The sequence below is a fragment of the Neltuma alba genome, unplaced genomic scaffold (genome assembly GCF_004799145.2).
Source record: "Neltuma alba isolate B1F8T4 unplaced genomic scaffold, ASM479914v2 tig00004909_pilon, whole genome shotgun sequence".
NCBI classification, from domain to species: domain Eukaryota; kingdom Viridiplantae; phylum Streptophyta; class Magnoliopsida; order Fabales; family Fabaceae; genus Neltuma; species Neltuma alba.
Genome location: NW_021633905.1, coordinates 4826 through 149004, shown reverse-complemented (window position 1 = coordinate 149004; position 144179 = coordinate 4826). Strand labels below are relative to the sequence as shown.

The window sequence follows — 144179 nt, the reverse complement described above, 5'->3', positions numbered from 1 at the left end:
ATGAGCTCTCAGTGCTCATCACCATGCTTAGCACCGAAACTGAGTCGATTGAATACATTTGTAGAGCCCACAAAACACCATTAGCAAAGTTGTATTTTCATCTAAAACAAAATAAAGTTATTTGTAAATAATCAAATGCTACTGTTTCACATAATAAAATTCTCTTTATTTTGCAAAGAAAGCATAAAAACTACTTAAACTACTCTTCCGATGCCTCTGCGTCTTCATTTTTCTTCTTGTTCTTCCCTTCGTCTTTATCTTTCTTCTTCTTGTTCTTCTCCTCTTCATCTCGTGGCGTTTCTTCTAACGTTTCCACATAGAATGGCCTGGGGATTGGCATAGGAGAAAAACTAGCCTCGAGAAGACGACAATAGAGTGGAATCTGAGTTCTCGCGTAACAGTAGAGAGGGATGAAAGTGAGGCCAACGTACAAGGGGACATACGCAGACGACCTGTTTATGGGGCCAAAAAGTTCAAAGGTATGCGCAGCACAGAAAGAAATCAACATAGACACAACTGAGAGAAACAGAGAAGCTAAACCCAAGCACAGGGACGACGGCAGAAGTCTCCAGTACATTTCGGGCCGATCACTTGGAGAGCCGTAAATGGAAAGAAAGGCGGAGAGGGAAGTGACGGAGGAGCAAAAGGAAACCAGTGCCGTGATAGCAAACATGTAGAATTCATAGTTTGCCTACAATCGGCCTGCCGTTGCCTCCGTCGTAGCCTCCCGGGATCTGGTAGCACGTTGCAAAGGTAACGCAGGAAATAAGCGTCGCCGCCACTATGTAATTTCCGGATATTTCCTTCACCCATTGGTTACTTTTTTGCACCCGATCAAGGTGTTCCTCCACGAAGACCATCCATGGCGTTTTGCCTTCCTTATTTTTCCGTTCACTGAACTCCGGCGGCATCATATCCTTCACATACTGCATACATAAATACATACGTATGTACAGTTGAATGATAGCTAGAAATTACTCGTATTAATTAAGCTAAGTGATCACACACACACACACACACATATCAAACCAGCGGATTTCCCATTGCGAGTGACTGGCAGACATAGGTATAAGGCTATGACGACAAAGCATGGCGACCAAGTGCAAGGCAGTATTGCCATGGACGTCGGATGCATGGTGGAGCTTCCGATTCCAGATGGATGGCTTCTTCATGAATTGCTTCAATAGGGTGGACTGTCTCTCTTCTACCGCCACCAACATCACATTCTTCTTCTCATCACTTTCATCCTCAACTGCAAATGGCTTTTTTTCCAAGATTGCCCACACCATTTCGATCGCACCATATTTTGTTGCTCTCAACAGTGGTGTCCATCCTAATAATGATGCGCATGCATACTTATCATCAGTTACCCACATGTAAACAAAAATAATAAAATTAATTAAAGAAAGTCATTTTTTTTAAAATTTATTTTTAAGATCCAAGTACCTTTATTATATGAAGGACGCAGCATTGGTCAGTTCGCCGGATGATCGTCGTCCATCCCCAACACCTCCATCTCCATCAAATTATCATAAAAAGCGTCATTGTCTAGCAGCTGTTTCATGATCAGCGAACCAAATACATGTCTCCTTTTCTTCTCTGCCAACGCTAATCCAAATACATGTCTCAATGTCTTCTCTGCCAACCATGAACGGACATATTAAGTTTTTGAGCCACTTTTTTAATCGTGATTTATAAAATACGAGGTGAGTATGTGTGAAGAATTTTGTTTCGACTTACATAAAATGCGATTAAAAGTGCTTATGATCATGATTCCAAACAAGCCCTCCTACTTACCATATGTAAATCCTTTTTGACTAATTTTCACGTATAGTTAAATTATAACTAAATATGTCTCAAATTAATAATTTTTTTCAAGTTTATTCTTATTAAAATTCTCTCCCTGTATGTATAAATAATTTTTAACTCTGAACCTTCTTTCTTTCTTTTCTTTCCAATGATAATTAAGTAAGAGTAAGATTGAAAAAATAATTATTAATCAGTAATAACCCTCAAATGAACTTATGTTTCGAACTAAAAATACTTCTTCTGTATGCAACTTATAATAAGGAGTCAAATATTGTTAAAATGAAAAGATATAATTAACCATTAAAATTAATAATTAACTACCTATGTTACTCCCTAAAAGGGAGAATCGGGAGAATCCGAAAAGAGCTTCATGGGTGGGAAGCTGATCAGGCTGTCTAGCATAATCCCAATCTGAACGCGCCCAAAACGTTGGGGAGGGACGGATCGGGATGACTTCGGAAATAGGAGTATGATCATTACGTCAGCAACGTCATTTTAATTAAGAAAAATTAATCTTCTTGGCTGCTTTAACTTTTAAGTCAGTCATGACCCGCGATTTAATTATGATTGAGGACGACTCAATTTCTAAATACTACCTCCAGTCCTATTTATAAGAACTTGTTAACTCATTTGAGAAGATTAAGAAAATAAGTTAAGTTAATTATTTATAATAAATACGTGTTGTCTTTCCTAAAATATCCTTACTAATCAAGTATATTGGTTAGCACTAATATTATTAGAAGGATTATCTTGAGAAAAAAAACATAAATATGAGAGACAAAGTAGATCGAGGTCTTATATTTAGGATCAAAATAAAAGTCAAACAATGTCTTATATTAAAAACCGGAGATAGTATTTAACCGACTTAAAAATGTTAACATTGACTTCCTTTTATAAATTTTTCCACTCAAAAAAATTAAAAACTCCTTTTAGAAATTTTATCCTTGTCATCCACTGCTGCATCCAATTGGCATTATATATATATATATATATATATATATATATATGAATGAGCAGCCACATCAGATATGACTTCCTATGAGGAGAGAGGGTGGGATCGAAAATTATGACCCAAGGAATCCTAACCTCAATTCACTTTTTTTTTATTTTAAAATTTTAATTTATTTTTTAAAATATTCATATTAATTACTCACATTAAAAGATTTTTATTCAAAGATAGTCATATTATATTAAAAAGAATACTTTGAGAAAATAAACTCATATTTGTTACAAATAATTAGCTTAAATAATTTTTTTATCCACTCAAATTAGTTAAGTAACTCTTATATTAAAAATCAAAGATAGTAATTAATTAATAAGAATAACGCTAAATAAAAAAAAGAAAATTAATTAAAATTCTAGATGGGTTGATGGAGGTGGGCGCACTTACAGCGGTAGAGAAGCCTCTCTCACCGGCCAAGGTGAGTGCCACTCCTAAATGCCGAAGGAATAGAGGCCAGGATGTCCAGAGGGGCCTGCCCTTTTCCATCGATGATGGAAACCATGTCGGGAAGGAGACGCATTAATAGTAATGATAATTCTGCATTAATGATGAATTCAATTCAATTACTTCTTAATATAAGATCTAGATTAACTTTTATTTTGATCCTCAATATAAAACCTCAATATATTTTGTCTCTCATATTTATACATTTTTTTAGTAATCCTTCTAATAATGATAGTTCTAGCCAATACACTTGATTAGTAAGGATATTTTAGAGAAAACAACACCTACTTATTATAAATAACTAACTTAACTTATTTCTTCAATCTACTCAAATTAGTCAACTAGCTCTTATATTTAAAATCGAAGGTACTATTACTATATTACTATATAAAAAGCTAGATAACTAACTAATTTTTGAATATTAAGAAAATTAGTTAAATTAGTTATTTAAAATAAATATATATTATTTTTCTTGATACAACCTTGTTCTTCACGTGTACTTGAATTACTATAGTAACTCCTCAACATGTGCAATCACCACAAAAATCATTCAAAGACAAAATGGATAAATTTTTTTTTAAAAAAAAGTTAATTGGGGTCTTATATTTATGACTCAATCAAATTTTTAACTAATTCTTATGTTAAAAATTGGAAGTAGTATATACTTTAGTACTATTTATCAAGCAAAGGATTCCATTAATTAACTAAACCATCATAGAATGTAATTTTGAATAACGTATTATTCCGTTCCATTCGATCCTAATGTAATTTTGAATAACGTATTATTCCGTTCCATTCGATCCTAAACAAACAATGCCTCTAGTCCAAAATATATTAGTCCTTTTTAACCATATCATCATCATCAGAACTATGGAAGAAAAAATAACTTGTAATTAAACCCGTCTTCAATTGAAATTCCCCCTCCCCCGCCCCCACCCATATTAAGGATTTGAAAGAAAGAGAGAAAAATTAGAGGAGTCATATTTAAGCATTAATTAAAGGGATAAAATTAGCAAATAAGTATTAATCATTCTCAAAATAATTTATACTATGGACTAAAACAAATTTTCTAAAAAGTAACTTTCATTTTAAAGTGAAGGAAGTAGAAGACCTAATTAACTAACTTATTTTTAAAATAAGTAAAATCACAGACCGAAATACTTTCGCTGAATGGTTAAGTGAAGTGCAGAGTCCCCATTGGGCTTCACGTAAGGAGCTGTGGCATGCTCACGTTCTGCATGACCATAGAGAAGGAGGAAGGCCGCCGGGTGACCATGAACAGCAGCCAAGAACAAAGGCGTCTCTCCCTCGTTGTTGCGCACCAGAAGCTTAATAATCAACATTCAGTATCATCATCATCATCAATAAGTTTTAAATTTGATCTAAAACAAGTGACGTCTCAATATATACTATGAAATAATGCGAGTTTAAATTTTTTGGGCTAATGTAATTTTTGGCAACTCAAGTGTGTTCTTATTTTAGTTTTGGCCTCTCAAGTTTCAAACTATAGGTTTTGGTTATTCAATGGGCAAGATGGTTTAAATTTTTATTGAATTATAAGAACTAATATTTTAAATGAAAAGAAACTTGAAAGATCTCTAAACCAAAATAAAAACAAACTTGAAGGACCAAAAATTGTATGAACCTAAATTTTTTAATGATTTTTTTAAAATATCTAAAACTGCACAGTTAATATATATTTATATATATAGAAATTGTGAAGAATTCAAAACTGCAACATACATTAGATATCAGAATGTCACCTACTTTTTGTAAAATCTAATAACGAATAGGGGGGAAAAAAACATTTCAAAAGTTGCAGCACTAGAGATGGATGCCCCTTGCCGCTCTCTATTCTAGTTACACTCTGCAACGTTAATAATTAGAGTGAAATATCCTAACCACTATTTTATTTTGCTTTAATTACACATATTTTCTCTCAAATTTTAAAAAATATATATTTTAGTTCAGACCATTAATATCGTCAGGAAAATATTTTCAAAAAAAGAATCACGAAGCATGTTTTTAATTAAAAACAGAATAATTAAGATTCAATCTCATCATCTGTGCATCATGTATTAATAAAAGAGATTAAATTAATTACGGCGCGGGTTCCCTGTTCTGCGGTGGAAAGGGCCCCAAGGATGTGAAGACACAAGGAGGGAGACCCACAGAAGCGGCGCAGTGAAGAGGAGTGTGCCCCACTGAATGAGTGAGAACATTTAAAATAGAGAATGACCCGCTTGTCCTGAATATTAATCCTAGTTAACTAATTTAAGAAAGTAAAAAAATTAGTTGAGTTAATTATTTCTCGTTACCATGTAAAAGATGCAAAGTAGACCAGATGTGAAGTGCATGCATGCTTTGATGTGGTGAAATTAGGAAATGGGTTTGGATGCTCATCAAAATAATAAGTACATAAGCTTATCTGATCTGAATTATTTAAACATGATTTGTATGACTTATATTTATTTTGTTTTCATCTAAAATAAAAATAATTTCTTGATTATTTTTTATTTAAAAATAATTAATTAAAATTTTTAAATCTAAACGGTTATAATGAGTTTGGGATTTATCACCTAAGTTCGTGAAATTGGATGCATTTGTAGAGCCCATAAAAAACCATTAGCAAAGTTGTAGTTTGATATAAAACAAAATAAAGTTATTTGTAAATAATCAATTGCTACTGTGTCACATATATAATAAAATTCTCTTTATTTTGCAAAGAAAGCATAAAAACTATCCCTCCAGTCCTAAATATAATATTATTTTTATAATATAATTTGTACTACAAAAAAGATCTTATATTTAGGACCAGAAGAATATTTAAACTACTCTTCCGATGCCTCTGCGTCTTCATTTTTCTTCTTGTTCTTCTCCTCTTCATCTGGTGGTGTTTCTTCTAACTGTTCCACATAGAATGGCCTGGAGAGTGGCACAGGAGAAACACTAGCTCTGAGAAGACGCCAATAGAGTGGAATTTGAGTTGCCCCGTAAAAGCAGAGAGGGATCAAAGTGAGGCCAACGTACAAGGGGACATACTCAGACGACTTGTTTATGGGGCCAACAAGTTCAAAGGTATGCGCAGCACAGAAAGAAATCAACATGGACACAACTGAGAGAAACATAGAAAATAAACCCAAGCACAGAGTCAACGGCAGACGTCGCCGGTAATGCCTGGGCCGATCACTTTGAGAGCTGTAAATGGCGAGAAAGGCGGCGAGGGAAGTGACGGAGGAGCAAAAGGAAACTAGTGCCGTGATAGCAAACATGTGGAATTCAGAACGATTGCCTACAATCGGCCTGCCGTTGCCTCCGTCGTAGCCTCCCGGCACCTGGTAGCACGTTGCAAATGTCACACTGGAAATGAGCGTCGCCGCCACAATGTGATTTCCGGACATTTCCTTCACCCACTCGTTACTTTTTTTCACCAGATCATGGTGTTCCTCTGCGAAGACCATCCCCGGCGTTTTACCTTCCTTATTTTGCCGTTCATTGAACTCCGGCGGCATCATTTTCTTCACATACTGCATACATAAATACATACGTATAGTTGAATAATGGTAGCTAGAAATTACTCGTATTAATTGAGCTAAGTGATCACACACACATACACACACACCTCAAACCAGTGTACTTCCCATTGCAAGTGAATGGCAGACATAGGTATATTCCTATGACGAGAAAGCTTGGCAACCAAGTGCAAGGCAGTATTGCCATGGACATCGGTTGCCTGGTGGAGCTTCCGATTCCAGATGTGTGGCTTCTTCCTGAATTGCATCAAGAGGGTGGACTGTCTCTCTTCCACCGCTACCAACATCACATTCTTCTTCTCATCACTTTCATCCTCAATCGCAAATGGCTTTTTTTCCAAGATTGCCCACACCATTTCGATTGCACCATATTTTGTTGCTCTCAACAATGGTGTCCATCCTAAAAATGATGATGCTGCATGCGCATACATACTTATTATCAGTTACCCACATGTAAACAAAAATAATAAAATTAATTAAAGAAAGTAATTTTTTTAATTTATTTTTAAGATCCAAGTACCTTTATGTGAAGGACGCAGCATTGCTAAGTTCGCCGGATGATCGTCGTCCATCCCCAACAGGTCCCTCTCCATCAAACTATCATAAAAAGCGTCGTTGTCTAGCAGTTGTTTCATGATCCGCGAACCAAATACATGTCTTCTTTTCTTCTCTGCCAACCATGGACAGACATATTAAGCTTTTCAGCCACTTCTTAATTGTGATTTATAAAATACGAGGTGAGCATATGTGAGAAGTTTTGTTTTGACTTACATGATGTATGATTAAAAGTACTTATGATCATAATTCCAAACAAGCCCTCCTACTTACCATATGTAGATCCTTTTCAACTAATTTTCACGCATAGTTAAATTATAACTAAATATGTCTCAAATTGACAATTTTTTTCAAGTTTGTTCTTATTAAAATTCTCTCCCTGTATGTATAAATAAGTTTTGACTCTGAATCTTCTTTCTTTCTTTCTTTTCTTTCCAATGATAATTAGATAAGAGTAAGATTGAAAAAATAATTATTAGTAAGTAACAACCCGCTAAATGAACTTATGTTTCGAACTAAAAATATTTCTTCTATAAGCAACTTAGAATAAGGAGTCGAATATTGGTAAATGAAAAGATCTAATTAAGCATTAAAATTAATAATTAATTACCGATGGTACTCCTTAAAAAGGAGAATCCGAAAAGAGCTTCATGGGTGGGAAGCTGATCACGCTCTTGCTCCCTATACGAACGCCAGGAACGCCGGGGACACCGGGGACGAATCAGGATGACTTCGGAAATAAGAGTATGATCATTACGTCAGCAACGTCATTTTAATTAAGAAAAATTAGGGGGTGTTTGGCTAACTCTAAAAGTGCTTTTCAGAAATACTTTTTCACAAATCGAAACAAATTTCTCTACATATTTGTTTTGTATGCCGTAAAAGTACTTTTAAAACTATGGTTTTGTTCTTACCCAAACAACTCTTTAATCTTCTTCGCAGCTTTAACTTTTAAGGCAGTCATCACCAATACTTTAATTATCACTCTACGACTCAATTTCTAAATATTCAACTGACTTTAAAATGTAATGTTAATTTCTTTCACAAATTTTTTCACTCAAAAAATTAAAAACTCCCTTTAGAAATTTTATCCTTATCATCCATTACTGTATCCAACTTGGCAAAAAAAAAAAAAATCTGAATGAGCAGCCACATCAGATATGACTTCGCATGAGGAGAGAAGGTGGGGATACAAAATTATGATCCCGAGCAAGGAATCCTAACCTCAGTTCACTTTTTCTTCTTAAATTTGTAATTCATTCTTTAAAGTATTTATATTAACAGATTTTCATCCAAAGATAATCATGATTATATTAAAAGGGTACTTTAAGAAAATGATCTCGTATCTGTTATAAATAATTAACTAAACCAAAATTTTTTGTTCTACTTAAATTAGTTAAGTAATTTTTATATTAAGAATGAGAGATAATAATTAATTAATACAAGTAAAGCTAAATAAAAAAAATTAATTACAATTCTAGATGGATGATCGAGGTGGGCGCACTTGCAGGGGTAGAAAAGACTCTCCCACCAACTAAGGTGAGTGCCACTCCTAAATGCCGAAGGAGTAGAGGCCATGATGTCCAGAGGCGCCTGCCCTTTTTCATTGATGATGGAAACCAGCGCGGGGAAGTAACCCATTATTAGTAATGATAATTCTGCATTAGTGATCAATTCAATTCAATTATATTACTATGAAAAGCTAGATAACTAACTAATTCATGAATATTATAAAATCAGTTAAATTAGTTATTTATAATAAATATATATTATTTTTTCTAAAATAACTCTATTAGTCATGTGCGTTCGCACTATAATAGTAACTCCTTAACACGTACAATCACCATTTTAAGGGCAAATAAGAATAAATATTTAGAAAAAAATATATTTGAGTTTTATATTTAATTAGTATTTAATTAAATATCTAACTAACTTTTATATTAAGATCGAAAGTAGTATATAATCGAATACTATTTATCAAGCAAAGGATTTCATTGACCAACTAAACCATCATAGAATATAATTTTGAATAAAGTATTATTCTATGCGGTCCTAAACAAACAATACCCCTAGTCCAAAATATACAAGTCCTTTTTAACCAACTGTCATTATCAGAACTATGAAAGAACAATTAGCTTGTAAGTAAACCCGTCTTCGATTGAAATTTTCCCCCTCCGATCCCTTTTATCCATATTAAGGTTTTGAAAGAAAGAGAGAAAAATATGAGGAGTCATATTTAAGCATTAATTAAAGGGATAAAATTAGCAAATAAGTATTAATTATTCTCAAAATAATTTATATTATGGATTAAAATTTTTTATAAAAAAGTAACTTACATTTTAAAGTGAAGGGAGTAGAAGACCTAATTAACTAACTTATTTTTAAAGTAAGTAAAATCACTGACCAAAGTATTTTCGTTGAATGGTTAAGTGAAGTACCGAATCCCCATTGGACTTCACATAGGCAGTTGTGGCATGCTCAAGTTCTACAAATAAATTAAGAAGGAGGAAGACCTCCCAGTGACCATGAACAGCAGCCAAGAACACAGGCGTCTCTCCCTCATTGTTACGCTCCATAACCTTAATAATCAACATTCAATATCATCATGATCAATAAATTTTAAATTTTATATAAAATAAGTGACATCCCAATATATATTATGAAATAATGCAACTTTAAATTTTTTTTGCCAATATAATCTTTGGTAACTTAAATTTATTCTCATTCATAGGTTTTGGTCATACTGATAGTTTAAATTTTTATTGAATTATAGGGATCAATATTTTAAATGAAAAAAAATTTGAGATACCTAAACCAAAATAACAACAAACCTAAAGGATAAAAGATTGTATAATAAACCCTAATTTTTTAATGATTTTTTTAAAAATATCTAAAACTGCACAGTTAATATATATAAATTGTGAAGAATTCAAAACTGCAACATACATTAGATATCAGAATGTCACCTACTGTTTGTAAAATCTAATAATGAATAGGGGGGAAAAAACATTTAAAAAGTTGAAGCCTAGAGATGGATGCCCCTTGCCCCTCTCTATGCTAGTTACGCTCTGCAACGTTAATAATTAGAGTGAAATATTTTCACCACTATTTTATTTTTTTTAATTACACATATTTTCCCTCAAATTTAGAAATATATATTTTAGTCAGACCATTAATATCGTCAAAAAATATTTTAAAAAAAAGAATCATGAAGCATCTTTTTAATTAAAAACAGATAATGTAGTCAATAAAAGAGATTAATTAATTACGGGGCGGCTTATCTGTTCTGCGGTGGAAAGGACACCAACGATGCGTTCGCACAAGAAGAAAGAGCCCGTAGAGGCGGCGCAGTGAAGAGGATTGTTGCCCCACTGATTCCTGGCTGACAGAATCTCCAGGACGTCTTTTTGGTCACATCTGCGCATTTCAACGAACAGCTCACTGATGATGGCGAGAGGTGTCCAATAAATGATAGCTGCGTGCAGTACAGTGTCAGCCCCACTTGTTCATCTTGGCCCGCCACAGCTCTGCATCTGGTGGAAGACGCCTCATTGTGCGCAGCACAGCCTCCCAATCTCGCATCTTTACCCCAAGGCGCATTTTCCTAATTGCCTCGTTCTTCTCAACTTCCCCAACTAAATTCATCTCTCTCCTATGTGCTTAGACAGACACACACACTCTTCAACAAAAACTCTACAAAAGAGACCTGTATACAGGCTCCATCTAACTCACAGTCAACTCGCGAGTCAACTCACTGAGTTTACCGAGTTCACGTTTTAAACCATAGAAATCGAGTTAATTCGCTTATAGAATTGTCCTAGACATAAACTCGGTTAAACTCGGTCAAATCACTGTTTTAAAATTGAGTTAAGCGAGCCAAAAATTTGAATAGTAAAATACTAAAATTTGTTTAGAAAAAGAAAGATTGAAAACAAAAATTAATATAAAGTTTTTTAAAAAGAATTACTTTTGATTGTCCTATTTTGAACCCATCGACTCTGTGCCGCCAGCATCGTTCTCAAGTTCAAAGCTTTCCTTCTTCACTTGTAATAATTCGAAGAAGAGAAGGAAAAGAGAAGAAGAGAGAAAGAAGAAAAATAGTTTTTGTGAATTGTAACGGTTTTTCTTTTTTCATCTCCACTCCCTTGCGTCTCTCCTGTTTGTTTTTCTCAAAACCTGAGATGAAAGGACAAAGAGGAAGAAGAGGAGAAGACGGAGATACAAGAGAGAAAAAAGAGTTTGAAGGGAAAACAGAGATTAAGAAGAGAGTAAAACTATTAGAGTAAGTGATATACCTTTTTAATAAAATATTATATTTTATGTCAGTTAAAGCTAAAGAAAGAACAAAAAGTTATTGAGTGTTTGAATATCTGACAAACAATTTATTCATCTTTTGGTTTAGTTGTCTAAGTAGGGCTGTGAAAGCACGTGGAGTTGAATAAGTTCTCTCTTTCCCTCTTTACTATTGCAGCGTGAAAGGACATAAAGTAAGATAAAATTTTTTATCTATATTCAATTTTTTGTTGCTTTTCAACAATTTAAGTATATTATATATTTTCATAGCACTATTCCGATGCTATTGGATGTTTTTTTTTTAACGAATGCTATTAGCAATGTACAAAAAACCGGACCGGTCACTAAACCGGTCAAGACAATGGGTTAAGGGTTAATGGGTCAGATCGGAGTTGAACCGGATTTAAACCAGTTTTAATTAAAAATAAAATAATATTTACAAATTACCATATTAAATAATAAAAATATTACATACTACAAAAGAACTAATGCATTCATAGAAGAACATGTCATATTAATATTTTATTTTTATGTAAAGGATCAGAGGAGGAGAGATCAGGGATCACGTGCTGCACTTTCAAAATAATAACAATTAAAAAACCTAAAATGATGCAAGACATGTCATAGGCTCATAGCTACAGATTAGCCATAATTGCTTCAGCCTTCCTCTTTTCTTGTTCCATGAGTTTATCTTCCCAATTCCGTGATTCACATTAGAAAACCACAACTTTTTTTCCTGAGTTTCATGCGCAGAGCCCATTTTATTCTCCTGGGTGTATTGATAAGCATTTGCACGATCTGCCTGGTACATCTTCTCTGATCTAGCCTTTTGTATAGCTACCTTTACCTCTGTCAATATCTTCTCTAGAGCAGTAGACCTGGTTTTTTCATCTAGCTTCTTCACGTTAAGTACCGAGGCATTTTTCTTGTTTGAACCAATATGGAACTTCTTCATCAACTTTTGCTTGGAGTACTTGATTCATGGCTTTCTAGCTACGTAGATCTTCATCGGAGTACTTCTTTCTCCTTCTCAAACTTCCTTCTCTTCCTCCACTCCTTTTCTTTTCCGGTGACTCACTGACTCCCTTCCTTCTTTTTTGAGCTCTGCGTTTTTTTCTCCCCCCACAAAGTGAATCGGGTAACCCACCAAACCCAACGGTTACCCGGGTTTTGACCGGGTCGCACCGGTTTAGATTCTTCCCGGTTCAAGAGGTGAACCAGACCGGACAAATAGCCGGTTCACCGATTTCCGGTTTGAACCGGCCGGTCCAGTCCGGTTTTTTGAACATTGGCTATTAGACGTTATGGTTTGGGTATAGGATTTCTGAAACTATCATATTTTTATAATTCTTTCTAACTACTTCATTTGATATTTGACAAAAATAGGCTCATATCAAATAAATAAATTTGGTTTCACTTTACAAATCATTTATGTAACATACAAAAAAAAAACTTAAGCTTAAAAAAATAATAATAATAAAAAATTGGTCAAAGAAAAAAAATTCATTATTAAATTAATTAAAATAATATTTTGTTATTATTTTATTTAAAAAAAACCTACCCCACCTTTTTTCACGGAGAGTGGAAAGGGGTAATTAATGCAAAAGAAAAAAAAGGAGTGAGGGATGGCTGGAGGAGAAATAGGATGAGATATAGGCAGAAGAAAATTGAGGAAAAGAATTAAATGTGAGGATATTAAATACCTACAACATTTGCCTTCCCTTCATTGGGTGTGAGGAGTAGAGAAAGAGAGAGCAAGAGGAAAAGAGAGCAAGTAAACTGAGCGGCAGAGTACATGACAAGTTTTAAAAATCATTTAGGTACACAAAACTACTTCTTTTTGTTAGATTTTCTCTATGAATATTTCCTATATATTTATGACTTCGTATTATTAGTATCATTATACTGTTTAGAGAGAAATTTACCGTTTGGATATGAAGTAAATGTGAAGTTTTGACAATATATTACCATAAAAATTTAAAAATATATTATTAAGGAATTTTAATCGGTTTATATTTACTCAATGACTATTTTGAGAATTTTAAATTGAGATTTTAGTTGAAAAATCTGCTATTCAAAGATATAGAATATTTTTACCGATTAAATTTAATTTAAATAATTTATTTGAGTTATTTAATATATTATTGAGGTTTTAATCGGTTTCAAAACTCCATGGATATGCAGAAGAGAAATGTTATTCCCACTCAGACCAAGACATAACTTTACTTGTTCAAATAACAACTAAAGTTAAAAATTGAATAAGTTAAAGATATATTTTTGAAATAATTTTTGAAGGCTTGAAAAATTGTAAATTGAGAATTTTGTGAAATTAGATAAAGTTACCGTTTGTTTATAAATTAAAGAAGTTGTTTGATTTGAGAAAATTTTTTAAATGAGATTATAATAAATAATTGAGAATTTTAATATAAAATATTTATATACTGGGTAATAAAGATATATTTAATTAAGTTATTAAATTTAAATAGTTTTATATGAAAATTTTATTGTCAAAATAATATTATATCTATTATAAATAGCAAAATTTGGGAGAGTCAATATATTTTTAGTTTAGAGGGTAGTCTTAGAATTTTAGAGTAGTTTTGGAGTAGTTCTGAGTTTATATTAATAAATAATTATGTGTAATTTTATAGATTCTTGAGAATTTTGGAGTAATCTTTGTAAATATTTGTAAGATGGGGTACTAGATAACTCTGAAAATTCTTTCTTGTGCATATGAATTGTATATGATTATATTGTGGATTTACTAATTTTTATATCATATTAAAATATAATATTATGATTTTTCAAATAAACATTTTGATATGTTATTTGATTTTGTTAAGATTTATTGCTATTAATTATGATCAATATTTAAATATATTGATGGCTATGGAATTGTCATGAGTTGCTATTAAATGGTACATAAATTATATTGCTATCTTATTTTAATAATATATTTGAGGAAGTATTTATGATGTAACATTATTTGCATTTGGCATACGCATTGTTGGGTTAAGGATAGAAGGAGATTTGCTTGGATATAAAATTACCACGTGATATGCCATCACTCGGTGCATAGTAGATGGCACTTGTCAGGACCCCTTCTTTCATGTTTTCCTTTGACTGGGAATTCCTTAGAACTGTGGGACATGTAACACCTCTTTATTTTTATTTGCAAAGGAGCGGAGCTATAGTCGAAACTTGAACTCTATATCTTTGGTTGGATATATCTCTAGTATCTGTGAGTTTGGAATAATTCAGTAAAATAGATTAGTTCCTATCAGACTATATGTTAGCCTATGGCTCCAGTCAGCGGTATAAGGCTGGACAGTGATATAAGAGAGGTAGCATATTGTATTATTTTTGGATATATTGGAAAAATGATATTGGTATGTTGTTGAATCAAAAATGAAATTGAGTTGAATGTATCAAATCTGTCACTCACACACACACATAAACGGATTTTTGGTTTATCATATATGGTTTGTTTGTATAGGTTAGAATTTCAATAGTTATTAAGATGTTTGATCTCACCCCCTATATTAACAATTTTTAGATGAAGGACCTAATAGGAATCAAGGGAAGGCACTAATAGAGTGAGCCGGGAAGGCTTCTGTGCTTATCAAACACATGTTATGTTATATTTTTATTTGTCATGACTATAAGACTTCAATAGTTTATTTTGTTAAGTTATGTTAGAAATGTTTTGAAATTATGACTTGTTTGAAGTGTTAGAAATATGTATGAAATTTTAAATGAAATATTTTATCGCGTATATTGATATAACCATGTGAGGTGTTACAATTTACTTTACATAAAATTTTTTGCTTAATTGTTAGTTTGATGATTATTTAATCTCTAGTTCATTTTTTAATCTTATAATTTATTTTGAATAATTATTAAGTAGGTGATATATTAAATTAAAGATGTCTTCAAGTGCAAGAAAAAATACTGGAAAAAAGTTACTACTGTAAGAAAGAACTATCTGGGTAATAGATCTGATATAGGATGGAAACATGAGATGGATGTTGATGGAAATAGCAAAAAAGTAAAGTGTAACTATTGTGGAAAAATTGTCAATGGAGGTATTTACAGATTCAAATATAATCTAGCATGCACTTAAATAGATGTTGAAGCTTGTGTTAATGTTCCTAAAGAAGTGAAAACTACAATACTAAGACATGTTTGTGAAGCTAAGTGTGTTTCATCTAAGAGGAAAAAACAATGGGTTGATGTTGGTGAAGAGGAAGATCAAAGCACTCAAGCACGAGTTGAATATCAAAAGTTAGAAAAAGTAGTCATGAATTTCTTGAGAAATTCAAGAAATAATAGCAAAGGGGTTGGCACCTCCCAATCAACTATTAATCATATGTTTAAGAAAGACTTGAGGGAAGAAGCTTGTCGACAAGTAGTTCGATTTTTTCATACAAGTGTCATTTCTTTTAATTGTATAAAAAATTCTAAGTTTATAAAAATGTGCGAAGTCATAGGAAGATTTGGTTAAGGATTTAAGCCTCCTTCTTATCATGAGATAAGGGAAAAATACTTGAACCTGAAAGTAAAAAAATACAGACCATGCTTGATGACCTTAAGAGTGAATGGACTACAACGGGTTGTTCCATAATGTCTAATGGGTGGACTAATAGAAAAATGTGCTCAATTTGCAATTTTTTAGTGAATAGTCATAAAGGGATAGTACTTTTGTATTCACTACATACTTTTGAAATTTCTAAAACCGCTGACAAAGTATTTGAGATGCTTTAATGAAATTGTGGATAAAGTGGGAGAGCAAAACGTGGTTCAAATAGTAACTGACAATACTAGGCAAAAGTTGATAGAAAAAAGGAAACATTTGTATTAGACTTCATGTGCAGCCCATTGTATTGACTTAATGTTGGAAGACTTTGAAAAAAAAAAAGTGTGTTGCCCAAAGAAACCATTAGTTAGAGTAGAAGAATCATTACATATATTTATGCAAGATCATTGCTTATTAACCTTTTGAGAAAATACACAAATGTAAAAGACTTAGTTAGGCCTGCTGTAACTTGATTTGCTATTGCATATCTAACTTTGTCATGTCTTAATGAGCATAGAATACCACTGATTAATTTGTTTAATTCTCAAAAGTGGAAAAATAGCAAATATTCATCCACTCGAGATGGAAAGAAAGTGGCAGGAAGTGCTATTAACAATAATTTGTAAAAAAATATTATAACATATCTGAAAGCTGCTGCTCCTCTTGTTAAGGTTCTTTGCTTAGTGGACTTAGAAGAGAAGCTAGCTATAGGGTTTACATATGAGGCAATGGAAAGTGCAAAAGAAAAGATCAAACAAAATTTTAATAATGTTGTTGGAAAAAAATTAGTATTAAATTAAATTGTGTTTAATTTTACTAACGTAATTTTTATGCTTTTTATATCTTGATTACCTTTGTAGTTTTGTTGAATGACCCTTTTAATTTATTGATTGTCACAGTTATGAGCTTATATGGAATATAATTGATGACAGGTGGGAAGCACATCCACATAGGCCTTTGCATGCAACGGCATACTATCTTAATCCTCATTTTTATTATGACAGTGATTTTAAACCAAATTATATGATCAAAACAACAATTATATGATTGCTTCTCAAGAATAGTAGAGGATAAAGATGAACTTAACAAAATTGAGTATCAATTGCCCAACTTTAATCATAAAAAAGGTATGTTGGGCGTGAAACTGCGCAAGCATTAAGAAAAAAATTAACTCCAACATAATGGTGGGATTCTTGTGGAGATGAATGCCCAGAACTTAAAAGAATTGCAATTTGTATTTTTAGCTTATGTTGTAGCTCTTCCGGCTGTGAACGTAATTGGAGTGCTTTTGAGATGGCAAGACACATATAGTTTTTTGTAAAATTTTCAACATAATTTTGCTTGAAGGTTTGCATAATAACGATGTTTTTCTATTTTGTTAGATTCATACCAAAAGGAGAAACTAATTGCATCAAAAGAAGATGAATGACTTAGCATTTGTCATGTGCAATTTGAAGCTAACAAGAAAGCAAAATAATAGAGCTTCTTATTATAACTTTGATGATATTTATTCTTATGACGAATGGATTACTGAAGGAAAAATAGATGAAAAGGGTGTGGAGGAAGAAGATGACAAGGTTACTCAACATCATGAGATCAATGAGAACATTGTTAATCCAATATTTGATGTTGACCTCAATGCTGATTTGAACGTTGATAACATTAAAGGAAATTATAATGATAATGATGTTATGGGCAACGCAAATGAAGATTACAATGGTGAACAAGAAGAATTTGAAGACAATGAAGATGATGGCAATCCAACATTTGATGATCTTTGTTGAATTTATAATTATTATTTTGGAATTTGATTTTATTTAGTGACTTCATATTAATATAATTTCATGTACATTTCTATGTTGGGTATGATGAACTATGAATGCTAATGGATTTAATTTGGATGATTTAGATTTAAAATATAGTTAAACTAAATTGCTATATATTTTTTGCATTTGAAATATTTAGTTATATATTTTTAATAATTATTTTTTAATAAAAGGTAAAATCTTACGAATTTATGATTCCCAGTTTACAATCTCCTTACGAGTTTACTTAAACTTGTGAGTTTGATAACCTTGCACACACTACTATTTGTTGTTTCTTATATATCACTCCGTTTCTATTTATAACTTATTCATACCCCCAAGCCTGTAGTTCCAAAAATACATTAAATTGGTTTTTTTTTTTTTAACATTTGCCTTTGTTAAAAAAAAAGGTATTAACAATATGTTTTAGTGAGAATTGCAATAAAGTCTCAAAGAAAAAATATAATTACAAAAAAATTCTAATGACAATTGAGCAGCCTGTAATAATAAGTTTTATAATAGGGATGACAGTTTCTAACTTGTTATTGGAACCTTTTGATATTTATTTTCTTTTCTTATGACTTCATTCTAATTATCCATATGCTTTATATTTCTCTCATATATTTATCTTATCTCTCTCTACATTTATGATAAACCTAAAAAAATCCATTAATTACCCTACAAGTTACTTATACTTAGAAAATAACTTTTTTGTCTTCTATAAGCAACTTATAAACAGTAACAGAGTAATATGTGCGCGCCTATATATAGCCTCCTTATTTCTTGTTGCTCCAAACAAGTCTGCTCCCTTTCTACACTTCTGGCCAAATTGTTCTTTTCTTGGTGTGAGACAAAATAAAGCAAACTATCTGTTATATGCTGGACTTTATTGATTACCTATCTCATTACTCATTCCGTTTCTTTTCATGAGGAATAATTATCAAAATCATACTATTCAAAATATTAGTTAACTTTAATTAAAAGCAGCAGATACGTAAGTAATTTTTTTCCCTTACTTATGAAGAGAGTAAAAGAGAGATAATGAGTAAATATTTAATAGAAATAAGAATAATTTATTGCATATGAATAATAAGTGAAGCGTACATATATATATAATTAAAGAGGGTAAAATGAAAAGATTAGTTTAAAATTTTAGACAAAAAACTTTATTTTTTTAAACCACGACGAGAGAACCGTTGCTTTAGAAGAAAAAATTAGAGGAAGTATTACTTGACGCAATTGTAAGTGCATTTGTGAAACCATAGCCGGTTACCTCCGACAGGGTCCAAGAGGTTGGGTCTGATTGTCCAAAAAGAAAAGAGAGGGTCCGGCAAATTAAAGAAACGAAAATTAAAATGTTGACCTTCCACATGAAATATTACTCATTTAGAAATAAGCCATATTATTATATTATATATATATCATAAATAATAATAGGACTCAACTCAGTTTGTAATTGTACATAAGACACGTATGCTCAACCACAAATTAATGAGAGAATTAAGACGACAAAATAATGGGAAAATAACAAAAAAAATATCTATTGAATTTATGCTGACTATTTTTGTAATAGTTTTGACTAGTATAGTAATAGTTTTGACAAATTAAAATATATTAAAATTACTTATTTGTCATTTTGAAATTTAACAAGTATTTTTTTATCATTTTTCCTGGAAATTTGTGATATGATTAAATAAAAATAAAGTGTGTGCATAGTACATACCATATTATTGTTATACTTTGATCAAATGATCAATTATATTAAAATAAAAGGATAATTACATAAAATTTGGTTATATTTCCTGATCTTCTATTCTAATGGCCAATGTACAATTGCATATGAAAATATGTATCAGAAATATATAATCTTTATATATTATTATAAACTTTCGTGTATATATGAGGGAAAGCCAAAGGAAAGCCGAATTAGCTAATTTGTATTTGAATTTTAATTGTGCCATTTTGATTAACAGAAATCCCAAACGAATCAGATGCTTCATTCTTTTCTTTTTGTCTGTCTCGCTTGCTTGCAATGTAATCCATCCATGTTCTTCACATGTATCGCCTCATCCATTGAAGACAAGTCAACAAGTGGGCAAAAAATAGTTTCTTCTTTTTGGATCATCATCCCTTCATTTCTTTTTTTCGTGTTTCACGTTTCGGATTTGATCTTCTTCTTTTTCATTTTTTTAATTTCACAGACAGATTTATTTATAAATTATATAAAACGTATTAAATAATTAACTTAAATGGAACAAGGGCCTATTTAATTAAATATGTTGGATCCACTTGTCCATAACAAATAACATCACGAAGAGATGGAGAGGATGATGATATAGCCAAATCTAGCCAGGGCAAGTTTACTCATTCTGTTGGGATCGGAATTGATTCAAGAAAATTTTTGACTTACCTCATGTACTAAATAATTTTAGTTAACTCCTCTAATAATATTTATCACGCGTAAAAAGTTATATTAGTTCTCTCATATCTCTAATATAAGAACTTGTTGATGGTTTGATTTGGTCTTAAATATAAGATTTTGATCTACTCAATCTCTCGTATTTATTATTCTATTTTTAAAATTAATTTGCTTAACTTATAAAATGATATACAATCTAATATTATATATATTTTAGCGAGATCATGTCGCATTTGTTATAATCAATTCATTTACTTAACTTTCTCAATTAATCCTTTCAAATTAGTTAAATACTATCTCTGGTCCTTAATATAAAAGCTAGTTGATTAATTCAAGTAAATAAAGAAAGTTTATTAAGTTAGTTATCTGTAATAAATATGTATTGCATTTTTTAAAATATCTTTCCTAATTATGTGTATTAGCTAGAATTACTATTTGATGAAATTCTTAACATGTACAATTACTACAAGTACTACCTTAAGAAAAATGGATAAATATGAGAGACAAAATGGATTGGGGTTTTATATTTAGGACCAAATTAAAAATCAAAATAGTTCTTATATTAAGGACCGGAAGTAGTAGTTCTTATATTAATGATATGAGATTGTATAATAATACATGCCATACGTACAATGATACTTTGGAAAAAGAAGAAAACGGGTCCTTATTAAGTGTTCCCAGAGAAAGCATAGCCATGTAATTAAATCGTGTTATATTTCAATTTCCTGAGTTTGCAACTTTGCGTGGTCGCGCGGTACAAGAACATCTTTGTGACGTACGTAGTGTATATATGGAGAGATGGGGGAGAAAAAAAAACAAAGAAAGAAATCAGTACGTATTTCTCGTATTTTTATTTAGAAATTTATAATTAATGAGGGATATATTGTAACATCCCGATTTTTAGACCTAGAAGTACTAGAAATAGCCTGAATGGGATAGGCCACCAGACCCCTTTTTAGTAGAGGTTCTAAAGATGAGAAAGGAAGTTAAAGCAGTTTCAGAGACTAAACTGCAAAGTGAAAGTTTTAAGGGGCTAAAACGTAATCAAGGTTAGAGGCTCCAGTAAAGTCTCAAAGGCCCAGAAAGAGAAAAGAGGTTAGATACAGACCAAAGGTTAAGTTAGAAGCCTCAAAGAGATGGTTTTATGATGTTGAGCCTAAGCAGGGGTAAAACCATAAATTCAGAAAGTTACGGCCATCAGGGGTAAAAATGGAAAGTACTTAGAAAATTCTAAGAAAATCCCAAAAAATGGAAAATAATATTCTAAGACTCTTTTGTGAAGAGAGATGATGAAAATACCCCTGAGGTAACTTAAAAGGAATTTGTAAGTTTATAGCTCAATTTGAGATGTAGAGGTAGATTTAATTGTTTGAGTCATAAGGAAACCTCAAAAAATTATGGTAAAATGGGGATGTATGATCTAAGAGACTATAGAAAATTATAAAATTAGTCTCATCCCCAGAAGACCAGCAAAATGGCTTTAAGAATACTTAAAAGCCAGTTGTGCCAAAAAAGGGCATTTTAAAGAATGATTTTTAAGTGGGGCTACTGGTTGAGTTATGACGTGAGAAAATTCACTAATTTTCTCTAGAATATGAGGAATTTTATGATATTTTTGGATGAATTTTTGGAGCTCTGGATTGAATAAAATGCTCCAGTCAAATATTAAATAATTTTGTCCCCTAAATAGGAGACAAAACCAAAGAAAATATCTAAGAGCCATCATGACAATGCTGAGTCAGCATGCTGAGTCACCAAGCGTAATCATGATACCGACGAGTCATCATGCTGAGTCACCAAGCGTAATCATGACACCTACGAGTCATCATGCTGAGTCACCAAGCGTAATTATGACACCTACGAGTCATCATGCTGAGTCACCAGAAGATATTTATGGACAGCATAAAAATCAGAATGCAGTATGGGAATATTTTAGACAGTCTTTTGTCTACCCGTTATAGTGAAATCTCTACTGCATGACTCAGTAAGGTTAAGTAGCCTGTCAGTAGAGCTAATTATTTTCATCTATACTCCTCTAAGATGGCGCCATATATGTACCTTTTATTGGCCAGAATTTTAAGAAGAAGTTGTCCCAGTGGTACAGGGTAAGTCAGGACCCAAAAAATATCCGTCACAGTGCAAGATTGGCTTGATAGGTGGAGAAATAATTAAGGAAATATTTTTACACGAATTTTCCATTTATTTTCTCCCTATTTTAATGCCATAAATGATGAAAGGACATGAAAGCGACAAGTGTATGGTAGATGAGAAAAAGAAACTATTACGTGTACGGCTAGATGGAAGACACGTGTACGGTCGGATGCAAGACACATGTGCGGTTGGATTAAAGACATGTGGCTTGATGATGTAAGCATGATGTCATTATGATGAGGTAAGCATGATGTCATAAGACACTTGTCATCGTAAGATCAAAAGAGAAAATGGACAGTCCAGATCGAGCCACGTATTTTTAAGATCAACGGTCTAGATTCAGTCTGCTTTTCTATAAATACCCCCTCCCCTCCCTACTATTTCGTCCAAGAATAAGGAATCCATGGGGAAGCTCTTGCAAAATGGTTTCTAGAGTGAGAAAGAAGAGGGAGAAAGAAAGGCCAAGTGGTTCCAAGCCAGATCAAACTCTAAAACAAGGTATGTGATAATTATAGCACCTGATTGTATGCCTATTTCGGATTAGTTACTGTGAGTATCTGATTCTGAAATTTTGCATACTTAAAGTACACCCTGTGAGCTTTAAATCCATAGGTAGAACACTTCATTTGGATATGTGTACGATTTATGGTGATTTTTCAAAGTTAGGGTTTGAAATCTGGAAACAGTGTTGAACTTTTGGAAGAGTTTCGAGTTCCGTATAGTTCCGGTACTGTTCAGAGTAGAATTGGTTCCTGAAACTATTTTTTCCTTTAAATTTAACTTAAGGATCTTCCAGTGAGACTTGGAAGCACTCAATTTGGATTTTTATAGAATTAATTATGAATTTTTAAAGTTGAGCAAAAATTCTGGAAATTCTGCGTGAACAGTACCCGCGAAGCAAAATTTCCAGATTTGGTATTCTTGAATTTAAGGCCATCTAAAGTGGTCCTAATTGAAAAGAAATAGATCTTAAGGATGGAAAATGATAAGATTTATGTTAGAAAAGTTGGAAAGAAAACCCTAAGACTAAGAGAAAGGGTTGAGGTTCAAGAAAGCTAGTCTTGAACTTTATGTAATCTAGTGGTCCTAATGGATTGTATGATCAATGTGACTATGTTTAGGACCTTTGGAATATCCAAGAGGATGTTTGGTGATGTTAACCGAATGCCCACATGGTTGCAAAGTCAAGGGAGTCAAAGGAAAAAGCAAGAGGTAAGCTTGAGATGCAAGGTAGTGAACTTACCTATACTGTGTGCTTGATATGTATGCTTGCATGATGTGATTGTGTTGCCATGATGTGACTAAGCTATGATGAAATGTTTGCAAAGTTATGTTTTCAATTTTATGTTATGTTTTGCCTTGGCAATATGTTATGGAAGCATGAAATGCTTTAGCTTACTTTCCATGGCATTCATGTGTTAATGTTATAACATGTCATGCATGTGCATTATGTCTTGCATGCTTATGGGTAGTGTTTGCTACTGAGATTCCCCCGAATCTCACCCCTCCCTAACCAACTATTTAGGTCAATCAATGATGGGCAATAATGGCATGAGAAGCAAGGAGAAGTAAGCGCAGAATTATTCTTGTTAATAGTTGAGACTGTTGATAAATGTATAATTCTACTATTTTGTGAACTATGTTATGGATGCCAATGATGCCATGTATTTAATTATAATATTTATGGCATGAATGAAAGTGTATGAGCATGAACGGGAAAGAGTAAGGCCATGTTATGTATGCCAAAGAAATAAAAGGAATTAAAGAGATGTTAAGAGATAAAACGTAAGTCCTGAAGCAGTGAGTTTGTAGCTCCAGTTTGACCTATCAAACGAGTGAGCTAGGTCATAATATTTGACAAGTAAAGAGATATGAGGTTTCTCTTTAAAATGAGGGGTAGTTTTCCCGATTCCGATAACTGAGCAGAAAGTTATGACTTTTCAAAGTTAGGCAAAAATAAAGTAAAATCTGAAAATGACCAAATAAACAGTAACTTTTTCAAAGGAAATTGAGCTCGAATTTCAAGGCAATCAGTTCAGAAACTATTTTTTCTCAAAATTTTATCCAAGGAGCTTTCTATAGAACTTAGAATCACTCAAATTCAATTTTTCTACAATTAGTTATGAATTTTCGAAGTTTGTCACATTTTAAGGTGACAATGAATAGTAACCCGTAAATGAAAATTTTCAAACTTGATTTTTCATCAATTGTAGCCTTCAAAAGTGATTCCAAATGCTTCCACAAGGAAAGTTAATTGATTTAAACATAAGGTGTTACATATATGTACGGTATGCTATTGATGAATAAATAATATGAACAAGACTGTAAAAGAATTGCTAGGTTGTTAACCTCTTAAACAGGCCTCCTTCCATATAATTGAATTTTGTTTGCCACAAAAAATTTCTTAATAAAACAAATTATCATGTAAACCATATAAGACTTTTGTGTTTTTTATTCTGGACGTCGTCACTCCAATTTCATTTAAACCACAAATATCCAAAGCAGGAAACAGATCAGACTTATATGTAAAAGGCAAACCCAATACCATTGGACTCTCACACACACCCAAACGAAAAGAAAACGACCAAAATAAGCACAGCCGATCCTTAAACTGCATATGTATATAATTTCTTTTCCCGTTTTTATGATAAATCTGAGCGTTAGAAATAATTAGAAGACAATGAGGTCATGTTTTGTATGAAATATTGAGAATAAGAGGAAAGGGTTGAGATCGTGATTAAAAAATATCATTAAAAAGTGTTTAATACAAGTAATTGCTTATTTTATGGGATTGAGCATGTAGGCGGGATTGGAGAATACCATCTCTTCCCATAATATTTTCCAATCTCATCTAGATGGGTTTGCTCAATCCCAAGTAACAAGCAATCTCTCATATTAAACTTTGTTTTACTAGATTTTTTTTAATCCAATCCTAATTTTTACCCTCTATTTTTAATACTTTGTACCAAATGAGACTTAAGTGTGCAAAATTTTGATAAGTATTATTAAAGCCATTTTGTTAATATTAAAACACAATTGATGAACAAAACAATTACAGACAAGTTGGGATATATGAAAAAGTCGCCCTCCAACGGATGAGACGAAAGTGATATTCCTCCCATGGGGCCATGATATTGCTATTTTAAGTAATTGGAAGAAGAAATTAACAGACATTATTTGAATATTTGTCCTTCATATGTTAATGCATAGAACATGTGAAAGCGTCTACGAACACAATCCGATGCTTACTTATAGGAATTTGAGAATTCATCATCTAACTGGAACGGACGTAATTACATAAAGTACGATATGACCAACTGAATTTGAATTTGAATGAATGGAAAAAAAAAAAAAACCTTTAAGAAGAGCTAATTGAGACACAACAATATTGGAATCTGATTCAATCAAATGGCAGTATGAAAAACAAAAATTGTACAGTCAATAAAAGAAACAATACCCTACATTCTGCTTCTTCTTTTTTGGGAATAGTGATCGTTAAGCTCTCTCCCACGTATCTTGGCTGTGGCACCTTCTTGAAAGAGGCTCTGACCAGATCCCAGTAGAGCGGAATCTGAGCTAATGTGTAAAACAACAATGGTAGGAAAATCAAACTGTACATTGGGAAAAGCTTAGCTTTCATTTTGGGGTCAACTTCAAGTGAATGGGCCGCAACAAAAGACACTATCATTGAGACGATAGCGACATAAAATGACGTTAACGCAAAACATAGTTTCAGCGGCAAGTTCCTACGAAAATCATCTGGTTGCTTCCGCGAACTGTAAACCGCCAAGAAGGCTGCCAAGGAAGCGGTAGAGAAGCAAAACGAGACTAAAATGGCGATCAGAAAAACATTTAGTGCCCTTTGGCCTTCTAACGGCGGTCTTCCAGTAGTATCATTTGTGCCTCCTGGGACAGTGTACGATGTTGCGTAGGTGACTCCAGCAGTAAGTGCCGCAACTATGGAGTAAGAACTTGAAGTGTCCTTCATCCACTCGTTACTTTCCTTCAATAATTTCTTGTGCTCTGCCACGAAGATTTCCTCCGGAGTGTCACCTTCTTTGTTTTCCATGGCGTATAGATATGGCGGTACGTGTTCTTTCATATACTGCAATCCAATTCAGATATATTATAATGTCAATGTTAGATCTATCTTATTTCCTTTGGACTAATGTTTTTGCAAAAGTGATTTTTTTTTTAATCCCAATTAACTTCTGCAAACTGAAGTAGCGGAGGTAAAAGTCAATTGGTGCAGTGTAGTTTATTTGGATAGGTTTTTATAAAGAAGCCAATTTGACAGAAACTTGTTTGAATGATATGTTGAAAGATCAGTTTTAAAATATTCAAATTTTAAGAAGAATCTAATATCAAAGGCCTTGAGGTAAGAAATTCATCTTGTCTAAACATTGATCAAACTAGTATTTTGGCAGTAAATGGACTTTTCAGCTTCAAAATCCAAATTAAACATGATTTTTCACCATATAAAAACAAAGCCAAACATGCTCCTAGATGCACTTAGTGCTTGCTTGACTTAGCTTAAAAAGACAATTCTGCACCATATTACATAATGTGAAGGAATTTTTGTATCATAAAGTGTCAAAAGTGATTATTTTAACAAGTTCCAAACAGCTACAGTCACATAACTAAAGTTTAGGTGTTTTCTACCTGGAACCACTTGGCTTCATACTGCATTTCGAGTGCAGAGCCATAAACTTCCCAAGGCATGTGTTTTGGTAGAAATGCTGCCATGTGCAACACGTTATTTCCATCGGCATCCACGTCTTCTATGAGGCTATCCCAAAGTGGGTGTTTCATGAATTCCCTCAACACGTGGGTTTGCCTTTTTTGTACTGCCATATGTATGTCAAGGATTTTGTTCACCAGCTCCAGCAGACCGTACTTTGTTGCCGCCAACAATGCTGTCGATTTATTGTCCTTTTTCGAGGATGACGACGACTTTCCTGCCAATGATGTTTCATTAACAAACTCATCAGAAAATTCGAGTCCAAATGTGAACGAAAGGTTCTAACATCATCTTTCACATATAGGTTGGTTTACCTTGCCCATCAGTAAGATTTGTAACATTGCTCGGACAGAATGCAATCTGATTTTCGTTGTACTTGTACTCAGAATTTAGCTCTAAAAGGTTGTTCATGATTAGCGTACCCCATAGATGTATCTCTTTTGTCTTCTTTATTGACCTTTTAGTCAAATACATGAAAGCCAAAGAAAAAGAAAGTCATCAACAACACAGCAAAGGAAAAAAATGATTAAAGCATCAAAGATTATTATTGAGGAAGGCATATATATGAACCTAGCTTCGTCATCTTCAGGCACAGTTCTGGTGCGGCATCATGGATCTTCCTCAAGGAGTCAGATTTTCCGACCTCCAAATCTTCATTCTGAGTTTGATCATGAATTTTCAGCTGCTCTGCATCTAAGTCTTCAGTTGACAAACAATATACTGAGACAAGTCATAGCAATCACATAACTAATTAAATTATCAAGCACACTAGGATTTACAATAATACTTGACAAAATGTCATATACTTACGCCTGTACAAGAGTCCTTGGAACCAGGTTAGGCGTGTACCACTTCTGAAAGCTGATGGAGCAGAAGCAAGGACTTGAAGAGGCGTAACTCCTTCTTTGCTCTCATAGCTAACGATGATCTTTTCACTATCATCACCATAGAGGCGAATTATATGATATGGCAGTCCTAGCCGGCAGAGCAAGTTTACAAACACAATATATGTCAGAAATCAATTCAAAAAGGCTTCAGACTATATACATACATATATATATATATATGTACACACATATAAATGATGAGCTTAACGTACCAAAGTATTCTCTTTGAATAGTACAGTGAAGAATAGTGTCACCATTCTCCCTTCTCCAGAGTTCTGAAAACCTGGTTGTGGAGATCTTACTACAAACAGAATGAAGATACTGGAAAGTATCCTTGTGACCGTTAAGAGCAGCTAGGAAGAGAGGCGTCTCTCCTTCCTTGTTGCTTTTAAGAGCAAGCCTTTCATCAAATAGTAGTATCCGTTCACATATAGAGGTTGAGCCTCGAGAGGCAGCACAGTGCAAAGGAGTATCCTGTTGCTTATTCTGGGCTGTGATAATCTCCATGGCAACTTCTGGGTTGTTCTTCTGAACATCATCAATGAGCCCCATAACAATGGCCTCTGGTGCATGAAAAGTGATAGCCAAGTGCAGTACATTGTCTTCTGATTTGGTGATCTTAGTGGCATGAACGTCTGGATGCTGCCTCATTATCTCCACCACTTCACCCCAATTTCGTCCCAACAGGTCTCTGTAAAGATTATGCTTTGCTTCCATATAAGAAGAAGCCATTTGTCTCCTTATACTGCTACTGATGTGGAACTTGAAGTGATTGTTCAGTAGGTAGCTAGAAGCAGAGAGAAATAAGTACGATTGCTAGTTTGCAATACAAATCTCCAGTTATCTTTCTCTATTGATACCAATTAAAGGAGCAAAGTTGAACAGTTGCTTTCTTATAATACAAGCGATGCATTATTGTCGTTACGTCCTTATCGGGTAACTTAGCTTTCTTATAGCACAAGCCATGTATAGAATGTTACTTTGGAGAAAGAAGAAAGCACAGTTTCGTTCCAATTTTATCGTATGTTCCCAAAGGAACAAGAAGAAAGCAGAGTTAACTGTTGTTTGTTGTGACATTTCGTTGAACAGAAACACAATGGGTAACAGACCAGAAGAATTGAGTGAGAATAGCAATTAATTAACATAATGTAATATATTAATTAAACCTTTCAAAGTCTACGTTAATCGTAAAATAATGGTGATATATATATTTATATATATAATATTATACAGCAGACTTTGAAGCTCTACTTGATCTTAAATATAGGATCAAGATGTATTAGTTAATTTTTTTTTCCATGGCTTCTCTATTGTTGTAATTTTTTTTTAACCCCTTTCTTGTAATCTAATCCTTTGTATTATTTATCATATTGTTCCTCCATTAAAAGGGGGAAGTTAATTTTCTTTCTTTTGAAAAGAAAAGGAAAATTGAACAACACGTTTCTTTTCCTTCTCGTGCGAAACGTTTGCACTTTTTGAGGTAAAATCACTCACATTTATATATTTTAAACATATATTTTCCTAAAATTGGACCCCACCAAGAGAATTCAACTGGAAATATCAACTCAAGAGAGATTTTTCTGAAATTTATATGATATTTTGTTTTGAAATATAAAAGACGAAGAGATCAAGGAAATTAAAACGTTAACCAATTTCGTTAAAGTGTGCAGGAACGTATGATCTGCCTCCATATATTCCAAGTTTCTGAGAACTGAGTTGATTGCAAATTTTCTGAAAAAAAATTTGAATACGGTTTGCATTATATATGATATAACAAAAGTTTTTACATATAAAATGATAATCTGACTTTATCTTTTATACTTTTCCTAAAAACTAAAAGCATTGAGTTTGAATGCCCATAAAACGAGTAACGTTGGGCGCTATTCATAAACACCACCCTGAGTATGATTATCTTCTTCTTCTTCTTCTTTTTCTTTTTGGCCAACGAGTATGATTATCTAATAAACTATGAATATTTTCATGAAAACTGTGACACTATTGATTCTAATATATAGGGCTTTCTTAAAATAATACTCCTCTAATCCTTAATGTAAGACTTAATTCACAAAAGTTAGATAGATTAAAAATGTTAGTTACATTAGTTAATATGATATATATATATTTTAAAACATCTTAATCATTTTTCTTAATTCTCTCATTTCCTCTCTTGATTATTATTATTATTAAGGAAATATTAATAAGTTTAATTTAAGAAAAATTGATAAAGATGTGAAATAGATTTTATAAGTAAAACAAACATCAACTTTCAAATTAGATTCTATATTAATCATAAAATGAGTACAATTTTTAACTAGTGGTGATTACACGTTACCACACTTTATTTTGTTTTAGAGCGTTCCAAATGTGACTTTAGATATTATTTTTATATGACTTTAATGATTTTTATACATATATATCTGTGTGTGTGTGTGACTTTAGTAATCACCTTTTTAAGAGAAATGATAGAAGATTCTTCATTTTTTTTATTATTCTTGTTCGTGTAAGAGAAATGATAGAAGATTCTTCAACGTGTCTCTCCATGTCCCATCCTGATGAATAAAAGTAAACTCTTACGTACGTAACAAAAAAGCGTGTCCATGTGGGAGCTATATAAGTCCCAGTTTTAGTGATTAATGTTAAAAATTAATGCCCCATTTCCAAAAAGTAAACTTTGTAACAAATTAAGAATTAAAAACTTCCAAGATTTCACATACAGGAACTCACAATAGAGAAGAGAGATTATCAAACATGGCACAAAAAACAAATATTGCAGAACCAGAAGAAGAAGAAACATCATGCATGGCTGGATCTGGCTACATAGTAACATTGTCTCCCACGTATCTTGGCCGAGGCTCCTTGGCAAGAGTGGTTCTGAGAAGATTCCAGTACAGTGGAATCTGTTCATAAGTGTGCAGACACAGTGGAATCAACACCAAAGCATAAGGGCTAATCTTATGCTTGATTCGATGATCAAGTTCAAAGAAATGCGCAGCGCAGAAAGAGACCAACATTGAGACAACCGATAGATAGAACGTAGTTAAGCCAAAACAAAGCCTCAGAGGCAAACTTCTAACATAATCGACGGGTTGCTTTCGAGAACTGAGGACAGCTAGGAAGGCGGCCAAGGAAGTTAGAGAGGAACAGAAGGAAACCAGAACGGAGAAAACGAAGATGTCGAATGTAAGATGGCCTCGTAAGTGAGGTCTTCCATTGTCATCAGTGCCACCTGGGACAGTGTACGATGTGGCGTAGGTGACACTGACAATAAGTGCTGCAACTATAGCGTAAGAACCAGAAGTGTCCTTAATCCATTCGTTGCTTTGCTTAAGGAGGTCCTTGTGTTGTTCTGCGAAGATCTCATCTGGAGTGTCTCCATCTTTGTTCTCCTGAGAACCCAGGTGAGCTGGCACGTTTTCTTTCACATACTTTAACAAGACAAAATTTATAACATGAACTAGTGATCATCACAATAACAACAAAACATGTAAACCAAAATAATCCCCTAAACTAGCTCTTACGTTTAGGGTAAGGGGAGTATATATAGTTTTTTGTACATTAAACCAGAGGGCTTCATATTGCATTTGCATGACAGATCCATGAATTTGCCGAGGCATGTGATGGAGAAGAAAGGAAGCCATTTGCAGTACATTATTTCTGTTGATGTCCACAGCTTCTGCGAGTGAATGCCAAAGAGGGTGATTCATCAACGACTTAAAAACATGGGTTTGTCTTTTTCGCACAGCCAAAAGGACTATGTTTCTTTTCTTTGGGTTAGTTTTGTCATAAATAGCCACCGGATAAACTTCAAGGATTCTCTTCACCCCTTCTGTCAAACCATTCTGTGTTGCCACTAACAACGTTGTCGATTTTGTGTCCTTCTTTGACGCCCCTCCTGCCAATCACATACAAATGGTTCATATATATTCTTAATCAATCAAATAAAGCTAGAATAAGTTGAAGAACTGCCTTTTAACTTTGGTTTATATAATTATATTATACCTTGCTGGTTCTGTTTATCCCCAAGACTGTCATCTTGGCTGTAATCATACTCACAAATTCGTTGCAGAAGTTCCTTCATGATCTGCCCAACCCATATGTTTCTCTTTCATTCTCCTCATTGAACCTTTAATTTCCAGACATGAACCCAAAAAGAAATTAGAGTCGTTAATACAGTATTAGTCAGCCAAGTGATTGTATTAACCATTCATTTGATTCGTTCAAAAAATAAAGCGCCAACCTTGACTATGATGGCCTATTGTTGGATCATCATCAACTTTCAACCAGACAGAATTTCCAACCTCCAGAACGTGGCCCTCCACGTTAGCCTCAATTCTCAGCTTTTCTACATCAATGTCTTTACATAAAGAAAGCCTTCACTTCAGTACTTTCCATTAAAAACATAAGTGGAAATAAAAATGAAGAACACAAAATCAAGTGATTCGATGTGTATACGAGCTAAATAACGAATTTTTGGATATTAAAAAAATTAGTTAAATTAGTTATATATAATACATAAATGTTGTCATCCCTAAAATACTTTTATTAATGATGTATAGTAGAATGAAAATATTTTAATATGTGCAATTATAATTTAGACTACCTCGGGAGAAATGAATAAATATGAGACATAAAATAAATTGGGGTCTTATATTTAAGACCAAATTAAATGTCCAACAAGCTCTTATATTTAGGATCAGAGGTATTATAATATACATGTATTGTAATTGAGAGCAAATTATACTCACAACTGTAACGAAGTTTGTCCCACAAGGACAGCGGAGTACCGCTTTTGAAAGCAGAAGGAATGGAGGCAAGGACATGAAGAGGCGTAACTCCATCATTATTCCTAACGCTGGCAATATTCTGGTCTTGATACAGATGAATGATATCAAGTGCAAGATCTGTCCCAGATCATGCATGGATCATTAATGTATATACCAAGTTTTGTTCTCTGTAATTAACCTGAAATAATGGGATTATTGGACTTAAAACTCATACCAAAGTATTCTCTTTGAATTGTGCAGTGAAGTATAGTGTCTCCATTAGCCCTTCTCCACCATGGACGCCATAATAATTCTGTGCTCCTGTTCTGCATCTTCCTGCAAACTGAATGAGGATAGAGAAAGGTACGTTTGCGGCCATTGAGAGCGGCCAAGAACAGAGGCGTTTCACCTAGCTTGTTAGGCTTACAAGCCAAGGTTTCATGGACCATCAATGTTTGCTTACATATAGAGGGACAACCTCGTGTGGCAGCATAATGCAGAGGAGTATCTTGTTGATCATTCGTAGCTTCCAAGGTTTTGATGGCAACTTCGAGGTTGTTAACGTTGGTGTGTTCAATCTCTTGAACCAGGTTTACAACCTCGTCTTCTGGTGCTCCCAGACTGATCGCCACGTGCAGTGCAGTGTCTTCCCATTTGGTGATCTTCATAGCCTGAATCTGTGGATGACTTCTGTCTAACTCTGCAACTTCATCCCATTTTTGTCCCAACACGGCTTTGCACAGTTCTTGCCTCCTCACCTCCATTTCTGGATTTCTCTTCTCTTATGTCTAGCCATGTACATATATTATATATATATATACTCCTCCGGTCCTAAATATAAAAACCTTTTTATAGTATAAATTATACTATAAAAAAGGTCTTATATTTACGACTAGAGAAATATATATATATATATATATGTATATGAGTGTGTGGGTGGTTGTACATAGAGGTTTCCTTTCATATTACTATATACAGACGTGATTCATGTCTTCTTTGATTTGAGTTTTCAAATGACTTTTCCTTTTGGAAGGGGAAACACAACTACACAGGGTTTGCATTCATACTTTGCTTTGTTATCACTATCCTTTTGCTCCATAGGTTACACATTACATAAAAATAATATCATTGGTCTTAATTCCTTTATAATTAATTAAATATAATATAACATACACGGTTCAAGTAGGAATTTTAATTTTACACAAGAAAGCGACAAGCAACAATAACATATATTAAACTAGTGAAAAGAAAATTCAAACCATTAAAGAACTTGATGGTGAATAAGGGTGATTCTACTGTACCGGTCACTTGGACGAGACCAAAGAAAGGGTGGGTGAAGGCGAACTCTGATGGCACTAGCAGAGGTAATCCTGATCCTGCTGGGTGTGGAGGAGTCCTTAGGGATGATGAGGGTGACATAGTGGAATGGAGGTTTATCATTGACCCCTTGAACGGATGAACTTAATTGCATTGCATGCATTCCATTCCATTGCGCTCCAATGCATGCCCAAGGGAGTCTGCAATTGAACCAAACTGTAGGGAACCCAATAGTCTTCTTCCTTCGCTGAAACACTAGCGTCAATGCAAAACCCAGACAAGAATCAACAAAGCGGCAAAGTCACACAATAGCAAATATAACTTGAAAGGGAGGAGATACATAAATCAAGTTTTAAATGTGGGTTCAAATTGTACGTACAGAGTAAAAACAATAAAATTAATATAATCTTCCATATAGGAAGATATAAATCACATACAGAATATATGAAGCTTGTCATAGTTAATCTACATCTAATATCTCGAGAAAACTGATCCACAGGAAGACATACTAAAAAAAATTTTTTTGAGAGAGATTCGTTGACATCTTCAAATGTTCATGGGGAGATCTGAAGAGAGGGAGGCGGAGCCTGGCCTTCATAACTTTGAACAATGGCCCAGGATGGAGATAACGATGTTAATGGAAGGAGGGAGACAAAGGAGAAGAATGAGATGATAATAATGGTGGGAGAAAATATAGAGGGGCTGGAGTGGGAGAAAACACTTCCTGGTTGGTGGCGGTGCCGGTTGGGGGGGGGGGCTAACTAGAAGAACATGGTATGAATGTGACTTGAGGGTACGTAAATACGACTTTTTGAAACAGACAATAAGTGGTAATGAAGATTCATATGATGGATATTACCAAATTTTAGGTAAACAACGTTACTACATTATCATGGTAAAATCCATTACCAAGCTAAAAAGCAACAAAACATTTTTTTTCGGCAATGCAATTTTGATTGCCATTGCAAACCTATAATGAGGTTGAACCAAACAGGCTTTAGATTTTTGTTGCTATTAATGATAAGGTTCATGACTACTTTCTTGAAGCAAGACCAAGAGGTTTTAGAATTAAGTTGATGTTGATGATGATCAAATGGTCTAAAACAAGTTTTTTCTTTCTTTTTGAAAAAAGGGAGAAGAAGAAAGTCAAAATGATCCAAAACATGTATGAAACACGAAAAAGAAACAAACAGGCGTGTCTTTTAATTTTATCTTTCTTTTTTAAAGGAAGCATATCTTTTTTCCCTGAACTGAAGACAGGAAGCATAAATAATATTTTTACCTTAAAAAAAAAAACTTGATGTATCCCTTAAAATGGAAAAAAAAAAAAACACATATACTCCCTCTAATTTTTAATATAGGATATAGTTGAGGTTGGGATGTGATCATAAATACATAACACCTCAATCTACTTAATTCATTTTTCATATTTATCATTTTCCTCCCAGCAAATTTACCTAACTTAACGTTGTTCCATTCCATGCCTGAGGCGCTTGTCATTCCAACTTGCGTGCTTCATCAATTCCTTCAATATATCTGATTGCCTCGCCTCTATTGCCACCAGCACTATGTTCTTCTTCTCCCTGGTTTCATCATATATCGCAAAAGGCTTCTGTCTCAGGATTTCCCTCACCATCTCCGTCGCACCGTTTCTAGTTGCGCCCAACAATGCCGTCCATACTTCTTCAGCCCCTTCACTCCATCAAATTCAAAAAGAAAGAAATTCAGACAAACTTCTTACCCCTGGTCGGTTATTAATTAATTTTAAATTAATAATATATAGTTTTGTTAATTACCGCTGTGTTCCCGCCGGTCCGCTGGCCGTGAAAAGGTTGGTGGCTCTTTGGATGCTTCCTCATGAGCCGACTTTAAGAACACATAAAGTACGTCTAAATCCACGATGGCGTCATACCAACGGTCTCCGTCTACAAGAAGTTTCATGATCTTCAAACCAAGTAGGCGTCTCCATATATTCTCTGCATACAAATATATGTACATTAGTAACTCTTTGGTCAGTCATATATGTTTCTTATTATTATGTGTCCATTTCATTAATTAATATAGCAAGCAGATCAAGTCGAATCAATTAATAGCTAGTAGGGTGCGTGCTAATAAAGAATCTGAAAACAGCTTCAAAGGTACGACGAATATCATCTGTAACACTTTTTGTCGGTCGGTTGCTCCTCATCCATCGTCATCTCAGGATCTTCAACATCGACAATACTTTCTTCTCCATGATGATGATCATCATCAACGCACTACAAAAATATTGACTTTTCAGCGGTGACAAAAAAGTCGCCGCTGAAAAGTCGTTGCCTAGGAAGAATTGGCTTTACCAACGCCACGTCATCATCACCGCCCGCTACGTCATCATTGTCGACTGCCATGTCATCACTAGCCACCTCTACCTCATCACCGACCAGGTGCCATGTCATCACTATCCACCTCCATGTCATTGCCACATCACTCCTTGCCACGTCATCGTCCAAATATTTTCACCTTAAATGTGTCTTCTTCAAGGTTCGAAATCGTGACCACCTCCTTTCGTATCCAATCTTCTTACCACTGAGTTGGATTGAATTTGTTTATTACTATTGTAAAATAAAATATATATATTAGTATATTACATTTTCAGCAGCGAGATTATAAAGTCGCCGCTGAAAGTCAGACCTTCAGCAGCGACACTAATAGTTGCCGCTGAAAGTAAACCCAGTGATTAATCACCCTCCACTCAAAGGTATACTTTTAGCCGCGACAATAAAATGTCACTACTGAAAGTCAGACTTTCAGCTGCAACACTAATAGCCGCCGCTAAAAGTCTACTTTCAACGACGACCATAGAATGTCGCCACTAAAAGTGAACCCAGTGATTACATCACCTTCAACTCAAAGGTATACTTTCATTGGCGACAAAAAAAGTCACTGCTAAAAGTCTTAGTTTCAGCGGCGACTTTTTAGTGTCGCCACTGGAAGTCCACTTTCAGAGGCGACTTTTCTTGTCGCCGCCGAAAGTCGTCGCCTAAAGTCTTTTTTTTTTTTTGTAGTGGTGGGAGGATTTGGCTCTTCAGCATAAATGACTTTATGATGATGCATGCATGTATCCTTATGGTTAGATGATAATGATGGATCACACACAATAATAACCTTATTAATTATTCTAACTTGAATAATTAAACATATATGGAAATAATGCGCTTGTACTCACAACGGAAGAAAAGTTTCTCCCGCTGCCTAAGAGGAATGCCCTGATGAATGGAGAGGGAGTAGACACGAGGATTGCCAGAGATGACTCGCCCTTCTCATTGGGAAGGAGTGAGATGCCTCGGCAACATTGAATTATAATCAACGACAATTCTGCAAGTAGTGCACCAAAAGAATAAAAATTAGCCACCCAGCTAGCTGGTTAGTAGCCCTTGTTTGATTAGATAGCTAGTTAATGCACTGGTGTCCGTACCGAAGTATTCTCTCCTAACAGTGCAATGAAGCATAGTGTCACTGTTGTTCCTTCTCCAATACCGTTGGCTATCTTCACCGGCGGCACGGTGGAGAACGACGAAGGCCTTTCGGTGATCATGAAGAGTAGCCAAGAAGAGAGGAGTCTCTTCGTTGTCATTACGCACCCCAATCTGCAGGGTTCAATATATTAATATTACAGTTGAGATTAATTCCCTTTAAGTGATGAAGTTGCACAAAGAAAGACATCATTCTTCTCATTACCAGTGATTTGTGGAACAGTTTTGTGATGCGATCACAGATGAGGACAGAGCCACGAGGGGCTGCGCAGTGAAGAGGAGTATTGCCTGTGCCATTTTTCAGTGACAGAATGTCTAGGGCTTCTTCACCTCCCAGCCGGCGGGATTTGATTGCACGGATCAATCGTGTGACAGTAGTAATGTCCTCTGTCTCAATGGCCACATGCAGTGCCGTGTCTCCCCACGTGTTGATCCGGCTCTTCTGAACCTCTGGTTCATTAATGTAAATTTCCACAACACGCTCCCATTTTCGATTCTTCACTGCAGAACGCAGTTCCATTTCCTTGCTCGTCATCAAATCGAGCCATTCCATTTTGGGGGGAAAAAAATGGAACTCTGCCGATTCAAACTAAAACTGATTTCACGACTATCTTATGTGGGGGTGCAAGGGATCGATGGAGCCATCAGCAGGAATTAATTAATGATGACTGAGACCAGACGGGCCTTTGTGATGATTTAAGTAGGCAAGCTAAAGCCGTATAATATCATGGCCCCATGATGGGAGGAATATTACTTTCGTCTCATCCGCTGGAAAGAATCTATATTATAATAACCTTGAAAATCTTAATGTGGGCCCCTTTTTCATATATTCCACTTGTCTGCTTTAAGATCAACATAAACAAGCTGCACATCGGTGTGGCTTTACCAAAAGAAAAAAGAGGGCTGGGCAATTCATCTTATCATGCAAGTTTCAATTTGACGGTAAATAACACTACTTCTGGTCTTTACCATTAAATTTGAGTAGATTAAAAAGTTAGGTAAGTTTATCAATTATAATTCATGAGATTTAATCTTCCAAAAATATCCCTGTGTAATATTAGATTATATATCAGTTTATAAAATGTCTAAATTAGTTTAAAAATGATAAATATGAGAAACTAATTAAATGGATCGAGCTGTTATATATGTATGATCAAATTCAAATCCTAATTAGTTCCTATATTAAAAATTAGAGGGAGTATCACTATATGTATACTTTTTTTTCCATTTTAAGGGATATTTCAAGTATAAGTTTTTTAAAGTAAAAATAATGCTTATGCTTCCTGCATGTTCAAGGAAAAATAAAAAGATACCTGATGAGAAAGAGAAAATTGAATGACACGTTTGTTTGTTTGCTTTTCGTGTTTCATGCATGTCTTGGGTGATTTTGATTTTCTTCTTCTCTTTCTGTTTTTTTCTTTAAAAAAAGATGCTTGTTTCTTTTTCAAAAAAAAAATGCCTATGCTTCCTGCCTTCAGTTCAAGGAAAAATAAAAGATACTGATTCCTTTCAAAAAGGAAAGAGAAAGAGAAAATTAAATGACACGTTTGTTCGTTTGCTTTTCGTGTTTCATGCATGTTTTGGATCATTTTGATTTTCTTTTTGTTTCTTTTTCAAAATGTTTCTTGTTTCGAAACCCTTTGATCATCATCTTCATCTCAATTCTAACATCTTGTTCCAAGAAAGTAGTCATGATGTGAACCTCATCCTTCATAGCAACAGAAAACCAATCGAGGAGTCAATGATAAATATTCATTCCAGAACCAGGACGTGAACCACATGCATGCTTTGATGTGGTGAAATGAGGAAACGGGTTCGGCTGCTCATCAAAATAATGAATATACAAGCTTATTATATCTGGATTGTTCAAACATGATTTGGGCGGTTGATATTTGATTTCGTTTCCATCTAAAATAAAAATAATTTTTTAATTATTATTTTTTTCAAAAAATATTTTTATTTAAAAATAATTAATTAAAAATTTTTAATCTAGACGGTTGAGACATAATGAGTTTGAGATTTATCACCTGAGTTGGTGAAATTGGATACATTTGTAGACCCCGCAAAAAAACCATTAGCAAAGTTCTATTTTGACCTAAAACAAAATAAAGTTATTTGTAGATAATCAAATACTACTGTGTCACATAATAAAATTCTCTTTATTTTGCAAAAGAAAGCATAAAAGCTATTTAAACCTCTCTTCCAATGCCTCTGCGTCTTCATTTTTCTCCTTGTTCTTCCCTTCGTCTTTATCTTTCTTCTTCTTGTTCTTCTCCTCTACCTCTGGAGAGTGGCACACGAGAAAAACTAGCTTTGAGAAGACGCCGATAGAGTGGAAATTGAGTTGCCCCGTAAAAGCAGGAAGGGATCAAAGCCAAGCCAACGTACACGGGGACATACACAGACAACTTGTTTATGGGGCCAACAAGTTCAAAGGTTTGCGCAGCACAGAAAGAAATCAACATGGTCAAAACTGAGAGAAACAGAGAAGATAAACCCAAGCACAGAGTCCGCGGCAGATGTCTTCGGTAGCGATCGGGCCGATCACTTTGAGAGCCGTAAATGGCGAGAAAGGCGGCGAGGGAAATGACGGAGGAGCCAAAGGAAACCAGTGCCGTGATAACAAATATGAGGAATTCATAACGGTTGCCTACAATCGGCCTGCCGTTGCCTTCGTCGTAGCCTCCCGGGATCTGGTAGCACGTTCCAAAGGTAACGCCGGACATAAGCGTCGCCGCCACTATGTAATTTCCGGGTATTTGATTCACCCATTGGTTGGTTTTTTGCACCAGATCATGGTGTTCCTCCTCGAAGACCATCACCGGCGTTTTGCCTTCCTTATTTTTCCGTTTAATGAACTCCGGCGGCATCATTTCCTTCACATACTGCATACATAAATACAAACGTATGTACAGTTGAATGATAGCTACAAATTACTCGTATTAATTAAGCTAAGTGATCATATATATTCTTCTAATACTAAATATAAAACCCATTTTGTAATGTAAATTACACTATAAAATAGGTTTTATATTTAGAACCGAAGAAGTATATATATACACACACCTCAAACCAGCTGATTTCCCATTGCAAGTGAAGGACATACGTATCCATAAGCCTATGACGAGAAGGCTTGGCGACCAAGTGCAGGGCAGTATTGCCATGGACGTCGGATGCATGGTGAAGCTTCCGATTCCAGATGGATGGGTTCTTCTTGAATTGCTCCAATAGGGTTGACTGTCTCTCTTCTACCGCCACCAACATGACATTCTTCTTCTCGTCAGTTTCATCCTCAATTGCAAACGGCTTTTTTCCCAAGATTGCCCACACCATTTCGGTCGCACCATGTTTTGTTGCTCTCAACAATGGTGTCCATCTTAATAATGATGCTGCATGCGCACGCACACTTATTATCAGTTACCCACATGTAGACAAAAATAATAAAATTAATTAAATAAAGTCATTTTTTTAATTTATTTTTAGGATCCAAGTACCTTGATATGAAGGACCTAGCCTTCGTAAGTTCGCCGGATGATCGTCATCCCTCCCCAACAACTCCATCTCCATCAAATCATCGAAAAAAGCGTCATTGTCTACCAGTTGTTCCATGATCCGCCCACCAAGTACATGTCTCCTTTTCTTCCCTGCCAACCACGGACAGACGTGTTAAGCTTTTGAGTCATTTTTTAGTTGTGATCTATAAAATACAAGGTGAATAATATGCGAGGAGTTTTGTTACGACTTACATGAAACGTATATGATTAAAAGTACCTTGATATGAAGGACCTAGCGTTGGTAAGTTCGCCGGATGATCGTCATCCCTCCCCAGCAACTCCATCTCCATCAAATCATCAAAAAAATCGTCATTGTCTAGCAGTTGTTTCATGATCTGCCCACCAAATACATGTCTCCTTTTCTTCTCTGCCAACCACAGACAAACATGTTAAGCTTTTGAGTCATTTTTTAATCGTAATTTATAAAATACGAGGTACATATATGTGAGGAGTTTTGTTTCGACTTACATAAAACGTACGTCATTAAAAGTGCTTATAATCATAATTCCAGACAAGTCTTCCTACTTCCATATGTAAATCCTTTTTAACTAATTTTCACATATAGTTAAATTATAACTAAATATGCCTCAAATTGATAATTTTTGATCAAGTTTATTCTTATTAAAATTCTCTCCCTGTATGTATAAATAATTTTTAACCCTGAATCTTCTTTCTTTCTTTTCTTTCCAATGATAATTAAATAAGAGTAAGATTGAAAAATAATTATTAATAAGTAATAACCCCTCAAATGTACTTATGTTTCGAACTAAAAATATTTCTTCTATAAGCAACTTATAATAAGGAGTCGAATATTGGTAAATGAAAAGATCTAATTAAGCATTAAAATTAATAATTAATTACCTGTGGTACTTCTTAAAAAGGAGAATCCGAAGGGAGCTTCATGGGTGGGAAGCTGATCAGGTTGTCCAGCAAAATCCGGGAGACAAATCGGGATGACTTCAGAAATAGGAGTATGATCATTACGACAGCAACATCATTTTAATTAAGAAAAATTAATCTTCTCGGCTGCTTTAACTTTTAAGTCAGTCATGACCAGTGATTTAATTATGATTGAGTACGACTCAGTTTCTACATATTTAACTGCCTTTAAAATGTTAACATTGATTCCCTTTATAAATTTTTCCACTCAAAAAATTAAAAACTCCTTTTAGAAATTTTATCCTTGTCATCCATTGCTGTATCCAACTTGGCCATAGGGGGGGGGGGGGACAAAAGCTGAATGAGCGGCCGCATCAGACATGACTTCGCATGAGGAGAGAAGGTGGGGTGGAAAATTATGACCCAAGGAATCCTAACTTTAATTCACTTTTTTTTTTTGTACTTTCTAATTTACTTTTTAAAATACTTATATTAATTACGTATATCAAAGAATTTTCAGTTAAAGATAGTCATGATTATATTAAAAAAAATACTTTAAGAAAATAAACTCATATTTGTTACAAATAACTAGTTTAAATAATTTTTTTAATCTATTAGTTAGTTTAGTAACTCTTATATTAAAGGTTAAAGATAGTAATTAATTAATAAAAATAAAACTAAATAAAAAAAGAAAATTAATTAAAATTCCAGATGGATTGATGGAGGTGGGCGCACTTACAGTGGTAGAGAAGACTCTCCCACAAACTAAGGGGAGTGCCACTCCTAAATGCCGAAGGAATAGAGGCCAGGATGTCCAGAGGTGCCTGCCCTTTTTCATCGATGATGGAAATCATGCCGGGAAGTAGACGCATTAATAGCAATGATAATTCTGCATTAAAGATGAATTCAATTCAATTATTGTATCTTGTTCTTAATATAAAATCTAGTTTGACTTTTATTTTAATTCTAAATATAAGACCTCAATCTATTTTGTCTCTTATATTTATGTATTTTTTTAGTAGTCTTTCTAATAATGATAGTTTTAACCAATATATTTGATTAGTAAAGATATTTTAGGGAAGATAATACCTACTTACTCTTCCGGTCCTAAATGTAAGACCCTTAAGTGTGTATAAGGGTCTTACATTTAGGATCGGAGGAGTATTATAAATAACTAACTTAACCTATTTTCTTAATCTACTTAAATTAGTCAACCAACTCTTATATTTAAAATCAGAGGTACTATATTACTATATAAAAAGCTAGATAACTAACTAATTTATGTATATTAAGAAAATTATTTAAATTAGTCATTTGAAATAAATATATGTTATTTTTTCTTGACACAGCCTTGTTAATCATGGGTACTTGAATTACTATAGTAACTCCTCGACATGTGCAATCACCATAAAAATCAATCAAAGGAAAAATAGATAAATACTCCTTTGGTATTTATAAGGCATTTCTAACATGTTTCACACAAACCAAGAAAAATCTTAAACTGCATTAACTCTTTATTAAAATATAGCAACTTTCTAACTTTATCCATATTTAATACATATTCCTTTAAAAAAAAACAACTATCTACACTATAATAAATGAATGACAATATAATACGTTCATGATAAAAATTTACTGAAATGACTTATAAATAAGACTAAAAAAAACCTTCTCTCTTTGCCCTATAAATAGGACCATAGGAGTATTAAAAAAAAAGTTAATTGAGGTCTTATATTTATGACTCAATTAAATTTTTAACTGATTCCTATGTTAAAAATTGGAAGTAGTATATACTTTAGTACTATTTATCAAGCAAAGGATTCCATTAATTAACTAAACCATCATAGAATGTCATTTGGAATAACGTATTATTCCATTCCGTTCGATCCTAGACAAACAATACCTCTGGTCCAAAATATATTAGTCCTTTTTAAACATATATCATCATTAGAACTATGGAAGAAAAAATAACTTGTAATTAAACCCGTCTTCAATTATTAAGGATTTGAAAGAAAGAGAGAAAAATATGAGGATTCATATTTAAGCATTAATTAAAGGGATAAAATTAGCAAATAAGTATTCATTATTCTCAGAATAATTTATACTATGGATTAAAAAAAATTTCTAAAAAGTAACTTACATTTTATGGTGAAGGGAGTAGAAGACCTAATTAACTAACTTATTTTTAAAATAAGTAAAATCACAGACCGAAGTACTTTCGCTGAATGGTCACGTGAAGTACAGATTCCCCATTGGGCTTCACGCAAGGAGCTGTGGCATGCTCATGTCCTGCATAGTCATAGAGAAGGAGGAAGGCCGCCGGGTGACCATGAACAGCAGCCAAGAACAAAGGCGTCTCTCCCTCGTTGTTGCGCACCAGAAGCTTAATAATCAGCATTCAATATCATCATCATCATCATCAATAAGTTTTAAATTTTATATAAAACAAGTGACGTCTCAATATATAGTATAAAATAATGTGAGTTTAAATTTTTTGGGTTAATATAATCTTTGATAACTCAAATTTGTTCTCATTTTAATTTTGGTCTCTTAAGTTTCAAACTATAGATTTTGGCCATTCAATAGACAAGACGGTTTAAGTTTTTGTTGAATTATAGGAACCAATATTTTAAACGGAAAGAAACTTGAGAGACCTAAACCAAAATAAAAACAAATTTGAAGGACAAACAATTGTATGAACCTAAATTTTTTAATATTTTTTTTAAAAATATCTAAAACTGCACAGTTAATATATATCTATATATATATCTATATATCTAGAAATTGTGAAGAATTCAAAACTGCAGCATTAGATATATGTCACCTATTTTTTGTAAAATCTAATAATGAATAGGGGGAGAAAAAACATTTCAAAAGTTGAAGCACTAGAGATGGATGCCCCCTTGCCCCTCTCTATGCTAGTTACACTCTGCAACGTTAATAATTAGAGTGAAATATTCTAACCACTAATTTATTTTGCTATAATTACACATATTTTCTCTCAAATTTAAAAATATATATTTTAGTTCAGACCATTAATATCGTTAAAAAATAATTTTAAAAAAAGAATCATGAAGCATGTTTTTAATTAAAAACAGAATAATTAAGATTCAATCTCATCACGCAGATGCGTGTGCATCATGTAATCAATAAAAGAGATTGAATTAATTACGGCGCGGGTTCTGTGTTGTGCGGTGGAAAGGGCATCAAGGATGCGGCGACACAAGGGGGAAGAGCCCCTATCGGCGGCGCAGTGAAGAGGAGTGTTGCCCCACTGATTCCTGGCTGACAGAATCTCCACGACGTCTTCTTCACGTCTGGGCATTTCTTCGAACAGCTCATCGACGGTGCGGGGTGGTGTCCCATAAATGATAGCTGCGTGCAGCACAGTGTCAGCCCACTTGTTCATCTTGGCCAGCCACAGCTCCGCACATGGCGGCAGGCCCCTCATTGTGCGCAGCACAGCCCCCCAATTGCGCATCCTTAACCCAAGACGCAATTCTCTAATTGCCTCATTCTTCTTAACCTCCCCATCCAAATTCATCTCTCTCCGATGTGTATAGACAGACACGCGCACACAATTCAACAGGATCTCTGCAGAAGAGATCTATATATAGGCTCCATCTAACACACACCACTATTATATTGCTGTTTCTTATATATCACTCCGTTCCTATTTATAACTTACTTATACCAAAAACATATTGAATTGGTATTTTTTTTTTTAACAGTTGCCTTTGTTAAAGAAAGAGCACTAACAAATATGTTTTAGGGAGAATTACAATAAAGCCTCAAAAAAGAAATATAATTACTAAAAAATTCTATGACAACTGAGCAGTCTGTAATCATAATAAGTTTTATAATAAAGAGCGGCAACTTCTAACTTGTTATTGAAATATTTTTGGTATTTATTTTCTTTTCTAAGGACCTTATTGTAATTATCCTTATACTTTATATTTCTCTCATATATTTATCTTATCTCTCTCTACGTTTAGGATAAAACTTAAAAAAATTTATTAATTATCCTACAAGTTACTTATATTTAGAAAATAACTTTTTTTTTTGCTACAAATAACTTATAAATAGTAACAGAGTAACATTCGTGTGCGTCGTTATGTAGCTTCCTTATTTCTTGTTGCTCCAAACAAGTCTGCTTCCTTTCTACACTTCTGGCCAAATTATTCTTTTCTTGGTGTAAGACAAAATAAAGCAAACAAGGGAGTTAAAGGACCCCGCCATCTGCCAACAAAAGTTAGTCTAGTTGGTAAAGAGTCGACTCATAACCTATAAAGTTGTAAGTTCAAATGTCACTGCCGATGTGAGGACCTTGTTGGTAGACGATCTTTAAGTACCTTTGTAAGTGTTCTCTTAGTCTGAAACATACCCTGATCCTGGTGAACCTCTGGAACTCAGTCCACCTAAACTTTTTTCCAACAAAAAAAAGGACCCCGCCATCTATCCGTCTTATGCTGGACTTTATTGATTACCAATCTCATTACTCATTCCGTTTCTTTTCATCGGGAATAACTATCAAAATCACACTATTCAAAATATTAGTTAAATTTAATTAAAAGCGACAAATATATAAGTAATTTTTCCCTTACTTATAAAAAAAGTAAAAGAGAGATAATGAGTAAATATTTAGTATAAATAAGAATAATTTATTGCACATGAATAATAAGTGAAGTGTGTATCTATATATATATATATATAATAATGAGGGTAAAATGAAAAGATCAGTTTAAAATTTTAGACCAAAAAATTTATTACCTTTAAACCACGTGCATTGTGAGACCATGGCCGGTTGCATCCGACTGCGTCCAAGAGGCCGGGTCCTATTATCCAAAAAGAAAAAAAAGAGGCCGGGTCCGGCAAATTAAAGAAACAGAAATTAAAATGTTGACCTTCCACATGAAATATTACTCATTTAGAAAATAGCAAATCATATTATTTATATATATATATATATATATATCATAAACAATAATAGGGCTCGACTCAGTTTGCAATTTTACATAAGACACCCGTGCTCAACCACAAATTAACAAGAGAATTATTAATTAAGACGACAAAATAATGGGAAAATAACAAAAAAATCTATTGAATTTCAAAAAGATAAATAAGTTATGCTGACTATTTTTTGTAATAGTTTTGACAAGTTAAAATATATTAATATTAGCTATTTATCATTTTGGAATTCAAATAGTATTTTTTTAAATCATTTTTCCTGGAAATTTGTGATATGATTAAATAAAAATAAAGTGTGTGCATAATACATACCATATTATTATTATACTCTGATCAAATGATCAATTATATTAAAACAAAAAGATAATTACATAAAATTTAGTGATATTTCCCGATCTCCTATTCTAATGGCCAATGTACAATTGCATATGAAAATATGTATTAGAAATATATAATCCTTATATATTATTTATAAACTTTCGTGTATATATGAGGGAATTGAAAGCCAAAGGAAAGCACAATTAGCTGATTTGCATTTGAATTTTAATTGTGCCATTTTGATTAACAGAAATTCCAAACGAATCAGATGCTTCCTACTTTTCTTTTTGTCTGTCTCACTTGCTTGGAATGTAATCCATCCATGTTCTTCACTTTTATCGCATCATCCATTGAAGACAAGTCAACAAGTGGGGAAAAGTAATTCCCCTAAAAAAAAAAACAGAGAAAGGGAAAGACAATTAGTTTCTTCTTTTTGGATCATCATCCCTTCATTTCTCTTTTCGTGTTTCTTCTTCTTTTTGTTTAAATTTTCACAGACAGATTTATCTGTAAATTATATAAAACGTATTAAATAATTAACTTGAATGGAACACGGTCCTATTTAATTAAATTGGTATTTTTTTTAAAAAAAATTGCCCTTATTAAAGAAAGGGTATTAACAATATGTTTTAGGAAGAATTGCAATAAAGTTTCAAGAAAGAAATATAATTACTAAAACATTCTAATGACAACCAATCAACTTATAATGATAAATTCTATAGTAGGGAATGACAACTTTTAACTTGTTACTGGAACTTTTAGTATTCATTTTCTTTTCTTAGGATCTCATTATAATTATTCCTATGTTTTATATTTATCTCGACATTTATTAAGTCGATAGGGACAAAATTTAAAAAAAATTATTAATTACCTTACAAGTTACTTATATTTATAAAATAACTTTTTTCCCTACAAATAACTTATGAATAGTAACAGAATAATATGTGTGTGTATATAGCTTCCTTACTTCTTGTTGCTCCAAACAAGTCTGCTTCCTTTCTACACTTCTGGCCATATTATTCTTTTCTTGGTGTAAGACAGAATAAAGCAAACAAGGAAGTTAAAGAACCCCGCCATCTATCTGTCTTATGCTGGACTTTCTTGATTGCCCATCTCATTACTCATTCCGTTTCTTTTCATGAGGATTAACTATCAAAATCATACTATTCTTTTACCAAAAAAAAAAAGCATACTATTCAAAATATTAGTTAAATTTAATTAAAAGCAACAAATATGTAAGTAATTTTTTCCCTTACTTATGAAAAAACTAAAAGAGAGATAATGAGTAAATATTTAGTATAAATAAGAATAATTTATTGCACATGAATAATAAGTGAAATGTGTGTGTATATATATATATATATATATATATAAAATAATGAGGGTAAAATGAAAAGATTAGTTTAAAATTTTAGACAAAAAAAAATTTATTACCTTTAAACCAGGTGTATTTGTGAGACCATAGCCGGTTGCATCCGACTGAGTCCAAGAGGTTGGGTCCTATTATCCAAAAAGAAAAAAAAGAGGGTCCGGCAAATTAAAGAAACAAAAATTAAAATGTTGACCTTCCACATGAAATATTACTCATTTAGAAAATAGCCATATCATATTATTTATATATATATATCATAAATAATAATAGGACTCGACTCAGTTTGTAATTTTACATAAGACACGTGTGCTCAACCACAAATTAACAGGAGAATTAAGACGACAAAATAATGGAAAAAAACAAAAAAAATCTATTGAATTTCAAAGAGATAAATAAGTTATGCTGACTATTTTTGTAATAGTTTTGATTACTATTGTAATAGTTTTGACAAGTTAAAATATATTAAAATTAGTTATTTATCATTTTGGAATTCAACTAGTATTTTTTTAATCCTTTTTCCTGGAAATTTGTGATATGATTAAATAAAAATAGAGTGTGTGCATAATACATACCGATTTATTTGGTCATTTAATTTTGGTCATTTAATTTACGGTTAATAAAAATAAGGTGTGTGCATAATGCATACCATTTTTTAACATTACAAATTCAATTTGGTCATTTAATTTTAAAAAATATATTTTTAATCTATTAACCGTAAAATTCCCAACAAAAAAAACAGTAAGATTTTAAATATTGATAAAACATTCCCAAATATTAACATAATATATTTAATTTTTAAAAAAATTATGATTATTACAAAAAATAGTCAGTTAGGCTGATAATTTTAGAATTAAAGGATAAAATGCATGTTTTTTTAAAGCTAAGAGACCAAATTAAAACCTTATATAAACTTAAAACACTAAATGTATATTTTAATTTGGGAAAATCCCAAAAAAGTGATTACTGAATTTCAAAATACCAAATCAGGAATTACTACAAAAATGGGTTGTTATTTGCTCTTTGAATGTAATCATTTTCTTTATGAGTGTAATAACTAATACTGATTTAGAATTTTGAAATTCAGCTATCACTTTTTTGGGATTTTCCCTTTTAATTTTAATTTTTTTCTTGAATGCATGATTGCACCGTTGATTTATTATTTATGAGAACAATTCATCAAATCATTATTAACTCTGAATCTTCTTTCTTTCTTTTCTTCCCAGTGATAATTAAATAAGGTTAAGATTGAAAAAATAATTATTAATAAGTAACAACCCTCTAAATGAACTTATGTTTCGAACTAAAAATATTTCTTCTATAAGCAACTTATAATAAGGAGTCGAATGGTAAATGAATTATTATTTATTTATGCTTCGAGGCATGCAAGTGCAGGTTCAAAAAAAGATCTATTTAAGCATTAACATTAGTAACTAATTACCTATGGTACTCCTTAAAATGGAGAATCCGAAAAGAGCTACACGCATGGGAAACTGATCATGCTTTCCAGCATAATGCCAATCTGAACGCGCCCAAAACGCCCAAAGCAGAGGCCAGGGACGAGCCGGGATGACTTCAGAAATAGGAGTATGATCATTACGTCAGCAACGTCATTTCAATTAATTCTCTATTCATACAATAATATTATCATAATGATACCACTAATGATAATAATAATCTCAATGTTAAAATCACATTTGCTCTTTTAATTTTATACAATATTTTAGTTTGATCTCTTAAATTAAAAAATTATATTTTTAGCTTTTTAATTCTAAAATTATTAGTATTAAATGATAATTTTTTATATAAATCATTGTTGTTTTGAAAATTAAACTTAATATATTTTTATTTAAAAATTTGTTATTAACGTCCAAGATCTCAATATTATCATTTTTTATAAACAGTTTTAGGGTTAAAAGACTAAAAAAATACTTTTTAAAGTTAAGCAATGAAACTGAAACTTTTTGTATGGCTGAAAAACTAAAAATATACTTTAACTTACTTCCAAACAATATTTCCAATTGTTAATATAAGAATTATATAAGTAATTTGGGAAGATTAAAGAAACTAATTTAGTTGGTCAATTTGTAATAAATGTGTGATAAATTTTTCCTAAATTACCTTCTTTAGTAATGTGCATTGGAATTATTTCTTGATGAAACCTCTTACAGTCAATAGAGATATTTTAGATAAAATATTATAAATTTAGGAAAAAAAATAAATTAAAATCTTATATTTAGGGCAAAATTTAATCTTCTAGTTAAGCACCAGATGCAGTATTATACATGACTAGATGGAGTACATCTTTTTGAAAAGTTAAGGTTAGGTTTTTAACTGTAATTTTCGGTGTTTGAAAAAAGAAAAAAGAGAGCTTATAAATTGAAACATAAGAGCTTTAATTTGTCACATGACTAAATTGAGATCGCTTACAGGGTACCAAAGCCTCTCCCACCACCTCAGGCGAGGGGCACTCCTGAACGCCGAAGGAATAAAGCTCAGGATGTACAGAGGTGTCTGCCCTTTTTCATTGATGATGGAAACCAGGTCGGGGAGGAGACGCATTATTCGGAATGATAATTCTGTATTAATGATCAATTCAAGTCAATTATATTACTATAGAAGGCTAGATAACTAACTAATTTATGAATATTATAAAAACCAATTAAGTTAGTTATTTATAATAAGTATATATTATTTTTTCTAAAATAACTTTTTTAGTCACGTGTGTTCGCATTACAATAGTAATTCTTTGACATGTGTAATCATTATTTTAAGGGCAAAATGAATAAATATTTTAAAAAAATAGTTTTGAGTCTTATATTTATGATTCAATTAAATTTCTAATTAACTGTTATATTAAGAATCGAAACACTCTAATACCTTTTATCAAGCAAAGGATTTCATTAATTAACTAAACCATCATAGAATATAATTTTGAATAAAATATTATTCTATTCAGTCCTAAATAAACAATACCTCTGGTCCAAAATATATAAGTCCTTTTTAACCATGTCATCATTACTAGAACTATGCTAAACACGTCTTCGATTGAAATTTCCCCTCTCCCTTTTACCCATATTAAGGATTTGAAAGAAAGAGAGAAAAATATGAGGAGTCATCTTTAAGCATTAATTAAAGGGATAAAATTAGCAAATAAGTATTAATTATTCTCAAAATAATTTATACTATGGATTAAAAAAAAATTCCTAAAAAGTAACTTACATTTTAAAGCGAAGGGAGTAGAAGAACTGATTAACTAACTTATTTTCAAAGTAAGTAAAATCACAGACCGAAATACTTTCGCTGAATGGTTAAATGAAGTACAAAATTCCCACTGGGCTTCAGGTAGGGAGTTGTGGTATGCCTAGGTTCTACGAAGTCACTGAGAAAGCAGAAGGCCCTTGGGTGACCATGAACAGCAGCGAAGAACACAAGCGTCTCTCCCTCTTTGTTACACTTCAGAACCTTAATAATCAACATTCAACATCATCATCATCATCAATAAATTTTAAATTTTATATAAAATAAGTGACATCCCAATATATATTATGAAATAATACAACTTTAAATTTTTGGGCTAATATAATCTTTGGTAATTCAAATTTGTTTTTATTTTAATTTTGGTCTCTCAAGTTTCAAAGTATAGATTTTGATCTTTCATTAGACAATATGGTATAAGTTTTTATTAAATTATAGGGACTAATATTTTAAATAAAAAAAGTTGAGAGACCAGAGCCAAAATAAAAACAAACTTAAAGGACCAAAAAATTGTATGAACATAAATTTTTTAATGATTTTTTTAAAAATATCTAACACTGCACAGTTAATATATATTTATATATATAGAAATTGTGAAGAAGTCAAAACTGCAACATTAGATATCAGAATGTCACCTACTTTTTGTAAAAAAATAAATAAATATGGGAAACAAAGTTAACTGAAATTATTTATAATAAAATTGAATTTTTAACTAGTTCATATATTTGGGACTGGAGGTAGTACGCATGTATCTATATTGGAATTAATATTTGAAGAATAACTATATTTTATTAAAATATTTGGAATTAATAGAAAAAATGAAAATTTTTGTGCATATCACCAGGATTATCATGCATTCAATGCCCAGGATTTCTTCCTTAACTATTAGAACACTGCGTTTCGGTGATGGGCGTATGGTGCTCATCGCCCGCTTAGCAGGGAAACTGGATCCTATATGATAAATATTCGTTCCACCGTGTCATATATCTTCTTAGTCCCCCCTTCATAACACATATAGGAGAGATGAAATTTTCCTTTTGTATAATTTCACAACATCCTGACTAATTACGATGTTATGGGGCAATATAATTGACCTACCTTTGACAAAAGCTCTGTAATAATTTTCATGAACAAAACCAAGGGATGAACTTTATTAAGCCTGCTGCACGGTACGCAATTTACAGAGACATTTATTACATATTTTAATATTATAAATGTTGATAAAATAATGAGGAGTAAATTCTAAATTGATCGATTTTATACTGAATAAGTGAGAACATTTAAAATAGACAATGACTCTCTTGTCCTGAATATTAATCCTAGTTAACTAATTTATGAAAGTTACAAAAAAAATTAGTTAAGTTGTTTGTATCTTTTTATCATGTAAAAGTTGCAAAGTAAATACTCCTCCGGTCCTTATTATAAGACATCATTTGACTTTTTATTTGGTCCTAATTATAAGACCCCAATCCATTTTGTCTCTTATATTTATGCATTTTTTTCCAAGATAATCCTTCTAATAATGATAGTTTTAGCCAATATACTTAATTAGCAAGGATATTTTAGGAATGACAACACTTATTTATTATAAATAACCAACTTAACTTACTTCCTTAATCTCCTCAAATAAGTCAATTGGGTCTTATAATTAGGACCGGAAGAGTAGTATGTGGTGGCTATAAAATCAAAGTCCAAAATTAATCAATGAGGGCCAGAACCAGGACGTGAACCACATGCATGCTTTGATGTGGTGAAATTAGGAAACGGGTTCGACTGCTCATTAAAATAATGAATCTACAAGCTCATTAGATCTAGATTGTTCAAACATGATTTGGACGGTTCATATTTGATTTTGTTTTCATCTAAAATAAAAATAATTTCTTAATTATTATTTTTTTCAAAAAAATAATTTTTTATCTAAAAATAATTAATTAAAAATTTTTAATCTAGACGGTTGAGACATAATGAGTTTTGGATTTATCACCTAAGTTCGTGAAATTGGATACATTTGTAGAGCCCACAAAAAATTAACCATTAGCAAAGTCGTATTTTCATCTAAAACAAAATAAAGTTATTTGTAAATAATCAAATGCTACTGTTTCACATAATAAAATTCTCTTTATTTTGCAAAGAAAGCATTAAAAACAATGTAAACTTCTCTTCCGATGCCTGTGCGTAGACCATCCCCGGAGTTTCGCCTTCCCTGTTTCGCTGTTCACTGAACTCCGGCGGTCACATGCTGCATACATAAATACATACGTACAGTTGAATAATGGTAGCTAGAAATCAGTCGTGTTAATTAAGCTAAGTGATCATGCGCGCGCACACACACACCCCCCAAACCAGTGAATTTCCCATTGCATGTAAACGGCAGGCATAGGTGCATTACTATGACGAGAAAGCTTGGCGACCAAGTGCAAGGCAGTATTGCCATGGACGTCGGATGCATGGTGGAGCTTCCCATTCCAGATGGACGGCTTCTTCATGAATTGCATCAATAGGGTGGACTGTTTTCTCTTCTACCGCCACCAACATCACATTCTTCTTCTCATCAGTTTCATCCTCAAATTGCAAATGGCTTTTTTTCCAAGATTGCCCACACCATTTCGATCGCACCATATTTTGTTGCTCTCAACAATGGTGTCCATCCTAATAATGATGCTGCATGCGCATGCATACATATATCTTACTTATAAATCAGTTGCCCACATGTAAACAAAAAAAATAAAATTAATTAAAGAAAGTCATTTTTTAAAATTTATTTTAAAGATCCAAGTACCTTTATATGAAGGACACAGCATTGCTAAGTTCGCCGGATGATCGTCGTCCATCCCCAACACGTCCATCTCCATCAAACTATCACAAAAAGCGTCATTATCTACCAGTTGTTTCATGATCAGCGATCCAAATACATGTCTCCTTTTCTTTTCTGCCAACCATAAACAGACATGTTAAGCTTTTAAGTACTGTTTTTAATTGTGATTTATAAAATACGAAGTGAATATATATGTGAAAAGTTTGTTTTGACTTACATGAAATGTGATTAAAAATACTTATGATCGTGATTCCGAACAAGCCTCCCTACTTACCATATGTAAATCCCTTTTAACTGATTTTCACATATCAAGTGGTGATAGTTAAATTATAATTGAATATATCTTAAATTGATAATATTTTTTCGAGTTTATTCTTATTAAAATTCTCTTCCTGTATGTATAAATCATTTTTAACTCTGAATCTTCTTTCTTTGTTTTCTTCCCAATGATAATTATTAAATAAAGGTAAGGTTGAAAAAATAATTATTAATAAGTAATAACCCCCTAAATGAACTTATGTTTTGAACTACAAATATTTCTTCTATAAGCAGCTTATAATAAGGAGTGGAATATTGGTAAATGAATTATTACTTATTTATGCTTCGAGGCGTGCAAGTGCAGGTTTCAAAAAAAGATCTAACTAAGCATTAAAATTAATAATTAGTTACCTATGGTACTCCTTAAAAAGGAGAATCCGAAAAGAGCTTCATGGTTGGGAAGCTAGCTGATTAGGCTGTCCAGCATACTTCCAATCTGAACACGCCCAAAACGAACGCCAGGGACGAATCGGGATGACTTCGGAAAGAGAGATATTAGGCACTTCCAGAGTACCAGCTCATCTAAACTCTACCCAATAAGAATGAGGCAACTCAGATAATGTTTAACCCATGTGTCAGCCAATTATTTCTATTAATTTGTTGTTTTAAAAAATTAAAAATGCCTAGGTACCATGATCTTCATTACTGCCCTCCACATCTCTCTCCATTTTTCTATCTCAGATTCTCACTTCCTCCATCTTCGACCTCCTCATTAGCGACTCTCCACCAGTGACGGCGGCGGCGGCGGCGACTCTCCACCGGCAAGGGCGGCAGACACTCTCTACTAACGACGCGGGGAAAATTATCGATATGCACCGATGACCGCGGCGACGATATCCACCGACGACCACAGTGATTCTTGTCTCTCCTAGCGACTCTCACATGGCGACTCGTCAGAACCCATTGATAGGTTGTAGGTCACTAGGTCAGTTCGGTTGTCCTTTTTACCCCTTTCCACTTTGAGGATCTGAATCAACAATGTTTCTGCTTCTTAATTCATTGTCGCCTCCAACACTTGAATAAATAAAAAAATTAAATTAATCATTTTTTCACTTGTGTCCTTATTAAAGAGAGGGTATTAAAACTACATTTTATAATTTTTTTACATATTTATTTTATCTCTCTTTATGTATTTATTAAGTCAACAAGGATAAAATTAGAAAAATTATTAATTAGCCTACAAATGACTTATATTCAGAAATAAATCTTTTTTATAAACAATTTATAAATAAAAACAGAGTAGTATATGAAAAATTTACTCACAGATAAAACCTCTCCCGGGGAGAAAACCCACCCCTATGGCTTTCACGCACAAACCACACTGGAGCAAAGCCTGCGAGCTCCCCCTTGCTGGGCTCATTAAAGTAGAGTTCAATTAGTTTATATAAAGATCATAACCTCTCCTTTTTCTTTGCATTAATATTTGTAAGACAGGTAAAGTTGAGATTTTATTAATTCCCGAGTTTAAGAGGAGGACCACAAAACAAAATTTAAAAACAGATACGCGTCGCATACCCTTGAAGTTGATCGCGTAATCCAAAATAATAATAATAATGATGATGATGATGATGATTATTATTATTATTATTATTAATTGGAAAGGAACAAGTAAAAGGAAAACTCTGAGAAATACGTTCCAATTGGCGATTATCAAAAAGACACCCAGAAAAAACACAGTCAGTACTCTCACATCACAGAAAATAATAAAAGAGACCTCTTGCTTTCCTTATACAATAAACAAAATGATGAAACCCATAAATTATTCATGATGGAATCAATTCCAGTGCTCATGCCACGGTGTTTCTTCTTGGAGCTCAGCCATCAAATCTTATTGCCCTCATCGTTTGGTTGATTCATGAAGTAAGAAGGCGTAAGTTCGTGCACATGCGTGCTGTGAATGAATAATGTAAATATGGGATATATAGAAATATATTTATATATGTGTGCAATTTAATAATCGGTTAAGTTTCACTCAATACTCTCAAGTATTGTGTCAACAGTACTTATACACTTACAAACATTCTAAACTTAAGATATTGAATGTTAAATGGAAAAAAAAATAGTTGAACTAACTTCAAACTAGATATACCCACCAACCCGTAAGCAAAGATATGTCCAAAATCAAAAAGTATAATCATACATTTTTTTGGATGGCAAAAAAAAAAATATTTTTTAATTTTATATAATTAAACACACACATGTATATAAACATGTTAATACCAAATTTGATCTTGGTACTAAAAATAAGATTGGATCTTGGATGCATAAAAAAAAAAATTAGGGTATTAGATGTACCGGAAAAATAAGATCACCCTCGTAAATGTACTCTCAAGAAAACTCGCGGTGGTCTTTAAAGCTGACTCTTTCTACGGTTGGTCTCCTCATCCTTATTATTCTTCTGGTGACTGGCGCTCGGAATTTTTCTTCTATTCTTTCTGTTACTTCTTCAACATCAATTTCTGGCCGGTCGACATAGAATGGTCTGGAGAATGGCACAGTTGCAAGGCTAGCTACGAGAAGTTGCCAGAAAAGTGGGATTTGCGTTGCAGTGTAAAAGCAAAGAGGTATGGAAGTGAGAGAAAGGTACAAAGGGATACACCTAGACGGATTTGCATTGGGTGCTCATCAGGTGACGAGCACCCAATGCTCATCACCCATCTGGACCGTCCAGATTAGATCTGGACGGTCCGGATTTATTTTTATTTTTATTTTTATTTTTTTAAAAATAATTATTTTAATAGGTATAAGATAAAAAATAAAGATAATCTTATAACTATCATTTTTTAAAAATATAATTTTTTTCTATTTTAAAATAATTATTTAATAATATTAAATCTGGACCGTCCAAATTAAATCTGGACGGTCCAGATTGCTCATCAGGTGATGAGTATTGGGTGCTCATCACCTGATGAGCACCAAATGGGAACCCCACCTAGACTTGTGGTTGGGATAAAGCTTAAAGACGTGGCCAGCACAGAAGGAAATCAACATGGAGACAAACAAGGAGAAAAAGCCAACAAGAAGTTTCAAGGGCAAAGCTCGACGATAATGCTCGTATTGATTACTTGGTGAAGAGTAAGTGGCAAGAAAGGCAGCCAAAGAAGTGATGGAGAAGCAAAAGGAAACAAGCCCGGTTATAGCAAACAATTGAAATGCAGCGGTGCTAGATCCTACAATTAGTGTGCCCTTTTGGCCGTCATAACCCCCTGGGATTTGCAAGCACGACGCAGACGTAACACTGGAAATAAGGGTGGCGGCAACCATGTAATTCCCACACATTTCCTTCACCCACTGGTTACTTTCTCCCAACATCCCTCGGTGTTCCTCCACGAAGTAAGCAGGAAGTAAGCAGGCATAAGTTTCTGCACATACTGGGAATGAATATTGTTAATATGGGATACATAGATGCAATTTAATAATGGCTTAAATTTCATCCAGCACTATCAACTACCACTTCAATAACACTATCCTAAACTAATTTCTCAAAAAATACTTCAACATGTTGGATGAGCTCCTTAAACCTATCATTCTGCAATAACAAGCTTTATTTTATTAGGTGGGATTGGTTATATGGATCACATGACATACTATTGTGTATCAACAACCGAATTTTTAGATCGGTTATTAACCAAATGGTCCCGTTCAATGATTTCATTGGTCTTGCCCTGTGCCTTTTTCAGATCACTCTATAATAATTAACTCATCAAATTAATGAAACTAACCTGAAACCAATGCACTTCCCACTGCAGTAAGTGAATGACAGACACGTACATAGTGGGATTAACAGAACGCTTTGCGGACAAGTGTAACGCAGTATTTCCCTTGACATCCTTTCCATGCCTGAGGCGCTTGTCATTCCAACTTGCGTGCTTCATCAATTCCTTCAATATTTCTGATTGCCTCGCCTCTATTGCCACCAGCACTATGTTCTTCTTCTCACTGGTTTCATCATATATCGCAGAAGGCTTTCGTCTCAGGATTTCCCTCGCCAACTCCGTCGCGCCGTTTCTAGTTGCGCTCAACAATACTGTCCGTACTTCTTCAGCCCCTTCACTCCATCAAATTCAAAAAGAAAGAAATTCAGACAAATTTCTTACCCCTAGTTTTAAATTAATTAAAAATATATAGTTTTGTTAATTACCGCTGTGTTCCCGCCGGTCTGCTGGCGGTACAATGGTTCGTGGCCCTTTGGATTCTTCCTCATGAGCCGACTTTGAGAGCATATCACGTACATCTGGGTCAATGACGGCGTCGTACCAAGATTCTCCGGCTACAAGAAGTTTCATGATCTTCAAACCAAGTAGGTGTCTCCGTATGTTCTCTGCATACAAATATATGTACATTAGTAACTCTTTGTTTGGTCAGTCATATATGTTTCTTATTATTGTGTGTCCATTTCATTAATCAATATAGCAAGCAGCTCAACTCGAATCAATTAATAGCTAGTAGGGTGCGTACTAGAGAATCTGAAAACAGCTTCAAAGGTACGAATATCATCTGTAACACTTTTGTCGGTCGGTTCCTCCTCATCCATCGTCATCTCTGGATCTTCAACATCGACAGTGCTTTCTTCTCCATGATTACGATCATCATCAGTGGGAGGATTGGGCTCTTCAGCATGAATGACTTTATGATGATGCATGCATGTATTCTTATGGTTAGATGATAATGATGGATCACACACAATAACCTTATTAGTTATTCTAACTTGAATAATTAAACATATATGGAAATAATGCGCTCGTACTCACAACGGAAGTAAAGTCTCTCCAACCAGCTAAGATGAATGCCGCTGATGAATGGAGAGGGAGTAGACGCGAGGATTGTCAGAGGTGACTCGCCCTTCTCATTGGTAAGGACTGAGATGGCTGGGCAACTTTGAATTATTATCAACGACAATTCTGCAAGTAGTGCACCAAAAGAATAAAAATTAGCTAGCTAGGTAACAAGTAGCCCTTATTTGAGAGATAGCTAGTTAATTCACTGGTGTGCGTCCGAAGTATTCTCTCTTAATAGTGCAATGAAGCATAGTGTCACCGTTGTTCCTTCTCCAATACCGTTGGCTATCATCACCGGCAGCACGGTGGAGAACGAGGAAGGCCTTTCGGTTATCATGAAGAGCAGCCAAGAAGAGAGGAGTCTCTCCGTTGTCACATTACGCACCCCAATCTGCAGGGTTCAATTTATTAATATTACAGTTGAGATTAATTCCCTTTAAGTAATGAAGTTGCACAAAGAAAGACATCATTCTTCTCATTACCAGTGATTTGTGGAACAGTTTTGTGATGCGATCACAGATGACGTCTGAGCCACGAGAGGCTGCGCAGTGAAGAGGAGTATTGCCTGTGCCATTTTTCAGTGACAGAACGTCTAGGGCTTCTTCAGCTCCCCGCCGGCGGGATTTGATTACACATATCAATCGTGTGACAGTAGTAATGTCCTCTGTCTCAATGGCCACATGCAGTGCCGTGTCTCCCCACGTGTTGATCCGTCTCTTCTGAATCTCTGGATCATTAATGTAAATTTCCACAACACGCTCCCATTTTCGATTCTTCACTGCAGAACGCAGTTCCATTTCGTCGATCGCCAACGATTCGAGCACTTCCATTTTGGGGAAAACAAAATGGAACTCTGCCGATTCAAACTAAAACTGATTTTACGACTATCTTATGTGGGGGTGCAAGGGATCGATGGATCGATCAGCAGGAATTAATTAATGATGACTGAGACCAGACGGGGCTTTGTGATGATTTAAGTAGGCAAGCTAAAGCCGTATAATATCATGGCCCCATGATGGGAGGAATATTACTTTCGTCTCATCCGTTGGAAAGAATATATATTATAATAACCTTGAAAATCTTAATGTGGGCCCCTTTTTCATATATTTCAACTTGTCTCCTTTAAGATCAACATAAACAAGCTGCACATCGGTGTGGCTTTACCAAAAGAAAAAAGAGGGCTTTGCAATTCATCTTATCATGCAAGTTTCAATTTGACGGTAAATAACACTACTTCTGGTCTTTACCATTAAATTTGAGTAGATTAAAAAGTTAGGTAAGTTTATCAATTATATATAATACATGTGATTTAATCTTTCAAAAGTATCCCTGTGTAATATTAGATTATATATCAATTTATAAAATGTCTAAATTAGTTTAAAAATGATAAATATGAGAAACAAATTAAATGGACCGAGCTGTTATATATTTATGATCAAATTCAAATCCTAATTAGTTCCTATACTAAAAATTAGAGGGAGTATCACTATATGTATACTTTGTTTTTTTTTTCCCATTTTAAGGGATATTTCAAGTATAAGTTTTTTAAAGTAAAAATAATGCTTATGCTTCCCGCCTGTTCAAGGAAAAATAAAAAGATACCTGATGAGAAAGAGAAAATTAAATGACACGTTTGTTTGTTTGCTTTTCGTGTTTCATGCATGTCTTGGATGATTTTGATTTTCTTCTTCTCTTTCTGTTTTTTTTAAAAAAAATATGTCTGTTTCTTTTTCAAAAAAAAAAATGCTTATGATTCCTGCCTTCAGTTCAAGGAAAAATAAAAGATACTGATTCCTTTCAAAAAGGAAAGAGAAAGAGAAAATTAAATGACACGTTTGTTCGTTTGCTTTTCGTGTTTCATGCATGTTTTGGATGATTTTGATTTTCTTTTTGTTTCTTTTTCAAAATTTTTCTTGTTTTGGGACCCTTTGATCATCATCTTCATCTTATTATATCTGGATTGTTCAAACATGATTTGGGCCGTTGATATTTGATTTCGTTTCCATCTAAAATAAAAATAATTTTTTAATTATTATTTTTTCAAAAAATATTTTTATTTAAAAATAATTAATTAAAAATTTTTAATCTAGACGGTTGAGACATAATGAGTTTGGGATTTATCACCTGAGTTGGTGAAATTGGATACATTTGTAGACCCCACAAAAAAACCATTAGCAAAGTTCTATTTTGACCTAAAACAAAATAAAGTTATTTGTAGATAATCAAATACTACTGTGTCACATAATAAAATTCTCTTTATTTTGCAAAGAAAGCATAAAAGCTATTTAAACCTCTCTTCCAATGCCTCTGCGTCTTCATTTTTCTCCTTGTTCTTCCCTTCGTCTTTATCTTTCTTCTTCTTGTTCTTCTCCTCTACCTCTGGAGAGTGGCACACGAGAAAAACTAGCTTTGAGAAGACGCCGATGGAGTGGAAATTGAGTTGCCCCGTAAAAGTAGGGAGGGATCAAAGCCAAGCCAACGTACGCGGGGACATACACAGACAACTTGTTTATGGGGCCAACAAGTTCAAAGGTTTGCGCAGCACAGAAAGAAATCAACATGGTCAAAACTGAGAGAAACAGAGAAGATAAACCCAAGCACAGAGTCCGCGGCAGATGTCTTCGGTAGGGATCGGGCCGATCACTTTGAGAGCTGTAAATGGCGAGAAAGGCGGCGAGGGAAATGACGGAGGAGCCAAAGGAAACCAGTGCCGTGATAACAAATATGAGGAATTCATAACGGTTGCCTACAATCGGCCTGCCGTTGCCTTCGTCGTAGCCTCCCGGGATCTGGTAGCACGTTCCAAAGGTAACGCCGGACATAAGCGTCGCCGCCACTATGTAATTTCCGGATATGTCCTTCATCCATTGGTTACTTTTTTGCACCAGATCATGGTGTTCCTCCTCGAAGACCATCACCGGCGTTTTGCCTTCCTTATTTTTCCGTTTAATGAACTCCGGCGGCATCATTTTCTTCACATACTGCATACATAAATACAAACGTATGTACAGTTAAATGATAGCTACAAATTACTGGTATTAATTAAGCTAAGTGATCATATATATTTCACCGGTACTAAATATAAAACCCATTGTGTAGTGTAAATTACACTATAAAGTGGGTCTTATATTTAAAACCGAAGAAGTATATGTATACACACACCTCAAACCAGCTGATTTCCCATTGCAAGAGAAGGACAGACGTATCCATAAGCCTATGACGAGAAGGCTTGGCGACCAAGTGCAGGGCAGTATTGCCATGGACGTCGGATGCATGGTGAAGCTGCCGATTCCAGATGGATGGGTTCTTCTTGAACTGCTCCAATAGGATTGACTGTCTCTCTTCTACCGCCACCAACATGACATTCTTCTTCTCATCAGTTTCATCCTCAATTGCAAATGGCCTTTTTTCCAAGATTGCCCGCACCATTTCGGTCGCACCATGTTTTGTTGCTCTCAACAATGGTGTCCATCTTAATAATGATGCTGCATGCGCATGCATACTTATTATCAGTTACCCACATGTAGACAAAAATAATAAAATTAATTAAATAAAGTCATTTTTTTAATTTATTTTTAGGATCCAAGTACCTTGATATGAAGGACCTAGCGTTGGTAAGTTCGCCGGATGATCGTCATCCCTCCCCAACAACTCCATCTCCATCAAATCATAAAAAAAAGCGTCATTGTCTACCAGTTGTTCCATGATCCGCCCACCAAATACATGTCTTGGTGTCCATCTTAATAATGATGCTACATGCGGATGCATACTTATTATCAGTTACCCACATGTAGACAAAAATAATAAAATTAATTAAATAAAGTCATTTTTTTAAAATTTATTTTTAGGATCCAAGTACCTTGATATGAAGGACCTAGCATTCGTAAGTTCGCCGGATGATCGTCATCCCTCCCCAACAACTCCATCTCCATCAAATCATCAAAAAAAGCGTCATTGTCTACCAGTTGTTTCATGATCTCCCCACCAAGTACATGTCTTCTTTTCTTCTCTGCCAACCACGGACAGAAATGTTAAGCTTTTGAGTCATTTTTTTAATCGTAATTTATAAAATATAATGTAAATATATGTGATGAGTTTTATTTTGGCTTACATAAAACGTATGTGATTAAAAGTGCTTATGATCATAATTCCAGACAAGTCCTCCTACTTCCATGTGTAAATCCTTCTCAACTAATTTTCACGTATAGTTAAATTATAACTCAATATGCCTCAAATTGATAATTTTTTTCCCAAGTTTATTCTTATTAAAATTCTCTCCCTGTATGTATAAATAATTTTTAGGGAGAATTGCAATTAGGTCCCACTCAAGGGAATTAAATAACAAAAGGTCCCTTGAAATCATGAAATTATTCTGAAGTCTCAAGGGACTTTTTTGCAATAAATTTTATTTGTTTAATTACCAAATTGCCCTTTATTTTTTAAATTTGCATTGACAATTGAAAGAGCAGTGGTTGACAACTCAGGGTGTAGGGATTGACAACTATCGCGGCTGGTTTGATAACTTATAATGTGATATGTTGAGAAAATATATTGTCAAACCAGCCGCGATAGTTGTCAATCCCTGCACCCTGAGTTTGTCAACCACTGCTCTTTCAGTTGTCAATGCAAACTTAAAAAAAAAAAGGGCAATTTGGTAATTAAACAAATAAAATTTATTGCAAAAAGGTCCCTTGGGACTTCAGAATAATTTCATGATTTCAAGGGACCTTTTTGTATTTAATTTCCTTGAGTGGGACCTAATTGCCATTTTCCCTAATATTTAACTCTGAATCTTCTTTCTTTCTTTTCTTTCCAATGATAATTAAATAAGAGTAAGACTGAAAAAATAATTATTAATAAGTAATAACCCTCCAAATGTACTTATGTTTCGAACTAAAAGTATTTCTTCTATAAGCAACTTATAATAAGGAGTCGAATATTGGTAAATGAAAAGATCTAATTAAGCATTAAAATTAATAATTAATTACCTGTGGTACTTCTTAAAAAGGAGAATCCGAAAGGAGCTTCATGGGTGGGAGGCTGATCAGGTTGTCCAGCAAAATCCGGGAGGACTTCGGAAATCGGAGTATGATCATTACGTCAGCAACATCATTTTAATTAAGAAAAATTAATCTTCTCGGCTGCTTTAACTTTTAAGTCAGTCATGACCAGTGATGTAATTATGTTGAGTACGACTCAGTTTCTAAATATTTAACTGCCTTCAAAATGTTAACAATTTAACATTGATTCCCTTTATAAATTTTTCCACTCAAAAAATTAAAAACTCCTTTTAGAAATTTTATCCTTGTCATCCATTGCTGTATCCAACTTGGCCAGGGGGGGGGGGACAAAAGCTGAATGAGCGGCCGCATCAGACATGACTTCGCATGAGGAGAGAAGGTGGGGTGGAAAATTATGACCCAAGGAATCCTAACTTTAATTCACTTTTTTTTTTTTACTTTGTAACTTACTTTTTAAAATACTCATATTAATTAAACATATCAAAGGATTTTTATTCAAAAATAGTCATGATTATAATGAAAAGAATACTTTAAGAAAATAAACTTATATTTATTACAAATAACTATCTTAAATAATTTTTTTTATCTATTAGTTAGTTTAGTAACTCTTATATTAAAGGTCAAAGATAGTCATTAATTAATAAGAATAAAGCTAAATAAAAAAAATAATTAAAATTCTAGATGGATTGATGGAGGTGGGCGCACTTACAGCGGTAAAAAAGGTTCTCCCACCAACGAAGGTGAGTGCTACTCTTAAATGCCGAAGGAATAGAGGCCAGTATGTCCAGAGGTGCCTGCCCTTTTTCATCGATGATGGAAATCATGTCGGGAAGGAGATGCATTAATAGTAATGATAATTCTGCATTAACGATGAATTCAATTCAATTACTGCCTCTGGTATTAATATAAGATCTAACTTGATTTTTATTTTGATCATAAATGTAAGACCTCAATCTACTTTGTCTCTCATATTTATGTATTTTTTTATTAGTCTTTCTAATAATGACAGTTTTAGCCAATACACTTAATTAGTAAGAATATTTTAGGAAAGACAACAGCTACTTATTATAAATAACTAACTTAACTTATTTTCTTAATCTACTCAAATTAGTCAATGAGCTCTTATATTTAGGATTGAAGATACTATATTGCTATATAAAAAGCTAGATAACTAACTAATTTATGAATATTAAGAAAATTAGTAAAATTAGTCCTTTGAAATAAATATATGTTATTTTTCTTGGCACAATCTTATTAATGACATGTACTTGAATTACTATAGTAACTCCTTAACATGCGTAATCACCATAAAAATCACTCAAAGGCAAAATAGATAAATATTAAAAAAAATTAATTTGGGTGTTATATTTATGACTCAATTAATTTTTTAACTAATTCTTATGTTAAAAATTGGAAGTAGTATATACTTCAGTACTATTTATCAAGCAAAGGATTCCATTAACTAACTAAACCATCATGGAATGTAATTTTGAATAACGTATTATTCCATTCCATTTGATCCTAAACAAACAATACCTCTAGTCCAAAATATATTAGTCATTTTTAACCATATCATCATCATTAGAACTATGGAAGAAAAAATAACTTGTAATTAAACCCGCGTTCAATTGAAATTCCCACCCCCCAACCCGTATTAAGGATTTGAAAGAAAGAGAGACAAATATGAGGAGTTATATTTAAGCATTAATTAAAGCGATAAAATTAGCAAATAAGTATTCATTATTCTCAAAATAATTTATACCATGGATTAAAACAAATTTTCTAAAAAAGTAACTTAACATTTTAAGTGAACGGAGTAGAAGATCTAATTAACTAACTAATTTTTAAAATAAGTAAAATCACAGACCGAAATACTTTCGTTGAATGGTTAAGTGAAGTGCAGATTCCCCATTGGGCTTCACGTAAGGAGCTGTGGCATGCTCAGGTTCTGCATAGCCATAGAGAAGGAGGAAGGCCACCCGGTGACCATGAACAGCAGCCAAGAACAAAGGCGTCTCTCCCTCGTTGTTACGCGCCAGAAGCTTAATAATCAACATTCAATATCATCATCATCATCATCAATAAGTTTTAAATTTTATATAAAACAAGAGACGTCTCAATATATACTATGAAGTAATGCGAGTTTAAATTTTTTGGGCTAATGTAATTTTTGGTAACTCAAGTGCGTTCTCATTTTAGTTCTAGTTTTTCAAGTTTTAAACTATAGGTTTTGGTGATTTAATGGGCAAGATGGTTCAAGTTTTTCTTGAATTATAAGGACTAATATTTTAAATAAAAAGAAACTTGAGAGATCTAAAGCAAAATAAAAACAAACTTGAATGACCAAAAATTGTATGAACCTAAATTTTTCAATGATTTTTTTTTTAAATATCTAAAACTGCACAGTTAATACATATATTTATATATATATATAAATTGTGAAGAATTCAAAACTGCAACATTAGATATCAGAATGTCACCTACTTTTTGTAAAATTTAATAATGAATAGGGAAAAAAACATTTGAAAAGTTGAAGCAATAGAGATGGACGCCCCTTGCCGCTCTCTATGCCGGTTACACTCCGCAATGTTAATAGTTAGAGTGAGATATTCTAACCACTATTTTGCTTTGATTACACATATTTTCTCTCAAATTAATATATATATATATATATATTAGCTGAGACCATTAATATCGTCAAAAAATATTTTTTTTAAAAAAATAGAATCATGAAGCATGCATGTTTCTAATTAAAAACAGAATAATTAAAGATTCAATCTCATCATGCACATGCGTGTGCATCAAGTAATCAATCAAAGAGATTGAATTAATTACGGCGCGGGTTCTGTGTTGCGGGCTGGAAAGGGCATCAAGGATGCGGCGACACAACGGGGAAGAGCCCATAACGGCGGCGCAGTGAAGAGGTGTGTTGCCCCACTGATTCCTGGCTGACAGAATCTCCACGACGTCTTCTTCACCTCTGGGCATTTCTTCGAACAGCTCATCGACGGTGCGGGGTTGTGTCCCATACATGACAGCTGCGTGCAGTACAGTGTCAGCCCACTTGTTCATCTTGGCCAGCCACAGCTCTGCACATGGCGGCAGGCCCCTCATTGTGCGCAGCACAGCCCCCCAATCTCGGCCCCTTGACCCAAGACGCAGTTCCCTAATTGCCTCATTCTTCTCAGCGTCCCCAACTAAATTCGTCTCTCTCGGATGTGTATAGACAGACACACTCACATACATAATTCAACAGGATCTCTGCAGACGCGCACACACACATACTTCACCAGGATGTCTACAAAAGAGATCTATATATAGGCTCCATATAACACACGCTACTATTGCTGTTTCTTATATATCACTCTGCTTCTATTTATAACTTATTTATACCAAAAATTGCAATATGTTTTAGGAAGCATTGTAATAAAGTCTCCAAAAAGAAATATAATTACTAAAAAATTCAATGACAATTTGAACAGTCTGTAATAATAATAATAAGTCCTATAGGAAGGAGCAGCAACTTCTAATTTGTTATTGAAATTTTTTTGTATTTATTTTATTTTCTAAGGGAGTTAAAGGACCCCGCCATCTATCAGTCTTTACGCTGGACTTTATTGATTACCCATCTCATTGCTCATTCCGTTTCTTTTCATGAGGATTAACTATCAAAATCATACTATTCTTTTACCCAAAAAAATCATACTATTCAAAATATTAGTTAAATTTAATTAAAAGTGACAAATATGTAAGGAATTTTTTCCCTTGCGTATGAAAAAACTAAAAGAGAGATAATGAGTAAATATTTAGTATAAATAAGAATAATTTATTGCACATGAATAATAAGTGAGGTGTGTATATCTATCTATATATATATATATATATATATAACTAATGAGGGTAAAATGAAAAGATCAGTTTAAAATTTTAGACCAAAAAATTTATTACCTTTAAACCACGTGCATTGTGAGACCATGGCCGGTTGCATCCGACTGCGTCCAAGAGGTTGGGTCCTATTATCCAAAAATAAAAAAAGAGGGTCCGGCAAATTAAAGAAACAAAAATTAAAATGTTGACCTTCCACATGAAATATTACTCATTTAGAAAATAGCAATATCATATTATTTATATATATCATAAATAATAATAGGGCTCGACTCAGTTTGCAATTTTACATAAGACACCCGTGCTCAACCACAAATTAACAAGAGAATTATTAATTAAGACGACAAAATAATGGGAAAATAACAAAAAAAATCTATTGAATTTCAAAAAGATAAATAAGTTATGCTGACTATTTTTGTAATAGTTTTGACAAGTTAAAATATATTAAAATTAGCTATTTATCATTTTCGAATTCAAATAGTATTTTTTTAAAAACATTTTTCCTGGAAATTTGTGATATGATTAAATAAAAATAAAGTGTGTGCATAATACATACCATATTATTATTATACTTTGATCAAATGATCCATTATATTAAAACAAAAAGATAATTACATAAAATTTAGTGATATTTCCCGATCTCCTATTCTAATGGCCAATGTACAATTGCATATGAAAATATGTATTAGAAATATATAATCCTTATATATTATTTATAAACTTTCGTGTATATATGAGGGAATTGAAAGCCAAAGGAAAGCACAATTAGCTGATTTGCATTTGAATTTTAATTGTGCCATTTTGATTAACAGAAATTCCAAACGAATCAGATGCTTCCTACTTTTCTTTTTGTCTGTCTCGCTTGCTTGGAATGTAATCCATCCATGTTCTTCACTTTTATCGCATCATCCATTGAAGACAAGTCAACAAGTGGGGAAAAGTAATTCCCCTAAAAAAAACAGAGAAAGGGAAAGACAATTAGTTTCTTCTTTTTGGATCATCATCCCTTCATTTCTCTTTTCGTGTTTCTTCTTCTTTTTTTTTTTAAATTTTCACAGACAGATTTATCTGTAAATTATATAAAATGTATTAAATAATTAACTTGAATGGAACATGGTCCTATTTAATTAAATTGGTATGTTTTAAAAAAAAATTGCCCTTATTAAAGAAAGGGCATTAACAATATGTTTTAGAAAGAATTGCAATAAAGTCTCAAGAAAGAAATATAATTACTAAAACATTCTAATGACAACCAATCAGCTTATAATGATAAATTCTATAGTAGGGAATGACAACTTTTAACTTGTTATTGGAACTTTTAGTGTTCATTTTCTTTTCTTAGGATCTCATTCCTATGTTTTATATTTATCTCTACATTTATTAAGTCGATAGGGACAAAATTTAAAAAAATTATTAATTACCTTACAAGTTACTTATATTTATAAAATAACTTTTTCCCCTACAAATAACTTATGAATAGTAACAGAATAATATGTGTGTGTATATAGCTTCCTTACTTCTTGTTGCTCCAAACAAGTCTGCTTACTTTCTACACTTCTGGCCATATTATTCTTTTCTTGGTGTAAGACAGAATAAAGCAAACAAGGAAGTTAAAGAACCCCGCCATCTATCTGTCTTATGCTGGACTTTATTGATTGCCCATCTCATTACTCATTCCGTTTCTTTTCATGAGGATTAACTATCAAAATCATACTATTCTTTTACCCAAAAAAAAAAGCATACTATTCAAAATATTAGTTAAATTTAATTCAAAGCAACAAATATGTAAGTAATTTTTTCCCTTACTTATGAAAAAACTAAAAGAGAGATAATGAGTAAATATTTAGTATAAATAAGAATAATTTATTGCACATGAATAATAAGTGAAATGTGTATCTATATATATATATATAAAATAACGAGGGTAAAATGAAAAGATTAGTTTAAAATTTTAGACAAAAAAAAATTTATTACCTTTAAACCACGTGCATTGTGAGACCATGGCCGGTTGCATCCGACTGCGTCCAAGAGGTTGGGTCCTATTATCCAAAAATAAAAAAAGAGGGTCCGGCAAATTAAAGAAACAAAAATTAAAATGTTGACCTTCCACATGAAATATTACTCATTTAGAAAATAGCCATATCATATTATTTATATATATATATATCATAAATAATAATAGGACTCGACTCAGTTTGTAATTTTACATAAGACACGTGTGCTCAACCACAAATTAACAAGAGAATTAAGACGACAAAATAATGGAAAAAAACAAAAAAAAATCTATTGAATTTCAAAGAGATAAATAAGTTATGCTGACTATTTTTGTAATAGTTTTGATTACTATTGTAATAGTTTTGACAAGTTAAAATATATTAAAATTAGTTATTTATCATTTTGGAATTCAACTAGTATTTTTTTAATCCTTTTTCCTGGAAATTTGTGATATGATTAAATAAAAATAGAGTGTGTGCATAATACATACCAATTTATGTGGTCATTTAATTTACGGTTAATAAAAATAAGGTGTGTGCATAATGCATACCATTTTTTAACTTTACAAATTCAATTTGGTCATTTAATTTAAAAATATATATTTTTAATCTATTAACCGTAAAATTCCCAACAAAAAAAAAAGTAAGATTTTAAATATTGATAAAACATTCCCAAATATTAACATAATATATTTAATTTTTAAAACAATTATGATTATTACAAAAAATAGTCAGTTAGGCTGATAATTTTAGAATTAAAGGATAAAATGCATGTTTTTTTAAAGCTAAGAGACCAAATTAAAACCTTATATAAACTTAAAGCACTAAATGTATATTTTAATTTGGGAAAATCCCAAAAAAATGATTACTGAATTTCAAAATACCAAATCAGGAATTACTACAAAAATGGGTTGTTATTTGCTCTTTGAATGTAGTCATTTTCTTTATGAGTGTAATAATTAATACTGATTTAGAATTTTGAAATTTAGCTATCACTTTTTTGGGATTTTCCCTTTTAATTTTAATTTTTTTCTGGAATGCATGATTGCACCGTTGATTTATTATTTATGAGAACAATTCATCAAATCATTATTAACTCTGAATCTTCTTTCTTTCTTTTCTTCCCAGTGATAACTAAATAAGGTTAAGATTGAAAAATAATTATTAATAAGTAACAACCCTCTAAATGAACTTATGTTTCGAACTAAAAATATTTCTTCTATAGGCAACTTATAATAAGGAGTCGAAAATTGGTAAATGAATTATTATTTATTTATGCTTTGAGGCGTGCAAGTGCAGGTTAAAAAAAAGATCTAATTAAGCATTAAAATTAATAACTAATTACCTATGGTACTCCTTAAAATGGAGAATCCGAAAAGAGCTACACGCGTGGGAAACTGATCACGCTGTCCAGCATAATGCCAATCTGAAATAGGAGTATGATCATTACGTCAGCAACGTCATTTCAATTAATTCTCTATTCAGGTAATAATATTATCATAATGATACCACTAATGATAATAATAATCTCAATGTTAAAATCACATTTGGTCTTTTAATTTTATACAATATTTTAGTTTGATCTCTTAAATTTAAAAAATATATTTTTAGCTTTTTAATTCTAAAATTATTAGTATTAAATGATAATTTTTTATATAAATCATTGTTGTTTTGAAAATTAAACTTAATATATTTGTATTTAAAAATTTGTTATTAACGTCCAAGATCTCAATAGTATCATTCTTTATAAACAGTTTTAGGGTTAAAAGACTAAAAAAAAATACTTTTTAAAGTTAAGCAATCAAACTGAAACTTTTTGTATGGCTGAAAAACTAAAAATATACTTTAACTTACTTCCAAACAATATTTCCAATTGTTAATATAAGAATTATATAAGTAATTTAGGAAGATTAAAGAAACTAATTTAGTTGGTCAATTTGTAATAAATGTGTGATAAATTTTTCCTAAATTACCTTCTTTAGTAATGTGCATTGGAATTATTTCTTGATGAAACCTCTTACAGTCAATAGAGATATTTTAGATAAAATATTATAAATTTAGAAAAAAAATAAATTAAGATCTTATATTTAGAATAAAATTTAATCTTCTAGTTAAGCACCAGATGCAGTATTATATATGACTAGATGGAGTACATCTTTTTGAAAAGTTAAGGTTAGGTTTTTAACTGTAATTTTCGGTGTTTGAAAAAAGAAAAAAGAGAGCTTATAAATTGAAACATAAGAGCTTTAATTTGTCACATGACTAAATTAAGATCACTTACAGGGGTACCAAAGCCTCTCCCACCACCTCAGGCGAGGGGCACTCCTGAACGCCGAAGGAATAAAGCTCAGGATGTACAGAGGGGTATGCCCTTTTTCATTGATGATGGAAACCAGGTCGGGGAGGAGACGCATTATTCGGAATGATAATTCTGTATTAATGATCAATTCAAGTCAATTATATTACTATAGAAGGCTAGATAACTAACTAATTTATGAATATTATAAAAATCAGTTAAGTTAGTTATTTATAATAAGTATATATATATTTTTTAAAATAACTTTTTTAGTCATGTGTGTTCGCATTACAATAGTAATTCTTTGACACGTGTAATCATTATTTTAAGGGCAAAATGAATAAATATTTAGAAAAAAATAGTTTTGAGTCTTATATTTATGATTTAATTAAATTTCTAATTAACTGTTATATTAAGAATCGAAAGTAGTATACACTCTGATACCTTTTATCAAGCAAAGGATTTCATTAATTAACTAAACCATCATAGAATGTAATTTTGAATAAAATATTATTCTATTCAGTCCTAAATAAACAATACCTCTGGTACAAAATATATAAGTCCTTTTTAACCATGTCATCATTACTAGAACTATGCTAAACACGTCTTCGATTGAAATTTCCCCTCTCCCTTTTACCCATATTAAGGATTTGAAAGAAAGAGAGAAAAATATGAGGAGTCATCTTTAAGCATTAATTAAAGGGATAAAATTAGCAAATAAGTATTAATTATTCTCAAAATAATTTATACTATGGATTAAAAAAAATTCCTAAAAAGTAACTTACATTTTAAAGCGAAGGGAGTAGAAGAACTGATTAACTAACTTATTTTCAAAGTAAGTAAATCACTGACCGAAATACTTTCGCTGAATGGTTAAATGAAGTACAAAATTCCCACTGGGCTTCACGTAGGGAGTTGTGGTATGCCTAGGTTCTACGAAGTCACTGAGAAAGCAGAAGGCCCTTGGGTGACCATGAACAGCAGCGAAGAACACAAGCGTCTCTCCCTCTTTGTTACGCTTCAGAACCTTAATAATCAACATTCAACATCATCATCATCATCAATAAATTTTAAATTTTATATAAAATAAGTGACATCCCAATATATATTATGAAATAATACAACTTTAAATTTTTGGACTAATATAATCTTTGGTAATTCAAATTTGTTTTTATTTTAATTTTGGTCTCTCAAGTTTCAAACTATATATTTTGATCTTTCATTGGACAATATGGTATAAGTTTTTATTAAATTTTAGGGACTAATATTTTAAATAAAAAAAAGTTGAGAGACCAGAGCCAAAATAAAAACAAACTTAAAGGACCAAAAAAATTGTATGAACATAAATTTTTTAATGATTTTTTTAAAATATCCAACACTGCATAGTTAATATATATTTATATGTATAAAAATTGTGAAGAATTCAAAACTGCAACATTAGATATCAGAATGTCACCTACTTTTGTAAAATCTAATAATGAATAGGTTAAAAAAACGTGTCAATAGTTGAAGCCCTAGGGATGGATGCCCCTTGCCCCCCTCTATGCTAGTTACACCCTGCAACGTTAATAATTAGAGTGAAGTATTCTAACCACTATCTTATTTTGCTTTAATTACACATATTTTCTCTCAAATTTAAAAATAAATATTTTAATTCAGACCATTAATATCGTCAAAAAATATTTTTTAAAAAATTCGTGAAGCATGTTTTTAATTAAAAACAGAATAATTGAGATCCAATCTCATGATGCAGATGCGTGTGCATCATGTAATCAATAAAAGAGATTAAATTAATTACGGCGCGGGTTCTCTGTTCATCGGTGGGAAGGGCATGAAGGATGCGGCGACACAACAAGGGAGAGCCTCTATATGCGGCGCAGTGAAGAGGAGTGTTGCCCACAGAATCTTCAGGACGTCTTCTTCACCTCCGGCCATTGCTTCGAGCAGCTCATCGACGATGCGGGGTGGTGTCCAATAAAGGATAGCTGCGTGCAGCACAGTGTCAGCCCACTTGTTCATCTTGGCCAGCCACAGCTCTGCACATGGTGGCCGGCCCCTCATTATGCCCAGCGCAGCCTCCCAATCTCACCTCTTTGACCCAAGCCGCAATTGCCTCATTTCCTCAACTAAACTCATCTCTCTCCGATGTGTTCAGACGGACACACACACACTATTCAGCAAAAACTCTACTATTAATTACCGTACAAGTTATTTATACTCGGGGAAAGTTAACAGAGTAATACGCGTGTGTCTATACGTGGCTTCCTTATTTCTTGTTGCTCCAAGCAAGTCTGCTCCCTTTCTACACTTCTGGCCAAATTATTCTTTTCTTGGTGTAAGACACAATAAAGCAAACAAGAACGGTAAAGGACCCAGCATATGCCAGACTTTATTGATTAGCTATCTCATTGCTCATTTCGTTTCTTTTATGAGAAATAATTATTAAAATCATACTATTCAAAATATTAATTAAAAACAACAAATACGCAAGTAATTTTTCCCCTTGCTTATGAAGAGAGTAAATGAGAGATAATAAGTGAACGTTTAGTATAAATAAGAATAATTTATTGGAAATGAATAATAAGTGAAGTGTGTGTGTATTTCATGAGGATAAAATGAAAAGATTAGTTTAAAATTTTGGACAAAAAATTTATTACTGTTAAACCACGAGGAGAGAGATTGTTGCTTTAAAAGGAAAAATTAGAGGAGCTGAGGAGGTATTACTTGACATTACTGTACGTGCATTTGTAAAACCATAGCCGGTTACATCCGACGGGGTACAAGACGTTGGGTCTTCTTGTCCAAAAAGAAAGAAGAGGGTCCGGCAAATAAAAGAGACAAAAATTAGAATGTTGACCTTAAGCCATATTATATTATTTATATATGTCATAAATAATAATAGGACTCGACTCAGTTTGTAATTTTACACAAGACACGTTTACTCAATCACAAATTAACGAGAGAATTAAGATGACAAAATAATGGGAAAATAACCAAAAAAAATATTAAATTTCACAGAATAAATAAGTTATGCTGATAGTTTTAACTATTATTCTAATAGCTTTGACAAGTTAAAATCTATCATAATTACTTATTTGTTATTTTGAAATTCAACAAGTATTTTTTTTAATCATTTTTCCTGAAAATTTGTGATATGATTAAATGAAAATAAATTGTGTGCCCATAATACATACCATATTATTATTACACTTTGATCAAATGATCAATTATATTAAAATAAAAAGATAATTACATAAAATTTGGTGATATTTCCTGATCTTCTATTCTAATGGCCAATGTACAATTGCATATGAAAAGAAGTATTAGGAATATATAATCTTTATATATTATTTATAAACCTTCGTGTATATATGAGGGAATTGAAAGCCAAAGGAAAGAAGAATTAGCTGATTTGTATTTGAATTTTAATTGTGCCATTTTGATTAACAGAAATTCCAAACGAATCAGATGCTTCCTACTTTTCTTTTTGTCTGTCTCGCTTGCTTGGAATGTAATCCATCCATGTTCTTCACTTTTATCGCATCATCCATTGAAGACAAGTTAACCAGTGGACAAAAAATAATTCCTCCCTAAAAAAAAAAAAAAACAGAGAAAGGGAAAGACAATTAGCTTCTTCCTCTTGAATCATCATCCCTTCATTTCTTTTTCGTGTTTCACGTTTCGGATTTGATTTTCTTCTTTTTTTAAAAAAAATTTCACAGACGGATTTATCTGTAAATTATATAAAACGTATTAAATAATTAACTTGAATGGAACAACGTCCTATTTAATTAAATTGGTAATTTTTAAAAAAAATTTGCCCTTATTAAAGAAAGGGTATTAACAATATGTTTTTAGGAAGAATTGCAATAGTCTTAATTAAGAAATATAATTACTAAAAAATTCTAATGACAATCGAGCAACTTATAATGATAAGTTCTATAGTAGGGAATGATAACTTTCAACTTGTCATTGGAACTTTTTAGTTTTTTTTTTTTGGGAATCTTATTGTAATTATTCTTATGTTTTATATTTCTCTCTACATTTATAAAGTTGACAGGGATAAAATTAAAAAAAATTATTAATTACTCTACAAGTTACGTATATTTATACAATAATTTTTTTCTTACAAATGACTTATACATAGTAACAGAATATGTGTGTGTGTATAGCTTCCTTATTTCTTGTTGCTCCATAAACAAGCCTGCTACCTTTCTACACTTCTGGCTAAATTATTCTTTTCGTGGTGTAAGACAAAATAAAGCAAACAAGGGCGTTAAAGGACCTAACCATCTACCTGTTATATCCTGGACTTTATTGATTGCTTATCCTATTACTCATTCCGTTTCCTTTTATAACAAATAATTATCAAAATCGTATGATTCGAAATATTAATTTAATTTAATTAAAAACAATAAATATGCAAGATTTGTACAGTAAATTTCCCCTTACTAATGAAGAGAGTAAAGGAGATCAGAGATACTCATGAGTTAATATTTATTATAAAGACATAATAAGCATAAATAAGAGTAATTTATTGCAGAGGGATAATAAGTAAAGTGTGTATATATATTTAATGAGGGTAAAATGAAAATATTAATTTAAAATTTTAGACAAAAATTTTATTACTTAAAAATCATCATAAGAGAGATTCTTTCTTATTAAAAAAAATTAGAGGAAGTATTACTTGACATTGTACGTGAATTTGTGAAATCATATTGTCCAAAAGGAAAGAAAGAGGGTCCGGCAAATTAAAGAAACAAAAACTTAAATAATAGGACTCGACTCGTTTTGTAATTTTACATAGGGTAAAGTATATTTCTAGTTTTTTAACTTTACATGAGATTTTACTTTGGTCTCTTAATTTAAAAAGTAAACTTTTAATCCTTTAACCTTGAAACTGTTAACACAAAACAATGATATTGAGCTCTTAAATATTGATACAATATTATTAAATGCTAATATATTAAGTTTAATTTTCAAAACAATCATGATTGTTATAAAAAAATATCATTTAAAACGACCAATTTTAAAGTTAAAGAACTAAAAGTATACTTTTTAAAATTAAGAGGCTAAACTAAAACATTGCATAAAGTTAAGAGACTAAATGAATACTTTAGCCTTTTACATAAGACATGCATGTTCAACTTTAAATTGACGAGAGAATCAAGACGATAACGTAATGGGAAAATAACAAAAAAAAAGAAGTATACTCTCATTTATAAGACACTTATCACATGTTTCACATAGACTAAGAAAAACTTTAAATTGCATTAACTTTTCATTAAAATATAGCAATTTTTCAACTTTACCCCTATTTAATATATACACCTTTAAAAAAAAAACCTACACTATAGTAAATGAAGGACAATATAGTACATTCACAATAAAAATTTAATAAAATGACTTATAAATAGGACAAAAAACTTTCTCTTTTTGTCTTATAAATAGGACCAAAGGAGTATATTAAAGATAAATAGGTTATGCTAACAGCTTTTGTAATGTATTGTAATAGTTTTGATAAGTTAAATCTATCAAAATCACTTATTTATTATTTTAAATTCAACAAGTACTTTTTTTAAAACATTTTTCCTGAAATAATCCTCCACAAAATGTTAATCATTGCAAATCTTACGACACTATGGTTGCATAGAAATTACTTCCTTAATATAAGATTTCATTTAATTTTTATTTTGATCCTAAATATAAGACTCCAACTCATATTTTATCTTTTTTTTTTTTTGAAAATAATCTTTGTAATAATGGTAGTTATAACCAATGCACTTAATTAACAAGGATATTTTTAAAAAGACAATATCTATTTATTACAAATAATTAAATTAGCTAGTTTTTATAATATAATCAAACTAGTTAACTTTTTTTTTTTAATTAAGGACCGGAAGTAGTATTACTTCCGGTCTTTAATATAAGAGCTAGTTTGATTTTTAATTTGGTCTTAAATATAAGACTTAAATCCACTTTGTCTCTTATATTTATCTATTTTTTTAAGGTAGTCTTTGTAGTAGTTGCTCATGTTAAATATTTTATTCAATAGTAGTTCTAGCTAATACACATGACTAGTAAGGGTATTTTAGAAAAGACAACATCTATTTATTATAAATAACTAACTTAACAAAATTTTTAATTTATTCAAATTAGTCAACTAGCTTTTATATTAAAGATCATGTTAGTATTATAACATTCACATCAGGGATCAATGGCGGCACATTAGAGGAGTCCCAGATTAAATATGCACATATCCTTTCTGGTTTGAATATATACATACGTGCACAATCAGCATAAATATTATATTCCATTAAGCATGAAAGTTTTAAGTTAAATATATTCAAAAATTTGTGATATGATTAAACGAAAATAAAGTGTGTGTGCATAATACATACCATATTATCATCATGCTTTGATCAAATGATCAATTATATCAGTAAAAATATAATTACATAAAGTTTGGTGACATTTCCTGATCTTCTATTCAAATGGTCAATGTACAATTACATATTAAAATATGTATTAGAAATATATAATCCTTGTATATTATTTACAAACTTTCGTGTATATATGAGGGAAAGCCAGAGGAAAGCAGAATTAACTAGTTTGTATTTGAATTTTAATTGTGCCATATAGATTAACAAAAATTCCAGGCGAATTAATTCAAAAGCACAGATGCTTCCTACTTTTCTTTTGGTCTGTGTTACTTGCTTGGAATTTGGTCCATCCATATTCTTCATTTATATCATATCATCCATTGAAGACAAGCCAACAAGTGGGCAAAAAATAATTCCTTTGAAAAAAATAGAGAAAGGGAAAGACAATTAATTTCTTCGTTTAGAATCATCATCCCTTCATTTACTTTTTCGTGTTTCACGTTTCGGATTTGATTTTCTTCTTCTTTTACTTTCACAGATAGATTTATGTATAAATTATATAAAATGTATTAAATAATTAACTTAAATGAACAAGGCCCTATTTAATTGAATACTACCTCCGGTCTGTAAGAGCTCATTTAACTTTTATTTTAATCATAAATATAAAACCCGGCCAATTCACTTTGCCTCTTATATTTATTCATTTTTTTTAAAGTAATCCTTATAATAATGATAGTTCTATCTAATACACTTGATTAATATGGATACTTTAAAAAATACAATATCAATTTATTACAAATAACTAATTTAACAAGTTTTTTTAACTATTCAAATTAGTTAACTAGCTCTTATATTAAAGACTGAAGTTGTTATGTTGGATCTACTTGTCTATAGCAAATAACACCACAAGGAGATGGAGAGGATGATGATATAGCCAAATCTAGCCAGGGCAAGCTTACTCGTACTGTCAATTCCAATTTAAGAAATTTTTTGACTTACTTCATGAACTAAATAATTTTAGTTAACTCCACTAGTAATATTTATCACCCGTAAAAAGTTACACTAGCTCCCTCATATCCCTAATATAGGAGCATTGATTAATTTGGTTTTAAATATAAGATCTTGATCTACTTAATCTCTCATATTTATTATTTTATTTTTTCCAAACTAATTTACTTAACTTATAAAATGATATATAATGTCATATTATATATGCATATTTTAGTAAGATCATGTCAAATTTGTCACAGTAATTCATTTATTTAATTTTCTTAATTAATTTTTTCAAATTAGTTAAATAGTTTTTATATTAATCATCTGGAAGAGCATAATACATGCCATACATAGAATGATACTTTGGAAAAAGGAGAAAGCATAGACGTGTGATTAACTGTTGTTTTATTCCAATTTTCTGAGTTTGCCACTTTGCGTGGGCGCGTTGTACAATGATATCTTTGCACTTATATAATGTATATTTGGAGAGATGATGAAAAAAGAAAGAAAGAAAGAAATCAGTGCGTATTTCTTGTATTTGAGTGATATATGTACGGTATGCCATTGATGAATAAACAATATGAATACGACTATAAAATGATAATTGCTAAGTTTGTTAACTTCTTAAATAGGCCTCCTCTCATATACAATCTCCAATTCTTAATATAAGAGTTACCTTAGCTTTTTAATTTAGTCTTAAATATAAGACTCAAGCCACTCTGTCTTCAATATTTATTTATTTTACTCTCAAATAATCCCTATAGCGGTTGCATATGTTAAGGACTTACTATTGATTTGTAATTCAAATACATATGATTAATAAATGTATATTATGAAAGATAATATTTATTACTACAAATAACTAACTTAATTAATTTTTTTAATCTTTGCAAATTAGTCAATTATGTCTTATATTAAAGATAAGAGATAGTATTTGAATTTTATTTGCTACAAAAATTTCTTACTAAAACAAATTATCATGTAAACCACATAAGGTTTTTGTTTTTTTATTCTGGCCATCGACATTCCAATTTCATTGAAACCACAAATCGCAAAAGCACTAAGAACCTGTTTGGCTCACTGTTTGGAGAGTTTTTTTTTCAAGCAGAAGCAAGTTTGAAAGATTTGTGGTGTTTGAGTTCGCGATGGAGCAATCTGACTTTTGCATAAAAAGCTACAATAACTTATAGGTAAAATCAACTACTTATGACTTATGACTTATGGCTTTTGAAATATGAAGAGAGAAAAAGTTAAGAAATTTACTACCTCTTCTGGTTCTTATTATAAGCTTCAGATAACTAATTACAGATAACAAAAAATTAATTAAACTTAGTTAAAAGTAATAAATAAGTTAGAAATATGCTTTTGTTTTCAAATATGCCCTTATAATAAATGATAATATATATATATATATATATATGAGATCAACATGAGCTGATAAATCATTTAAAATTATTATATTATGTAAATTGATAATTTTTTATTTTTCATTGTTTAATAAAAGTCTTACTCATTTTCTTATTTAAAAACAAAAGTCTTACTCATTTTGATATTTTTACAAATTAAAATTACTTATTCAATCATAAGCCAAACATCTTACTTTCACAAACTAACTTTCATAAAATTCAATCCAAACATAATTGACATTACTCAATTTAACTTTTACCCAATTTAAATTTTTTAAAAATTAAATTGACAGCAAGCTACTTTTCCAATCGCTAATCCAAACGGATCCTAAGCAGACTTGTATGCAAAAGGCACACCAAGTACCATTGGACTCCCTCTCTACACACACACACACACAAACGAGAAGAAAACGACCAAAATAAGCATCCCCGATCATTTAACTGCATTTGTATAATTTCTTTTCCTGTTTTTATGATAAATCTAAGTTTTATAAATAATTAGAAGACAATAAGTGTGCGAAATTTTGATAAGAATTATTAAAGCCACACCGAGTGCATCTTGTTTCTGTTAATATTCAAGCAGCATTGATGAGCAAAACAATTGCAGACAAGTTGAGATATATGAAAAAGTGGCCCACATTAAGATTTTCAAGGTTACCATGTATACATACATACATATATATATATATATATATTTATATATGTTCTTTCCAACGTATGAGACGAAAGTAATATTCCTCCCATGGGCCCATGATATTGCCTTTTTTAAGTAATTGGAAGAAGAAATTAAGAGACATTATTTGAATATTTGTCCTTCACATATTAATGCATAGAACATGTGATAGTGTCTACGAACACAATCCGATACTTAGTTATAGGAATTTGGGGTATTCATCTAACTGAAAGGCACGTAACTACATAAAGTAAGATATGACCAATTGAATTTGAATCTGAATGAATGGGGGAAAAAAAAAACACTTTAATTAAGAAGAGCTAAGACACAACAATATTCGAATCTGATTCAATCCAATGGCAATATGGAAAAAGAAAATTGTACAGTCAATAAAAGAAACAATATCCTACATTCTGCTTCTTTTTTTGGGAATAGTGATCGTTAAGCTCTCTCCCATGTATCTTGGCTGCGGCACCTTCTTGAAAGAGGCTCTGACCAGATCCCAGTAGAGTGGAATCTGAGCTAATGTGTAAAACAACAATGGTAGGAAAATCAAACTGGACATTGGGATAAGCTTAGCTTTCATTTTGGGGTCAACTTCAAGTGAATGGGCCGCAACAAAAGACACTATCATTCATACGATAGCGACATAAAATGACGTTAACGCAAAACACAGTTTCAGCGGCAAGTTCCTACGAAAATCATCTGGTTGCTTCCGCGAACTGTAAACCGCCAAGAAGGCTGCCAAGGAAGTGGTAGAGAAGCAAAACGAGAAGAAAATGGCGATCAGAAAAACATTTAGTGCACTTTGGGCTTCTAACGGCGGTCTTCCAATAGTATTATTTGTGCCTCCTGGGACAGTGTACGATGTTGCGTAGGTGACACCGGCAGTAAGTGCTGCAACAATGGAGTAAGAACTTGAAGTGTCCTTCATCCACTCGTTACTTTCCTTCAATAATTTCTTATGCTCTGCCACGAAGATTTCCTCCGGAGTGTCGCCGTTGTTTTCTTCCATGGGGTATAGATATGATGGTAGGCGTTCTTTCATATACTGCAATCCAATTCAGATATATTATAATGTCAATGTCAGATCTATCTTATTTCCTATGGTCTAATATATGTTTTTACAAAAGTGATTATTTTAAGAAGTTCCAAACGGCTACAGACACGTAACTAAAGTGTTTTCTACCTGGAACCACTTGGCTTCATATTGCATTTGGAGTGCAGAGCCATATACTTCCCAAGGCATGCGTTTTGGTAGAAATGCTGCCATGTGCAACACGTTATTTCCATCGGCATCCACATCTTCTATGAGGCTATCCCAAAGTGGGTGTTTCATTAATTCCCTCAACACGTGGGTTTGCCTTTTTTGTACTGCCGTATGTACAACGTTTCTCTTCTTTTCTGTTTTGTCATATATCGCCACCGGAAGTCTGTCAAGGATTTTTTTCACGAGCTCCAGCAGACCGTACTTTGTTGCCACCAACAATGCTGTCGATTTATTGTCCTTTTTCGAGGATGACGTCGACTTTGCTGCCAATGATGTTTCATTAACAAACTCATCAGAAAATTCGAGTCCAAATCTGAACGAAAGGTTCTAATATTATCTTTCGCATATAGTTTGGTTTACCTTGCCCCTCACTAAGATCTGTAACATTGCTTGGGCAGAATGATTTTCGCTGTACTTGTACTCATAATTTAGCTCCAAAAGTTTGTTCATGATTAGCTTACCCCATAGATATTTCTCTTTTATCTTCTTTATTGACCCTTTAGTCAAACACATGAAAGCCAAAGAAAAAGAAAGTCATCAACAATACAGCAAAGAAAAAAAATGGTTAAAGCATCAAAGATTATTATTGAGGAAGGCATATATATGAACCTAGCTTCGTCATTTTCAGGCACAGTTCTGGTGCGGCATCATGGATCTTCCTCAAAGAGTCAGATTTTCCTACCTCCAAATCTGATCTTCATTCTGAGTTTGATCATCAATTTTCAGCTGCTCTACATCTAAGTCTTTAGTTGACGAACAATATACTGACACAATTTATAGCAATCACATAACTAATTAAATTATCAAGCACACCAGGATTTACACTAATACTTTAAGACAAAAAATGTCATATACTCACGCCTGTACAAGAGTCCTTGGAACGATGTTAGGCGTGTAACACTTCTGAAAGCTGATGGAACAGAAGCAAGGACTTGAAGAGGTGTAACTCCTTCCTTGTTCTCATAGCTAACGATGATCTTTTCATAATCATCACCATAGAGCAAATTATATGATATGCCAGTCGTAGCCCCCAGAGCAAGTTTGCAAACACACTATCTGTCAGAAATCAATTCAAAAACGCTTCAGACTTACTATATATATATATATATATATAAATCATGAACTTAACGTACCGAAGTATTCTCTTTGAATAGTACAGTGAAGAATAGTGTCACCATTTTCCCTTCTCCAGAGTTCTGAAAACTTGGTTGTGGGGATCTTACTACAAACAGAATGAAGATACTGCAAAGTATCTTTGTGACCGTTAAGAGCGGCTGGGAAGAGAGGCGTCTCTCCTTCCTTGTTGCTTTTAAGAACAAGCCTTTCATCAAAGCGTAGTGTTCGTTCACATGTAGAGGTTAAGCCTCGGGAGGCAGCACAGTGCAAAGGAGTATCCTGGTGCTTATTCTGAGCTGTGATAATCTCCATGGTAACTTCTGGGTTGTTCTTCCCAACATCATCAATGAGCTCCATAACAATGGCCTCTGGTGCATGAAGAGTGATAGCCAAGTGCAGTACATTCTCTTCTGATTTGGTGATCTTTGTGGCATGAACATCTGGATGCTGCCTCATTATCTCCACCACTTCATCCCAATTTCATCCCACACGTCTCTGTAAATATTATGCTTTGCTTCCATATAAGAAGAAGCCATTTGTCTCCTCATACTGCTACGTGGCTAGAAGCAGAGAGAAACAAGTACGATTGCTAATTTGCAATACAAATCTCCAATTATCTTCCTCTATTTATGCTAATTAAGCGAGCAAGTTAATCAGTTGCTTTCTTATAATACAAAGCCATACATTATTGTCTTTACTTCCTTGTCGGGTAACTTAGCTTTCTTATAGTACAAACCATATATAGAATGTTACTTTGGAGAAAGAAGAAAGCAGAGTTTCGTTGCAAATATTGCTTATTTTTAGAAATAAGAGAGTATGGTAATTGCTGTTTATAAAAAAGGATAGGGTGAGTAGTGCCTAAATTTGTTACATTTTCAGATATTACCCATTTATTACCCCCATTATTTTTACTATTTAATGCGTATAGATGAAAAAAAAACCCTGTAAATAAGGATATTGTGAGCAAAAAGATTAAAAAAAAATTAAATCTTCTAATTAGCATGAAATCGAGACTTTTTAATAAATTTTATATTTAGGATCAGATTGAATATCAATTTTTAATTACATTTGGACGTTTAAATTTTTCACACATGATTTCCTCTTTACTAGTTCTTATTGTTAATATTCTTTATTTATTTTAATTCTTTTAGGTTTAACATTCATCTAATTTAAATTTGATTGAAAATGCATATATAAGATTGATTATGTACGTTTTCTCTAATGATTAAAATTAATTTCCATATTAAAAAAACAGTGGCCAAAAAAATTCGTCTCAGACAAGGAACGTTGCTACCCACCGAAAAAGAAGAAAAAAGTAAGGACATTGATAATTTTTTTCTTTTTTTGTCAGAGAACATTGATAATTAACTACTCCTCTGGTCCTTAATATAAGACCCATTTAACTAATTTGATTAGATTAAGGAAGTTAGGTAAATTAGTTAATCATAAAAAAAGTGACACATTTTTCCTAAAACATCATAATCATCTTTCTTAATACCCCATTCTCCCTCTTCTATTTGATTATGGTTGAAGGAGTATCCATAGGGTAATTTAGAGAAAATTAATAAATATGAGAAATGGGTCTTATATTTAGGACCAAAACCAACTCAAGAATTGGGTCCTATATTAAGGACCGGAGGAAGGAGTATCCATAGGGTAATTTAGAGAAAATTAATAAATATGAGAAATTGGTCTTATATTTAGGACCAAAACCAACTCAAGAATTGGGTCCTATATTAAGGACCGGAGGAGTATCTTATTTATTGATTATTTTTTCAAAAATATTTCCATGCATCCACAAGGAGGGTGGTTTCCTTCTCCACCATACTTTTGCCGCCTTTGAATTTTGATTTACTTTAGATTTTTTTGATTAAAGATTTAATTTACATTTTTTGTGTTTTAATGAATGTTTTTTTTAATAAAAATTGAATGACTAAGGGTGTATTTAGCTCCAAGGAGAAATTGGAGGTTTGATTAATGAGAAGAGAGGGAGATTTTAGTTACGTTAATTAGTTCAAAAGACAGATATTTTTATATGGACTATTTTACCTTTATTTTATTTAAATTTTTTTAAAGTATATAATTTTATTTAAAGCATAAACATTTAATATATAAAATTTAAAGTTATAATTATTAAAATTGAATAAATATAATTATAATACATAATTAATAGGTAATATATACTCAATAATAATTATATGTATATAAATGTACATTCGAAACTATGTTTTATAATGATACATAATACACACACACACACACAACAAGAATTATAAGTATAATAATAGTTCCAATCTGTTACCTTCTGCATATCTAATTCTTACAGCAACAACTTTATGAGGATAGCTAGGGAACTGGATAATTTAAATTAGGCAAGGGTAGGTTTGAAAAATTGATTCCATTCAATATCAATTAATAACCATTATAGTGATTTAATAGCCATTAAATTTGACGCGATATTTGGAAAGTTTAAAAATATGTATAATTACAAGAGTTAGGCTGCCTACAATAAAAATAGCATGTGAAAAGCAAATGTGGGGAAAAAAAACTTTGATGAGAAGAGGGAGGGGAACGTATTTCTTCCAAATTCAAATATATTCCGTCTTATAGCTAATTTATAAGTCATTTATGGGAGGAATATTTAATTATTATTATTACTATTATAAAGTACGGGATGAGACACTATCTCTATTCTTTTTTATAAGATATAAATAATCAAATCATATATTAAATTAATTAAAAGCAATATATCTGTAAAAATACAATTTATTTTCCAAAAACAGTCTTATTTATAAAAAAGATAGGCTTGAAAGAGAACAAGTGAAAAAATAGATGAGGGTGAATGAAACAGAAAAAAATAAAAGAGAGACATGGAATGTAATTGATTGACAGTAAAAATAAAAAATGCATTAAAAATTCCTAAAGTGTAGTTGTATTAAAAATTGAGTGCACACTCAAAAATTTATATCTTAATAAAAAAATAAATATTACCTCCGATTCTTGATATAAAAGATAATTTAATATTTAATTTAATCTTAAATATAAGATTATAATTTATTTATTTTTTAAAGTAATTATTATAATAGTTGCACGTATTAAAAGTTTCATTACACAATAATTTTAACTAATTTTTTAAATATTTTTAAATTAATTATTTAGTTTTTACCTATTAAGAACAGAAAGTAATACTCCTCCGGTCTTAAATGTAAGACCCTTATATACACTAGTATAAGGGTTTTATATTAAGGACCCATGCTGGTAACTAGGATACCGTGACTTATCAAACACCTTCCTTAAATAGTTAAATTTTTCTTTAAGCGTGGGATTGTCAGTCCGAAGCTTCTACTAAGGACATAATGACAACTTTCTGATCATTCATCTCTAGATTTTTTTTTTGGGATATCACTTTATTTTTATTTATAAGTCATTTATACTCTAAAATTATAGATTAAAAAATATATTAAATTAATAATTTTTTTTACTTGTGCCCGTATTAAAAAGAGAGTATTAAAACTTTGTTTGATATTTCTCTCACATGTTTATTTTATCTCTCTCTATACATTTATTAATTCAAAATGATAAAATTGAAAAAACCACATTAATTACATTCAGGAAGAATTTTTTATTTAATAAATAACTTATAAATAAAAACAGAGTGATATATGAAAAACTACTCACACATACAACCTCTCCCGCTGGGGAGAAAACTACCCACCCTGCGGCTTTCACGCACTACCCACACCGGAGCAAAGCCTGCGAGCTCCCTCTTACTGGCCTCATTAAAGTAGAGTTCAATTACTTTATAGTATAAAGATCATAACCTCTCATTTTTGTTTGCGTTTAATATTTGTAAGAGAGGTAAAGTTGAGATTTTAAATCCCCGAGTTCAAGAGGAGGACCACAAAACAAAATTTAAAACAGATACGCGTCGCATTCCCTTGAAGTTGATCGCGTCATCCATAAAAAAAAAAAATATTGATTGGAAAAGAACAAATAAAAGGAAAAATCTGAGAAATACGTTCCAATTGGCTTCAGTATTACTTTTATTCATCAAAAAGACACCCAGAAAATACACGGTCAGTACTCTAACATCACAGATGACGACGACGACGACGATAAAATAAAAGTAAAAGAAAGCTCTTGCTTTCCTCATACAAAATGATGAAACCCATAAATTATTTATGACGGAATCAATTCCAGTACTCATGCCACGGTGTCTCTTCTTGGAGATCATCCATCGAATCTTATTGCCTTCATCGTTTGGTTGATTCATGAAGTAAGTAGGCGTAAGTTCCTGCACATGCTGTGAATGAATAATGTGAATATGGCATATAGAAAATATATATATATATATATGCAATTTAATAATAGGTTAAGTTTCACTCAGTACTCTCAAGTATTTTTTTCAACAGTACTTATACACTTACAAACATTCTAAACTCAAGATATTGAATGTTAAATGAAAAAAATAGTTAAACTAACTTCAAACTAGATATAACCACCAACCCGAAAGTAAAGATATGTCCAAAATCAAAAAGAATAAACATATATTTTTTTGGATGGCAAAAAAAATATTTTTTTTAAATTTTATATAATTAAACACACGCATATATGAACATATTATTGCCAAATTTGAACTTGAAACCTTATCACTTCCATTTACTAAAAATAAGATTGGATCTTGGATGCATAAAATAAAATAAAAAGATATTAGATGTACCTGGAAAACAAGATTACCCTGGTAAATGAACTCTCAAGAAGAGACGCGGGGGCGTTCAAAGCTGACTCTTTCTACGGTTGGTCTCCTCATCCTTACTATTCTTTTGGTGACCGGCGTTTTGGATTCTTCTTCTATTCTTTCCGTTACTTCTTCAGCACCAATTTCTGGCCGCTGCTGTCCGACATAGAATGGCCTAGAGGATGGCACAGTTACAAAGCTAGCTACGAGAAATTGCCAGAAAAGTGGGATTTGTGTTGCAGAGTAAAAGAAAAGAGGAATGGAAGTGAGAGAAAGCTACAATGGGATACACTTAGACTTGTGGTTGGGATAAAGTTCAAAGACGTGGCCAGCACAGAAGGAAATCAACATGAAGACAATGGAGACGAACAAGGAGAAAAAGCCAACAAGAAGCTTCAAGGGCAAAGCTCGACGATAATGCTCGTATTGATTACTTTGTGAGGAGTAAGTGGCAAGAAAGGCAGCCAAAGAAGTGATGGAGAAGCAAAAGGAAACAAGCCCGGTTATAGCAAACAATTGAAATGCAGCGGTGCTAGATCCTACAATTGGTGTGCCCTTTTGGCTGTCATAACACCCTGGGATTTGGAAGCACGTCGCAAACGTAACACTGGAAATAAGGGTGGCGGCAACCATGTAATGCCCACACATTTCCTTCACCCACTGGTTACTTTCTCCCAACATCTCTCGGTGTTGCTCCACGAAGATCATCCATGGAGTCTTGCCCTCATCGTTTGGTTCATTCATGAAGTAAGGAGGCATAAGTTTCTGCACATACTGGAAATGAATATTGTTAATATGGGATACATAGATGCAATTTAATAATGGGTTAAATTTCACCCAGCACTATCAATTATCACTTCAATAACACTTCGTATCCTAAACTAATTTTTGAAAAAATACTTCAACATGTTGGATGAGCTCCTTAAACCTATAATACTACAATAACAAGCTTTATTTTACTAGGCGGGATTGGCTATATGCTGTCGTGTGATCAACAACCGGATTTTTAGATTGGTTATTAACCAAATAATCCCATTCAATGATTTCATTGGTCTTGCCCTGTGCCTTTTTTCAGACCACTCTATAATAATTAACTAATCAAATTAATGAAACTAACCTGAAACCAATGCACTTCCCACTGCAGCAAGCGAGTGACAGGCACGTACATAATGGGATCAACAGAACGCTTTGCGGACAAGTGTAACGCAGTATTTCCCTTGACATCCTTTCCATGCCTGAGGCGCTTGTCATTCCAACTTGCGTGCTTCATCAATTCCTTCAATATTTCTGATTGCCTCGCCTCTATTGCCACCAGCACTATGTTCTTCTTCTCACTGGTTTCATCATGTATTGCAAAAGGCTTCCGTCTCAGGATTTCCCTCGCCAACTCGGTCTCACCGTTTCTAGTGGCGCTCAACAATGCTGTCCATACTACTTCAGCCCCTTCACTCCATCAAATTCAAAAAGAAAGAAATTCAGACAAATTTCTTACCCGTGGTCGGTTATTAATTAATTTTAAATTAATAACATATAGTTTTGTTAATTACTGCTGTGTTTCCGCCGGTCTGCTGGCGGTGGAAGAATTGGTGGCTCTTCGGATGCTTCCTCATGAGCCGACTTTGAGAACATATCACTTACATCTGGGTCAATGACGGCGTCGTACCAAGATTCTCCGTCTACAAGAAGTTTCATGATCTTCAAAACAAGTAGGCGTCTCCGTATATTCCCTGCATACAAATATATGTACATTAGTAACTCTTTGTTTGATCAGTCATATATGTTTCTTATTATTATGTGTCAATTTCATTAATTAATATAGCAGCAGATCAACTCGAATCAATTAATAGCTAGTAGGGTGCGTACCAGAGAATCTGAAAACAGCTTGAAAGGTACGAATATAATCTGTAACACTTTTGTCGGTCGGTTGCTACTCATCCATCGTCATCTCTGGATCTTCAACATCGACAGTACTTTCTTCTCCACGATCACGATCATCATCGGTAGGAGGATTGGGCTCTTCAGCATAAATGACTTTATGATGATGCATGCATGTACTCTTATGGTTAGATGATAATGATGGATCACACACAGTAACCTTATTAATTATTCTAACTTGAATAATTAAACATATACGGAAATAATGGGCTTGTACTCACAACGGAAGAAGAGTCTCTCCCATCAGCTAAGATGAATGCCGCTGATGAATAGATAGGGAGTAGACGCAAGGCTTGCCAGAGGTGACTCGCCCTTCTCATTGACAAGGACTGAGATGCCTCGGCAACATTGAATTATAATCAACGACAATTCTGCAAGTAGTGCACCAAAAGAATAAAAATTAGCCACCCAGCTAGCTGGTTAGTAGCCCTTATTTGATTAGATAGCCACTTAATGCACTGGTGTCCGTACCGAAGTATTCCCTCCTAATAGTGCAATAAAGCATAGTGTCACCGTGGTTCGTTCTCCAATACTGTGGGCTATCTTCACCGGCAGCACGGTGGAGAACGAGGAAGGCCTTTTGGTGATCATGAAGAGCAGCCACGAAGAGAGGAGTCTCTCCGTCGTTGCAGGGTTCAATATATTAATATTACAGTTGAGATTAATTCCCTCTAAGTAATGAAGTTGCACAAAGAAAGACATCATTCTTCTCATTACCAGTGATTTGGGGAACAGTTTTGTGATGCTATCACAGATGACGTCTGAGCCACGAGAGGCTGCGCAGTGAAGAGGAGTATTGCCTTTGCCATTTTTCAGTAACAGAATGTCTATGGCTTCTTCACCTCCCGGCCGGCGGGATTTGATTGCATCGATCAATCTTTTGACAGTTGTAGTGTGGTCTGTCTCAATGGCCATATGCAATGCCTTGTCTCCCCACCTGTCGATTCTGCTCTTCTGAACCTCTGGATCATTAATGTAAGTCTCCACAACACGCCCCTAATTACGATTCTTCACTGCATAACGCAGTTCCATTTCCTTACTCATCATCAAATCGACCCCCGCCATTTCAAACTAAAACTGATTTTTCGACTATCTTACGTGGGGTGCGAGGGATCGATGGATCGATCAGCAGGAATTAGTTAATGATGACTGAGACCTGACGGAGCATTGTGATGATTTAAGTAGGCAAGCCAAAGCCGTATAATATCATGGCCCCATGATGGGAGGAATATTACTTTCGTCTCATCCGTTGGAAAGAATATATATATAATAACCTTGAAAATCTGAATGTGGGGGCCACTTTTTCATATATTCCAACTTGTCTGCACAATTGTTTTGCTCATCGATTGTGTTTTAAGATTAACATAAACAAGCTGCGCATCGGTGTGACTTTAACAAAAGAAAAAAGAGGGCTGTGCAAGTCGTCTTATCATGCAAGTTTCAATTTGAAGGCAAATAACACTACTTCTGGTCTTTACCATTAAATTTGAGGACATTAAAAAGTTAGATAAGTTTATCAATTATAATAGATGTGATTTGATCTTCCAAAAATATCCCTGTATAATATTAGATTATATATCAGTTTATAAGATATCTAAATAAAAAAATAATAAATATGATAAACAAATTAAATGGATCGAGATGTTATATATTTATGATCAAATTCAAATCCTAACTAGTTCATATATTAAAAATTAGAGGGAGTATCTTCATATGTATGCTTTGTTTTTTTCCCCGGTTTAAGGGATATTTCAAGTATAAGTTTTTTAAAGTAAAAATAAGGTTTATGCTTCCTGCCTTCAGTTCAAGGAAAAATAAAAGATACCTGATTCCTTTCAAAAAGGAAAGAGAAAATTAAATGACACATTTGTTTGTTTGCTTTTCGTGTTTCATGCATGTTTTGGATGATTTTGATTTTCTTCTTCTCTCTGTTAAAAAAAAAGAAGATGTTTGTTTCTTTTTCAAAAAAAAAATGCTTATGCTTCCTGCCTTCAGTTCAAGGAAAAATAAAAGATACCTGATTCCTTTCAAAAAGGAAAGAGAAAGAGAAAGAGAAAATTAAATGACACATTTGTTTGTTTGCTTTTCGTGTTTCATGCATGTTTTGGATGATTTTGATTTTCTTCTTCTCTTTTTGTTTAAAAAAAAAGAAAGAAATGATGTTTGTTTCTTTTTCAAAATGTTTCTTTTTTTGGGACCTTTGATCATCATCTTCATCTTAATTCTAACCTGTTGTTCCAAGAAAGTAGTCATGATGTGAACCTCATCATTCATAGCAACGGAAAACTAATTGAGTCCATCCCTTTAAGGAGTCAATATATGATAAATATTCATTCCACCATGTCATATATGTTCTTAGGTCCACCTTCATAACACATATAGGAGAGATAAATTTTCCTTTTGTACAATTTCACAAGATCCTGACTAATTATGATGTTATGGGCCAATATAATTGACCTACCTTTGACAAAAGCTCTTTAATAATTTTCATGAACAAAACCAGGGTGAACTTTATTAAGCCTGCTGCGCGGTACGTAATTTAGAGAGACATTTATTACATATTTTAATATTATAAATGTTGATAAAATAATGAGGAGTAAATTCTAAATTGATCGATTTTATACTGAATGAGTGAGAACATTTAAATATGATCTGGACAGTCTATATTTAATTTTGTTTTCATCTAAAATAAAAATAATTTCTTAATTATTTTTATTTAAAAATAATTAATTAAAATTTTTAAATCTAGACGGTTGTAATGAGTTTGGGAATTAAGTTCGTGAAATTGGATGCATTTGTAGAGCCCACAAAAAACCATTAGCAATGTTGTATTTTGATCTAAAACAAAATAAAGTTATTTGTAAATAATCAAATGCTACTGTGTCACATAATAAAATTCTCTTTATTTTGCAAAGAAAGCATAAAAACTATTTAAACTCCTCTTCCGACTTCCGATGCCTCTGCGTCTTCATTTTTCTTCTTGTTCTTCCCGTCCTCTTTATCTTTCTTCTTCCTCTCCTCCTCCTCTTTGTCTTTCTTCTTCCTCTCCTCCTCCTCTTTATCTTTCTTCTTCCTCTTCTCCTCCTCTTTATCTGGTGGTGTTTCTTCGAATTCTTCCGCATAGAATGGCCTGGGGAGTGGCACTGTAGAAAAACTGGCTTTGATAAGACGCCAGTAGAGCGGGATTTGTGTTGCTCCGTAAAACCAGAGAGGGAACAAAGTAAAACCAACGTACAAGGGGACATACTTAGACCGCTTGTTTAGGGGACCAATAAGTTCAAAGGTATGGGCAGCACAGAAAGAAATCAACATGGACACAACTGAGAGAAACAAGGAGCACAAACCCAGGCACAGAGTCAATGGCAGACGTCGACGGTAATTCTCGGGCCGATCACTTTGGGAGCTGTGAACGGCGAGAAAGGCGGCGAGGGAAGTGACGGAGGAGCAAAAGGAAACCAGTGCTGTGATAGCAAACACGTTGAGTTCAATACGAGAGCCTACAATCGGCCTGCCGTTGTCTCCGTTATAGCCCCCCGGAATCTGGTAGCACGTTGCAAAAGTAACGCTGGAAATAAGCGTCGTCGCCACAATATAATTTACCGACATTTCCTTTATCCACTCGTAACCTTTTTGCATCAGTTCACGGTGTTTCTCCTCGAAGATCATTCTCGGAGTTTTGTCATCCTCATTTCGCTGTTCATTGAACTCCGGCGGCATCATATTCTTCACATACTGAATGCGTGCATACATACATACATTTCAACTATGAGTGATAGAAATTATTAATGAATTTTAACTGAATTTCATGTTTGAAAACGCCTCCATGTGAGTGTATCGTTTTTTGGACCAGCATCTAGAGTGTATCTTGTTCTAATTACAAGTAATTTTATTAAATTTTGGCTCAAATATATTTTTGTTCTTTTAATTTTACAAATTCAAATATATTTTTGGTCTTTTAATTTTACAAATTCAATTTAGTCATTTAACCTTACAAAGTATATTTTTAGTCTTTTAACTGTAAAATTGCTAACAAAAAAAAATGTAACAATAAGATCTTAATGTTAATAAAACATTCTTAAATGTTAACATATGATGTTTATTTTTTAAAACAACTATAATTGTTAAAAAAAACATCATTTAGGCTGATGATTTTAGAATTAAAGGATAAAATGCATGCTTTTTTAAAGCTAAGATACCAAATTAAAACCTCATATAAACTTAAAGCACTAAATGTATATTTTAATTTTAATTTTTTTTTCATGAATGCATGATTGCACCGTTGATTTATTATTTATGAGAACAATTCATCAAAATATAGAGTACAGGTAAATCCCAAGAGTTACTTATTAAATTTAATTTCAAGATGAAGCTAATGAAACTTGAGGCCTTGAAATATGTAAAAGGTGCCTAAAGCCATCATACCTGAAACCAGTGAACTTCCCATTGCATGTGAACGGCTGGCATAGGTGCATTCCTATGACGAGAAAGCTTGGCGACCAAGTGCAAGGCAGTATTGCCATGGACGTCGGTTGCATGGTGGAGCTTCCGATCCCAGATGGATGGCTCCTTCCTGAATTGCTTCAATAGGGTGGACTGTCTCTCTTCTACCGCCACCAACATCACATTCTTCTTCTCATCAGTTTCATCTTCAATTGCAAATGGCTTTTTTTCCAAGATTGCCCACACCAATTCGATTGCACCATACTTTGTTGCTCTCAACAATGGTGTCCATCCTAATAATGATGATGCTGCATGCGCTTGTGTACTTGTATCTTACTTATTATCAATTACCCACATGTAAACAAAAATAATAAAATTAATTAAAGAAAGTCATTTTTTTAAATTTATTTTTAGGATCCAAGTACCTTTATATGAAGGACCTCGCATTAATACGTTCGCCGGATGATCGTCGTCCATCCCCAACAGGTCCCTCTCCATCAAACTATCATAAAAAGCGTCGTTGTCTAGCAGTTGTTTCATGATCCGCCAACCAATTGCATGTGTCCTTTTCTTCTCTGCCAACCATAGACAGACATGTTAGGTTTTTAGATATCTTTTCAATTATGATTTATAAAATACGGAGTAAGTATATGTCAGGAGTTTTGTTTTGATAACTTGTATGAAACGTGATAAAAAGTGCTAATAATGATTATGATTACAAACAAGCCCCCCTACTTACCATATGTAAATCCCTTTTAACTGATTTTCACGTATCAAGTGGTGATAGTTTAATTATAATTGGATATGTCTTAAATTGATTAATTTTTTTCAAGTTTATTCTTATTAAAATTCTCTCCCTGTGTGTGTAAATCATTATTAACTCTGAATCTTCTTTCTTTCTTTTCTTCCCAGTGATAATTAAATAAGGTTAAGATTAAAAAATAATTATTGGTAAGTAATAACCCTCTAAATGAACTTATGTTTCAAACTAAAAATATTTCTTCTATAAGCAACTTATAATAAGGAGTCGAATATTGGTGAATGAATTATTATTTATTTATGCTTCGAGGTGTGCAACTGCAAGTGCAGGTTCAAAAAAAGATCTATTTAAGCATTAACATTAATAACTAATTACCTATGATGCTCCTTAAAAAGGAGAATCCGAAAAGAGCTTCATGCGTGGGATACTGATCAAGCTTCCCCGCATAATCCCAATCTGAAAGCTGGGGACGAATCGGGATGACTTCGAAATAGGAGTATGATCATTACGTCAGCAACGTCATTTCAATTAATTATCTATTCGTGTAATAATATTATAATAACAATACTACTACTGATAATAATAATCTCAGTCTTTTAATTTTATAAAATATTTTAGTTTTTAAATTTTAAAATTTTTAGTATTACATGATAATTTTTTATATAAATCATGGTTATTTTAAAAATTAAACTTAATATGTTTGTATTTAAGAATGTTTTATCAACGTCCAAGATCTTAATATTATCATTTTTTTATAAATAGTTTTAGGATTAAAGGATTAAAAAATATTTTTTAAAATTAAGTGACCAAACTGAAACCTTATATATGACTGAAAGACTAAAAATATTTTTTAAATTAATTCCAAATACTGTCTCCAATTGTTAAATGAAAGTTACCTTTCTGATTCTATTTATAAGTCACTTCCAATATATTTCATACAGATCAAGAAAAATCTTAAACTTCATTAACTCTCATTTAAAATTTAATAATTCTTTAATTTTATTCCTATTTAATATACGTTATATCTCATCTAAATAAAGTTAACAATAATAAATGAGAGTAAAATTGTATATCCATACAAAAAATTTCTCTCAGTGCCCTATAAATAGGACAAAAAAATCTTTTCTATCTACTTTATAAATAGAACCAGAGGAGTATATAACTAATTTAGAAAGATTAAAGAAACTAATTAAGCTAGTCAATTTGTAATAAATGCGTGTTAAATTTTTCCTAAATTACCTATGCATTGGAATTATTTCTCGGTGAAACCTCTTACAATCAATAGAGATATTTTAGAAACCATAAAAAAATAGAGATACTTTAGAGAAAATATTATAAATTTAAAAAAATTAAGATATTATATTTGCGATAAAATTCAATCGCCTAGTTAAGCACCGGATGCAGTGTTGTATATGACTAGATGGAGTACATCTGTTTGAAAAGTTAAGCATAGGTTTTCAACTGTAATTTTCAGTGTTTGAAAAAAGAAAAAAGAGAGCTTATAAATTGAAACATAAATGCTTTAATTTGTCACATAATTAAATTTAGATCACTTACAGGGGTAGCAAAGCTTCTCCCACCAGCTGAGGTGAGTGGCACTCCTGAATGCCGAAGGAACAGAGGCCAGGATGTCCAGAGGAGCCTGTCCTTTTTCATTGATGCTGGAAACCAGGTCGGGGAGGAGATGCATTATTAGGAATGATAATTCTGCATTAATGATCAATTCAATTCAATTATGTTACTATAAAAAGCTGGATAACTACTAATTTGTGAATATTATGAAAATCAATTAAATTAGTTATTTATAATAAACATATGTTATTTTTTATAAAATAACTTTATTAGTTACCTGCGTTTGCATTATAATAGTAACTCTTTAACATGTGCAATCACCATTTTAAAGGCAAATATGAATAAATATTTAGAAAAATATATATTTTGAGTGTTATATTTAGGACTGTTAGAAATAATATATTAGTTGTATATTTGCTGTCATACTTGAATCAAGTTGTTTCAGTTGTAACCGTCAGATTACTTGGCGTAGTAACACATGTACAAGCCTGATGGCTATATAAAGCTCTAATTTACACATTAATAATATATTACATTCAGATTCTTGTTAAGGACTCAATTAAATTTTTAGCCAACTTTTATATTAAAGATCGGAAGTATATATACTCTAATGCTATTTATCAAGCAAAAAGGATTTCATTAACTAACTAAACCAACATAGAATATAATTTTGAAAAAAGTATTATTCCATTCAGTCCTAAACAAACAATAGCTCTAGTCCAAAATATATAAGTCCTTTTTAACCATACCATCATTATTAGAACTGTGAAAGAACAATTAACTTGTAACTAAACCCGTCTTCGATTGAAATTTCCCCCCTCCCTTTTACCCATATAGGAGTCATATTTAAGCATTAATTAAAGGGATAAAATTAGCAAATAAGTATTAATTATTCTCAAAATAATTTATACTATGGATTAAAAAAAATTTTCTAAAAAGTAACTTACAGTTTAAAGTGAAGGGTGTAGAAGACCTAATTAACTAACTTATTTTTAGAATAAGTAAAATGACTGACCGAAGTACTTTCGCTGAATGGTCAAGTGAAGTATAGAATCCCCGTTGGGTTTCAAGTAGGGATTTGTGGCATACTCAGGTTCTACAAAAGCACCGAGAAAGAGGAAGGCCTCCGGGTGACCATGAACAGCAGCCACGAACCCAGGCGTCTCTCCCTTCTTGTTACGCTCCAAGAGCTTAATAATCAACATTCAGTATCATCATCATCATCAATAAGGTTTAAATTTTATATAAAACAAGTGACGTCTCAATATATATTATGAAATAATGCGAGTTTATACTTTTTGGGTTAATATAATTTTTTTTTTTTTGGTTTCCCACCTGGTTCACCAGAGCTTTGCTCTGACTACGTCCGGATTCGACCCGCGTCGCGCACCTGGGTATGGTGGGTGAGTCTCCCAGCAGGGGTTTTCTGCATCCATGAGGAATCGAACTCGAGACCTCACTTAAGCGGAACCGAGCCGCTTACCACTCGGACCAACCCCTGTTGGTGGGTTAATATAATTTTTGATAATTCAAATTTGTTCTTATTTTAGTTTGGGCCTTTAATGGGCAAGATGGTATAAGTTTTTAACTTTTTATTGAATTATAGGGACTAGTATTTTAAATGAAAAGAAACTTGAGAGATCTAAACCAAAATAAAAACAAACTTAAAGGATCAAAAATTGTATGAACCTAAATTTTTTAATGATTCTAAAACTGCACAGTTAATATATATTGATATATAGATGTGTGTGTGTAAATTGTGAAGGATTCAAAACTGCAACATCCAATATCAGAATGTCACCTACTTCGTAAAATCTAATACTCCTTTTGACTCAAAATATAAGCTAAACTTGTTAGAATGGCTTGATTTTTTTTAAATAAAATAACATTCATTTTTGTTTAAGCATTTAATGAGTTCTTTTAACTTTATTTCCATATATTTCTTTCTTTTTTGATTCATTTATTATATCGATCTTTTACTTATTCCTTTCATTAATTAAGAACATATTTTTTTAAAAAAATACATTCCTTACATATTTATTGTTATTGATTTTAAATAGTTTCTTAAGAAATATAAATAGATAAAATTTAGTTTATATTTTGAATCAGATGGAGTAATGAGCAGGGAAAAAAAATCCCGAAGTTGAAGCACTAGAGATGGATGCCGATGCCCCTGCCCCTCTCTACGCTAGTTACACTCTCCAACGTTAATAATTAGAGTGAAATATTCTAACCACTATTTTATTTTGTTTTAATTACACATATTTTCTCTCAAATTTAAAAATATACATTTTAGTTCAGACTGTTAATATCGTCAAAAGACTGTTTTTTATAAAAGAATCATGAAGCATGTTTTTAATTAAAAACAGAATAATTAAGATTCAATCTCATCATGCAGATGCATGTGCAGTTATGATGTAATCAATAAAAGAGATTAAATTAATTACGGCGCGGGTTCTCTGTTGTGCAGTGGAAAGGGCGTCAAGGATGAGGCCACACAAGAAGGGAGAGCCCCTGTAGGCGGCGCAGTGGAGAGGAGTGTTGCCCCACTGATTCTTGGCTGACAGAATCTCCAGGACGTCTTTTTCCCGGCTGGGCATTTCATCGAACAGCTCATCGAGGATGGCGCGGGGTGTCCCATAAATGATAGCTGCGTGCAGTAGAGTGTCAGCCCACTTGTTCATCTTGGCCAGCCACAGCTCCGCCCATGGTGGACGGCCCCTCACTACGCCCAACACAGCCTTCCAATCTCGCATCTTTATCCTAAGACGCATTTTCCGAATTGCCTCATTCTTCTCAGCCTCCCCAGCTAAATTCATCTCTCTCCGATGTGTATAGAGAGAGACACACTTCAACAATTCTACAAAAGAACTCTATCTATAGGCTCCATCTAACACACACACTACTATTGCCGTTGCTTATATATCACTCCGTTACTATTTATAACTTATCTAGCATTTTTTTTAAAATAGTTTATAAATAACTTTTCAACTGTGATTTATAAAATACGAGGTAAGTATATGAGAGAAATTTTATCTCAATTTATATAAAACGTGCTTATAAATAATTTCAATCGTGATGGCAAACAGTACCTTATACCCCAAGCCTGTAATTCCAAAAATATATCAAATTGGTTTTTTTTTTTTTTAATCTGCCTTTGTTGAAGAATGGGTATTAACAATATATTTTAGGGATAATTGCAATGCCAAAAAATTTTAATAAGAACTGAATAGCCTGTAATAATAAATTCTAGAACAAGGAATAGCAACTTCTAACTTGTCATTAAAATCTTTTGATATTTATTTTCTTTTTTTAGATCTCATTATAATTATCCCTATGCTTTATATTTCTCTCAGACATATATCTTAACTGTCAGGATAAAACAAAAAAAAATTCATTAATTACCGTGTAAGTTACTTATACTTAAGAAATACTTCCTCCGTTCCTTATTATAAGAGACATTTGATGCTTATGGCATGTTCATATATATAAGAGACACTTAAAAGTTGTCTTTATTTTTTTGTGTTGATTTTCTATTTTACCCATATTTATTGTCTCCAACTCACACTCTCTCCTTTCCACTTCTCTTTCTTTTAATAATTTACCATTATTCTCTCTCATGTTCTCTCTCTTTATTAATAAGGACATTTTTGGAAAAAAATTATACTTTTTACACATTAATTGTTCTTAACTAATTTTAACTGTTTTTTTATCAACGTAATTCGGTTATTCGTCTCTTATAATAAGGAACGGAGGGAGTAACTTTTTTTCCCTACAAATGAATTATAAATGATAACAAAGCAAAGCGCGTGTCGATATGTAGCCTCCTTATTTCTTGTTGCTCTAAACAAGTCTGCTCCCTTTCTACACTTCTGGCCAAATTATTCTTCTCTTGGTGCAAGACAAAATAAAGCAATCAAGGGCGTTAAAGGACCCCGCCATCTATCAGTTATATGCTGGACTTTGTTGATTGCCAATCTCATTACTTATTCCGTTTCTTTTCATGAGGAATAATTATCAAAATCATACTATTCAAAATATTAGTTAAAGTTAATTAAAAGCAACAAATACATAAATAATTTTTTCCCTTACTTGTGAAGAAACTAAAAGAGAGATAATGAGTAAATATTTAGTATAGATAAGAATAATTTATTGCACATGAATAATAAGTGAAGTATATATATAATTAATGAGGGTTGGTTAAAAAAATTAGAGGAAATATTACTTGACATTATTGTACGTGCATTTGTGAAACCATAGTCGGTTACATCCGACTGAGGGGGTATTTGGTAAGTGTAAAAAGTGGTTTTTAAAAACATTTTTTTTGTAAATCGAGATAAATTCTTTCATATATTTATTTTGTATATCGTAAAAATATTTCTAAAACTATGGTTTTAATTTCATCTAAACACTCCATGAGTCCAAGAGATTGGCTCTTATTGTCCAAAAAGAAAAAACAAGGTCCGCAAATTAAATAAACAAAAATTAAAATGTTGACCTTCCACATGAAATATTACACATTTAGAAATAAGCCATATTATATTATTTATATATATCATAAATAATAACAGGACTTGACTCAGTTTGTAATTTTACATAAGACACGTATGCTCAACCACAAATAATGAGAAAATAACAAAAAAAAATATCTATTGAATTTCAAAGATATAAATAAGTTATGCAGACTGCTTTTGTAATAGTTTTGACTACTATTGTAATAATTTTGACAAATTAAAATGTATTAAAATTACATATTTATCATTTTGAAATTCAACTAGTATTTTTTAATCACTTTTTCTGAAAATTTGTGATATGATTAAATAAAAATAAAGTGTGTGCATAATACATACCGTATTATTATTATACTTTGATCAAATGATCAATTATCTTAAAATAAAAAGATAATTACATAAAAGTTGGTGATATTTCCTGATTTTCTATTCTAATGGCCAATGTGCAATTGCATATGAAAATATGTATTAGAAATATATAATCTTTATATATTATTTATAAACTTTCGTGTATATATGAGGGAATTGAAAGCCAAAGGAAAGCAGAATTAGCTAACTTTTATTTGAATTTTAATTGTGCCATTTTGATTAACAGAAATTCCAAGCGAATCAGATGCTTACTACTTTTCTTTTTGTCTGTCTCGCTTGGAATGTAATCCATCCATGTTCTTCACTTTTATCGCATCATCCGTTGAAAACAAGTCAACAAGTCGGCAAAAATTAATTCCTCTGAAAAAAAAACACACACAGAGAAAGGGAAAGACAATTAGTTTCCTCTTTTTGGATCATGATCCCCTCGTTTCTTTTTTCGTGTCTCGCGTCTCGGATTTGATTTTCTTCTTTTTTATTTTTTTAATTTCACAGACAGATTTATCTGTAAATTATATAAAACGTATTAAATAATAGACTTGAATGGAACAAGGTCCTATTTAATTAAATTGATAATTTTTTTAAAAAAATTTGCCCTTACTAAAGAAAGGGTATTAACAATATGTTTTAGGAAGAATTACAATAAAATCTCAAGGAAGAAGTATAATTACTAAAAAATTCTAATGACAACTGAGTAGCTTGTAATGATAAGTTCTATAATAGGGAATGACAACTTCTAACTTGTTATTGAAACTTTTTGGTATTTATTTTCTTTTCTTGAGATCTTATTATAATTATTCCTATGTTTTATATTTCTCTCATATATTTATCTTATTTCTCTCTACATTTATAAAGTCAACAGGAATAAAATTTAAAAAAAATTATTAATTACCCTACAAGTTACTTTTATTTGTAAAATAACTTTTTTCCCCTACAAATGACCTATAAATAGTAACAGAATAATGTGTGTGTGTGTGTGTGTGTGTGTGTAGCTTCCTTATTTCTTGTTGCTCCATAAACAACCCTCCTCCCTTTCTACCCTTCTGGCCAGATTATTCTTTTCCTGGTGTAAGACAAAATAAAGCAGCCAAGGGCGTTAAAGGACCTAACCATCTCCCAGTTATATGCTGGGCTTTATTGATTACTTATCTTATTACTCATTCCGTTTACTTATCTTATTTAATAATTATCAAAATCATATGATTCGAAATACTAATCAAATCTAATTAAAAAATAAATATGCAAGATATGTACAGTAGTTTTTCCCTTAGTTATGAAGAGAGTAAAGGAGATCAGAGATATTCATGAGTTAATATTTATCACAAAGAGATAATAAGCAAAAACAAGAGTAATTTATTGCAGGGAGATAATAAGTAAAGTGTACATATATATATTTAATGAGGGTAAAATGAAAATATTAATTTAAAATTTCAGACAAAAAATTTATTACTTAAAAATCATCATAAGAGAGATTCTTTCTTATTAAAAAAAAATTAGAGGAAGTACTACTTGACATTGTACGTGAATTTGTGAAGTCATTTTGTCCAAAAAGAAAGAACTCGGTTTGTAATTTTACATAAGGCACGTATGTTCAACTATAAATTGGCAAGAGAATCAAGACGATGAAATAATGGGAAAATAACAAAAAAAGTATATATTAAATTTTAAAAATATAAATAGGTTATGCTGACGGCTTTTGTAATGTATTGTAATAGTTTTGATAAGTTAAACTCTATCAAAATCACTTATTTATCATTTTAAAATTCAACAAAATTTTTTTAATGATTTTTCCTGAAATAATTCTCCACACAATGTTCATCATTGCAAATCTCATAACATTATGATGGCATAGAAATTACTACCTCCGGTCTTTAATATAAAAGTTCATTTAACTTTTATTTTGGTCCTAAATATAATACTATAATTTATTTTGTCTGTCATATTTATCTATTTTTTCCAAAGTAATCCTTGCAATAATAGTAGTTATAGCTAATACACTTGATTAATAAGGATATTTTTGGAAAGACAATACCTATTTATTACAAATAACTAACTTAGCTAGGTATATTAATCTAATCAAATTACTTAACTAGTTTTTTTTAATTAAGGACTGTAGGTAGTATTACCTCTAGTCCTTAGCATAAGAGTAAGTTTGATTTTTAATTTGATCCTAAATATAAGATTCTAATCCAATTTGTCTTTTATATTTATCCATTTTTTTCAAAGTAGTCTTTGTAGTAGTTGCTTACATTAAATGTTTCATCAAATGGTAGTTCTAGCTAATACACATGACTAGTAAAGGTATTTTAGGAAAAAATATATATTTATTACAAATAACTAATTTAACAAAATTTCTTAATTTACTCAAATTAGTCAACTAGCTCTTATATTAAGGATCGTGCTAGTATTATAACGTTCACATCAGGGATCATTGGCGGCACATTAGAGGAGTCCCAGATTAAATATGCGCATATCCTTTCTGGTTTGAATATATACATACATGCACGATCAGCATAAATATTATATTCGATTAAGCATGAAAGTTTTAAGTTAAATATGTTCAAAAATTTGTGATATGATTAAACGAAAATAAAGTGTGTGTGCATAATACATACCATGTTATCATCATGCTTTGATCAAATGATCAATGATATCAGTAAAAACATAATTACATCAAGTTTGGTGACATTTTCTGATCTTCTATTCAAATGGTCAATGTACAATTACATATTAAAATATGTATTAGAAATGTATAATCCTTATATATTATTTATAAACTTTCGTGTATATATGAGGGAAAGCCAGAGGAAAGCAGAATTAACTAGTTTGTATTTGAATTTTAATTGTGCCATTTAGATTAACAAAAATTCCCGGCGAATTAATTCAAAAGCACAGATGCTTCCTGCTTTTCTTTTTGTCTGTGTTACTTGCTTGGAATTTGGTCCATCCATATTCTTCATTTATATCGTGTCATCCATTGAAGACAAGACAACAAGGGGGCAAAAAAAGAGAGAAAGGGAAAGACAATTAGATTCTTCGTTTAGAATCATCATCCCTTCATTTACTTTTTCGCGTTTCACGTTTCGGATTTGATTTTCTTCTTTTTTTAATTTCACAGATAGATTTATGTATAAATTATATAAAATGTACTAAATAATTAACTTAAATGGAACAAGGTCCTATTTAATTAAATACTACCTCCGGTTATTAACGTAGGAGCTCGTTTAACTTTTATTTTGGTCCTAAATATAAAATCCCAATTCACTTTGCCCCTTATATTTATTTATTTTTTTAAAGTAATCCTTGTAATAATGACAGTTTTATCCAATTTACTTGATTAGCAAAGATACTTTAAAAAATACAATACCTATTTATTACAAATAACTAATTTAACTAATTTTTTTAACTATTTAAATTAGCCAACTAGTTTTTATATTAAAGATTGGAGTTATTATGTTGGATCTACTTGTCTATAGCAAATAACACCAGAAGGAGATGGAGAGGATGATGATATAGCCAAATCTAGCCAAGGCAAGCTTACTCGTACTGTCAATTCCAATTTAAGAAATTTTTTGACTTACTTCATGAACTAAATAATTTTAGTTAACTCCACTAGTAATATTTATCACCCGTAAAAAGTTACACTAGCTCCCTCATATCCCTAATATAAGAGCATTGATAGTTGAATTTGGTTTTAAATATAAGATCTTGATTTACTTAATTTCTCATATTTATTATTTTATTTTTCTAAACTAATTTACTTAACTTATAAAATAATATATAATGTCATATTATATATGCATATTTTAGTAAGATCATGTCAAATTTGTCACAGTTAATTTATTTATTTAATTTTCTTAATTAATTTTTTCAAATTAGTTAAATAGTTTTTATATTAATGATATGCAAGAGCATAATACACACCATACATGGAATGATACTTTGGAAGAAGGAGAAAGCATAGACGTGTGATTAACTCGTGTTTTATTCCAATTTTCTGAGTTTGCCACTTTGCGTGGGCGCGTCGTACAATATATCTTTGCACTTATATAGTGTATATTTGGAGAGATGATGAAAAAAGAAAGAAAGAAATCAGTGCGTATTTCTTGTATTTGAGTGATATATGTACGGTATGCCATTGATGAATAAGCAATATGAATACGACTATAAAATGATAATTGCTAAGTTTGTTAACCTCTTAAATAGGCCTCCTCTCATATACAATCTCCAATTCTTAATATAAGAGTTACTTTAGTTTTTAATTCAGTTTTAAATATAAGATTCAATCCATTCTATCTTTAATATTTATTTATTTTACCCTCAAATAATCCTTATAGTGGTTGCATATGTTAAGGACTTACTATTGATTTGTAATTCAAACCCATATGATTAATAAAGGTATTTATGAAAGATAATATTTATTACTACAAATAACTAACTTAATTAATTTTTTTAATCTCCCAAAATTAGTCACCTATGTCTTATATTAAAGATAAGAGATAGTATTTGAATTTTATTTGCTACAAAAATTTCTTACTAAAACAAATTATCATGTAAACCACATGCGGAAGGTTTTTGTTTTTTTATTCTGGCCATCGACATTCCAATTTCATTGAAACCACAAATAGCAAAAACACTAAGAGCCTGTTTGGCTCACCGTTTGGCGAGCAATAAGTTATTTTTTTTCCCCAAGCAGAAGCAAGTTTGAAAGATTTGTGGTGTTTGAGTTCGTGAAGGAGCAATCTGATTTTTGTATAAAAAGCTACAATAACTTATAGGTAAAAATTAACTACTTATGACTCATGACTTATGACTTTTAAAATATGAAAAGAGAAAAAGTTAAGAAATTTATTACTTCTTCTGGTTCTATTATAAGCTTTAGATAACTAATTACATATAACAAAAAATTAATTAAAATTAGTTGAAAGTAATAAATAAGTTAGAAATATGCTTTTGTTTTCAAATATGCCCTTATAATAAATAATAATATATATGTATATGAGATCAACATGAGCTGATAAATAATTTAAAATTATTATATTATGTAAATTGATAATTTTTATTGTTCATTGTTTAATAAAAGTCTTACTCATTTTCTTATTTAAAAACAGAAGTCTTACTCATTTTGATATTTTTACAAATTAAAATTACTTATTCAATCATAAGCCAAATATCTTACTTTCGCAAACTAACTTTTATAAAATTCAATCCAAACATAATTGACATTACTTAATTTAACTTTTACTCAATTTAACTTTTTTAAAAATTAAATTGACAGCAAACTACTTTTCTAATCACTAATCCAAACGGACCCTAAGTAGACTTGTATGCAAAAGGCAAACACAGTTGAAGAATGAAGGCTTTAGATCAAAAAAGATAAACGCAGCGTTTCAATGGAAAAAATCTTCATTCAACTGGAGTAATTTCGAGTACAAAAAACACAAAATGATGGGCTTGTTTATTCTGTACATTAGAGGCCCTATTTAAAGACAGACTCAAGGCTACCAGCGGGCCCAAAACGAGAATTTGAAGCCCATACTAACTAGAATCGACCGGAAATGACTAACTAGAAAAATGACTCACTAAATACAAGTATTTCATGTAACACCTTATTTCTTACACTCCCCCTCAAGTTGGGGATCGAACAGATTGACCGTCCCCAACTTGCCCAAGAGTCTTCTCTGAACTTCTCCTGAGACAGGCTTTGTAAGAATATCAGCTTGCTAATTATTTGACTTTACATGCTTCAGATCAATTTGCCTGGACTCCCACTTTTCTCTGATAAAATGGTAGTCCACTTCAATATGCTTTGTCCTCTCATGATAAACTGGATTTGCAGCAATGTGGATGGCCGCTTGACTATCACAGAAAACTCTTACTGGCTCTGGATGCTCAATACTCAGATCTTTCAATAGATTTAAAGCCCATACTAGCTCTGAAGTTGCCATACTTATTGCCCTATACTCAGCCTCTGCAGATGACTTCGAGACAGTATTTTGCTTCTTAGTCTTCCACATGACTAGCAAACCCCTAAGCTTCAGCAAATATCTAGTAACCGAACGCCGTGTAATTGCACAAGATGCCCAATCTGAGTCACAGAAACACTCCATTTCCAGCTTTCCTTCATAGCTCAAGAAAATTCCCAAGCCCGGAGTTCCCTTTAGGTATCTCACCACCGCTTTGGCTACTGCCATGTGAGCCTTGGTAGGAGTTTGCATAAATTGACTCAAATTCAGGACAGAAAAAGATATATCAGGACGAGTTAAGGTTAAATAAATTAATTTACCAATTAGCTGCCTATATCTATCAGGCCTACTCAGAAGGTCTTCCTCTTTTGTCTTTCCTTTCACATAAGGCATTAATTTTAAATTTTGTGGCATAGGAATAGACAAAGGTTTACAGCCACTCATACCAGTTTGAGATAATAAATCTAATACATATTTCCTTTGAGATAAGACTATCCCTTTTTTAGATTTAGCTATCTCTATCCCAAGAAAATATTTCATGTGACCAAGATCTTTAATTCTAAACCTGTTATGTAGAAAATTCTTAGTGAATTTAATGCCATTTTCAGAACTACCTGTCAGCAGCAAATCATCAACATAAACTAAAATGATTACCACATCATCTGAAAAATGCTTAACAAATAGTGAGTAGTCATTTTTACTCTGTCTGAACCCTCCTCCACCTATCAAGGCTTGTGATAGTTTTTGATTCCATTGTCTGGAAGCCCATAAAGTGATTTCCTTAGTTTACAAACCAGATTCTCCCCCTTTCTTTCAAAACCTTGGGGGATCTTCATGTAGACCTCCTCATTGAGGTCTCCCTGCAAAAAAGCATTATGCACATCCATCTGGTACAAATTCCATCTATTTACAGCAGCAAGTTTAAGTACTAAATGCATGGTAAACATTTTAACAACAGGGGAAAAAGTTTCATGGTAGTCTATTCCTTCCCTTTGATTATAACCTTTTGCTACCAACCTAGCCTTGTACTTATCTATACTCCCATCTGAATTATATTTAATTTTGTAGACTCACTCACATCCTATAGGTCTTTTCCCTTTGGGTAGAGAAACAATGTCCCATGTTCTATTGCTATTAAGTGCATCAATTTCATTTTTCATTGCATCTACCCATCTCTTATCAGTTACAGCTTCTTCATACTTAGTTGGTTCTGTATGAGAATCAATAGAACAAAGGAAAGTCATATAATCAGGGGAAATATTCGAATAAGATACATAGTTGGCAATAGGATATTTACACTTGCTACCTTGACTTGACTTTGTCTCAGAAGATAGTAAGGAACAAATGTAATCTTTCGACCATATGGGAGGCCTTTTCTCCCTTGCTAGTCTGAACTGATCACATTTAGGTTCATTACAATCTCCATTTACCTGTTGAGTGTCAGTTTGTGCGCCTTCTTGTTCTGTTTGATCAGCTCTCACATTTCTTGCATTTGTCTTGAAATGGTTTTGGTCTGTTTCATACCAGAACATCTTCTTCAACATGGGCCTTACTCCCCCTGGCTCAATACTTACTGAATCCTCATAAGGGAATCTATCTTCTAAAAACTTAACATGCCTACTAATCAGAACATCTTTATTTCTTAGGTCAAGAAGAATAAAACCTTTCTGATTATCAGGATATCCTAAGAAAACACATGGAATTGCTCTAGTCATAAGTTTATCTTGCACTTTCAGATCTGTAGCATAGGCCAAGCATCCAAAAACTCTCAAATTATTTAAATTAGGTTTGTGCCCATATACTCTCTCATAAGGAGTCTTGTACCCTATTATTTTGGAGGGAATTCTGTTAACTAGGTGAACAGCCATTTTCACACACTCTCCCCAAAATTCAGTAGGTACGTTAGACTGCAACATTAGGGCCCTAGTTAATTGCATTATGGTTCTATGTTTTCTCTCCACTACCCCATTTTGCTCAGGAGTATAAGGGCAAGATGTCTCATGTATGATTCCTTTTTCTTGCAAAAAACTTTTTAACTCTATATTTATGAATTCTGTTCCATTATCACTTCTTATCCTTTGCAAATGCTTATAAATTGAGTGAAGATATAAGAAACAAAGTTTTTAATATGGACAACAGCCTCTGATTTGTTTCGCATCATAAAAACCCAGGTTCCCCTTGAAAAATCGTCAACTACAGTGAGAAAGAATCTAAAACCTTGATGTGTCAAGATCCTATATGGACCCCAAATATCAATATGCAGAAGTTCAAAGGAGCTTTTGGTTTTTATACAGCTAGAATTAAAGGGAAACTTGGTATGCTTAGATTGAACACAAACATCACACATTTGACTTGCAAGTATACTGTCTTTCACTACAAAATCCAAATGTTGCATTACAAAAAGAGGGGCATGCCCTAACCTCTTATGCCACAAAGCAATATCACTAAAATTCTCAAGTTTATCAATGTTCCCAGCAATATGAACAGAATGAAAATTTCTCGCTATTCTTAATATGTATAAATCGTCCACAACTTTACCAATAAGCTTCATCTTCCCGCCCTATAGGGCCTGCACTAAACAGAGATCAGGAAAGAAAGAAGCTACACAACTATGTTCCTTCGTAAGTCTAGATATTGAAATTAAATTGAATTTGAGCTGGGGAGCAAATAAAACATTTTCAAGGAGAATTTCTTCTGAAATCTTCACTCTACCTATGTGTGTTATGAGGACCCTACTCCCATCAGGTATTTTAATTGCTCGAATAGGTCCATCGTATACTCTAATAATCTAATAATAAATTTAAATCTCCTATCATGTGCGTCGTTGCCCCAGAATCTAAAATCCAAATTACAAAGGACATATTATAAGTAGAGGGAACTGCCAAACCTGTACCGGTTAGTGCATGAGTGGTGACTTCTGTATCCTTTTTTATCAGGTCCAGGATTTTTTGGTACTGCTCCTGAGTGAAGCTAGGCGCCACAGTATTTGTTGTACTTGCAAGTATTTCCGGCTCACGATTACATCTGAAACCCCTTGAGGAACTTCTTTGTTCTGTCTCACTCTATTACCCTTGAAATTCGCTGGATACCTGATTATCTGGTAACAATTCTCTAGGCTATGTCCTTTCTTGTGGCAGTAGGAGCACTCCAGTCCAGTCTCACCACGTCCGCGACCTCTGCCTCGTCCGCGTCCGCGTATCGCCATCGCAATTCCTTCACCAGGTGAATTTCTTTCAGCACCAGCGATACACTTCTGAGCCTCATCTTGGATCACCATGGAAAAAGCCTCGTTGACTGAAGGCAAGGGATTCATCAATAAGATTTGGCTCTGCGCTTGTGAGTAGGATTCATTTAATCCCATCAAAAATTGCAGGAGCTTCTGCTCTTGCATAACCTCTGCATAGGTCTGAGAGGTGGCACAGGTGCAAGACAAGAGGATCACCAGCACCGATTGCTCTTCCCAGAGCTCTTTCAGTTTCGAGTAGTAGGCCGACACGAAGAGGGACCCTTGCCGGAGTGAGTTGATTTTGCGATGCAGAGCGAAGATTCTAGCCCCATTTTTCTTGTCGAACCTTTCCTTCAGGTCGATCCATACTGCGTGTGCACTCTAAAAGAAAATTACGCCATTAGCAAGCTCTTTAGATATCGAGTTCAGGATCCATGAAAGAACGATCACATTGCATCGTTCCCACTGCTCCCTCAACGAAGCGTCTTGATCCTCTTTCTTGCAACTTCCAGTAATGAAGCCCAATTTATTTTTCCCTATCAGCGCTATCCTCATGGCTCTGCTCCACACGATGTAGTTTTCTGTCCCGATGAGCACATGGTGAACAATCGAGGTGCCTTGCTTGTCTGACGGGTGCAAGAATAACAGGTGAGAGAACAGCAGAGCTTCCACGGTAGACTTCTCTTCGCCCATGCTGCTTCTTGCCGTACGTAGATCCTCCGTTAGGTCACCAAAATCGAGCAAGAACAGGGAAAACCCTAGGCTCTGATGCCATGAAGAACAAAGGCTTCAGATCAGAAAAGATAAATGCAACGTTTCAGTGGAAAAAATCTTCATTCAACTAGAGTAATTTTGAGTACAAAAAACACAAAATGATGGGCTTGTTTATTCTGTACATTAGAGGCCCTATTTAAAGACAGACTCAAGGCTACCAGCGGGCCCAAAACGAGAATTTCAGGCACATACTAACTAGAACCGACCAGAAATGACTAACTAGAAAAATGACTCACTAAATACAAGTATTTCATGTAACTCCTTATTTCTTACAACTGTACCACTGGACTCCCTCTCTACACACACACACAAATGAGAAGAAAACGACCACAATAAGCATCCCCAATCGTTTAACTGCATATGTATAATTTCTTTTCCTGTTTTTATGATAAATCTAAGTTTTATAAATAATTAGAAGACAATAAGTGTGCGAAATTTTGATAAGTATTATTAAAGCCACACGATGTGCATCTTGTTTCTGTTAATATTCAAGCAGCATTGATGAGCAAAACAATTGCAGACAAGTTGAGATATATGAAAAAGTGGCCCCCATTAAGATTTTCAAGGTTATTATGTATACATACATATATATACACATATATACAGTTATATATGTTCTTTCCAGCGTATGAGACGAAAGTAATATTCCTCCCATGGGCCCATGATATTGCCTTTTTTAAGTAATTGGAAGAAGAAATTAAGAGACATTATTTGAATATTTGTCCTTCACATATTAATGTATAGAACATGTGAGAGTGTCTACGAACACAACCGATACTTAGTTATAGGAATTTGGGTATTCATCTAACTGAAAGGCACGTAACTACATAAAGTAAGATATGACCAATTGAATTTGAATCTGAATGAATGGAAAAAAAAACCACTTTAAGAAGAGCTAAGACACAACAATATTCGAATGTGATTCAATCCAATGGCAATATGGAAAAAGAAAATTGTACAGTCAATAAAAGAAACAATATCCTACATTCTGCTTCTTTTTTTGGGAATAGTGATCGTTAAGCTCTCTCCCATGTATCTTGGCTGTGGCACCTTCTTGAAAGAGGCTCTGACCAGATCCCAGTAGAGTGGAATCTGAGCTGATGTGTAAAACAACAATGGTAGGAAAATCAAACTGTACATTGGGATAAGCTTAGCTTTCATTTTGGGGCCAACTTCAAGTGAATGGGCCGCAACTTCAAGTGAGGGAATTGAAAGCCGAAGCAAAGCAGAATTAGCTAATTTGTATTTGAATTTTAATTGTGCCATTTTGATTGACAGAAATTCCAAACCAATCAGATGCTTCCTACTTTTCCTTTTGTCTGTCTCACTTGCTTGGAGTGTAATCCATTCATGTTCTTCACTTATATCGCATCATCCATTGAAGACGAGTCAACAAGTGGGCAAAAAATAATTCATCTGAAAAAAAAAAGAGAATGACAATCAGTTTCTTCTTTTTGGATCATCATCCCTTCATTTCTTTTTTCGTGTTTCACGTTTCGGATTTGATTTTCTTCTTTTTTATTTTTTTGACAGATTTATCTATAAATTATATAAAACGTATTAAATAATTAACTTAAATGGAACAAGGCCCTATTTAATTAAATATGTTGGATCCACTTGTCCATAACAAATAACACCACAGAGAGATGGAGAGGATAATGATGTAGCCGAGTCTAGCCAGAGCAAGTTTACTCATACTGTTCGGAATTGATTCAAGAAAGTTTTTGATCGACTTCCCTCATGTACTAGATAATTTTAGTTAACTCCTCTAATAATATTTATCATGCGTAAAAAGTTATATTAGCTCCCTCATATCTCTGATATAAGGGCTTGTTGATAGTTTGATTTGGTCTTAAATATAAGATTTTGATATACTCAATCTCTTATATTTATTATTTTATTTTTTAAAATTAATTTACTTTACTTATAAAATGATATACAATCTAATATTATATATACATACTTTAGCGAGATCATATCGCATTTGTTATAATCAATTCATTTACTTAACTTTCTCAATTAATCCTTTCAAATTAGTTAAATGCTACCTCCGGTCTTTAATATAAGAGTTAGTTGACTAATTCCAGTAAATTAAGAAAGTTTGTTAAGTTAGTTATCTGTAATAAATAGGTATTGTCTTTGTTAAAATATCTTTGTTAATTATGTGTATTAACTAGAATTATGAAAGAGAGAGAATGTGGATGGAGAGATGATGGTTAGGAAAATAAGATAATAAACATATTGGATATTAAAATAAGTAATTAATGGAAAAAATAGGAAATTTGTTAAAAAAAGAGAGTTTAAAACAGTTTGTAAATGTTGTTTATATTTAGGGATAAGAGAGTATGTTAGTTGTTGTTTTAAAAAAAGATGGAGGGAGTAGTGCCTAAATTTGTTACATTTTCGGATATTACCCATTTATTACCCCTATTATTCAAATTTTAGTATTTAATGCGTATAGATGAAGAAACCCCAGTAAATAAGGATATTGTGAGCAAAACGATTAAAAAAAATAAATCTTCTAATTAGCATGAAATCAATACTTTTTGATGAATTTTATATTTAAGATTAGATGAATATCAATTTTTAATCACATTTGGACGTTTAAATTTTTTACACATAGTTTCCTCATCACTAGTTCTTATTGTTAATATTCTGTACTTATTTTTTTTTTTTTATTTCTCTTCCGGTATCCCAGGGAAATAGGCGTCTTTCAGCCGTGACAACGTCCCCAGACTAATCCGGATCGAAGGCTTGCAAGGAACCTTTCGGTCGGCGCCCTCTGGCCCCTCAGGGTGCTGCATTCCCACAGCTCGAACTCGAAACCTGTGGTTAAGCTAGGACAGCCCCAGCCAGCTGACTTAACCCCTTGGGGTTATATTCTGTACTTATTTTAATTCGTCTAATTTGAATTTGATTGAAAATGCATATATAAGATTGATTATGTACGTTTTCTCTAAAGATTAAAAATAATTTTCACATTAAAAAGACATTTGCCAAAAAAAATTGGTGTCAGATAAAGGACGCTGCTACCCGCCGAAAAATATCTTATTTATTGATTACTTTTTTAAAAATATTTCCATGCATCGACAAAGAGGGTGGTTTCCTTCTCTACCGTACTTTTGCCTTTGAATTTTGATTTACTTTAGATTTATTTTGATTAAAGATTTAATTTACATTTTTTGTGTTTTAATGAATTTTTTTTTGATAAAAATTGAGTGACCAAGGGTGTATTTAGCTCCAAGCAGGGAATGGGAGGTTTGAATTAATGAGAAGAGAGGGAGATTTCAGTTGCCTTAATCAGTTCAAAAGACAGATATTTTCATATGGATAATTTTACCTTTATTCTATTTAAGTTGTGTTTTAAACTATATAATTTTATTTAAAATATAAACATTTAATATAAAATTTAAATTTATAATTATTAAAATTGAATAAATATAATTATAATACATAATTAATAGCTAATATATACACTAGCTATATACTCAATAATAATTATATTTATATAAATGTATATTCGATGCTATATTTTATAATGATACATATAACACACACACACACAAACACACACAATAAGAATTATAAATATAATAATAGTTCCAATCTGTTGCCTTCTGCATATCTAATTCTTACAACAACAATTTTATGAGGATAGCTAGGGAACTGGATAAGTTAAATTAGGCAAGGATAGGTTTGAAAAATTCATTCCATTCAATATCAATTAATAACCATTTATAGTGATTTAATAGCCAATTAAATTTGACGCGATATTTGGAAAGTTTAAAAATATATATAATTACAAGAGTTAGGCTGCCTACAATAACAATTGCATGTGGAAAAAAAAAATAATTTGATGAGAAGAGGGAGGGGAATGTATTTCTTCCAAATTCAAATGTACGCCCTCTTATAGCTAATTTATAAGTCATTTTTAGGAGGAATATTTAATTATTATTATTACTATTATAAAGTACGGGATGAAACACTACCTCTATTCCTTTTTATATGATATAAATAATCAAAATATATATATATTAGAAAGTTGGTTTAAATTAATTAAAAACAATAAATATGTAAAAATACAACTTATTTTCCAAAAGCAATATTATTTATAAAAAAGATAGGCTTGAAAGAGAATAAGTAAAAAAATAGATGAGGGTGCAGAAAAAATAAAATAAAAGAGGGACATGGAATTAATTGACAGTAAAAATAAAAATGCATTAAAAATTCCTAAAGTGTAGTTATATTAAAAATTGCGCACAGACTCAAAAATTTATATCTTATAAAAAGAAGTACTACCTCCTTCTTGACATAAAAGTTAATTTAATATTTAATTTGATCATAAATATAAGATTATAATTTATTTTACCTCTCGTATTTATCTATTTTTTAAAAATAATTATTGTAATAGTTGCACTTATTAAAAACTTCATTACATGAAAGTTTTAGTTAATATATATGATTAGCAAGAGTATATTAGAAAAAATATATTTATTACAAAAAATTAACTTAATTATTTTTTTAGTATCTTTAAATTAATTATTTAATTTTTATATTTAGTACATGATCACGAATTCGTAGTAATAATTTATATGTTACCAAGCACCCGCGTCCTGTTAGGCTGGTATCTTGGATATTGTCACTTAATAATATTTCTATTTATAAGTTATTTATATTGGAAGACTGCAAATCAAAAAATACATTAAATTAATCATTTTTTCACTTGTGTCCTTATTGAAGAGAGGGTATTAAAACTACATTTTATATTTTTCTTACATATTTATCTTATCTCTCTCTATGTATTTATTAAGTCAACAAGGATAAAATTAAAAAAATTATTAATTATAAGATAGCTTATAAATAAAAACAGAGTGGTGTATGGAAAAATTGCTCACACATACAATCCTCTCCCACTGGGGAGAAAACCCACCCCTATGGCTTTCACGCGCAACCCACACCGAAGCAAAGCCTGCGAACTCCCTCTTACCAGTTACTAGCCTCATTAAAGTAGAATTCAATTCGTTTATATAAAGATCATAAACTCTCATTTTTGTTTGCATTAATATCTGTAAGACAGGTAAAGTTGAGATTTTAGTCCCCGAGTCTAAGAGGAGGACCACAAAACAAAATTTAAAAACAGATACGCGTCGCATGATCCCTTGAAGTTGATCGCGTACGCCAAAAAAAAAAAATGGAAAAGAACAAGTAAAAGGAAAACTCTGGGAAATACGTTCCAGTTGGCTTCAGTATTACATTTATTCATCAAAAAGACGCCCAGAAAAAATACAGTCAGTACTCTCACATCACAGAAAGTAATAAAAGACTAAAAGAGAGCTCTTGCCTTTCCTCATACGAAATGATGAAACCCATAAATTATTTATGATGGAATGAATTCCAGTGCTCATGCCACGGCGTTTCTTCTTGGAGATCAACCATCGAATCTTGTTGCCCTCATCGTTTGGTTGACTCATGAAGTAAGCAGGCGTAAGTTCCCGCACATGCTGTGAATAAATAATGTAGTATATGGGATATATAGAAGCATATATATACGCAATTTAATAATTATTGGTTCAGTTAGTCATCTCAAGTAATTTTTTCAGCATTATTTATACACTTACAGGCACTTTAAACTTAAGATATTGAATGTTAAATGAAAAAAAATACAAACTAGCTTCAAACCAGTTACACTTACCAACCCGTAAGCAAAGATATGTCCAAATATAAACATTTATTTTTTTGGATGGCAAAAAAACGTATAATTTTAATTTTATATAATTAAACACACATACATATAAATATATTAATACCAAATTCAAAACTCAAGAATTGCGCCCACTTAGGTAACTTGCCATTGACATTGACAAGTATAAATATATATATAATGTAGATTTATAGTATTTAAAAACAAAAATTTCTAACACAAAAATCCTATTCAGTTTGAAAGTAAAAGTAATGGAATTTATAGTTCACCAGAACGACAAAATAAGAGTAATAAAAGATATAAAACTGATCAACTGCAATTAGGTATCACAGTCGAAGGCAATACTGTACCCAACATTCTAATTTTATTTTTCAGGTATATTCAACATCCTAATCTTATTTTTTGATGCATTCATCACCCTAATGTGGAACCAATTACTATGCTCATCACTTTGATGAGTACCTTAAAATCATCAGATCTGAACCATTCAAATTTTATTTGGATGGTTTAAATTTAATTTCTGTTTTATTTTTGTTGATTCAAAATAATTATTTTAATTGATGTAGAATATAAAATAAAGATAATCTATTAACTATATTTTTTTCAAAAAAAATAATTTTTTTGTTTAAAAATAATTAATTAAAAATCTAAAATATGACTTGTTCAAATGAGATTTAGATGATTTAGATCTGATAAGTTTAGAATACTCATTAAGGTGACGAGCCTTGAAACTTGTTCCTTGCTATGTTACTTTTTTCTGGTTACAACCACCACTCGGAATATGCTAAAAACTTGTTCCTTGCTCATTAACGCTATGTTTGGTACGGGATTTTTGGAGGGGAGGGGAGGGGAGTTGCTCCCCTCCCCTCGTTTGGCTGGTGTAATTTTTTAGGAGGGGAGGAGAGCCCCTCCCCTCCCCTCGTTTGGTTAAGATGTTTTTTAAAGAGGGGAGGGATTCTTCTCCCCTCCTCTTCCCTTCTAGCCTTCCCTCCAAAAGTGGGGTTTTTTGGAGGGGAGATGAGAGATAATATTTTAATTCCTTATATACCCTTTTGATTTGTTAACCTCTAATCAGTTGTAAACATTTCTACATAAGAGAGTTTTTTTGGGCATTTAACAAGAGGTTATTAAGATAATTGTCTCCAAAATTAGAACTTTTTTTTTTCTCTTCTTCTAATTCCAAGAGGTTGTTAGTATTTTCTTTCACCTCCAAGGTCTTTTTTTTTATTGAAATCTATCACTCGTGACTTTTTATCTTGATATTCTATGAGTGTGTAACTATGTCTTGTAAATCAAAATTGGTGAATTGTATTATATATATAGTTATATCTTAACAAAATAAAAAGTGAGAAAATTCATTTAAATTTTATGAGGTTAAAATAGTCAATTTTTTATTAAAACAAAATAAGGTATTATTAAAATTGCTCCCTCCCCTCCCCTCCAATCAATCCAAACAGGAGATCATTAAAATCCCTCCCCTCCCTTCCTCCTCCCTCCCCTCCCCTTTGTAGCTACCCTCCCCTTTCCTCCCCTCCCCTTCCCTTGATTAAAATCCCTCCCCTCCCCTCCCCTCCATCGAGCCAAACACAGCGTAAGAGTTTGTTTGGTTGGAGGGAAGGATAGGGGAGGGGAGGGAAAATGAACCTCTCCTCGCATTTGGTTAAAAATTTTGGAGAAAAGAGAAGCCAAAATGTCCCTTCCCTTCCCTCTCCCCATTTTAGCTCCCCTCCAAATTAGGGGATTTTGGAGGGGAGCTAAATTTTTGGACTATTGTACCTTTATGTTTTTTTAATATTCCACTTCTACCCATAAAATATATTATTATAATATTTATTTCAAATAAAAAAATATATTATCCTAAATAAAAAATAAAAAATAAATTATTATAATTTAAAAATATATTATAAAAAATTATTTAAATAAAAAATTATAATATTATAAAATCAATTGTTTTTAATAAATATATTATTTATTAAATATATTTTAAAGCTGAAAAAAAAAAGATACCCTAAAGAGAATAAATTTCTTTTTTCTTCGAGCATATAAAATTTGTTAATTTGATTATTTTAAATATATTATTATACTAATTAGAATAAAAAATTACTGTAACAATTTTTAATGCACATATTAACATGATAAGATTGAATTTTTATTAAGTTATATAATTTAAATTAAGATGTAAATTAATTTATATAATATATCAATAAAAAATATAAACTAATATGTAAGGGTAAAATAGTAAATTGATTATTCCTATCCCTCCCCTCGCCTCCTTAAACCAAACAAGAGATCATTAAATATCCTCCTCTCTCTTTCTTTTTAATCAAACTAAATAAGGTGAGGATAAAATTTCTCCTCCCCCTCCGCATCCCACCCTCCCATCAAACCAAACAGTCCCTAAGGCTATGCAGTCCGTCCCCCCCTCTCTCTCACGACTTTTAATTTCCTGTGAAGTCCTTTTGTCTTGTTCTTCTACCGGAAGTTGCCACGTGGGACATAAAGCAAGAGGGAGGAGAAAAGTGTAAATGTGTTGACTGAGAAAAAGCAAATATTTCACATAAAACACATTTTTAAATATCTTTATTTAATAAGGGTAAATGTGAAAAAATGATTAATTTAATGTATTTTTTTAATTTATGGGTTTAGGATACAAGTCACTTATAATAAGAAACAGGTATATTAAAAAAAAATCAGAATACTAAATACACTTAAAAATTGAAATCTGACACCCTTCTCCTAATCCTTAAAAAAGAGTCGCGGTCTTCGAAGCTGATTCTTTCTACTGTTGTCTCCTCTTCCTTATCATTCTTCTGGTGACCGGCGTTTTGGATTCTTCTTCTATTGTTTCTGTTACTTCTTCAACATCAATTTCTCGCCGCGACTGCTGCTGCTGGACATAGAATGGCCTGGAGAACGGCCCAGTTGCAAGGCTAGCTACAAGAAGTTGCCGGTAAAGTGGGATTTGTGTTGCAGAGTAAAAGCAAAGAGGTATGGAAATGAGAGCAAGGTACAAAGGGATACACTTAGACTTATGGTTGGGATAAAGCTCAAAGACGTGGCCAGCACAGAAGGAAATCAACATGGAGACAATGGAGACAAACAAGCAGAAAAAGCCAACAAGAAGCTTCAAGGGCAAAGCTCGACGATAATGCTCGTATTGACTACTTCCTGAAGAGTAAGTGGCAAGAAAGGCAGCCAAAGAAGCGATGGAGAAGCAAAAGGAAACAAGCCCGGTTATAGCAAACAATTGAAATGCAGCGGTGCTAGATCCTACAATTGGTGTGCCCTTTTGGCTGTCATAACCCCCTGGGATTTGGAAGCACGTCGCAAACGTAACACTGGAAATGAGGGTGGCGGCAACCATGTAATTCCCACACATTTCCTTCACCCCCTGGTTACTTTCTGCCAACATCCCTTCGTGTTCCTCCACGAAGATCATCCATGGAGTCTTGCCCTCATCGTTTGGTTCATTCATGAAGTAAGCGGGCATAAGTCCGTGCACATACTGGGAATGAATATTGTTAATATGAGATTCATATATGCAATTTAATAATGGGTTAAATTTCATCCAGCACTATCAACTATCACTTCAATAACACTTTGTATCCTAAACTAATTTTTCAAAAAATACTTCAACATGTTGGATGAGTTCTTTAAACCTATAATACTAAAATAACAAGCTTTATTTTACTAGGTGGGATTGGCTACATAGATCACATGGTACATTATCGTGCATCAACAACTGAATTTTTGGATAGATTATTAACCAAATGGTCTCGTTCAATGATTTCATTGGTCTTGCCCTGTGCCTTTTTTCAGATCACTCTGTAATAATCAACTCATCAAATTAATGAAACTAACCTGAAACCAATGCATTTCCCACTGCAGCAAGTGAATGACAGACACGGACATACTGGGAGTAACAGAACGCTTTGCGGACAAGTGTAACGCAGTATTTCCCTTGACATCCTTTCCATGCCTGAGGCGCTTGTCATTCCAACTTGCGTGCTTCATCACTTCCGTCAATATTTCTGATTGCCTCGCCTCTATTGCCACCAGCACTATGTTCTTCTTCTCACGGGTTTTATCATACTCCTCTGATCCTATTTATAAGGCACTTCCAACATGTTTCACACAACCAAGGAAAACCTTAAACTTCATTAACTCTCATTTAAAATTTAATGACTTTCCAATTTTATCCCTATTTAATATACATTATACTCCTCCGGTCCTTATTATAAGACCCAATTTGACTTTTTATTTGGTCCTAATTATAAGACCCAATCCATTTTGTCTCTTATATTTATGCATTTTTTTCCAAGATAATCCTTCTAATAATGATAGTTTTAGCCAATATACTTAATTAGCAAGGATATTTTAGGAATGGCAACACTTATTTATTATAAATAACCAACTTAACTTACTTCCTTAATTTTCTCAAATAAGTCAATTGGGTCTTATAATTAGGACCGGAGGAGTACCTCGTATAAACAAAGTCAACACAACAATAAATGAAGGGTAAAATTGTACATCCATGTAAAAAATTTCTCTCAGTGCCTTATAAATAGGACTAAAAAATACATTCTCTCTCTGCCTTATAAATAAAACTTGAGGAGTATATCGCAAAAGGCTTTCGTCTCAGGATTTCCCTCACCAACTCCGTCGCGCCGTTTCTAGTTGCGCTCAACAATACTGTCCATACTTCTTCAAACCCTTCACTCCATCAAATTCGAAAGGAAAGAAAGAAATTCATCAGACAAATTCTGACCCCTTGGTTATTAACTAATTTTTAGTTAGTCATATGTCGTTTTGTTAATTACCGCTGTCTTCCCGCTGGTCTGCTGGCCGTGAAAAGGGTGCAGGTCTCTCTTTGAATGCTTCCCCATGAACCAACTTTGAGAACATATCACGTGCGTCTACTGTGCCAGTATTGGCGTCGTACCAAGAGTCTCCGTCTACAAGAAGTTTCATGATCTTCAAACCAAGTAGGCGTCTCTGTATATTCTCTACGCACAATATACACACAGACACACGCACACATTAGTAACTCTTTGTTTGGTCAGTCATATATGTTTCTTATTATTATGTGCCCATTTCATTAATTAATATAACAAGCAGATAAACTCGAATCAATTAATAGCTAGTAGGGTACGTACTACTAGGGAATCTGAAAACAGCTTCAAAGGTACGAATTACTTCCTCCTCTGTAACCCTTTTGTTGGTCCGTTGCTCCTCATCCATCGTCATCTCTGAATCTTCAAGATCGATAGTACTTTCTTCTCCACGATCACGATCATCATCAGTAGGAGGATTGGGCTCTTCAGCATAAATGACTTTATGATGATGCATGCATGAATTCTTATGGTTAGATGATGATGATGATGATGGATCGCACGCAACATAATAACCTCATTAATTATTCTAACTTGAATAATTGAACATATACGGAAATAATGCGCTTAATTGTACTCACAATGGAAGAAAATTCTCTCCCACCAGCTAAGATGAATACCGCTTATGAATGGAGAGGGAGTAGAGGCAAGGATTGCCAGAGGTGTCTTGCCCTTCTCATTGGCAAGGACTGAGATGCCTTGGCAACATTGAATTATTATCAACGACAATTCTGCAAGTAGTGCACCAAAAGAATAAAAATTAGCTAGCTAGCTAGTAGCCTTTATTTGATAGATAGCTAGTTAATGCACTGGTGTCCGTACCGAAGTATTCTCTCCTAATAGTGCAATGAAGCATAGTGTCACTGTTGTTCCTTCTCCAATACCGTTGGCCATCTTCACCGGCAGCACGGTGGAGAACGAGGAAGGCCTTTCGGTGATTATGAAGAGCAGCCAATTAAGAAGAGAGGAGTCTCTCCGTTGTCATTACGCACCCCAATCTGCAGGGTTCAATATATTAATATTACAGTTGAGATTAATTCCCTTTAAGTAATGAGGGTGCACAAAGAAAGATCATTCTTCTCACTACCAGTGATTTGGGGAACAGTTTTGTGATGCGCTCACAGATGAGGACAGAGCCACGAGAGGCTGCGCAGTGAAGAGGAGTATTGCCTGTGCCATTTTTCATTGACAGAATGTCGAGGGCTTCTTCGCCTCCCCCCCGGCGGGATTTGATTGCATGCATCAATCGTTTGACCGTATTAGTGTCCTCTGTCTCAATGGCGGCGTGGAATGCCGTGTCTCCCCACGTGTTGATCCTGCTCTTCTGAATCTCTGGATCACTTTTGTACATATCCACAACACGCCCCCACTTACGATTCTTCACTGCGGTACGCAGTTCCATTTCCTTACTCGTCATCAAATCGAGCCCTTCCAGTTCGGAAACAAGATGGAACTCTGCCATTTCAAACTAAAACTGATTTTACGACTATCTTACGTGGGGTGCAAGGGATCAATGGATCGATCAGCAGGAAATAATTAATGGCGACTGAGACCAGACGGAGCTTTGTGACGATTTAAGTAGGCGAGCTAAAGCCGTATAACATCATGGCCCCATGATGGGAGGAATATTACTTTCGTCTCATCCGTTGGGTGAAAATCTTAATGTGGGCCCCTTTTTCATATATTCCAACTTGTCTGCTTTAAGAGCAACATAAACAAGCTGCACATCGGTGTGGCTTTAACAAAAGAAAAAAGAGGGCTGTGCAATTCATCTTATCATGCAAGTTTCAATTTGAAGGTAAATAACACTACTTCTGGTCTTTACCATTAAATTTGAGTAGATTAAAAAGTTAGGTAAGTTTATCAATTATATATAATAGATGTGATTTAATCTTCTAAAAAAATCCTGGGTAATATTAGGTTATATATCAGTTTATAAGATATCTAAATAAGTTAAAAAAAATGATAAATACGATAAACAAATTAAATAGATTGAGATGTTATATATTTATGATCAAATTTAAATCCTAATTAGTTCCTATATTAAAAATTAGAGGGAGTATCACTGTATGTATACTTTGTTTTTTTTTCCATTTTAAGGGATATTTCAAGTATCAGTTTTTTAAAGTAAAAATAATGCTTATGCTTCCCGCCTGTTCAAGGAAAAATAAAAAGATACCTGATGAGAAAGAGAAAATTAAATGACACGTTTGTTTGTTTGCTTTCGTGTTTCATGCATGTCTTGGATGATTTTGATTTTCTTCTTCTCTTTCTGTTTTTTTTTTTTTTTAAAAAGATGTCTGTTTCTTTTTTAAAAAAAAAGGCTTATGCTTCCTGGCTTCAGTTCAAGGAAAAATAAAAGATACTGATTCCTTTCAAAAAGGAAAGAGAAAGAGAAAATTAAATGACACGTTTGTTCGTTTACTTTTCGTGTTTCATGCATGTTTTGGATGATTTTGATTTTCTTTTTGTTTCTTTTTCAAAATTTTTCTTGTTTTGGGACCCTTTGATCATCATCTTCATCTTAATTCTAACATCTTGTTCCAAGAAAGTAGTCATGATGTGAACCTCATCCTTCATAGCAACAGAAAACCAATCGAGGAGTCAGTGATAAATATTCATTCCAGAACCAGGACGTGAACCACATGCATGCTTTGATGTGGTGAAATGAGGAAACGGATTCGGCTGCTCATCAAAATAATGAATATACAAGCTTATTATATCTGGATTGTTCAAACATGATTTGGGCGGTTGATATTTGATTTCGTTTTCATCTAAAATAAAAATAATTTTTTAATTATTATTTTTTTCAAAAAATATTTTTATTTAAAAATAATTAATTATTTGATCTCCGGTAGGGATGCGGCCGATCCTTTGAGAGCTGTAAATGGCGAGAAAGGCGGCGAGGGAAGTGGCGGAGGAGAAAAAGGAAACCAGTGCCGTGATAACAAATATGAGGAATTCATAACGGTTGCCTACAATCGGCCTGCCGTTGCCTCCGTCGTAGCCTCCCGGGATCTGGTAGCACGTTCCAAAGGTAACGCCGGACATAAGCGTCGCCGCCACTATGTAATTTCCGGATATGTCCTTCATCCATTGGTTACTTTTTTGCACCAGATCATGGTGTTCCTCCTCGAAAACCATCACCGGCGTTTTGCCTTCCTTATTTTCCCGTTTAATGGACTCCGGCGGCATCATTTTCTTCACATACTGCATACATAAATACAAACGTATGTACAGTTGAATGATAGCTACAAATTACTCGTATTAATTAAACTAAGTGATCATATATATTCCTCCAGTACTAAATATAAAACCTATTTTGTAGTGTAAATTACACTATAAAGTGGGTCTTATATTTAGAGTCGGAGAAGTATATGTATACACACACCTCAAACCAGCTGATTTCCCATTGCAAGTGAAGGACAGACGTATCCATAAGCCTATGACGAGAAGGCTTGGCGACCAAGTGCAGGGCAGTATTGCCATGGACGTCGGATGCATGGTGAAGCTTCCGATTCCAGATGGCTGGGTTCTTCTTGAATTGCTCCAATAGGGTTGACTGTCTCTCTTCTGCCGCCACCAACATCACATTCTTCTTCTCGTCAGTTTCATCCTCAATTGTTTCCAAGATTGCCCACACCATTTCGGTAGCACCATATTTTGTTGCTCTCAACAAAGGTGTCCATCTTAATAATGATGCTGCATGCGCATGCACACTTATTATCAGTTACCCACATGTAGACAAAAATAATAAAATTAATTAAAAGTGCCTATGATCATAATTCCAGACAAGTCTTCCTACTTCCATATGTAAATCCTTTTTGACTAATTTTCACGTATAGTTAAATTATAACTAAATATGCCTCAAATTGATAATTTTTTCCCAAGCTTATTCTTATTAAAATTCTCTCCCTGTATGTATAAATAAGTTTTAACTCTGAATCTTCTTTCTTTCTTTTCTTTCCAATGATAATTAAATAAGAGTAAGATTGAAAAAATAATTATTAATAAGTAATAACCCTCCAAATGTACTTATGTTTCGAATTAAAAATATTTCTTCTATAAGCAACTTATAATAAGGAGTCGAATATTGGTAAATGAAAAGATCTAGTTAAGCATTAAAATTAATAATTAATTACCTGTGGTACTTCTTAAAAAGGAGAATCCGAAGGGAGCTTCATTGGGGGGAAGCTGATCAGGTTGTCCAGCAAAATCCGGGGCATAAATCGGGATGACTTCGGAAATAGGAGTATGATCATTGCGTCAGCAACATCATTTTAATTAAGAAAAATTAATCTTCTCGGCTGCTTTAACTTTTAAGTCAGTCATGACCAGTGATTTAATTATGTTGAGTGCGACTCAGTTTCTAAATATTTAACTGCCTTTAAAATGTTAACATTGATTCCCTTTATAAATTTTTCCATTCAAAAAATTAAAAACTCCTTTTAGAAATTTTATCCTTGTCATCCATTGCTGTATCCAACTTGGCCAAAAAGGGGGACAAACCAAAAAAAAAAAAAAAACAAAAGCTGAATGAGCGGCCGCATCATGTATGACTTCGCCTGAGGAGAGAAGTGGGGTGGAAAATTATGACCCAAGGAATCCTAACTTTAATTCACTTTTTTTTTTTTAACTTTGTAACTTACTTTTTAAAATACTCATATTAATTAAGCATATCAAAGGATTTTTATTCAAAAATAGTCATGATTATATTAAAAAGAATACTTTAAGAAAATAAACTCATATTTGTTACAGATAACTAGTTTAAGTAATTTTTTATCTATTAGTAAGTTTAGTAACTCTCATATTAAAGGTCAAAGATAGTAATTAATTAATAAGAATAAAGCTAAATAAAAAAAATTAATTAAAATTCTTGATGGATTGATGGAGGTGGGCGCACTTACATGGGTAAAAAAGGCTCTCCCACCAACGAAGGGGAGTGCTGCTCTTAAATGCCGAAGGAATAGAGGCCAGGATGTCCAGAGGTGCCTGCCCTTTTTCATCGATGATGGAAATCATGTCGGGAAGGAGACGCATTAATAGCAATGATAATTCTGCATTAACGATGAATTCAATTCAATTACTACCTCTGGTTCTTAATACAAGATCTAATTTGATTTTTATTTTGATTCTAAATATAAGATCTCAATCTACTTTGTCTCTCATATTTATGTATTTTTTTAGTAGTCCTTCTAATAATGACAGTTTTAGCCAATACACTTAATTAGTAAGAATATTTTAAGAAAGACAACACCTACTTATTATAAATAACTAACTTAACTTATTTTCTTAATCTACTCAAATTAGTCAATGAGCTCTTATATTTAGGATTGAAGATACTATATTACTCCCTCAGTTCCTTATTATAAGAGACGAATAACCGAATTACGTTAATAAAAAAACAGTTAAAATTAGTTAAAAACAATCAATGTGTAAAAAGTATAATTTTTTTCCAAAAATACCCTCATTAATAAGGAGAGAGAACATGAGAGAGAACAATGATAAATTATTAAAAGAAAGAGAAATGGGAAGGAGAAAGAGTGTGAGTTGGAGGCAATAAATATGGGTAAAATAAGAAATCAACACAAAAAAATAGAGACAACTTTTAAGTGTCTCTTATATATAGGAACATGCCATAAGCATCAAATGTCTCTTATAATAAGGAACGGAGGGAGTACTATATAAAAAGCTAGATAACTAACTAATTTATGAATATTAAGAAAATTAGTAAAATTAGTCATTTGAAATGAATATATGTTATTTTTCTTGGCACAACCTTGTTAATCACGTGTACTTGAATTACTATAGTAACTCCTCAACATGCGCAATCACCATAAAAATCACTTAAAGGCAAAATAGATAAATATTAAAAAAATTAATTTGGGTCTTATATTTATGACTCAATTAATTTTTTAACTAATTCTTATGTTAAAAATTAGAAGTAGTATATACTTCAGTACTATTTATCAAGCAAAGGATTCCATTAACTAACTAAACCATCATCGAATGTAATTTTGAATAACGTGTTATTCCATTCCATTCGATCCTAAACAAACAGTACCTCTAGTCCAAAATATATTAGTCATTTTTAACCATATCATCATCATTAGAACTATGGAAGAAAAAATAACTTGTAATTAAACCCGTCTTCAATTGAAATTCCCACCCCCAACCCATATTAAGGATTTGAAAGAAAGAGAGAAAAATATGAGGAGTCATATTTAAGCATTAATTAAAGGGATAAAATTAGCAAATAAGTTTTCATTATTCTCAAAATAATTTATACCATGGATTAAAAAAAATTTTTCTAAAAAAGTAACTTGTGTTTTAAAGTGAAGAGAGTAGAAGACCTAATTAACTAACTTATTTTTAAAATAAGTAAAATCACAGACCGAAATTCTTTCGCTGAATGGTTAAGTGAAGTGCAGATCCCCCATTGGGCTTCACGTAAGGAGCTGTGGCATGCTCAGGTTCTACATATCCGTAGAGAGGGAGGAAGGCCGCCGGGTGACCATGAACAGCAGCCAAGAACAAAGGCGTCTCTCCCTCGTTGTTACGCACCAGAAGCTTAATAATCAACATTCAATATCATCATCATCATCATCATCATCAATAATAATAATAAGTTTTAAATTTTATATAAAACAAGTGACGTCTCAATATATACTATGAAGTAATGCGAGTTTAAATTTTTCGGGCTAATGTAATATTTGGTAACTCAAGTGTGCTGTCATTTTAGTTTTGGTGTCTCAAGTTTCAAACTATAGGTTTTGGTCATTTAATAGGCAAGATGGTTTAAGTTTTTATTGAATTATAAGGACTAATATTTTAAATGAAAAGAAACTTGAGAGATCTAAAGCAAAATACAAACAAACTTGAAGGACCAAAAACTGTGTGAACCTAAATTTTTCAATGATTTTTTTTAAATATCTAAAACTGCACAGTTAATACATATATTTATATATATAGAAATTGTGAAGAATTCAAAACTGCAACATTAGATATCAGAATGTCACCTACTTTTAGTAAAATCTAATAATGAATAGGGAAAAAAAAACATTTGAAAAGTTGAAGCACTAGAGATGGATGCCCCTTGCCCCTCTCTATGCCAGTTACACTCCGCAATGTTAATAGTTAGAGTGAAATATTCTAACCACTATTTTGCTTTAATTACACATATTTTCTCTCAAATTTAATATATACATATATATAATAGTTGAGACCATTAATATAGTCAGAAAATATTTTTTAAAAAAATAGAATCACGAAGCATGCATGTTTTTAATTAAAAACAGAATAATTAAGATCCAATCTCATCATGCAGATGCATGTGCATCATGTAATCAATAAAAGAGATTAAATTAATTACGGCCCGGGTTCTCTGTTCATCGGTGGGAAGGGCATGAAGGATGCGGCGACACAACAAGGGAGAGCCTCTATATGCGGCGCAGTGAAGAGGAGTGTTGCCCCACTGATTCCTAGCTGACAGAATCTCCACGACGTCTTCTTCACGTCTGGGCATTTCTTCAAACAGCTCATCGACGGTGCGGGGTGGTGTCCCATAAATGATAGCTGCGTGCAGCACAGTGTCAGCCCACTTGTTCATCTTGGCCAGCCACAGCTCTGCATATGGCGGCTGGCCCCTCATTGTGCGCAGCACAGCCCCCCAATCTCGCCTCATTACCCCGCGACGCAGTTCCTCAATTGCCCCAATAACGTCCCCATCCAAATTCATCTCTCTCCGATGTGTATAGACAGACAGACACACACGCACACTTCAACTGGATCTCTGCAAAAGAGATCTATACACTGGCTCCATATAACACACACGCTGCTATTTATACCAAAAATATATCAAATTGCAATATGTTTTAGGAAGCATTGCAATACAACAACAACAAGCCTTATCCCACTAGGTGGGATCGGCTACATGAATCACATGACGCCATTGTGCTCTGTCAACAACCCAATTCTTAGACATGTTGTTGACTAGGAGGTCTCGTTCAATGACCTTATTCAACGTTCTTCTCGGTCTTCCCCTGCCTCTTTTTATGGGACTCCATCTTGTTTGATCCACCCTCCTCACCAGGGCCTCTAAAGGCCTTCTCTGCATATGTCCAAACCATCTTAAGCGATTTTCAACCATTTTCTCTTGGATAGGTGCAAAAACGTGTGGAGAACATTTTAACAAAACTATTCAAAATATTAGTTAAATTTTAGGAAGCATTGCAATAAAGTCTCAAAAAAGAAATATAATTACCAAAAAATTCTATGACAATTTGAGCAGTCTGTAGTAATAATAATAAGTCCTATAGTAAGTAACGGCAACTTTTAATTTGTTATTGAAATTTTTTCGTATTTATTTTATTTTCTAAGGACCTTATTGTAATTATTTTTACATTTCTGTCATCAATTTATCTTACCGCTCTCTATAAATAGTAACAGAGAAACACGTGTGCGTTGATATGTAGCTTCCTTACTTACTTCTTGTTGCTCCAAACAAGTCTGCTTCCTTTCTACACTTCTGGCCAAATTATTCTTTTCTTGGTGTAAGACAGAATAAAGCAAACAGGGGAGTTAAAGGACCCCTCCATCTGTCTGTCTTATTACTCATTCCGTTTCTTTTCATGAGGATTAACTATCAAAATCATACTATTCAAAATATTAGTTAAATTTAATTAAAAGTGACAAATATGTAAGGAATTTTTTCCCTTACGTATGAAAAAAGTAAAAGAGAGATAATAAGTAAATATTTAGTATAAATAAATAATTTATTGCACATGAATAATAAGTGAGGCGTGTATATCTATCTATCTATATATAATTAATGAGGGTAAAATGAAAAGATCAGTTTAAAATTTTAGACCAAAAAAATTATTACCTATTATCCAAAAAGAAAAAAAGAGGCCGGGTCCGGCGAATTAAAGAAACAGAAATTAAAATGTTGACCTTCCACATGAAATATTACTCGTTTAGAAAATAGCAATATCATATTATTTATATATATCATAAATAATAATAGGGATCGACTCAGTTTGCAATTTTACATAAGACACCCGTGCTCAACCACAAATTAACAAGAGAATTATTAATTAAGACGACAAAATAATGGGAAAATAACAAAAAAATCTATTGAATTTCAAAAAGATAAATAAGTTATGCTGACTATTTTTGTAATAGTTTTGACTACTATTGTAATAGTTTTGACAAGTTAAAATATATTAAAATTAGCTATTTATCATTTTCGAATTCAAATAGTATTTTTTTAAAAACATTTTTCCTGGGAATTTGTGATATGATTAAATAAAAATAAAGTGTGTGCATAATACATACCATATTATTATTATACTTTGATCAAATGATCAATTATATTAAAACAAAAAGATAATTACATAAAATTTAGTGATATTTCCCGATCTCCTATTCTAATGGCCAATGTACAATTGCATATGAAAATATGTATTAGAAATATATAATCCTTATATATTATTTATAAACTTTCGTGTATATATGAGGGAATTGAAAGCCAAAGGAAAGCACAATTAGCTGATTTGCATTTGAATTTTAATTGTGCCATTTTGATTAACAGAAATTCCAAACGAATCAGATGCTTCCTACTTTTCTTTTTGTCTGTCTCACTTGCTTGGAATGTGATCCATCCATGTTCTTCACTTTTATCGCATCATCCATTGAAGACAAGTCAACAAGTGGGCAAAAGTAATTCCCCTAAAAAAAAAAAACAGAGAAAGGGAAAGACAATTAGTTTCTTCTTTTTGGATCATCATCCCTTCATGTCTCTTTTCGTGTTTCTTCTTCTTTTTTTTTTAATTTTCAGACAGATTTATCTGTAAATTATATAAAACGTATTAAATAATTAACTTGAATGGAACATGGTCCTATTCAATTAAATTGGTATTTTAAAAAAAAATTGCCCTTATTAAAGAAAGGGTATTAACAATATGTTTTAGGAAGAATTGCAATAAAGTCTCAAGAAAGAAATATAATTACTAAAACATTCTAATAACAACCAATCAGCTTATAATGATAAATTCTATAGTAGGGAATGACAACTTTTAACTTGTTATTGGAACTTTTAGTGTTCATTTTCTTTTCTTAGGATCTCATTATAACTATTCCTATGTTTTATATTTATCTCTACATTTATTAAGTCGATAGGGACAAAATTTAAAAAAATTATTAATTACCTTACAAGTTACTTATATTTATAAAATAACTTTCTTCCCTACAAATAACTTATGAATAGTAACAGAATAATATGTGTGTATATATAGCTTCCTTACTTCTTGTTGCTCCAAACAAGTCCGTTTCTTTTCATGAGGATTAACTATCAAAATCATACTATTCTTTTACCAAAAAAAAATCATACTATTCAAAATATTAGTTAAATTTAATTAAAAGCAACAAATATGTAAGTAATTTTTTCCCTTACTTATGAAAAAACTAAAAGAGAGATAATGAGTAAATATTTAGTATAAATAAGAATAATTTATTGCACATGAATAATAAGTGAGGTGTGTATCTATATATATATATATATATAATAATTAGGGTAAAATGAAAACAACAAACAAACAACAAGCCTTATCCCACTAGGTGGGGTCGGCTACATGAATCACACGACGCCATTGTGCTCTGTCAACAACTCAATCCTTAGATATGTTGTTGATTTAGGGTAAAATGAAAAGATTAGTTTAAAATTTTAGACAAAAAAAATTTATTACCTTTAAACCACGTGTATTTGTGAGACCATAGCCGGTTGCATCCGACTGGTGTGTTTGGATAGAATCCAAACCATGGTTTCAGAAGTGCTTTTACGGATTACGAAGTAAATATGTGGAGGAGATTATCTCGTTTTGCGGAAAAGTGCTTCTGAAACCACGGTTTGGGGATACCCAAACAGGCCCTGAGTCCAAGAGGTTGGGTCCTATTATCCAAAAAGAAAAAAAGAGGGTCCGGCAAATTAAAGAAACAAAAATTAAAATGTTGACCTTCCACATGAAATATTACTCATTTAGAAAATAGCCATATCATATTATTTATATATATATATCATAAATAATAATAGGACTCGACTCAGTTTGTAATTTTACATAAGACACGTGTGCTCAACCACAAATTAACAAGAGAATTAAGACGACAAAATAATGGAAAAAAACAAAAAAAAATGTATTGAATTTCAAAGAGATAAATAAGTTATGCTGACTATTTTTGTAATAGTTTTGACAAGTTAAAATATATTAAAATTAGTTATTTATCATTTTGGAATTCAGCTAGTATTTTTTTAATCCTTTTTCCTGGAAATTTGTGATATGATTAAATAAAAATAGAGTGCGTGCATAATACATACCAATTTATGTGGTCATTTAATTTACGGTTAATAAAAATAAGGTGGGTGCATAATACATACCATTTTTTAACTTTACAAATTCAATTTGGTCATTTAATTTTAAAAAATATATTTTTAATCTATTAACCGTAAAATTCCCAACAAAAAAAATAGTAAGATTTTAAATATTGATAAAACATTCCCAAATATTAACATAATATATTTAATTTTTAAAACAATTATGATTATTACAAAAAATAGTAAGTTAGGCTGATAATTTTGGAATTAAAGGATAAAATGCATGTTTTTTTAAAGCTAAGAGACCAAATTAAAATCTTATATAAACTTAAAGCACTAAATGTATATTTTAATTTGGGAAAATCCCAAAAAAGTGACTACTGAATTTCAAAATGCCAAATCAGGAATTACTACAAAAATAGGTCGTTATTTGCTCTTTGAATGTAGTCATTTTCTTTATGAGTGTAATAACTAATACTGATTTGAAATTTTGAAATTCAGCTATTACTTTTTTGGGATTTTCCCTTTTAATTTTAATTTTTTTTTCTTGAATGCATGATTGCACCGTTGATTTATTATTTATGAGAACAATTCATCAAATCATTATTAACTCTGAATCTTCTTTCTTTCTTTTCTTCCCAGTGATAATTAAATAAGGTTAAGATTAAAAAAATAATTATTAATAAGTAACAACCCTCTAAATGAACTTATGTTTCGAACTAAAAATATTTCTTCTATAAGCAACTTATAATAAGGAGTCGAATATTGGTAAATGAATTATTATTTATTTATGCTTTGAGGCGTGCAAGTGCAGGTTAAAAAAAAGATCTAATTAAGCATTAAAATTAATAACTAATTACCTATGGTACTCCTTAAAATGGAGAATCCGAAAAGAGCTACGCGCGTGGGAAACTGATCACGCTTTCCAGCATAATGCCAATCTGAACGCGCCCAAAACGCCCAAAGCAGAGGCCAGGGACGAGCCGGGATGACTTCAGAAATAGGAGTATGATCATTACGTCAGCAACGTCATTTCAATTAATTCTCTATTCATATAATAATATTATCATAATGATACCACTAATGATAATAATAATCTCAATGTTAAAATCACATTTGGTCTTTTAATTTTATACAATATTTTAGTTTGATCTCTTAAATTAAAAAAATATATTTTTAGCTTTTTAATTCTAAAATTATTAGTATTAAATGATAATTTTTTATATAAATCATTGTTGTTTTGAAAATTAAACTTAATATATTTGTATTTAAAAATTTGTTATTACTCCTCCGGTCCTTATTATAAGACCCAATTTGACTTTTTATTTGGTCCTAATTATAAGACCCAATCCATTTTTTCTCTTATATTTATGCATTTTTTTCCAAGATAATCCTTCTAATAATGATAGTTTTAATCAATATACTTAATTAGCAAGGATATTTTAGGAATAACAACACTTATTTATTATAAATAACCAACTTAACTTACTTCCTTAATCTCCTCAAATAAGTCAATTGGGTCTTATAATTAGGACCGGAGGAGTAACATCTAAGATCTCAATATTATCATTCTTTATAAACAGTTTTAGGGTTAAATGATTAAAAAAAATACTTTTTAAAGTTAAGCAATCAAACTGAAACTTTTTGTATGGCTGAAAAACTAAAAATATACTTTAACTTACTTCCAAACAGTATTTCCGATTGTTAATATAAGAATTATATAACTAATTTGGAAAGGTTAAAGAAACTAATTAAGTTGGTCAATTTGTAATACATGTGTGATAAATTTTTCCTAAATTATCTTCTTTAGTAATGTGTATTGGAATTATTTCTTGGTGAAACCTCTTACAGTCATTAGAGATATTTTAGATAAAATATTATAAATTTAGGAAAAAAATAAATTAAGATCTTATATTTAGGATAAAATTTAATCCTCTAGTTAAGCACCAGATGCAGTATTATATATGACTAGATGGAGTACATCTTTTTGAAAAGTTAAGGTTAGGTTTTTAACTGTAATTTTCGGTGTTTGAAAAAAGAAAAAAGAGAGCTTATAAATTGAAACATAAGAGCTTTAATTTGTCACATGACTAAATTGAGATCACTTACAGGGGTACCAAAGCCTCTCCCACCACCTCAGGCGAGTGGCACTCCTGAACGCCGAAGGAATAAAGGTCAGGATGTCCAGAGGTGTCTGACCAGTTCGGGGAGGAGACGCATTATTAGGAATGATAATTCTGTATTAATGATCAATTCAAGTCAATTATATTACTATAAAAAGCTAGATAACTAACTAATTTATGAATATTATAAAAACCAGTTAAGTTAGTTATTTATAATAAGTATATGTTGTTTTTTTTAAAATAACTTTTTTTAGTCACGTGTGTTCGTATTACAATAGTAACTCCTTAACACGTGCAATCATTATTTTAAGAGCAAAATGAATAAATATTTAAAAAAATAGTTTTGAGTCTTATATTTATGATTCAATTAAATTTTTAACTAACTGTTATATTAAGGATCAGAAGTAGTATACACTCTAATACCTTTTATCAAGGACAGGATTTCATTAATTAACTAACCATCATGGAATATAATTTTGAATAAAATATTATTCTATTCAGTCCTAAATAAACAATACCTCTGGTCCAAAATATACAAGTCCTTTTTAACCATATCATCATTACTAGAACTATGAAATAACAATTAACTTGTAACTAAACCCGTCTTCCATTGAAATTTACCTTCTCCCTTTTACCCATATTAAGGATTTGAAAGAAAGAGAGAAAAATATTAGGAGTAATCTTTAAGCATTAAAGGGATAAAATTAGTAAATAAGTATTAATTATTCTCAAAATAATTTATACTATGAATTTAAAAAAAATTCCTAAAAATTAACTTACATTTTAAAGCGACGGAGTAGAAGAACTAATTAACTAACTTATTTTGAAAGTAAGTAAAATCAATGACCGAAATACTTTCGCTGAATGGTTAAATGAAGTACAGAATCCCCGTTGGGCTTCACGTAGGGAGTTGTGGTATGCTTAGGTTCCACAAAGTCACTGAGAAAGCGGAAGGCCCTCGGGTGACCATGAACAGCGGCCAAAAACAGAGGCGTCTCTCCCTCTTCGTTATGCTTCAGAACCTTAATAATCAACATTCAATATCATCATCATCATCAATAAAATTTAAATTTTATATAAAATAAGTGACATCCCAATATATATTATGAAATAATGCAACTATAAATTTTTTGGGCTAATATAATCTTTGGTAATTCAAATTTGTTCTCATTTTAATTTTAGTCTCTCAAGTTTTAAACTATAAGTTTTGATCTTTCAATGGACAATATGGTATAAGTTTTTATTGAATTATAGAGACTGGTATTTTAAATAAAAAGAAAATTGAGAGACCAGGGCCCAAATAAAAACAAACTTAAAGGACCAAAAATTGTATTAACATAAATTTTTTAATGATTTTTTTAAAAATATCTAACACTGCACAGTTAATATATATTCTTATATATAGAAATTGTGAAGAAGTCAAAACTGCAGCATTAGATATCAGAATGTCACCTACTTTTTGTAAAATTTAATAATGAATAGGTTAAAAAAACATGTCAAAAGCTGAAGCCCTAGGGATGGATGCCCCTTTCCCCTCTGCATGCTAGTTACCCTCTGCAGCGTTAATAATTAGAGTGAAGTATTCTAACCACTATTTTATTTTGCTTTAATTACACATATTTTCTCTCAAATTTAAAAATACATATTTTAGTTCAGACCATTAATATCGTCAAAAACTATTTTTTTAAAAAATTCGTGAAGCATGTTTTTAATTAAAAACAGAATAATTAAGATCCAATCTCATGATGCAGATGCGTGTGCATCATGTAATCAATAAAAGAGATTAAATTAATTACGGCCCGGGTTCTCTGTTCATCGGTGGGAAGGGCATGAAGGATGCGGCGACACAACAAGGGAGAGCCTCTATGTGCGGCGCCGTGAAGAGGGGTGTTGCCCCACTGATTCCTGGTTGACAGAGTCTTCAGGACGTCTTCTTCACCTCCGGCCATTGCTTCGAGCAGCTCATCGACGACGCGGGGTGGTGTCCAATAAAATCCCACTTGTTCATCTTGGGCAGCCACAGCTCTGCACATGGTGGCCGGCCCCTCATTGTGCCCAGCACAGCCTCCCAATCGCGCATCTTTACCCCAAGCTGCAATTGCCTAATTTCCTCAACCAAGCTCATCTCCCTCCGATGTGTTTAGACGGACACACACACACACACTATTCAACAAAAGCTCTACAAAAGAGATCTATATATACGCTCCATCTAATACACACACTAGTATTGCTGTTTCTTATATATCACCCTGCTTACTATTTATAAGTCATTTATATTTTAAACCCGTAATTCAAACAATACATTAAATTGATAATCTTTTTTTCCCACATTGGCCTTTATTAAAAAAGTATTAATACTATGTTTTGGGAAGAATTATAATAAAGTCTCAAGAAAGAAACATAATTATTAAAAAATTCTAATAACAATTGAGTAGCTTGTAATAATAAATTCCATAGTAAGGAGCGACAACTTCTAACTTGTCATTAAAAAATTTTTATACTTATTTTCTTTTCTTAGGACCTCATTGTAATTATCCCTATACTTTATATTTCTCCCATATATTTATCTTATCTCTCTCTACATTTAGTATAAAACCAAAAAAAAAAATTATTAACTACCCTACAAGTTATTTATACTTAGGAAAAGTTAACAGAGTAATACGTGTGTGTCTATACGTGGCTTCCTTATTTCTTGTTGCTCCAATCAAGTCTGCTCCCTTTCTACACTTCTGGCCAAATTATTCTTTTCTTGGTGTAAGACACAATAAAGCAAACAAGAACGGTAAAGGACCCAGCATATGCCGGACTTTATTGATTAGCTATCTCATTGCTCATTTCGTTTCTTTTTATGAGAAATAATTATTAAAATCATACTATTCAAAATGTTAATTAAATTTAATTAAAAACAACAAATACGCAAGTAATTTTTCCCCTTACTTGTGAAGAGAGTAAATGAGAAATAATGAGTGAACATTTAGTATAAATAAGAATAATTTATTGCAACTGAATAATAAGTGAAGTGTGTGTGTGTATATATTTCATGAGGATCAAAGGACAAGATTAGTTTAAAATTTTGGACAAAAAATTTATTACTGTTAAACCACGACGAGAGAGATTGTTGCTCTAAAAGGAAAAATTAGAGGAGCTGAGGAGGTATTACTTGACATTACTGTACGTGCATTTGTAAAACCATAGCCGGTTGCATCCGACTGGGTCCGGCAAATTAAAGAAACCACAATTAGAATGTTGACCTTGCACATGAAATATTTCTTAAGCCATATTATATTATTTATATACTACTTTCGGTTTATAATATAAGATCTCGTTTGATTTTTATTTTAGTCCTATATATAAGACCACAATCCATTTTGTCTCTTATATTTATGTAATTTTTCCTAACATAGTCCTCGTAATAATTGTAGTTTTAGTCAATACATTTGATTAGTAAGGATATTTTAGGAAAGACAACACATATTTATTACAAATAACTAACTTAACTTATTTCTTTAATTTTCTAAAAATAGTCAACTAGCTCTTATAATTAAGACTGGAGATAGCATGTCATAAATAATAATAGGATTCGACTCAGTTTGTAATTTTACACAAGACACGTATGCTCAACCACAAATTAACGAGAGAATTAAGACGACAAAATAATGGGAAAATAACAAAAAAAATCTATTAAATTTCAAAGAAATAAATAAGTTACGCTGACCAATTTTGTAATAGTTTTAACTATTATTCTAATAGTTTTGAAAAATTAAAATCTATCAAAATTATTTATTTGTCATTTTGAAATTTAACAAATATTTTTTTATCATTTTTCGTTGAAAATTTGTCATATGATTAAATGAAAATAAAGTGCGTGTGCATAACACATACTATATTATTATTATACTTTGATCAAATGATCAATTATATAAAAACAAAAAGATAATTACATAAAATTTGGTGATATTTCCTGATCTTCTATTCTAATGGCCAATGTACAATTGCATATGAAAATATGTATTAGAAATATATAATCTTTATATATTATTTATAAACTTTCGTGTATATATGAGGGAATTGAAAGCCAAAGGAAAGCAGAATTAGCTAATTTGTATTTGAATTTTAATTGTGCCATTTTGATTAACAGAAATTCCAAACGAATCAGATGCTTCCTACTTTTCTTTTTGTCTGTCTCGCTTGCTTGGAATGTAATCCATCCATGTTCTTCACTTATATCGCATCGTCCATTGAAGACAAGTGAACAAGTGGGCAAAAAATAATTCCTCTCTAAAAGAAAAAAAAACAGAGAAAGGGAAAGACAATTAGTTTCTTCTTCATGGATCATCATCCCTTCATTTCTTTTTTCGTGTTTCACGTTTCGGATTTGATTTTCTTCTCTTTTTATTTTTTTTAGTTTCACAGACAGATTTATCTGTGAATTATATAAAACGTATTAAATAATTAACTTGAATGGAACAACGTCCCATTTAATTAAATTGGTAATTTTTTTAAAAAATTTTTCCCTTATTAAAGAAAGGGTATTAACAATGTTTTAGGAAGAATTGTAATAAAGTCTTAATTAAGAAATATAATTACTAAAAAATTCTAATGACAACCGAGTACTTTATAATGATAAGTTCTATAGTAAGGAATAACAACTTTTTAACTTGTCATTGGAATTTTTTGGTATTTATTTTCTTTTTTGGAATCTTATTGTAATTATTGTTATGTTTTATGTTTCTCTCTACATTTGTAAAGTTGACAGGGATAAAATTAAAAAAAAATTATTAATTACTCTACAAGTTACTTATATTTATAAAATAATTTTTTTCTTACAGATGACTTATAAATAGTAACAGAATATGCGTGTGTATACATATACATATACACACACATATATATATAGCTTCCTTATTTCTTGTTGCTCCATAAACAAGCCTGCTGCCTTTCTGCACTTCTGGCTAAATTATTCTTTTCGTGGTGTAAGACATAATAAAGCAAACAAGGGCGTTAAAGGACCTAACCATCCACCTGTCATATCCTGGACTTTATTGATTACTTATCCTATTACTCATTCCGTTTCCTTTTATAACAAATAATTATCAAAATCGTATGATTCGAAATATTAATTAAATTTAATTAAAAAACAATAAATATGCAAGATATGTACAGTAAGTTTCCCCTTACTAATGAAGAGAGTAAAGGAGATCAGAGATACTCATGAGTTAATATTTATTATAAAGAGATAATAAGCATAAATGAGAGTAATTTATTGCAGAGGGATAATAAGTAAAGTGTGTGTATATATTTAATGAGGGTAAAATGAAAATATTAATTTAAAATTTCAGACAAAAAATTTATTACTTAAAAATCATCATAAGAGAGATTCTTTCTTATTAAAAAAATTAGAGGAAGTATTACTTGACATTGAACGTGAATTTGTGAAATCATATTGTCCAAAAGGAAAGAAAGAGGGTCCGGCAAATTAAAGAAACAAAAATTTAAACAATAGGACTCGACTCGGTTTGTAATTTTACTTAGGGTAAGGTGTACTTTTATTCATTTAACTTTATATAAGGTTTTATTTTGATTTCTTAACTTTAAAAAGTAAACTTTTAATCCTTTAATCCCGAAACTGTTAACACAAAGCAATGATATTGAACTCTTAAATATTGATACAATATTACTAAATGCTAACATATTAAGTTTAATTTTCAAAACAATCATAATTGTTATAAAAAAATCATCATTTAAGATGAACAATTTTAAAGTTAAAGGACTAAAAGTATATTTTTTAAAGTTAAAGGGACTAAACTGAAACATTACATAAAGTTAAGGGATCAAATGAATACATTAGCCTTTTACATAAGACATGTATGTTCAACTATAAATTGGCAGAGAATCAAGACGATAACATAGTGGGAAAATAACCACACAAAAAAAAGTATACTCTCATTTATAAGACACTTCTAACATGTTTCACACAGACCAAAAAAAACTTTAAATTACATTAACTCTTCATTAAAATATAGCAACTTTTCAACTCTGCCCCTATTTAATATATATACCTTGAAGAAAAATAACTACCTACACTATAATAAATGAAGAACGATATAGTACATTCATGACAAAAATTTAATTAAATGACTTATAAATAGGATCAAAAAAACTTTCTCTCTCTGTCCTATAAATAGGACCAAAAGAGTATATTAAATTTCAAAAAGATAAATAGGTTATGCTAACAGCTTTGTAATGTATCGTAATAGTCTTGATAAGTTAAAATCTATCAAAATCACTTATTTATTATTTTGAAATTCAACAAGTACTTTTTTTAAATAATTTTTCCTGAAATTATCCTCCACAAAATGTTAATCATTGCAAATCTTATGACACTATGATTGCATAGAAATTACTTCCTCCTGTTCTTAATATATAAGATTTTATTTAACTTTTATTTTGATTATAAATATAAGATTCCAACTCATATTTAACCATTTTTTTTAAAATAATCCTTATAATAATGATAGTTATAGCCAATACACTTAATTAGTGAGAATATTTTTAAAAAAACAGTATCTATTTATTACAAATAACTAACTTAATTAGTTTTTATAATATAATCAAATTAGTTAGCTAGTTTTTTTTAAATTAAGGACTGGAGGTAGTATTACCTCTGATCTTTAATATAAGAGCTAGTTTGATTTTTAATTT

At 32.3% G+C, this 144179-nt stretch overlaps 5 protein-coding genes across 5 annotated transcripts; all 5 read right to left on the bottom strand.

The window, feature by feature from the left end:
• Window positions 1-6087: 6087 nt before the first annotated feature.
• On the bottom strand, window positions 6088-10989 carry LOC114746128 (uncharacterized). The gene is made up of 6 exons (XM_028934316.1): window positions 10847-10989; window positions 10614-10761; window positions 9749-9923; window positions 7310-7459; window positions 6879-7204; window positions 6088-6783 (listed from the first exon to the last, which is right to left on the bottom strand). Exons 1-6 carry the CDS (start codon window positions 10987-10989, stop codon window positions 6088-6090), a joined length of 1638 nt encoding a protein of 545 aa, XP_028790149.1.
• A 14999-nt stretch (window positions 10990-25988) lies between these two features.
• Window positions 25989-28948, bottom strand: LOC114746127 (uncharacterized). Its single transcript, XM_028934315.1, has 6 exons — window positions 28429-28948; window positions 28140-28304; window positions 27900-28049; window positions 27644-27724; window positions 27251-27546; window positions 25989-26693 (listed from the first exon to the last, which is right to left on the bottom strand). Exons 1-6 carry the CDS (start codon window positions 28946-28948, stop codon window positions 25989-25991), a joined length of 1917 nt encoding a protein of 638 aa, XP_028790148.1.
• Window positions 28949-31029: 2081 nt separating this feature from the next.
• Window positions 31030-32294, bottom strand: LOC114746126 (uncharacterized). Its single transcript, XM_028934314.1, has 3 exons — window positions 32216-32294; window positions 31771-32108; window positions 31030-31641 (listed from the first exon to the last, which is right to left on the bottom strand). Exons 1-3 carry the CDS (start codon window positions 32292-32294, stop codon window positions 31030-31032), a joined length of 1029 nt encoding a protein of 342 aa, XP_028790147.1.
• Window positions 32295-40057: 7763 nt separating this feature from the next.
• On the bottom strand, window positions 40058-45785 carry LOC114746125 (uncharacterized). Its single transcript, XM_028934313.1, has 8 exons — window positions 45414-45785; window positions 44450-44624; window positions 42981-43130; window positions 42224-42319; window positions 41580-41729; window positions 41303-41452; window positions 40875-41197; window positions 40058-40693 (listed from the first exon to the last, which is right to left on the bottom strand). The coding sequence occupies exons 1-8, from the start codon at window positions 45783-45785 to the stop codon at window positions 40058-40060; spliced, it is 2052 nt and encodes a 683-aa protein (XP_028790146.1).
• Window positions 45786-62410: 16625 nt separating this feature from the next.
• Window positions 62411-127632, bottom strand: LOC114746124 (uncharacterized). Its single transcript, XM_028934312.1, has 2 exons — window positions 127378-127632; window positions 62411-63046 (listed from the first exon to the last, which is right to left on the bottom strand). The coding sequence occupies exons 1-2, from the start codon at window positions 127630-127632 to the stop codon at window positions 62411-62413; spliced, it is 891 nt and encodes a 296-aa protein (XP_028790145.1).
• Window positions 127633-144179: the final 16547 nt, after the last annotated feature.

What these genes read in the sequence shown, in the direction of transcription:
- LOC114746128 (XM_028934316.1), bottom strand. Translation starts at nt 10,989, where the DNA reads ATGAATTTAGTTGGGGAAGTTGAGAAGAACGAGGCAATTAGGAAAATG. An exon ending in CAGAACAGATAAGCCGCCCC is followed by an intron (nt 9,924 to 10,613) that starts GTAATTAATTAA and finishes TTGATTATTAAG; the next exon opens with GTTATGGAGCGTAACAATGA. An exon ending in CATTCAACGAAAATACTTTG is followed by an intron (nt 7,460 to 9,748) that starts GTCAGTGATTTT and finishes CATGGTTGGCAG; the next exon opens with AGAAGAAAAGAAGACATGTA.
- LOC114746127 (XM_028934315.1), bottom strand. Translation starts at nt 28,948, where the DNA reads ATGGCTTCTTCTTATATGGAAGCAAAGCATAATCTTTACAGAGACCTG. An exon ending in CCTGAAGATGACGAAGCTAG is followed by an intron (nt 27,725 to 27,899) that starts GTTCATATATAT and finishes ACAACCTTTTAG; the next exon opens with AGCTAAATTCTGAGTACAAG. An exon ending in AAATCTTACTGATGGGCAAG is followed by an intron (nt 27,547 to 27,643) that starts GTAAACCAACCT and finishes CATCATTGGCAG; the next exon opens with GAAAGTCGTCGTCATCCTCG.
- LOC114746126 (XM_028934314.1), bottom strand. Translation starts at nt 32,294, where the DNA reads ATGAAGGAACTTCTGCAACGAATTTGTGAGTATGATTACAGCCAAGAT. An exon ending in GGATAAACAGAACCAGCAAG is followed by an intron (nt 32,109 to 32,215) that starts GTATAATATAAT and finishes TGTGATTGGCAG; the next exon opens with GAGGGGCGTCAAAGAAGGAC. An exon ending in ATGAAGCCCTCTGGTTTAAT is followed by an intron (nt 31,642 to 31,770) that starts GTACAAAAAACT and finishes GTCTTGTTAAAG; the next exon opens with TATGTGAAAGAAAACGTGCC.
- LOC114746125 (XM_028934313.1), bottom strand. Translation starts at nt 45,785, where the DNA reads ATGAATTTGGATGGGGAGGTTAAGAAGAATGAGGCAATTAGAGAATTG. An exon ending in CTTTTTAAGAAGTACCACAG is followed by an intron (nt 41,730 to 42,223) that starts GTAATTAATTAT and finishes TGTGGTTGGCAG; the next exon opens with AGAAGAAAAGGAGACATGTA. An exon ending in GGGAAATCAGCTGGTTTGAG is followed by an intron (nt 40,694 to 40,874) that starts GTGTGTGTATAT and finishes TTATGTATGCAG; the next exon opens with TATGTGAAGGAAATGATGCC.
- LOC114746124 (XM_028934312.1), bottom strand. Translation starts at nt 127,632, where the DNA reads ATGGTGTGGGCAATCTTGGAAACAATTGAGGATGAAACTGACGAGAAG. An exon ending in GGGAAATCAGCTGGTTTGAG is followed by an intron (nt 63,047 to 127,377) that starts GTGTGTGTATAC and finishes TTATGTATGCAG; the next exon opens with TATGTGAAGAAAATGATGCC.